Here is a 113,251-nt window from a genome sequence, read left to right as displayed (position 1 = left end):
GGCTATAATCTTCCAATCTTGGACATTTTGGATGTGTACTTAATGCCTGTTAGGGCCCATTAGATTATCAACATTTTGGATCATCTGGCCAATCTCATGATGATCTTGACCATTACGATTGAAGAACCACAAGGCAAAGACCCGCTCGTTAGGAATAACGTTGCAGAAAGGCAGTATCTAACTCACCAGCTGTGTATAGTCAGGATCTCTGATCAGTATGCTTTTAACTATATGGACTCCACACGGTGTGATCTGCATAATGATCGGTCTGGATAATGTCGTGGTGTGTTGGTAGGGAGGAGCTTCGGAGCAAAGCACGTTGATGACTGTAAAAGTTCCATAAATAAAATGCGGAATATCCTCACTTGGGTTTTGCATGATTCAGGTGTACATGCGTACTGTTGGTCCCAACGTGCAAAATCAATGGTCCAAATTCATATTCTACGTGCACGTCTGGCCCACTAGATGATAGTCTTCTTCTTCTTCTTCTTCCTTTTTTTCTTTTTTAAAAGGCGAGAGAAGCATCTAAACAGATTGCTTGACTAGTGGCCCTGATCTTACATGCGTGTGCGTAGTTTCATGCGTGAGGCTAGACATAGAACACATGCATTGAGGTGGGCCACCGTCAAGGTCCCGCCGACATCACTGGATCCTGATCACAGCTAAGACGGATCCTTGAATAAGGTGCTGGAAGTAGGCCCAGGGTCCAAAAACATAACTGGATCCTTGGTCGTGGCTAAGACGCGTCCTTGGGACCGTTATCTTCTACGTTAATCAGGCAGTATTTTGTAAATAATTCTTTATTTTGTTAAGGTTCTGTACTGACGTCAGCATTAATGACATGGACCAATTAAATTCAAGGATGATCAACTTGAGTGGGGCCCACCGTTATGTTTGTGAGCAATCCATCCAGTGCGCTTGGAAGCTAGGTGGAAGGCTGTAAGCTACTGAGCACAGGAACTTGGTGCGCTTGGAAGCTAGGTGGGGCCCACCGTAATGTTTGTGAAGAGTTTATGTCTATCAAAATTTGCCAGCTCATTTTAGGATATGAGAGCAAAAATAAGGAAGATCTAAAATTCAAGTGGGCCACACGAGAGGAAGCAGTGGAGATTGAATAACATCCATTGAAACATTCCCAGGGCCACAAGAGTTTGCAATTGTTGGAATGACCTTAATAAGGGTTTGGATGGCATACAAACATCAAGGTGGACCATGAAGATTTCAACGGTGGGTATTTCTTTCCTGGCAAAAACTGAAGGAACCCACTGGATTGATGGAGTGGGGGATGTTTTTAACACTCGGTGCTCTCGACCATGTGTATCCCCTATCATGCTGCGTGTCGGTTCACCACCCCTGACATTTGGTATTCAACCCTCACATTTCGAAATCGGATTGCGTACTGAGTTACTCAGTTGGGCCCACCTTGAATGTATGCGGTATATCCACGCCGTACATCCGTTTTTCCATCTAATTTAAGGGGTTGAACCCAAAATTGAATCATATCCAATGATCAAGTGTATCACACCACAGGAAAGAGTGGGGATAATGATTTCCACCGTTGAAAGCTTGCTAGGCCCCACAATGATGTTTATTTGTCATCCAACCTGTTCATAAGATCATACAGATATGGATGAATAGAAAATACAAATATAAGCTTGATCCAAAACTTCTGTGGCCCCCAAGATATTTTCAACGGTAGAAGTTAAAGTCAACTGTTTCCTGTGGTGTGGTCCATTTGAACATTATAAATGCTTAATTTTTGAAGTCAAGCCCTAAAATTATTTGGGAAAATGGATGGACGGATCAGATAAAATACATAAATCATGATGGACCATTTCACAGAGTTTACGCAGTATGCTAAGCGTACGCAATCCGCTTCCTCACGCCTTCCTATCAACCATCACATTTCCCGCCAACACTGCGATCCTTTTCTCTCTGCTCTCTCATTCTCTCTCTTGCCAGAGTTCTCTCTCTCTCTCTCTCTCTCTCTCTCTCTCTCTCGCGTGATCTACACCCCCCGCCCGGCAGTGGGAGGACAGTGGCAGAGCACCACCGGCTTCAAAATTTCAAACGTAAGTCTCCTCTTCTTCTTCTCTGTCTTCTTCTTCTTAGGAATTAACAATTAGGGTTTAATAATTTCAGAAATTTGTCAAACTCTAATGGTAGATTCTTTAAAATTCTAATGACTATAGATTTATGATTTTTAGCAATAACACTAGTTATTGGTATAAACCCTTGTATATATATATCACTATCTACTGTTTGGATGTCAGAAAATAACTTGTAGATTTTATTTCTTATTTTTATAATGTCATAGATTAATCAGGAGATGAGGTGAGGTCGAGCACCGTTTTCCTCAGGGATAACTGTTCTCAACGTCTTCCTCGTGGGGTAATTGTTCCGAATCCAATGGGTAGTGATCGGTGCTCTGTGGCCCCACCATGATATATGTGTTTCATCCATGACGTCCGCCCATTCTTCCATATCATTTTATATTATCAGCCCAAAAATAAGGTTGATCCAAATCTCAAGTGGACCGCACGGTGTTGATTGAACTTTCACTATTAAAAACTTCTTGGGGGCCACAAAAGTTTTGTATCAAGCTGATATATATTTTTCTGTATGACCTAATTAACAGGTTAGATGTCAAATAACCATTACAGTGGCCCTAGGAGGTTTTTAATGGTGGAAATTCAATCACTAATTTTTTTTTTTTCCATGGAGTGGTCCACATGAGATTTAGATCTACCTCATTTTTGTCATCAAGCCCTAAAATTATCTTTCAAAATGGATGGACGGCGTGGATAAAACACATATATCATGGTGGGGTCCACATAGGACCTACCACTAGCCACCTGGCTGTGGTGGCGTCAGTAGCCAAACCGCGTCCAGAAAAATGGTATGTTATATGTACCTAATAATTTTAGAAAAACATTATATGAAAAATCTCAAACAAGGAAAATGTATGGTTACAGATGTCGTTAAAGACTCTTATTTCAATAGGCTAGTGATTAGGATAATCTCTAGCAAATCCCCAATAAGGCCCATAATTTTGACGGTGTAGATCAACGTTAGTAGAGTAGCACTTGTACGGTGTACGGGGGCATGTAATGTACCATACTAGGATAGATTATGGTATTTTCTCTCTTTACTTCCGATTTTTTTGCAGCTGGCAGAGGATCCGACGTGGAAGTTGCCATAAAAATAAAAAAGATTTAAAAAAAAAAAAAAACCTCAACGGTTAAAAAGTTTCCAATGCGTTGGGATATTGATAGGGCAGGGTGTATTTTCACTTAGGATTGCATCATATGATGATCTGAGCCGTTCAAGATTCATCATCGCCTTACATAAGCTATGATCATGTAATCGTGCCTTATTGGTGATCTTAACCTTTGACTCTTGGATTTGAATACGAGCCATTCCTAACTTTAGTTTTCAACGGCTCAAAATATGGACAAAAATTCCCAAGTCTAAAAAAATTGTGGGGCCCACCATCCACTCTGTCTATCATTTGAGCCCGCTCATTTAAGTGAGCCCCAAAATGAGGCCGGTCCAAAACTCGAGTGGGTTACATCACAGTGAAAAGGATGGATGGTGGACGCCTACCATTGAAACCTTTGTGGGGCCCACTAAAGTCTCGGATCAGGCTCATATATATATATATATATATATATATATATATATATTTGGTTCATCCTGTCTGAGTTCACATTATGAACGGATTGGATGGAATATAAAAAAATCAGTGGACCCCAGGAATTTTTTGGCAAAAATAATCTCGAGCAATTTTAACTTATACATTATTTTGTGTTATTTTCAGCAAAAAATGTGTGGGAAAGTTGCGACGAAGTTCATCAAAGACCCGAAATCACGCAACGCCACCTTCAACAAGAGAGAACAAGGGCTGAAGAAGAAGGCATATGAATTGTCGACGCTTTGTGGGATCGATACATGCATGATCTGCTTCAAGGAGGACGACGGCGATGGACCGTCCAAGCCCCTGACATGGCCTGACGAAGCGTCTGAGGTTGAACGTATCATCAAGCGGTACAAAAGTATCAGTGATGTGAAAGAGAAGCGGAAGGTCGATCTCTCTAGCTTCTTGGAGAACAAGAAGAAGAAGATGGAAGATGAGCTCGTTCGCATACGCCAAGTGAATGAGAAAATGCCAATGAACCCTTGTTGGGAAGATCGGCTAGACAACTGGCCTGAAGATTCACTTCCGGAGCTTGCAAATCAGCTCGATGCGAAAATGGAGGATGTGAGAAAGAGAATTGCATTGCTTAAGGATAACCAACGCTTTCTACAACTAACTGAAGAGGTTGAAGTTTCAAAGCTCGGGGTTCAACTCCAACCGCTTCCTATATCCTCTATAAAACTTCCTGATCAAGATTATACGGTGCCAGAATTTCTTCATAATCCAGCAGCTTTTGAGTCCAGTTTCATTCCAAACATGTTGAGTGGTGGAAAATTCAACTACAATGCAGACGATTTTCTTCATAATCCAACAGCTTTTGAGTCCAATTTCATGCCGAACACGTCAAGTGGGACAGAATTCAACTACGACACCGACGAATTTCTTCATAATCCAGCAGCTATTGATGGGATGGAATTCAACTACGACGCCGACGAATTTCTTCATAATTCAGCAGCCATTGATGGGACAGAATTCAACTACGACGCAGACGAATTTCTTCATTATCCAACAGCTATTGATGGGACAGAATTCAACTACGCCGATGAATTTCTTCATAATCCAGCAACTATTGAGTCCAATTCCATGCCAAACACATCGACTGGGACAGAATTCAACGATGAATTTCTTCATAATCCATCAGTTTTTAATTCCAATTTCATGCCAAACATGTCTAGTGGTGGAGAATTCGACTGCGGCGCTGACGGCCTACCTTCACTACTATTTACCAATCTGGATGTTGAGATGCTTATAAATCCAGGATTTGGTATGCTGCAAAATAACAGTGAGGGTGTTGCATACAATGCATTTCATCAGGAAGGGTGTTTTTATGGGTCCCAGCATTTCAGACCGTCTGATTTCTGGCCATCGAATCAGCTGCCTTATCAGACACCGTTGATGCATCCCTAGACAGATCATGTGTATCATGAATTCGATATTCGGCTCAGGAATGATTGCCTGTGAAAGATGGTGGTTTCAGATGAATGGAGAAACAAACATTGCTATTAGAATAGGATTTATACAGGCCTCTGTTTGGCTCGCATCATTGCAAAATGTGGATAGCATTTCCTGTAAATGGTTATTTTATGATGATTATTATTTTTCTAATGACTATAGATTTATGATGTTTGACAGTAACACTAGGTATTTGTATAATTAAACCCTTGTATATATCGCTATCTACTGTTTGGATGTCACAAAATAATATAGATTTTATTTTTTATTTTTATATTATGACGTCATACATTAATCATGCCACATACTTCAACATTGTGTAGCTCCATTCTCTGTTTGCCCAGTGATTTGGATGGTCTGGATTGCGGTGCAACTGTCATGTGTATGGTTGAAACCAACGAGTTACAGTTGGGTTGGTGATTTTTGATTGGAGGGTCTGGATTAACTTGCTATTATGCCATTTCTATTGTCAAAATCATGTCGCTGGCCATCCTAAGTTGAGTCCATGATTTGGATGGACTGGATTGTTGTACAACTATTTCATGTGTATGGTTGGAACTTACTGGCCCACCATCGATTTAGAGGTTCTGGATTGTGGTATAGAACTATAGATGCCAAGTGTAGCCTACAATCGAGAGTTGAGACAGTGATTTGGACGGTCTGGATGAGAAATCAAGGTCTGGTATGCATCATTGACAGTTTTAAAAAAAAAAACAAAAAGGATTGTGGGGGCCTTACATGATGGACGGTCTAGAAATGTTTAAAACTTTTCTAGCATTCTTCTAGTATAATCAATACAGACCCAGTCATTTTTGGTATAACCACATTTATCAATGGTAAAGATAATCTGATCAAAGTGATTTTTGAGAGAGATGGGCCATTAAAGAGGGACTTGCACATGATTGGTGATCCAAATCGGTGATAGGAGTTTTATTAGTGTAATCAATGAGTTTTTGATCGGCGTTATTCTGAGGCTCACTTAAAATAAGCTGTCATAAAAGATGGACGGAGTGGATGCACCCATACATTTCTATTGGGAATGATCTGGAGATCTATCGTTTCGGGGCGTCCATCTAGTTGGATCAAACAAATTCTGTTTTTTCTTTATTTATTATTATTTATGGTCTGAGTTCAACGATTAAAAAAATGCAAAGAAATTGACGGTCAGGATACTTTCATTATTATAATTTTCTAATACTAAATCATTCTTAATAGCCCAACAAATGGATGGTCCGGATTAATACATCTACCATTTGTAGGTTGGGAAGAAGTGCACTGTATACCGTATTTACAAAACCCACTGTGCAATTGCTCGGGAAGCTTCCTTTTGAGCGTATCTTCGCGCGATATCGTATGTAATTATTACCAATTTCCACGATCTCGAGTTTGTAAATCCCTCGCTCGCCCAACACGTGCGTGACAACATTGCACGTATACACCAGGAAAAGCCTTTCGTAGGAAGGTCCTCCGCTGGGAACCCAGGTGGGACGGACTGTGATGTTTGTAAGAAATTCACACCGTCCATCCATTTTTTGAATTCATTTTAGAACATCACGTCAAAAATGATCCAGATCCAATACTAGAGTGGGCCGAAACGGGAGAATTGAACGTCCACCGTTTAAATATTCATTCGTGGGGCCAGATAAGTTTCGAATCATGCTAATATTTGTGTTTTCAGTTCATCCCAGTAGGAATGACGTTATGAACGGTATGGATGGCATGTAAACATCGCTTTCAACTCCAGGGAAGTTTCAACGGTAGGAATTTCTCTAAACACCTTTTCTTTTAGTAAGGCCCACTTGATTCTTAGATCCTTCTCACTTTTGGTTTCAATCCTAAAATGAGCTCACAAAACGGATGGACGGTGTGGATTTATCATAAACATCACGGTGGGCCCCACCTAGGTTTACAGTGCAGGAACTTCCTTCGTCCCGCTCCATCGAAGCGGCGACCAAGTGGGCCCCAACATCTACTTGACAGGTCCCACGTGTAAGTCGTTGCTTGGAGGTTGTTTTGTTAGGACGCAGATTGCGTCCTACCCCCGCCCGTCTCTAGGCCCGAACGGGCAGTTCCGTGGGCGGGCCGACCGTGATGTATCCGTTTATCCAAACCGTTCATCCCTTTTCTCATGTCATTTTAATGCATTATGGAAAAAATGACACAGATCTAACGCTCAAGTGGACCACACCACAGATGACTCATGCATTTTACGCAACTGCAGTGCATTAAATGCAACCAAGCTTATTATTTGGTGTGGTCCACTTGAGCGTTGGATCTGTGTCATTTTTTTGCCAATAGATAAAATGATCTTAGAAAAGGGATGGACGGCTTGGATAAACGGATACATGGGCCCGCCCACAAAACTGCCTGTTCGGGGCGAGAGACGGGCGGGGGTAGGACGCAATCCGCGTCCGTTTTGTTAACATACACTCCGTACACGTGGGGCCCAAGTCTTGAAAAGGACAGTTGGGATTTTGATCGGGTCATCTTCATGGTTTCAACGATGTCTACGGTGTGGATGCTGTGCACGTGGCTCAAATGAAGGCACATAGAGAGCCGCGTGCGGAATTAACAAATTTTAGTTTAGCCGAGTATGGTAGATCATATGAACGCACCTCATTGCGACAGGTGGCATACATAGGGCAGGATAGAGTATGGACCAAACTTTAAAAGCATTAGATGATCCTATCCATTCAATTGATTTCTAATAGATGTATGGTTACAGATGTCGTTAAAGGCTCTTATTTCAATAGGCTAATGATTAGGATGACCTCTAGCAAATCCCAATCAGGCCCATAATTTTGACGGTGTAGATCTAAGTAGAAGAGTACCACTTACTCGGCTAGATTACGGTATTTTCACTTTCTATTTCCGATTTTCCGCCGCGGAAGTGGATTGGCTGGTGTACCACAACACCAGCTAAATAGCTGATGCAGGTACGTGTCGCTCCACGACGAGCGCTGACGCTCCTCCAGCTCCGAGTTATACGAACGGTTTAAAGGAGATCAAAGTTACATGGGCCCCACAATGATGTTTTTATTATATCCACACCATGCATCCATTTTTCGAGATCATTTTAGATTATCATTCAAAAAATGAACCATATCCAAATATCAAATGGACCACACCACAAATAGCAACCGAGATAATGATTTTCACCGTTAAAATTTTCGTAGGCCCACCGTAACGTTTATTTTCCATCCAATTTGTTCCTAACGTCAAAAAGAATGGATGAAGAGGAAAGAAAATTCCATATTGATCCAAAACTTCTGTGAACCCCAAAAGGGGTTCAATGACAGACGTTTAATCCCCCACGCTTTTTTCAATGTGGTCCATTTGATCGTTAGATCTGTTTTATTTTTCGTTTCAAGATTTACGACGAGCTCAAAAAATGCATGGACGGTTTGGATATAATCCATACATCATTATGGGACCCACAGAACTTGCTGACGTACCTACACCAGCTATATAGCTGGTGTGTGGTACACCAGCCAATCCGCTTCCTTTTGCAGCTGGCAGAGGATCCGACGTCGAAGTTGCCAAAAAAATTAAAAAGATTTTATTTTTATTTTTTCTAAACCTCAACGGTTAAAAAGTTTCCAATGTGAGAGATATTGATAGGGTAGGGTGGATTTTCACTTAGGATTGCATCTATATGATGATCCGAACCGTTCAAGATATCATCATAGCCTTACATAAGCCATGATCATGTAATCGTGCCTTATTGGTGATCTTAACCTTTGACTCTTGGATTTGAATATGAGCCATTCGAACTTTAGTTTTCAACGGCTCAAACTATGGACACCGTAGTGTTTGGGTGACATCCACTCTGTCTATTATTTGTGCCCGCTCATTTAAGTGAGCCCCAAAATGAGGCCGGTCCAAAACTCGAGTGGGTTACACCACAGTGAAAAGGAGGGATGGGGGACGCCTACCACTGAAACCTTCGTGGGGCCCACTAAAGTCTTGGATCAGGCCGATATTTTGTTTTTACCTTCATCCTGTCCAAGCTGACCTTATGAACGGGTTGGATGGAATATAAAAATCACAGTGAACCCCAGGAAGGTTTCAATGGTAGGCATCTCATCCTCACTGTTCCCTCTCGTATGGCCCACTAGGATGTTGGATCTGACTGATTTGTGAGACCACATCCGAACATGAGCTGGCGAAAATGATGGGCGGGGTGGATTTCACACAAATATCAGAGTGGGCCCACAGAGGCTTTTGTTACACGACCTCCTTATAAGGGGCATTTGAGTACATAAAATAAGGGATACTTGAGTTGTCTATATAAGAGGAATTCGGAAAGAAAAATGGTATGTGATATATACCTCATAGTTTTAGAAAAACATTATATGAAATATCTCGAACAAGAAAGCTAGGGCAATTTCTTTCATTGTAAGGTATGTTTCCTATTCCTCTCTCTCTCTCTCTCTCTCTCTCTCTCACCTCAATGCAATGTCTATATATATATATGGAGATCACCATCTTTTCATCTAATGGGCCCTACTAAGAATGACCCATATATGGAAACCATGCTGGTTGGTCCATCATAGCCGTTGATTCAATTTTTGTTTTTTCCTCTAGAATATAGACCATTGAACACCATGTTGTTATTATTTTTGTTCCTACCATTTAATAAGTTTCTTCACCTAACATCTTCTGTTAGGGAGAATCTAGGGCTTGAAATGCTTGTCCCATGAGGCGAGAATCTAGGGCTTGAAATGCTTGTCCCATGAGGCGAGAATCTAGGGCTTGAAATGCTTGTCTCATGAGGCCCATCAAAGCGGTGGTTGGATCATTAGAACAATTTGGATGTGTCATGGCTTATGACACAATCTTGATTGTTGGTTTGTGGAGTTGAATGTGAATCATTGAGAAGTTCTTTCCAGTGGTCCACCTTCAATTTACAACCATCAACCATCCAACAGTTAGTACACAGATCATCTCTCGACGTGGGCCCCAATGTTCATACATGTTTAAATTTTAATTATTTTAATCAAAATTTTCAGCAAAAATGTGTCGCCGGAAAGCCGCGACGAAGTTCATCGAAGACCCGAAATCACGCAATGTGACATTCAACAAAAGAAAACAGGGGCTGAAGAAGAAGGCATACGAATTCTCGACGCTTTGTGGGGTCGATACATGTATGATCTGCTTCAAGGAATATGACGGGGATGGACCGTCCAAGCCCCTGACATGGCCCAATGAAGCGACTGAAGTTGAACGTATCATCAAGCGGTATAAAAGAGTCAGTGATGAAGAGAAAGGGAAGCGGAAGGTTGATCTCTCGAGCTACTTGGAGAACAAGAAGAAAAAGATGGAAGAAGAGCTTGTTCGCCTGCACCGAGGGAATGGGAAAATGACAATGTACCCTTGGTGGGATGATCAGCTGGACAACTGGCCTGAAGAGTCACTGAGGGAGCTTGCAAACCAGCTCGATGCGAAAATGGAGGATGTGAGACAGAGAATTGCATTGCTTAAGGATAACCAACGCTTTCTACAACTAACTGAAGAGGTTGAAGTTTCAAAGCTCAGTGTTCAACTCCAACCGCTTCCTATATCCTCTATAGAACTTCCTGATCACGATTATTCGGCGCTGGAATTTCTTCATAATCCAGCAGTTTTTGAGTCCAGTTTCATTCCAAACATGTCGAGTGGTGAAAAATTCAACTACAATGCACACGATTTTCTTCATAATCCAACAACTTTTGAGTCCAATTTCATGCCGCACAAATCGAGTGGGAGAGAATTCAACTACGATGCCGACGAATTTCTTCATAATCCAGCAGTTCTTAATTCCAGTTTCATGCCAAATGCGTTCAGTGGTGGAAAATTATACTGTGGCGCCGACAGCCTACCTTCACTACCATTTACCAATCTGGGTGTTGGGATGCTACCATTTATAAATCCAGGATTTGGGATGCTGCAAAATAACAATGAGGTTGTTGCATACAATGCATTTCATGAGGAAGGGTGTTTTCATGGGCCCCAGCATTTCGGACCAACGAATCCGCTGCTTTATCAGAGATTGTTGATGCATCCCCAGACAGATCATCTGTATCATGGGTTCTCTGATTTCCATGAATTTGATGTTCGGCCCAGGAATGATTAGCTGTGAAAGATGGTGGTTTTGGATTATTCAAGAAAACATTGTTATTAGAGTAGGATTTATACAGGCATCTGTTTGGCGCACATCATAGCAAAATGTGGATAGCATTTCTTGGATATGGTTATTTTATGATTATTATTATTTTTCTAATGACTATAGATTTATGATGTTTGGCAGTAACACTATGTACTCGTATAAGCCCTTGTGGATATCGTTATCAATTGTTTGGGTGACACAAATTAACATTGCATAGATTTCTTCTTCTTCTTCTTCTTCTTTTTTCGGAGGAGGGGGGGTGTCATAGATTAATCATGCCACATACTCCAACATTGTATGCTCGTATAAGATCTGATTTATGTGTCAACTGTAGCTTCATTCTTTGTTGGTACAGTGATTTGGACGGTCTGTCTTGCCGTGCAACTTTCATGCGTACGTAGGGGTGTACACAAACCAGGCTAGCCCGGTTAGCTCGCTCGACTCGGCCCGAAAACTTGACTCGGCTTGACTCGGAACTGAGTTCGGGTCAGGATGGGCCAATTTTCTCAACCCGAAACTGAGTTCAGGCCGAGTTCGGATATGACCCAGTTCGGCCCGACTCGGTCCGAAACCCGACTCGACTCGTCCCTACCCGACCCGGCCGCCCGCCTTTAGGTATATATATCTATTAAAAAAAAAAACCTACCTATCACTTCCCACATTCCCTTTTGCTGAAAACGCCCGACCCCACCATCCCTACCAAACCCTCTCCTCCCCTGCTCACTCCATCCCTGCCCGACCCCACCAAATCTCTCTCTCTCTCTCTCTCTCTCTCTCTCTCTCTCTCTCTCTCGTCCGACCAGCGGCCCTCTCTCTCTTGTCCAACCAGCAGAGGCCGTCTGCCTTTCTCTACTCGTCCGTCTGTGCAACCACCAGAGGCCATCCGCCTCTCTCTGCTCGTCTGTCCGTGCAACCACCAGAGGTCGTCCGCCTCTCTCTGCTTGTGCGTCCGTGCGACCACCAAAGGCCGTCCACCTCTCTCTGCTCGTCCGTCCGTCCAACCACTAGAGGACCTCCGCCTCTCTGCTCGTCTCGCCTTCCGACCAGCAGAGCTCGCTCGTCCCTCCGTCCAACCGCAACCAGTATGATTTCTCTCTCTCTCTCTCTCTCTCTCTCTCTCTCTCTCTCTTTCAGTGTATGATTCCTCTTTCAGTAGATCTGTGTAGATTAGAGATTTTTTTTTTAGGTTACTTGATCTAGTAGATCTGTGTAGATTAGAGAATTTTTTTTTTTTTTGATCTTCAGTTTAGATTTGCTCTTAGTGCTAGCTATGGATCAATTTTTCCTCTCCTGCTTTTATATATATATGGATGGATGGAATGGATACACAATACATATATCAAGGTGGACTCCATGGTAACCCTATGATAGGGGTATCACCATCTTGGGCAGTGCTCTGTGGGCCACACCATGGTGTATATGTTTGATCCATACTGTCCATCCATATTCCAGATAATTTTATGGCATGAAACAATAAAATAGGTAGATTCAAATCTCAGGTGGACCACACCAGAGGAAAATGAAAGGAAAACACAGTATTCATCCAAAACTTTATTCTCAAGAAGTTCTTAAGGGTGAGTGCTCAAGTACTACTTTTTTTAATGGTGTGCATTTAATTACCATTTTTTTCCCGTGGTGTGGTTTAATTGAGATTTGAATCTACTTTATTTTTTGTCTAATGCCATAAAAATGATTCGTAAATGTGGTTGAACGGTGTGGATAAAACACATAACATGTTACATATATCATAGCAGTTCCCACGTAGAACCGATAAGTAGGGCTTTTAGGGGGCGCCACTTCCAAAACTCAGGTGGACCATGGAAGTGACGACAACTGAGAGGGGCGTCCACAATCGATTTCCACTTAGTTTATCTAATTTTATAATGACCTGATTTTTACACTAATTAGTAGATTATACATGCACGGTGGCCCCACGCAAATCAATGGTTGATGTCTCCTCTCTAGATTTTTCATGCCTTGTGGGCCACTTGAATGCTAGTTGGACTAGATTATTGGACTTAAAAAGCCAAAGGTGGAAATGCCTGCAAGTTGCGCTGCCAGTAACATGGTATTCTTTGGGCCCCACCATGATGAACATGTTCTTTATCCATTGTTTTTTTAGATCATTTTATGACATGAGCTTAAAATAAGGTATATCCAAATATAAAGTAGACAACAGCACTAAAAATAATGTAGATTGAACTCGAAGGTTCGAAACTAGTCTGAAGTAAGATTCGAAACTGGCCCGAACTCGAAGGTTCAAAACTAGCCCGAACTCGCCCGATTCATGCCGGGCCAAGTTCGGGCTGGAGATGTTGGCCCGTGATCGGGCCGGGCTGGGCCTAGTGTGGCTGTTGAACGGGCCTAGCCAAGTTGAGCCCAGTTCGACTCGGCCTGACCCGACCCGTGTACACCCCTATGCGTACAGTTGAAATGTTGTCGCTGGCCATCCTAAGTTGAGTCCATGATTTGGATGGGCTGGATTGTTATACAACTATGCCATATGTATGGTTGGAACTAACTGGCCCACCATTGATTTGGACGGTCTGGATTGCCACTATGCCATGTGAATAGTTGAAATGAAATGGCCCACCCTACAGTCGAGTGAACAATTTGGATGGCTTGAAAAGGCAGACAACTGTACAATGTGTAGAATTGAAACCGAGTGGCCCAACATTCCACAGTTGAGTCATCGATTTGGATGGTCTGCGCTGGAACCAAGTGGGCCAATAGGATGCAAAAACATCTATAGAAAATGTTCAGTCATAACAATTTTTTAGTTCCTTAATAGTTGCAATTCATTTTCAGTGCCTTTTCTTCCCCCCTTTAGTTTAATTGGTTTGGGATAAGGGTTAGATGATAATGATGACTGTTCATTCATTTTCAGTCCACAAACAAGGCCTCTTTCCTAAGTAAAATGACATTTTCACTTCTTTAGAAAGTAGTTTTTGAGTGGTAATTTGTTGATTTTATTGAAAAATGTTTTCATTTTCAAAGAAAACTTAAATTCTTTTGTCGATTTCTTTTCTCCATTCCGCTCTCTCATTTCCACCATGCGATGTTCATTTGTGAAAGGGATGGGCCATCATATGTAAGCCGCATATGATTGAGCGGACCTTGTTTAGCAAAATCAATATGGACCGTCCATTCTCTAAAGTATTAGATGAATAGTTGTGATCAACAAATCAGAGTAGGTTTAGGGAGGAATGGGCCACAAAGGTGGGTCACAAATAATGAACTCCAAATCAATGGTAAATTCAAATATAATCAAACATAGAACATCCATTTCCCAAGTCATTGGTCATGTGGTTAGGATCATCTGATTGAAGTCATCTTTTAGAGGGGTGAGAGAAATCAAGGTCAGCGATTCATCATTGACAGTTAAAAAATAAAATCACAGCATCTGATTTCCTAATTATTGTCATATGATTAGGGGTCATACATGATGGATCGGTCTAGAAATGCTTTAAAAATTTCTAGCATTCTTCTAGTATAATCAATAAAGACCCATCTGTTTTGCTAACCACATTCATCAAATGGCAAGGATCATCCAATCAAAGTGATTTTTGAGAGAGAGAGAGAGAGATGGCCCATTAAAGAGGGACCTGCACATGATTGGTGATCGAATCAATGATGAAATTTTACTGGTGCAATCGATATCCTGGCCAAAAAGTGATTCTTAAGAAAGCTGGGCAATCAAAGGAGGGCCGCGCATGATGACTATCCAAATGAATGCTCCAACCTTTTCTAGGTGTATTAGAAGGCATTAGGTAAGATATAATTGCATTTGGTTCCGTGCAATTCCATCCAACATTTGGATTGGATAGGAAAGGTTGAGATTAGGCGTGATAGAATTGCGTTTGGTCTCATGCAAGATTTCCATGGATTTTAAAATCCACTATACACATGTGAGCCCCACATTGATGCATCCATTTATCCATGCCATCCATCTATATACACTGTTAACGCATGACATTTTGGTTATATATGTGTACGAGTGAATGACATCCGTTGTGAATTTGGTTTGTTGATTACAATTCTTTGGTCTACCAAACATGATTTTGCTTAATCCCGTGTCTTCCCGTTGCAAATTTTTTTCCTAAACATGGGATTGGATGGCTACAATACCATGGTATTTCCATACATGCAATCATTGTGCAATAATGATGTTAATCCCATCTAATACAATTCAATACCATTCAATTCCACAGACCAAACATGCGTGCATCTCTTTCCCAAAACACCAATCAGATGGATAGAATCATCCAGCCAAAATGATTTTTGCTCAAGTCAATTATCAAACCTTCTAACATAATCAATATGAGCCATTCATTCTCCTAACCATGAATCAAATTGTTAGAATCATTTGAAGGAGCTTTCAAAAAGATGGGCCATTAAAGTCAGTTAGTAGGCCTTCTCTTGTAATCAACATAAACCATCCGCTCCCCTAACCATCAATCAGATGGTTAGGATTATCTAATCAATGTGCTTTTTGAACAGAAAAAAAAAGGGGGGTCACCAAAGGGGGGTTGCCCACAACAACGAGCAATCTGAATCAGTGAGTTGGACCTTTTCTAGCCTAAAGAATATGGACCGTCCATTCTCCTCGTTACCAATTCGATGTTTGGAATCATCCACCAAAGTGATTTTTTGAAGACATGGGCTATGAAAAGTGGTCACTGCCCTACGGCTAAGAAAATGAAGGTCCTCTCATCAGGTGGGCATACATTGAATATTGGCCACTGGTTATCTTTCCTGTAACTATCCATGAACCTGTCCCTACCTGATGAGCAGAACCTGGTCTTTGGCGCCACATCTTCATGGAGCGTCCCACGACCCAAGTGGCCCGAATCCTGCTAAACCATAAAACTGCAATTGGTTCTTGAAATCAGTGAAACAACCCAAAAAAACACACTAAAGCATTAAGTATTTCTCCAAAACTTAAGCATCTGCTTTTACAAAGCTTCCCCTTCGTATGGAGGATTGACATCTATTTTAAAGGATGATCCCCAAGAATCAGGGAAAGCATGAATAACATATTAGATATGAACGAAACAAAGGCTCTTAGTCTTGTTGTCACTTTTTACCCCCAAAAAGACATGCTGCAACTGCAGAATCCGAGAGGAGTTGATGATGCTCTAAGATTCTTCTGATCTGCCGCCTGGTAAGCCAAATATGCGAAGGTTTCGATCCATTGAACCTACTGCAATGTATTTTGCATATGGATCGAATTTCACACAAGTAGCTTTTCCTGCACTCAACATGGGAATAAAAGTCACAGTAGAGAGAGAGAGAGAGAGAGAGAGAGAGAGAGAGCAGCTGATAAAATCAACAATAAGCAAGAAATGAATAATCAGCTCTGCAAAACTCTCAATGTCCATTCTGCCTTGAGATGACATGATAGTGAAGGATATTAATGCAGGATCGGTGGGGGGAACCTGTTCCTAATAAATCTGGGAATGTCTTGATCAAAGTCCATTCCATGATCAAATTCCATTCCATCTTAACATTGGCTACTTGGTAAAGCCTGCACCAATGCACACAAATTACTGAAGAATGGCCCAGGAAGAGAGAGAGAGAGAGATCGAAATGTCACAAGGTCTAGCAAGAGAAACTAAGTTAATGCAGGGGCATTTTCACACCGGGCTCGAGTAGGGTAGCCTGTGGGATGCAGAGACACACTCGGGGTGGGTGACCCATGTGATTTGGGGCCCACAGGGGAGGTCTCAAGTTCGAGACTCCTCACCAAGGGTGATTAATGCAGGGGCATTTCACACCGAGCTCAAGTGGGGTAGCATGTGGGATGTTGGGACACACTCGGGATGGGCGGCCCATGTGATTTGGGGCGCACGAGCCCACGAGGGGGGTTCGGCTAAGGTCCTAACCCATGAGATGTGGGGCCTAGGCTATGAGATAAAAGGATTAATTCGTCATACTCTAACAATTTGAGCTTTTAGAGCAAGTAGTTAATTGTCCTACATCAAATTGGTATCAGAGCGCGAAGTCTCGTGTTCGAGACTCCTCATCGGGGGTGATTAATGCAGGGGTAAAAATGACATGTGAAAGCATTATTGAGATGACATTTATGCTTAAAAAGATCTAACACAGCTTATCCTCGCAATCCTTCTGAAGAAATAGATTCATTACAATTCATGTGGGAGAATGAACTTCAGTAAGTAATAAACCTTACAGTGGGTAGTTTGCTACTCTAACTTGCTTAAAAGCAATTTCACCAATAGGTTCTCCCGAGTGATTCACACTGGTAATTCTATTTTCTCCCTTCTTGTGGATGGCTATCTTGAATGATGGTTAGGTTAAAGCGGATCGAAAGGGGAAGACAATCAAGCAGCGGATCTTTGTCTCTGGAGGTGCAGGCAGTCCATGAGGTGAAGATGCCTCTGCTTTCTTCGCAGATATACCTCCACACAGAAATCTCTCTTTGCAGGGTGGAGCCATGGGTTCCATCAGAGATATTCACCAATCGAGGAATTTGGATCTGGATTTTTGGGGTTCCGGCACAAGCATGGTCAGAATCAGTTCTATTCAATATCGAATCTTTTTTGGCAAAGGTGAAAGATATAGATGATGATGCATCAGTCTAGTGTTTCTTAATTTTCTCCAGGGTCAGGTTCATGGATGTAGCAGTAGATCTGGAGCAAGTGCTAGACTTTGAGGCTGGTGGTATGTTCTTCCCCTTTTTGGTCGTCACTGAAGTTCGAGCAATGCCACAAACAAAGAAAGCCAATCATCCAGTCAGTGATGAGCAAGGGTTGTTGGGTAGAACAATGGAATCATACAGGGATGAAGCTAGGATAGCAATTAGATAACACCAAGCAAACACAAGGAAGAACACATCGATTTAACGTGGAAAACCCCTTTTGGGAAAAAACCATGGCAGAAAGCGACAAAAATTCACTATGAAAGCAGAAATTATAAAGAGAGAAGGCTTATCCAATTCGAACAACCTCGAATCTCACCCTTGCTACACTCCTTTGAAACCCTAGAACTATTTAGAAACCCTTGGAATTACCTCCCAATCCCGTTTACACCCATATTTATAACTTAAAGGTGAATCCCAAACAAAATCGGAAACAAATTTCGCAGATCCGGCAGATCTGCAAAATTCTACGCAAAACGTTCGATGTCATCGAACACCCTTCGATGTCATCGAAACTTATCCTTCAATGGCATCGAAGTCAGGTCGATGACATCAAATTAACACCTAAACTGTCTAACGACAAAATTCGATTTTCCTTAAATTTTTGATTGCATCGATCTATGTTCAATGTCATCAGAGGTTCAATCGAACATCCATCGATGGCATCGAAAAAAGTGCCCAGATAGGTCAGCGACCAACTGGAGAAAATCTGAAAAATTGCGATGGGATCAAGCACTGTTCGATGCCATCAAAGGTGACATCGAACAGACTGTCGATGGCATCGATATACCCTGTATCTGACCAGATTTAAGACATCAAATACAACAATTTCCACCATGTCTTCAATCTTCAAACGTGTAGCTACTTGTCTTCTTCTCTTATCCTTGCCCCACATCATAACTTCATCAATGTTTCTCATGCACACTCCATCTTCCTTTTACGTCATCGCCAAGCCCAGAGAAGTTGCATAGTACTTGAAATTCTCTATAAGAACAACCTTGGTGAGCATGTCTGTTGGATTCACGCTGGTGTGAATATTCTTCAGAGTCACGCCTCCTTCTTCAAGCACTTGTCGGATAAAGTGGTGACGAACATTAATGTGTTTAGTACGAGAGTGATAAACAGAATATTTAGCCAAATTTATAGCGCTTTCGTTGTCACAATTAACCGGCACAGCTTCCTGCTAAAGCCCAAATTGATTATCATGCCTCTCAACCAAACACTTTCCTTAAACACTTCTTTCACTGCTATATACTCTGCTTTGGTCATGGAAAGAGCCACTACGGACTGAAGCTTCAACATCCAACTAATTGTTCTTCCCGCTATTACAAACGAGTATCTTAAAGTCGACTTTTCGAAATCCACACTGCCTGCGTAGTCTGAATTCACATACCCTACCAACTTTGCCTATATCTTCTCAAAAGTTAAGACATAATCTTTTATACCTCGAATGTATCGAAGTAGCCATTTCACAGCTTCCCAATGTTGTTTGCCAAAGTTTAACATGTATCTGCTCACAACACCGACTGCCTGTGAAATATCTGATCTCGTACAGACCATGACATACATTAAAATGTCAACCACATTCAAATAAGGCACATGGGCCGGGACATAACCTGTTTTTCCTCATTTGATTTAGGATATTGTTCTGAGGAAAGCTTAAAGTGAGCCGCGTGGGGAACGCTCATCGACTTTTCCATATCCATCCCATACTTGATCAGCACCTTTTCAAGGTATTCTGCCTGTGATAGCTAAAGCCTGCTCCTCTTCCTTTCTCTATGAATATCTATGTCGAGAACCCTCATTGCGACCCCCAGATCTTTCATCTTAAATGTCCCTGATAACTTAAGTCTTCAGTATGTTGATTTTAAACATATATCATGACTGGCGATCAACATATCATCAATATACAATACTAGAATGATGAATTTGCCATCACTCAGTGTCTTGTAATAGACACAGTGATCGATTCACTCCGAATAAATTCCCGACTCAACATAAAAGAATCAAATGTTTTATACCACTACCTAAGCGATTGTTTCGGGCCGTACAACGACCTCATTAACCTGCAAACCTTTTTCTCTCCCCCTTTAACTTCGTAGCCCTCTAGTTGCTTCATGTAGATCTGTTCTTCCAACTCATTGTGCGAAAATGCAGTCTTGACATTCATCTGTTCCAGCTTGAGATCGTATTGGGCAACCAGCGCCAACACGAATCTGATAGATACTTGCTTAACTACCGGCGCAAATATCTCTATGAAGTCGATTCATTCTCTTTGAGCATACCCTTTCGCTATCAACCTCGCTTTGTATTCATCTTGTTTCTTTTTGAATAACCACTTACATCTGATCTCTTTTCAGTCCATTGGAAGCTCCAGCAGCTCCCATGTGTTGTTTTTGTGGAACGAGTCTATCTCATCGTCCATAGTCACCTTCTACTTTTCTGCATCAAGTTCATTAAGAGCCTCTTGAATAGTAGACGGGTCTCCCTCATATATAATGAGGGTATATGCAATATTAGAGTCGTCCTTGTTCTTGCCGGTAACCTGCGATCACGCGGTGAGTTTCTTCTCACAGGTGGCTCCTCCACCTGCCCATGTACATTTGTCTACGCATCTGACTCTACCTGAGTATCATCTGTGTCAATCTGGACGTCTACGATCAATCTTTCTGATTCCTCTTGCTCCTCTTGATCATTCTTATGGAATAGGGAGCTTTCATCGAATCTGACGGTTACGCGAGACGTGTAAGTATTGACAGTTACCATAGAATCATGTGGCAGAAAGTTATGCTGATATGCTGCCCTTATCAGATTGTAGGTAAATCCTATCTCAATATATTGTAAATGTATTCATTTTCTGAGGCTGACCTCCGAGGCCCAGGTCATTTGGTCGAGGCCGAGGTCTTTGGTTGAGGCCAACCTCTGATGCCAAGGTCTTTGGTCGACGCCGACCTCTGAAGCCCCTCAAGCACTCCATAGTATTTAAATTTGTACATATGGTCAGTCCATTTTTACCCACAATAGAAGCCCCCTACTTCTGAACATTCTTCAGGAGCTCGGGAAGTAAATTAATGAGGACTGACCCTGTCTGATGCCTTGCGCCGAAGAGTTCAAGAGGTCGAAAGGTAGGACGAATTAGAGCAAGTGGAAGGGACTTTTCTTCCCTTCAATTGAGGGGAGTCCTAGTCATCGATTGATCGAAGGTCGGCCGAGTACTCAGTAGAAAGACTTTCTTCCCTTAGACTATTGAAAGTCGTTATTGTAGATCGCGTAGTCCAAGTAGTTTTAGTGGTCCGATCTCTTCTTTAAGGGGCGGATGACTAGTGAGGACTGTTTTTCCCTTGCACTAAGGGAAGTCCTTTGTAGACCTTGTAGCTTGGATTATAGAAAAAGAGATATTCTTCCCGATCTGGGGATGCTCTTCCATTATAAAGGACTTTTCTCCCCTTTTTAAAAAAAAATGGAGGTCATCCTTGTTGGCGTGCTCCTGATTAGAGGACTTCTTGAGTCCTTATAAGTAATAGATTTTTAAGTGGTCAGCATTCAATGGGCAAGGAAAGAGCCCCCCATGTTTTCTAGTTGATACATCCCTCATTATTTGATGTTGAGGTCAGAGTTGGCTGATGAGCTTGGTCATCAGGTTTCCTTGACCAACTTGGCTTCTTTGTGAGTCGACCAGTGCTTAAGGTGGTGCAGAGACCTTAGTGGCTGCCCGTGCACCTATCCCCTGGCCGCAAGGTAGGTTTTGTCTCTCCAAAATCTGCATTATCCGGTTAATGTTACCGGTCAATGCTTCGATTCGGTGTTCCAGAGAGGCGAGCCGACCTCCTCGGTTTTGGGACCGATGCGCAAGGCCTGCAAGAGTAGAATAAGCCTGGAGTTGGGAAGAAGAGTTCTGGTGATTTGGCTGTCCTGCAAGCTCTGGGCTGGCAGTAGTAATAAGAAGAGCTTTCTTCATTTCTTTCGCCATTGTTCTCTTCTAATAAAGCAAGAACGGCTTTGATGTCGTTTCCCACAGATGGCGTTAAAATGTTAATGCAAAAATCTGGATCGCTCTCCTTCGAACTTCTGATCTTCTGAGCACCTGCACAACGGGAAGAAAGCAATTGAGACCCTGGCTAAGACAAGGGACTCTCCGATGCCAAAGTCAAGCTAGGAATCTGAGTCTAGTCGTGTAGAGGGGTTTTTGGGCGAGAGATTTTGTGTACCTTTTTCATGTAGGTGAGTCCTCTATTTATAGTGTAGGTAGAGCAAGATAATCCATGATTTTAGGCATGACCTCAATGGTTACACGAGACGTGTGAAGTGTTGACAGTTACCATAGAATTATGCGGCAGACGGTTATGCTTATATGTCGTCCTTATCAAATCGTGGGTAGATCCTATCTCAATATATTGTAAGTGTATTCCTTTACCGAGGCCGAGGTCTTTTGTCGAAACCGACATCCGAGGCCTAGATCATTTGGTCGAGCCAACCTCCAAGGCCGAGGTCTTTGGTTGAGGCCAACCTCCAAGGCCGAAGTCTTTGGTCGACGCCGACCTCTGAAACCCCTCAAGCACTTCATAGTATTCGAATTGGTATATATATGGTCAATCCACTTTTACCCACAACAGGTATATCTAGATGCTTGGTTGTTGCAATGTCAGTGCCACCCTGAACAAATGGCCCACCTAGATGTATGCATTCTATATCTACACAGTATATCCGTTTTTCTAGCTTATTTCAGGGCATGATCCAAAAAGTGAAGCAGATAAAAATTCCAAGTGAACAGCATCACAAGAAACAGTGATTATCGAAAGCCCACAGTTATAAGCTTTCGTATGCAGTACTGTTTATTTACCGTCTAACCTGTTGGGCTGGATGAAAGTTAAAAAAAAACATGAATATCATATGGATATAAAAACTTTTATAGCTCGTAAAAAGTTTTAATGGTCAATAATCATTACTTCATGTGGGGTGGTCCACCTGAAATTTACAACTATTTTATTTTTGAGAACATGTACTAAAATCAGCGTAAAAACAGATGGACGGCCAGAGTATAGAATGCATACATCATGGTGGGTCACACCCACGTTGCTGGTTCCGGGTCGCAGCCAAATTGCGCTCGTATATCTCACTTCCCCGGGTCTCAGGCAATCCGCTTGGACCGCTTCCCACGTGGTGACGAGTGACGACAGCAATTCTAAGACAAACTTTGATGCTCCGGTAGACTGTGATGGATGATACGCAGGCGCTTAGAAATGGCATAATTGGCACACAAGTCGAATTAAACTGCCTAAATTATCAGTCCCAGTTTAGGGATATTATCAACCAAAAATTACATTTATTTGATTATCTGGCTATCGTATATTGGACAGGCTTAAAATGAAAAATATCCAATGGTCCTGTTTCAACAAACGAGAGTGTCCAGAGAGATCAGAGGTTAGGATTGCTTCTCCATTTTGATTTTGGGACTGTGACTTAGTTACTGTAGGTTTCAAATCTTAGTCGGTTTAATTTCGGTTAAAAGTTTGCTAGCATAGGACTGGGAAGTGCCAGTGTATTAAGCATCATACTCTGTTGGAGTATCAAACGACTCCTCATTCCATATGAATGAATATTTTCTCATGAATGGACAGCTAGCCATATTAATATTTAACTTAGCTAGCCATCCAGCACTCCGTATTCGTAGATGCAGTAAACTTGCGTGTGATCCAGACCCTTTGTCAATGGGGCCCTGATGTGGATGGGGCGTATCCAAAAAATCATATCTGATGGATAATCCTAGCCCTTGATTGGGAGGCTCTTTTGAAATACATATGGATGGTTAGGAGGAAGCCAATAAACAGTGACTGCTCAATAGGAAAACAAAAGCAGTCTGAACTCATACACATGTGCCACATATATTAATTTACTGTATAAATATATAAATATATAGCACAACCTGTCCTATTTCCCTTACGTGACGTAATTGTCGATATGTCCCTTAGTTCGTATGATTTGATGATAATGGCTGTCAATACGAACTTCTATCTTCTTTTGGTTGAACTACATATTTCAATCTTTCTAATCTGCTCACTGATTACACATGTGGGGCCCATCTGCATGTGCAACATTCAAATCAATGTGTCAGTTGGTACACTCCACTTGTACAAAAGTTTGAGAATGACTCCTCTAAAGTATTGAAAATGATGCTTCATATATACACACACACACACATGATTATAATCACCCGGTTAAAAGTTATTTTTCTGGTCATAATCAATCCCATGTGGGTCCCTCCAGGTGAATGGTCTGGATTAGTTAAAGGTGGTGCATATGTATCTAAGTCCAACATTCAATAATGCTCGGAATTCTCTCTCCACACATAGATTGCCTAGTGACACTGCCACCATCCACCTCTGTGGTGGCAGGATTCTGTCAGGCCCACCATGATATATGTGTTTTATCCATGCCGTCCATCTATTTTACTGGCTTATTTTAGGCCATGAGCCCAAAACTTAATCAAACCTAACCTAAAGCTCAAGTAAATAATACAAAAGGAAATAACGGGATTGAACGCTTACTATTGAAAACTTCTCGGGCTGTAGAAGTTTTGGATCAAGCTGTTATTTATCTTTTCATTTCATTCATGTCTACGTCACCTTATCAACAACTTGAATATCAAAAAAGATTTCAATGGGTGGACATCTTTACCTGCACTACACTTTTGTATGTCCACTTGGGCTTTGAGCATGCTTCAATTTTAACTTATAACCTAAAATGAGCAAGCTGGCAGGGACACGCATATTAGGTGTTACCTAGATAACACCTTAGTTGGGTTACCCTTACCGTGTGGGGTCTACCTTGATGAATGTGTTTTATATCCACACTGCCCATCTATTTTTTAAGCTCATTTTAAGACTAAAGCTTGAGCACATCTAAATCTTTATCTTTGACGAATGAATGGCATGGATATACAACACATTATCAAGGTGGGCCCCAACCAAGGTAAGGGTAACATCCGGTAACACATAATCGACTCCCCAAAGTCACCATGCAATCCGCCTGCTCGAGCTCCCTTCCGCTTGTAAACTTGGACAGAGGGTTTTTTAACCTTCAGCCCGTCTCTGATACATGTGTTAGTTCTATTGTATTGATGTAAATCGGGCAAATGTGCCCAGTGAAACCACTGGAAATAGGATCCAATACTCAATATTGAATAAGATCGAATAGTTAATATTAGGAACACCTAGGGCCTGTTTGTAAGAGTGGATTTGGAACTCTTTGGATTTCAAATCCCTTAGATTTGAAATCCTCCTATTGTGTTTGGCACCCTAGATTGGGTATCAACTTTAGTTTAAAAGTAATTATGTATGGTATATTTATAAGGGTTTGAATTTAATTACTAAATCAACTTTAATATCTCTTATTAGTGAAGGTATGTAATGTTTGACAAAATGGTTGTAATAAGCCTGTTAAAATATATAATTTGCCTGAAAATGATAAAATTCCAACTCTCCTAAAGTCACAAGCACAAGATCATGACCGAGTAACCAACCAATGATTTTTAACCATTGATTTACATGAAAAATGTTTGGCCGACGTTGATCATCATATTAAAGTAATTATAGTGATGCAATTGATAATCTAATTATTTCTGGGATATCATTAGTGGGTCATGTGCCCAATAAAGTAATAGCTTAGTAACATGTGTTACACATGCAACACTTTGAAAGATTTTAGATGTAGTCAAGCTTTCACGCGGATTTCAAATCCCCTTTTTAAGGGGATTTGAAATCCTTCGTTACTCTACGGTGCCAAATAATCAGGGAATTTGAAATCCTCTCAAGTCCATGGTACTAAACAACTCCTTAATATTACAACAAAAATAATAATAATAATAATACAATATTAGATTGTTAGTCAAGTTTTTAATAAGATAATACTTAACTTGCAGAGGATGAACCCCACCATTTGAATATCACTTGATCCGATTTTACATATCGAACGAGTGGTTAAATAGGCAACTAATCTCTTTAGATCTCGGTCATACACTACGTGTCTATCTATCTCGACACTTGGAGTTATTGTTATTTAGTTTGAATCAAAGTTGCAATTTCAATTCTGACATGCTTGTGCACCCAGTGTCAAAAACAACAACCAACAACAGTGACCTGTTTCAAAGTATCTGTTGACACTGCTTATATTTTGAAATCTTTATTCAGGTACAGATTACAGCAACTGTTTGAATGGTTCAGTTGATTTCGCTTATATTCAGGAATCTTTCATTCAGTTGGCCTTTTCAAGTTGCAGGGACAGTTCAATTGGATATAATGGTTTTACTTTTGATTTGTAGAATCTGTCCACGTTATGCATAATTAATATTTTAATATAACATCTTTTGTTCATTTGTATGACAAGGCAAAGCAAATCAAGTAAACGAGGTGAAACTTTTTTTTCCCAATAAACTGAAGTTGTTCTCATCCATATTGTTTTTCCATGTATAAGAAGCCATTTTTTTAAAATAAGTTTTTACAAGTTTTTGTAATTTTTTTAGTTTTTATAGGTTTTTGTACATATTTTTTTCGTAATTGACAATGTAATTATTTATCTAATCAATCAAATTGTTTTCTATACTTTTTTGGAATTTCTTTGATACGTAGGCATGAGCCGTCTATCCATCTGTAATTTCTTTGATACGCGAGCGTATCTTTTATTTAATTTGTAATTTATGTCATTATTCAGACTATCTATTCATTTTAAAACATCATTTTAAGTCATGAGTTAAATACACAAGTGGACCGCAACACGGGAAGCAGTGGTGACAATTACTCTACTTCATAAAAAGACGCACATTTAAGCTTGATCAGAAATTCTCATGGCTACCAAATTTTCAGGCGGTAGGCATCGAACCCTGTAGGGGTAGCGTGGTCTACTCGAGAATTCCATCTGTCTCCTTATTGGGCTCATCACCTGTAACGATTTATCAAAATGGATGGACCGCATGAATAGAAAACATGCATTGCGGTGGGCCCCACAGAACACCACCCGTGATACAGATCTACCTCGTTGTTTTAAGCCATGGTTTAAAACGAAAGTTCAACAGAGATGTACGGTTCCTATGGTCTGGGGAAACGGCTCCCCCTGCCACCAGCCCCGTGGCTGGTGGTCGGTGCTCTGTGGGCCCCACTATGATGTATGTGTTTCATCCATTCTGTTCATCCATTTTTAAAGATATTTTTAGAGTTTTCTACCCAAAATGAGAGGGATATAAGTCTCAAGTGGACCACACCACAGGAAAACAATGGTGATTGGATATCTACCATTAAAATCCTCATAAGGTCCACTATACTGTTTATTTGACATTCAATCAGTTGATTAGGTCATACAGGACCAGACGAAGTGAAAAACCAAAGATCAGCTTGATCCAAAACTTTTATGGCCTCCAAAAGGTTTTTAATGGTCCAAGCTCATTGAACACTGTTTCTTGTAATGTGGACCATTTGAGATTGGGATATATGTAATTTTTGGTCCTATACCATAAAATTATCTGAAAAAATAGATGAATGACAGAGATGAAACACACATTACGGTGGGGCCCATAGGGTGCCGACCATGCAGGGGGAGTCGCGAATCCGTTTCCTATGGTCTGGTAGGATGACGATGAGCCCCAGAGTTTACATCACATGCTCATCCCAGAAGCGGGGTTTATTTTCGTAAAAATAAGCACCTTTGAGGGCACAATGGTCACATGCTATATAGCTGCTGTAGCCACGCGTCGTGCGAAGACGAGCACCGACGCTCCTCGAGCTCTGAGTTGTACGAACGGTTCCAAGGAGATCAAAGTTATGTACGCTCCAAAGTTATTTATTTACTGTATCTACACCGGTCATCTATTTTTAGAGATCATTTCAGAGCATTATACAAAAGATGAAATATATCCGAAAATCATGTGGACCACACCACAAATAGCAGCGGGGATAATAATTTTCACCTAAACAATTCACAGGGCCGTTAATTTTCGATCCAATATGCTCTTAAGGTCATAGAGACCTGAATTAAGAGAAAAAACAAATTTCATTTTGATCCAAAACTTCTGCAACCTCAAAAAAGTTCTTAAGCTAGACGTTAAATCCCCCACTGTTTTTTCCAATGCGCCCTATTTGTTGTAATACGCTTTATTTGATAGTTAGATCGGTCTTATTTTTCATCTCAAGCCTTATATGAGCGCACCAAATAGATAAACAGTTTAAATATAACACATACCTCATGATTAGACCCACGTAACTTGACATCAATATAGTAGCTATATAACTGGTACACTAGCTGATCCGCTCCCCCTTGAGGCGCTTTTTCCATGGTCACAGTTAACAAAGAAGCCGATTGGATGGTGTACCTCACACCAACTATATAGCTACTGTATTAGTATTAGCAAGTTTTATAGATCTGTTCATGAGGTATGAGTTTTATCCAAACCATCTACTAATTTGGCGAGCTCATCTTAAGGCTAAAGACAAAAACTAAAACAGTTATACTTATCAAGTGGACCACATTGAAAAAAGTAGCAGGGAATTGAACATCTACCATTGAAACCCTTTTAAGTGGACTACACTGAAAAAGGCAGCAGGGGATTGAACATCTACCATTGAAACCCTTTTTAAGATCATAGAAGTTTGGGAACAATATGAAATTTGTTTTTCCTCTTCATTCAAGACTTTGTGACCTAATGAACAAATTGCATGGAAAGTAATTGTCATGGTGGGCCCTATAAATTTTTTAACAGTGGAAATCATTATCTCCATTGCTATTTGTGGTGTGATCCAGATCATATTTGGATATGATTCATTTTTTGGACAATGCTCTGGAATAATCTCTAAAAATAATAGATGAATAATATATATATATAATAAATATATCACTATCGGGCCCATGTAACTTTGATCTCCTTTGAACTGTTCGTGTGACTCGGAGCACGAGGAGGTCAGTGCTTGTCTTCGCACAACACGTACCTATAGCAACTATATGGATGGTTTGTGGTAGACCAGCCAATCCGCTTTCGGTCAACAAACAGTTTTTTCTCGGGACACGGATTATCTACCGAGAGGTTTAGGGCCTGTTTGGCCGGGCGAATCCCATGACATTAGGAGGGATGGGATGGATTTTACGGTAACGATGGTGGTGTCAGTGCATTGGTCTAAGATCCATGGGATTGCTATACCCCGGAACAAGTTCACTGGGTCTGTTTGGCACGCCTGGCATGTTAAGGGATTTTACCTTCCAATCCGTCCAACCAAGGGATGGGATCAATTTTAAGGTAATGATGGTGATGTCAATGGATTGTTTTAAGATCCATGGGATTGCTTATATCCCGGGTCTGTTTGACAGGTCATGCATATCCTGGGATATTGCGATCCCATCCCTCCTAATTCCGTGGGATTGGTCCAGCCAAATAGGCCCTTAGTAGCGAGACTCGCTGCTGAAGTGACATTACCAAGTTCTTTGGGGTCGACTATGATGTAGGTGTCGTATCCACACCGTCCATCCACTTAGAGATATTATTTTTGGGCATGAAGAAAATAATGAGGCATATACAATGCTGCGGTGGACCTCACCACAGAAAACAGTGGGAAGAGTGATGTTTACTGTTGAAGCTTTGTAAAGCCCACCATGATGTTTATTTGAAATCCAACTTCTTCACATGTTAACACAGACATGGAGGAAGGAAAAACACAAATATTATATTGATCGAAAACTTGTGGCATTTAGAAGTTTTCAACGCTGGTCGTCACAATCCCCACTGTTTTCTGTGGTAGGTCCACTTTAGATTTGACTCATTCTCTGAATATTACCTGAAATGATCACTTCAGATGGATGGACTGCGTGGATACAAAACATACATCATGACAGGGTTCACAGAACTTGGTAACTTCCCTTCAGTAGCGAGTCTGGCTGCTCAACCTGTTTGTAGCTAACCGGTGTCTGTTTTGTCGCTGACTTTTCAAATTCTAAACGCATTATTTTAAATAATTTAAAATTAAGACGGGATTTCAACCAAAAAGCAGCAGCCGGGATTTCCTAATTATCCGCACCAAAACAAAATCCACTTTTGGCAGATAGCGGAAGCGGATTGGCTGGTGTACCGCACACCACCGAACTAGCTGTGTGGTGACGTCACTAAGTTCTGTGGGTCCCACTATTAGGTATGTGTTTTATCCAAACAGTTTGTACATTTTTCGAGCTTGTTGTAATGCTTGAGACAAAGAATAAGAGAGATCCAAATATCAAGTGGACCACACTGCAAAAAGCAGTGGGAGATTGAATGTATACCATTGAAAGCCTTACATGGTAACAAAAGTTTTGGATCAATACGATATTTGTTTTGCTTATTCATTCAGGTCTATGTGACCTTATAAACGGATTGGATGGAAAATAAACGTTATAATGGGTCTTATGAATGGTTTAATGGTGAAAATCATCCTCCCACTGTTATTTGTGGTGTGGTACACTTGATAATTTGATATGACTGATCTTTGGAATAATGCTCTAAAATTGTCTCGAAAAATAAATGAATGGTGTGGATATAATAAATAGATCATCGTGAGGCCCATATAACTTTGATCCACTTTGAATCCTCTCCGCGGGGCACTTACACACCAGTCAAGTCGGTAGTGTGTGGTACACCAGTCAATCCGCTTCCATTAGGTGAGACCTGCCGGGGAAATGGATTGGCTACTCCCCTGCCACTAGCTTGGTGGCTGATGATCCGTGCCATGGGGCCCACCATGATATATTTGTTTCATCAATGCCATTTATCCAGTTTTATTAATCATTTTAAAGCTTGATACAAAAAATGATAGGCATGTAAACCTCAGGTGGACCACACCACAGGCCCATTGTACTATTTATTTGACATTCAATTTGTTAATTAGGTCATACAAAACTAAATGAAGGGAAAATACAATGATAAGCTTGATCCAAAACTTTTATTGCCCTCAAAAAAATTTTAATAGTCACCGTTCATTTGACATTATTTCCTGTAACGTGGTCCACTTGAGATTCGGATATAGCTTATTTTTTGTATTATATCATAAATTATCTAGGAAAATATACGGATGACATGGATGAAATACATAAATCATAGTGGGGCCCACGTAACACCGACCACCAGCCACTGCCAGGTGGCAGGGGGAGTAGCCCATTCGTTTCCACGTGCAGCCCCTTACCTGGCCCCCACCTTAAAGTATGTACTCTATGGAAGCGGCTGGTGTACCACACACCTCCGACCTTAGCTGGTGTGCCGAGGTTACCAAGTTACGTGGGTCCCACCATAAAGCATGTGTTATATCCCAACCGTCCATCCATTTGGCAAGCTCTTTGTAATGTTTGAGCCAAAAAATCAGATAGATCCAAAGATAAGTGTACCACATTGCAAAAAGTAGTGAGAGATTGAATGTCCACCGTTGAGATCTTTCTGGGGTCATCAAAGTTTTGGATCAATATGATATTTGTTTTTACTCTTCATACCGGTGTGCTTAACCTTATGGCCATATTGGATGGAAAATAAACATTATAATGAGCCCTTACAAATGTTTTAAGAGTATTAATTATTGTCCACACTGCTATTTGTGGCATGTTTCTCTTGAGATTTGGATAAGGGTCTGTTTGGGCTGTGGGATTAGAAGGGATTAGGTGGGATGGGATTCATCAGGTCGAGTGCCAATTCCACTCCATGTTTGGGAAGAATGGAAAAGCTTGGAATTACATTAAATAGGATTGCATTGGGTCCTGTGCCAATTTCACTCAATGTTAGCAAGTTGTTGTAGGTCCTACCATGATGTGTGGGCTATATCCACACCGTCTACCCATTTATCAAGATTAGTTTAGAGCATGGGCCAAAAAATCAGGTAAATCTAATGCTCAAGTGGACCCCACCATAGAAAGCAATGAGGATTGAATACTTACCGTTGAAAACTTCTTTGGGGCCACATAAGTTTTGGATCTACCTCATTTTTAGGCCCATGCTATAAGATGAGGTTACAAAACAAATGAACGGTTTAGATATAACACACGTGTGTTATTCTCAATAATTTCAAATAATGGTGGGTATATCCATTCAATGTACCACTGTATTATCAACAAAGCAGGGCATTAATCTTATCCCATAGTAACAGGGGACAATCCCTGCAACCGGTAATAAATATGTTTTTTGAATCCCATCCCATCTAATCCCTTCTAATTCCACCGCCCAAACAAACCCTAAAGAATCATTTTTTAGTTCATGCTGTAAAATGATCTTGCCAAATGGATGAACCATGTTATGGATATTGTCATGGGCAAAAGTGGTTTGACCACCCATGAGGTTAGCTTGAACTCATGAGTGTATACTTGTGGACCAAAAGGCTCCTGGACAACCGTATCAAATTATTCTGGAGGGAAGATCTTGTACTCTCGGTCCTAGCGCTCGACATCATACACGTTCGAGCTCCACCCAAGCTTATGTCCAAGCTTAGACTGAGCTTATCTGTTCGAGCTCCGACCAAGCTTATCTGTCCAAGTTCCGACCAAGCTTATTTGTTCGAGCTCTGACCAAGTTTATTTGTTCGAACTCTGATCAAGCTTATTTGCTTGGTCAGTCAATGGTTTGGTTCAGTTCGGCCCCATCTTGACTGATAAAAGGTTCCAGCCTAGGTCAGTCTTGACCATCTGCTATCTGATTTTAAGGTCAACTACGTCGACCCTTATCACTTGCATAAATCTCGCGTGATGGTTGAGAAAATTGTGCAAGAATCATACCTAAGATTAAGAACCGACTCTTCTCTGCCGACATTATAAATAAGTGGTCCATCTACATGGAAAAGTACACAGTAAATTTCACTCAAAACCCCTCAATACTACTAGACTCATATTCATAACTTGACTTTGGCATCGAAGGGCCTTTTGATCTAGTTAGGGACTCTTTTCTCTTCTTCCTGCACAGGTGCTTGAAAGTTTAAAAAGGGTAGATTAGATTTTGTACATCAAAAAATATAATAAATGTATCACTGTGAGGACCATGGAACTTTGATCTACTTTGAACCATTTGTACAACCCAAAGCTGAACGAATAGTCTTCCCATGACACATACACACACCATCTAAGCTAGTAGTGCGTAGTACACCAGCCAATCTAATTCATATTCTACATCCACACCATCCATCCATTTTTCCATATCATTTTAGGGCATCATCCAAAAGATGAAGTAGATCCAATTATCCAGTGGGCCATATCATAGGAAACATTGGTGATTGAATACCTTACCATTAAAAACTTCTTAGAGTGCTGTAGTGTTTATTTTCCATCCAATCTATCAATGATGTCACATAAGCTTAGATGAAGGGAAAAACCAGATACATCTGATTCAAAACTTTTGTGGCTCATTAGTAGCCAATTATCACTGTTTCGTATGGTATGGTCCATTTGGTAATTGGATCTATTTAGTTTTTATTTGAAAAATAGATGGACAGTGCGAGATACAAAATACATACATCAAAGTGGGCCATATCATAGGAAACAGTGGTGATTGAACACCCTACCCTTAAAAACTTCCAGAGTGCTATAGTGTTTATTTTCCATCCAATTAAATGAAGGGAAAAAACAGATATCAGCTTGATCCAAAACTTTCGTGGCTCATCAGTAGCCAATTACCACTGTTTCTTATGATATGGTCCACTTGATAATTGGATCTGTTTATTTTTTATCTGAAAAAATAGATGAACAGTATGGATAAAGCAGCACCGTCTTTGGTGAGTCCGGATCTCACTTAATCCGCTCTCTCTTCTGTCCGCACACTTGGACAGAGGATTTTCACCGTCAGTCCGTCTGGTGCATGTACTACTTCTCTCATACTCAGCGATACTACTGGACTGTTAGCGTTCTCCGCATCAGCCGAGAGCTGAGTAGGTGAGATGCCGTCCTCGCCTAAAATAGTGCGTTGCCGTGGGGCCCACCTTGATGTATGTATTATGTATACAGGCCGTCCTTTCCTTTTTTTATATTTTTATAGAATTATTTTAAAAATAAAGGGGATCAAATAATAAGAGGAACACACTATGAGAAACAGTGGTGGTTGGCTGTTCTACTATTAAAAACTTCTTAGGGCGCTAAGCATGAATGAATGGAAAAAACAAATATCAGTTTTATTCAAAACTTTTATAGCCCATTAATGCTCAATCACCACTTTTTGTTATGGTATGATACACCTGACAATTGAATCTGTTTCATTTTTGAAATAATGCGTTAAAATGATCTGAAAAAACGGATGGACGGACTGGATATATAATATATACATTAAGGTGGCCCATTTAAACCCCACGGTAAGGGCCGCACCGTCTTGGGTAAGGCCTAGGTCTCACCTAATCTGCTCTCACATCAGCCAAGCTAGTCGCCAGTCCGTTAGGATGCGATGCAGATTCGGTGGATCGAGTAACCATGCAGCTCAATGGATTCATGACTGTAGGGCCCATTGTAATGTATATGTTTTATATCTAAGTTGTCCATCCATTTTTTCAGATCATTGTAAGACATGAGCTCAAAAATTAAAGCAGATTCAAATCTCAGGTGGACCACACCATAGGAAATAGTGGATTCAATCACCAATGTTTCCTGTGGTGTGGTACACCCAATTGGATTTTATTTTTATTTTTATTTTTTTTCTCATCCCTAAAACGATCTGGCAAAGCTGGCAGACGGTGCGGATATAAAACAAATAAATTATGGTAGGTTCCACAGGTACAGATCCGCCGAGAGCGGTTTGTTTCCTCAATCCCAGATATCGGCGGTTTACATTGACTGGATGGATGAATCAACACCGTCCGAAGATGGCCCCAAAAAGCACGCGGTTATTTACGACTTACCCGGAAGGCTTCTATGTTAGTTTTACATAATGGTGGTGACTCTTGAAACATAGATTTCGCATAGTTATACGGCAATCCAGCCCGTCCAAGTCACTAACCCAACAGAAGATTTGCATTGCTAAGATAATCTTAACCATCTGAATTTTTTTCCTTCGAATTTGGATGAATCAATATTGAATTTTTAAGCATTCTTCCGGTAGCCATTAGTTCGACGCCTATTATTTCTCGATAATGATGAGTGTATTATACACATTTCTAACAAAATAGGATCCACAATCTGAACGGTGTGGATAGCTCTACATCATTAACAAATGCGAGGAGGATGCGTAATCAAAATTCTTTAAATGGTGTAAGACTATCACAGGACTGTAAGCTATGGAAATGGATTTGTAATCTCTCACTTCATAAGCAGGGGTGGTTCTTGTTCTCCTCGTCTCCTTTGTAGAAAGAGGGTAGGATAGTATCAGTCTGCCATGGCTACTCAAGGTCAAGTCATCAAGTGCAAAGGTTCTCTCTCTCTCTCTCTCTCTCTCTCTCTCTCAGTCTGTCTGTTGCAGAAATCTGCTGTTTTCTCTGACCTTATTTGACTCTCTCTCTCTGATTGTATGGAAAAGCTGCTGTTGCATGGGAGGCAAACAAGCCCCTGGTGATAGAAGATGTGGATGTGGCCCCGCCGCAGGCTGGCGAGGTCCGGATCAAGATCCTTTTCACCGCTCTCTGCCACACCGATGCCTATACTTGGAGCGGAAAGGTTTCTTTTTTATCTATCTTATTCCTCTGCTTCTTTCCTTCCATTCCGTTAAGCGTAGTAGATCGAAAGGCTCCTGATGTCATCCCGATCGGTTAAGTACCGATATTCAAATGGGATCCTCTGTTGTGTGTTTTGCATGCCTATAACCGTATGGATGTGATTATCCAATCGTGGTTGCTGTTGGATCATGTGCACTCTATCCAACGGTGGCTGTTTGTTGGAAATTCGTTTGTGGGCCCCACTCAGGAATTCGTGACTTTACAAGGAAAGGAGAATTGGGTTGTTTTAGCGATACTCAGATTCACACCTTTTTTTTTTTTTGAAAGATATCTTGCAATTCAATTACTTTATGGTGGTGGGGGCGATTCCCCTACTACTATACACATGCCATGTGCCTCAAATTCCGAATTTGATTGTTACTGCAAAAAATTAAATAAATAATAAATAAATATAAAATATAAAATTAAAAAAAATTAATTCCATAGTATCTGTACACCTGATTCAGAGTACTTTGTGTTTCTTAAGTTGTACAAATGAGGAACTTCTTCTATTAGGTTTCCCTAGTCAATGGAGAGCCTTAGTGGTGGGATTCTACATGTTTCTGCTTACTCTTCGTCTTGCATTCTGTTCTCATTTCCCGAGCTCTTACATGTACTAATGTTTTGAAATGTTAAAAAAAAGTGAATAGAAAATAAGGAAATGGTTAGGATACATTTGTAAGGAATAGATATAGAAAGCGAAAAGAAGAGGATGTGCTGATGAGAACAGCAGATGCTTCTCCCCTACATTTGTAAGGAATATATATAGAAAGAGAAAAGAATATCCAAGGATTTACCTGCACTTTTTCAAAGTGAGAAGTGAAGCCAGAGCGGATTTCTCACTTAGCAAAAGTGCAGGGAAATCCTTGGATCTTCTTTTCTCTTTCTATATCTATTCCTTACAAATGTAGGGGAGAAGCATCTGCTGTTTTCATCGGCACATCCTCTTCTTTTCGCCTTCTATATCTATTCCTTAATCCTTACAAATGTATCCCAACCATTTCCTTATTTTCTGTTCACTTTTATTTATTTATTTACATTGGCACATCCTCTCTGTTCTCTTTCTAAATGTTTTTATTGCTGCATCCTTTACTTTTTAATCTGGTGTTTCTCGATTTCGCATTGTGCATTGTGTTTCTGGAGCACATTTGTTATATCTTATCTGGTCGAGATTTTTCATTCCTGTCTTTTTCTTTTTTCTTTTTAATTCATTTTTATAACTATTAAGTTTAACTGCTATGAATTGTAATGTGTTGGCCATGCAGGATCCTGAGGGTCTCTTTCCTTGTATTCTCGGCCATGAAGCTGCTGGGTATGCGTTGTTTCTGTTGCCTAAGAAGTTCTAACTTTTGGTTCATTTAGGTCGGAGATTAGATGGGTCCTGTTGAACATTTGCTTTTGCAGGATTGTTGAGAGTGTTGGTGAAGGAGTAACTGAAGTGCAACCTGGAGACCATGTCATACCTTGTTACCAGGCAGAATGCAGAGAATGTAAGTTTTGTAAATCAGGGAAGACAAATCTCTGTGGCAAAGTGCGGGCAGCTACTGGTGTTGGTGTGATGATGAATGACCGCAAGAGCCGTTTCTCAGTAAACGGTACTCCTATCTATCATTTCATGGGAACATCGACATTTAGTCAATACACAGTTGTACATGATGTCAGTGTTGCAAAAATTGATCCAAAAGCCCCACTGGATAAAGTATGTCTGCTCGGTTGTGGTGTTCCAACAGGTGAGTCAATCGTTTAGGTATTCGTTACAATATAACAGGTATTAACTGACCATTTCTTTTTTCAAAACTTAAAGTCACCATTCTCATATAGTTTGCTTTTGTAATGCATGATTATGTATGAGCTGTTTTCTGTCCCTGTTCTTTTTCTTGTTTTGGGTGTTTTAGTACCAGGAATTTTGTGTTTATAGTTTTCTTCTTTGCTTGTGGCCACATGTTTCCTGTTTTATCCGTCCTAGGTCTTGGAGCAGTTTGGAACACAGCAAAGGTTGAACCAGGATCTATTGTTGCTATTTTCGGCCTTGGGACTGTTGGCCTTGCGGTAAGTTGCCTGAAGATTCTGAATAAACACCTCTTGGATGCATTGTCCTGGTACTGTGTTGATTGTTAATTGATGAATTCTTCACTTCTAACTTAATAGGTTGCGGAGGGTGCAAAAACAGCTGGAGCTTCACGTGTAATTGGTGTAGATATCGACAGCAAGAAGTTTGATGTTGGTATATTTTTAACTGTTCTTAGCAATGAAAATTCGATAATAGTTCCATAAATTTCTTTTATTGAGATAGTGGAATTATAAAATAAAAAATAAAAATAAAATTCAAGTTCCAGAACTTGAGGCTAATTGCTAATTTCTTCAGGAAAAGGTTTTCAATCTATTGTTGGCTTTCCTTCTAGTGTTCTTAACTCTTGGACAATTATTAAAAGGATTTGTTGTTGCACTTTTCAATGTCTCAATTAACATTTCGACCAATATTCTCAAAAAGGAAACTTCTATGAGCACCCACTCTAACTGCCGAAGATGCCCATCCTTTCTACTTTCAGTTACACAATATGACAAATTATTTTTTTTTTTTTGAGGGGCAATGAATATATATATTTTTCAAAAGAGTGAAGATGAGAAATCAACGCCCTTACAAACTACAAAACAACATCACAAAAGTCATCCACATTTACAAGAGAGACACTCACAAAAGTCCCAAGTGTGGAAGCCCAAAAGACTACACCTTTGTTTTGCTGCATAGCCAAAAGTAAAAGGATGGGTGTAGTCGTGTAGCAGTGGCTCTCTTCTTACAGTGCCATCTCTGTAGAAATCAGTCTTAGAATAGATGTTATGATCTTATTTGAGTCCTGATGACTCTTCATTTTTGATGGTCAGATTAACTTGAATGGCCTTAACATAGCTACTAGACTCAGAAGTGAGAAATGTATTTGGGAAAAGATGCAAGAAACAAAAAACATGAAACATTTCATGTTAAGTTGTTATGGTAACTAGCTAGAAGTGTCATTTTGTTGTTGTTGTTTTGTCAAATTTTTTTTTTAAAAATTAGCTAGAAGTGTGAAATGAATGTAGGAGATGACAAGTGAGAAGCATGGGTATTTATGAGGGGAAATGGGTCTCCCTGTTACTATGGTCCTAAGCCTGCTTCATACTCTATTTTTTTTTTTTTTTTTTTTTTAAAGTTTTGCCCTGAGATTTTTGCAGGATACAGCTTTGAAATCACCACTAGGCATCTCAGACACTCTGGTATGATGATTCCCCTTAAATTTATAGTTTGGGTAGTGGATATGACTAAGGACTTGAAGAGTAAGATACTGATTAGGGTACCTGACTACACATTTGAGAGTAATTAGTTCGGGGGACAGGAAAAATTTTCAGAAGTTTGTAACCTGTAAAACAATTTCTTGTTCAAAATTTTGGGGTTACAGCACTATTCCAAATCATGACCATAGACATGAAGATAAGCATGAGGTGGATCTGATCAATTTACAAACACTTGGAAACTGTAAAGCTGGAGGTTTATGATACTTTCTGGTTTATTTTCCTGATACTATAGGAACCAGAGACAATCACATGCAATGGGAGTGGAATTAGTGTGTTTTATTAGAGTCTGGTAGCATGTTCATTAGTAGTTTTTAGGATTTTTGAAGCTAGAGATACTTAAAGAGTCATTAAAGAGACATAATGAAGGGAGAAAAGTGTAGCTGATATGACCAGAACAACATGATGTAATAGTTTCTCTAATTATACAAAAAAACCAAGCTGATTGCTTGAGTTGTATTGACTATCAAACTCCCACCCTTGTCTGATTCATTATGTGAGGCCCCTTACCCTTAGTGAAAATTATTCTTTCTGACTAACATGCTTTTAGGGTTTTCGGCCCTTTACTTCTTAGTCTTTTGTTCCTGATTGAGGATCGAACCTCAAGATCTTATTGGGAGTTTGCAAATTGGACCTTCCGTTTTCCCAAACATCCATTAGGGTTTGTTGTATTTTGGGATAGCATTGCTGCTGCACATGCAAATCTCATCTGTTGGTGCGGATCAGTGTCATTCTTAGTAGCCAGATTCTTCTACCTATGCGTTGCTCCCTCTTCCCATTCATGAATCCACACTTCAGGGCTGGAGCATGGGTTCATAGTGCTTTTGTCTCATGAGGGTTGCATGAGGTTCTCATTCAAAATTCTGTATGTTTGACACATTGACATGACAATCAAGATTATATTTATAACATACTCTTGACCTTTATCAAAATATGTAAGTGTACACCATTTATTCTTGAAATTTAGTTTGTTTATTTCAGACCATTGTTCCATAGTGAGAGTAAAGGTGGTAAAGATGGGCTCACAACCTTGATCATTCAAGTTACGTATGTCTAACATGCAACTTTTCTTTCATATAGTATCATATTCGTGTATGTTCTATTTATAGCACTTGTATCTACAATGCATATATTATTTGTTAGGACATTATATATGTAGAAGGGAGGATATCCAGACCACCTTGGGAGGATGAAATTTTCATTATGCCATTTTTTTTTAAACGTGGCATATTTATGTGATGATCTAAAACTCTACATTCATAAGGGAAGCAATGCAATGACCACACAACAAAAATCAGTGATTGGACTAACATTTAAGAAATGGTGTATTAAAAGCACTAAAAGCAGGTGGTTCTTTTTACGATTTTTTTTTTTTTTTTTTTTCCGTGGATACCATTGTCCAACCATTGTATTTTTTAGTTTATGCTCCATTTATGTAGCCTTACGAGGAATGAATGGCTTGGATCATTTTTGTTATCCTTTCAAAGAAAGAAAGAAAAAGAAGGCTTCAATAATCATACATGCATGCATGCCTAGTTTGACATGGACTGGATATCCTTCCACTATCCATGTTTCATATGAATTTACGTAAGACCAAACATGTCTAGTCTTCCCCACCTCTTTTCCTCTCCTTCGATTGAGTAGCATAAATGAATATGATTAAGCAAGGCTCTATATTACTCCACTTCATCGTCAAGAAGATTTCTTCGGCATGGAGGAGACTAAACAACCTAACCTCCAATATAAGAGAAGCAACGCGCCACCTTGATGTCAGTCCCCGGAGATAGACAAGCCATCCACAAGAATTCCGCCTTTAAAGAGCATTCACCAACCCAAAAATCTTTCCAAAATTGGACTTTCTCACCATTGCCCAGAGAGAAACCGATATGATCATCGAACTTTGCCTTAGTTGAAAGCACACCTTTCCAAATAGACAAGGCTTTATACATACAGGAGTTTTTAGTACACCATCCTCCATCTTGGCAACCATACTTGTTTATCATTGCCTCTCTCCATAGTGCTTCCTCTTCAGTTCCAAGTCTCCATAGCCACTTCTCCAAAAGAGTTATGTTCCTAATGCTGGCTCCCCCATCCTCCATGGGTCTGCAAACCTCCCCTCAATTAACAAGATGAAATTTTTCCTTGTCCTCCTAGCCTTGCCACAAGAACCATGTTCTTGATTTTTCTAATTGGTCTAGAATTACCTTGACACTTGAAAAGAGACATGAAGTAACTTGGGAGTTTGGAGAGAGCTACTTTAATGAGTGATTATGCCCTTGAGAGATAGATACGACCCTTCACTTGCAACTTCCTTTCAAATCTCTCCATCATTCTATCCCATGAATGAAGACCGGCTTCTGAATGCAAAGGGGCAAGCCTAGATAGGGAGGGGAACAAACCTACTACACATTAAAAAACTCTTGCCATATGCTCATTTTTTGACTTGGTTAATTGGATTCCCAGCATCTCACATTTTGTGATATTAACCTTCATGCCCTAGACAACTTCAAAACATCTAATAACAATCCTTAGCTTGTCCACCGTTCCTGCTTCATCATTGCAAAACAATATTGTGTCATCAGCAAATTGAATATGTGACACCGAAGACAACTTCCCAACATTGAACCCCTTATAAAGATTAGTTTATTGACTGTAATCTAACATCCTACTCAAAGCTTCTACAACCGCCACAAAAAGAAAAAGAGAGAGCGGGTCTCCCTACCTAATGCCACGGGAGCTACGAAAGAAGCCTTTTGGGGAGCCATTAACCAGAACTGAGAATCTTGCCGAACTAACACGCTCTCTTATCCATACTCTCCATTTACTTCCACAACCCATTCGAAGAAGCATGTAGTCAAGGAATCCCCAATCAACGTGATCATAGGCCTTCTCGATGACTAGCTTGCAAACAATGCCTTTCTCCCCACTCTTGAACTTGGAATCAATACAGTCCTGAGCTATTATTAATGCACTATCTAGGATTTGGCTACTCATCACAAAAACACCTTAATTCTTAGAAATGATGCTTCCCAAAACTTTCACGAACCTGGAAGCTAGCACTTTGGCTCGAGGGACGCGGCCTCATCATTAGACAATTGCTTAAAAGAAAGATCATCCAAGTTAGGCCTAACCCAATCTTCTGTCAACAACAACTCGTCATAGATGCAAACCACTTCCTCACAAACCTCATATTTTCCTTCCACCCAATTCCCATCCACAATGACCCCACTAATTCTATTGCATCTAACCCTTGGGCAAGCAATGCTATGAAAGAATTTTGTGTTTCTGGACTGTCCCCCCTTTTTGAGCCATGTGGCTCTCGATAGCTACTTCCATTTTATTTTTGCAAAATTGGAAACTAGCGTGGCAGTCCACTCTAAAAGAATGGCACCAATCTTTCACCAGCCTCAGAAAACCTTTAATCTCGAACTACATTAATTCGAACCTAAATGGTTTCAGCCCCCAATCCCTGTCAATAGCTTCCAACAGAATTGGGCAATGATCTGAGATGGGCTTTGGTAATGCACCAAAGTGGGCAAGCGGGTACTGATCCACCCCCAATCAGCCGACAGTAAGAATCTGTTTATTCTGGTCACTACCGCACTGTCACACCCATTTGACCATGTGAACTTCCCCCCTTCCATGGGAATATTGATTAACTCGTTAATGTTCACCCATTCAGAGAACCATCGTATGCTACTACTGATCTTACCCTTTGAAGACTTCTCAAACGAGAATCTGGTGACATTATAGCCACCCCCCAATGCACCAGTGTCAATCCACCCTAGCATGAGCATATTTGTTCTTTCTAGAACTCCCCCCTCTTTGCTGCAATATTTGGCCCATAAACTGCAGTGAGAAGCCACTTCTCATTCCTGGAAACCCCCTTCAGAAGCACCGAAATAGAAAAGTTTCCTCCCCACCAGCTTTCTTTCTTCAACAATGAAGTGTCCCAAGCCATTGAGATGCCATCAGCCGAACCATCAGCGTCAACAGAGACCCAGTCTTTAAACCGCACCTCTCATAGAGAGCCCAAAAACATTATGTCGATCCTTGAAGACTTGGTTTCTTAAATAGAAATAACCTGAGCCTTTAAGCATTTACAAACCTTCCTAAGGCGCCTTCTTTTGTCCTTACACCCCAACCCCCTCCCCTTCAACTTCTTCATTTAGGAACTGACTTGCGTTTTCCTTTTGTCCCTTCCCTAGAGAAGTCATCTAGATCATACCTTATTTCTGACTAGGGGTGTACACGAATCGAGCTAGCTTGGTTAGCTCGCTCGACTCGACTCGACTCGAAAAAGCTCGATTCGACTCGGTTTGAAGCTGATTTTGAGCCGAGTCGAGCTGATTTTTTGAGCTCGAAAATGAGTTCGAGCCGAGTTCGAGCCGGCCCTAGCTCGACTCTACTCGGATCGAACCCAACTCGAATTGAACTCAGATCGAACCAATTTGGTGACTCAATTACTTTGATAGTGATGTTGCTTACCAAGTGTTTGATGAAATGACTCGACAAAGTGTGGCTGGTGGTAAGGAAGGTATGTATATGAAACAAATACCCGTTTTTTCTTGATTTTTATGTTGCTTAGAAGTTGTTTGATAAAATACCTATAAAACCACTGCTGTTGTTTTACATACAGTGAGATTTTGAAGGTGCAGTCCATGTGTTTGTGAAAACGCTGCACAGGTGAACTCAGCTTGAATTCGCCCGAGCTGTTGATTGAATCGAGCCGAGCTAGCCAGTCAGGCTCGAGGACCGAGCTGAGCTGGGGTCAGCTAGTGGCTGTGTCAGTTCGACTCGATGTACACCCCTATTTCTGACGCCAGATTGATCAAGTCTTTGTTGTGCTTAGGGCCTGTTTGATTTTCCGGCTCAATTGTAATTACCATGTACATGGGTAATAATTATTTACCTGGGTAATTACTACATCTTTTCCAATGCAGATGTGACCACTTACTTTTTTAACACTTAAATCGAGAAATTTATAACATCGGACCACATCACAGGAAACAATGGGAATCAAACGCCTACCATTAAAAACTTCTTTAAGCCCTTAAAAGTTTTGGATCAAGTTGATATTTGTGTTTTCCCCTTATCCATGTCTGTGTGACCCTATGAACGGGTTAGATGATGAAAAAAACCTCAATGTGGGCCCAATGAAGAAAATAACTTTCAATGGTGGACGAATTAAGGCCATTGTTTCCTTTCGTGTGGGCCACTTAAGTGTTGGATCTGCCTCATTTTTTCAATTCATGCTCCAAAATGTTCTAATAAAATAGATGGACGGTGCAGATATATCATATACATTACGGTGGGGTCCACATATTTAAGTCAACACTTTTGTTTCGATTTTCAATGTGGAATTACTCTCATATTTTCAAACAAGGTGGAAAAATAATAATTACTTATGTACCATGATTTACATGTATCATGGAAAATCAAATAGGCCCTTAGGCAATTTGTGAAATCTCCTCGGCGAATTAACATTCTGATTCTGTCGGCCCCACTCTTCCACAAATTGGAACAGAGCAAAATAAACTTTTGCCGAATCCCCAAACGTAACCCTAATTTCTCTCCCTACGTGATTCAGAGCCTCCTAGATTCACCTTCCCCTGATAATTTCCACACATGTAGCAATTCTGTTAACAGTTTGCTCTTCCACATTCCGAGCCGTTTCTTACAAGGCACTTAGGCCTTCCCAACAACACCTTCGACTTCCGCGACTTGCAAACGAGTGACCTCCGGCCCCTCCTCCCTGCCACCACCACCCTCCCCGTGCACAACCGGCTCATCTAGCAGCTCTACTAGAATCAACTTTTTCACCACATCGCTGAGATCATCAATCCCCTGGAGCAGCGTCCTCTTTGACTTCTATAACAACAGCATCCGTCAGAGGTAGAGCAGAAACATTGGAGAGGGCCTCTACGATATCTAAGCTTTTTATCTCAAAAGCTCAGGAAATAATAGGAGAGATCAATATCGCTACCTAAGAAAGATCCATCCCACGTGTGACATAAGTGGCAATACCCGTGCCTTAAAAGAAGAACTCGCATGTCAGTAGCGTGTGAACCCAATGCAAGAGTCCCATCATGAGCTCCGAAATCGATTAAAGTTGCCTCTTCGAAAATCTCCTCACACCACGTATCCCCAACAAGTTCAGATGTAGAAATTTGGTTGAGTTAGGTTCGGATCTGAGCCAACACATAGCTTGCATGCCTCTGGATCGAGCATTTAAGCCACCACCTCGAGCCCCTCCTCTGCAGCAGAGTTTCCTTGAGTGGAGCCATGTGTCCTAGCCCTGCCGCCGCCTTATTCTCTCATCTCGTTATGCGTCTCGTTGATGTCACCCTTGTCAGACGAAACATTACCTTCAACTACTTCCTCATAAATGGTGCCACACTTTGATGCCAGAAGACTTTCTTCGCCAAATGGTCCCATAGAAGGTTGACATGTATCGTCTCCTACTTCTGGTGCTCTGCTGGAGTACAAGACACATACTCCATCTTCCCCCAGCAACAATGTTTCTGGCTGGGATTCCACCATTTTCAAGATCCTTCTCCACTATCTTCGACCACTCCTGCTCTATGCGAACCTTCACTAGGGCCTCCCCAACTCCGTTGAGAATTGACTCTGGGACAGGGATCCCAGTCTCATCTCAGGCACATCTTCCACCCACCCGACCTCCAAACCAGTTTCCGTTGCCTGGTCTATTGTTGTTACCTCCTCGACACACAACCCAGCATTATGAAAGTGATGTAGAGCGGGTCACGGACACTTTCAGGTCCAAGATGGATCAGAGAAGACTCGATCAGATGCAGAAGTCATTAAGATCGTCATAACCTTAAAACAGGCATATCTTGCAAACCGGAATAAGTTACTCGACGTACCATATATGGTTTTAGGGTAGGACGAACTACTTTAGCCAACCAACCCGGCTATGGCGGGTTGCCCATGCCGAATTTGCGAGATTCCATCAGATCAATGGTCAAATTCTATGTTTATTTCCGTTTTTACAATTTTTAGTAAGTTTTAGTTTGATTATAACTCTTCATCCGTTGGGCTTTAGGAGTTGTGTCCAACATAAAAAGTGTTTAGAAAAATTAGGAGAATAATGTGGTTAAGCCGCATAGGACACTTACTATAAATAGTAAATTTACTATTTATAGTAAGTTGCGAATTTTAGGGAGTTTTAGTTATAGTTTAATTCCTAAACTTATTCCAAGTCTTGGTATCCCTATTTAAAGGGTTGTACGCTCATTTATTTCACCTATCAATCAATCAATTTACGAATTTTCATGAATACTATTTCTATTTTCTTGCCTTTTTCTCGTGGATTTGAGAAGTCTCTGTGAGGAGTCCAGAGAAGCTCCGTAGATTCGGAGTAGTTATCCTTGAGGAAGATGGTGATCGACCTCATCATGTTTATCCCTGCATCAGAAAGCCTCTGTAAACCAGAGTTCGACCAAAAAACCCCATAATTTGTACCACCCTTCTTCATGGCCGAACGACGATATCTCTGCCCATCTGCTCAACTTGATAATTGGACCACCTCTGTAAAATGCCCCTTTGAACAGAACCTTATTGATCTCCACATCTGGCCGGAGGGAGATCCACACCTCCGACTCTGATAAGGTTTTGAGCTTGAACTTGCATTCCTCCACCCCTCTGCTCTCCAGCATCTAGTCCTAAACCTTTGCGATTGAAGCACCCATCCCAACCTTTGTATCAAACTCCCAACTTAGATTTTTCCAGGCATTCTCCACCATTGCTGGATGTGCTCTCAACACCAACCCAGCTGGCGACTCCTTCCATAGCCATTTCTCCTCCCCTGTTTCCCGGTAAGCTTCCCTCCCTATTCCCCCTCACCTGTTTCCCGATGAACTTGCCCTCCCCTTCCTCCGTACTCTAACCTAACCCCTTTACCCTTTTCCTTACCCCTAAAAGCAACTGCATCTCTGTAAAGAGACACCTGTCCTAGCCTCCCTCACCACCCCATCTCTCTTCTCTCCACCCACATTCACCACCCCCCCTGATGTCCCTTCCCCAGTCCCTTTTCTTTCCTCTTTGCTCCTGTCTCCCCCTTCTTTTCACTCTTTCTAGCTATCTGATGATTCACAGATGGTGGCCATATCTCGCTTTCTTAACAGTGAGCTTCAGACCATGGTAGAACCTCCCATTCAGAGCTCTGACCATTGTGGACATGTCCTCTCCTTACCAAGCACGTGAAGGCGAAGCCTTTCATATCTCCAGTCTCTTTCCTTTTCAGTATGAACACCCTAATTGGCGCCACGTTGCCAAAAACCCTCCAGAAGTTTACCTCTGTCCACCCCTCTAGGAAACCCTCCAGGAATAGGGTTGGGAGTTTAGGCAGAAGGCCCGATATCGCTGCATCCTTCCATTCTTTCATATTTCCTTTCTTCTCCACTTGCACGCATTCCCCTTCTTCAATGGTTTCCCCTGGCTGTGCATCTCCTTGCTGACTCGAGCCAGCAACCTCTTTCCCCTTTCCAGCTCTTGTATCTGTCCCTTCTCTGATGAGAGATTTCCAGTTTCTGTGATCTGCTCTGGCTGCCTTCTCTTGACGGTAGCCTTCTTGGTCCTCTCAAACGGCCCTGCATCCTTTCCCGCTGTTGACCTCAATCCTGATAATGGTATCTCTCGATACTGTCTCTCTCTCTCTCTCTCAGAAAAATTGCTCGAAAACCTCTAATGGTTTTTTTTTTTCCTTTCCATTTTCAGTGCAATCCAAACTTCTTGTTATGGTCAGACAGGTGGGCATTAATAGTTCACTCGAGTTCTTGTCGATTTTCAAAGTGTGTCGGTTGCATCTGAGCAATGTTCCCCTATTCTATTATTTGGGGGATTTGGATAGGGAGGAATGCCGGAATCGTTGAAGACGAGTCTTTATCTATTAAACCCCTTTCCTGCTTTATTGAATCTTTGGTTCTGGGACAGGCTCGTCCTCCCTGAATTCTGACAAGTGACATGATGCTAGTTTTGTGTGATCAGTCCTGTGCTGGGGTCTGGTTGTTTCTGGTGTGCTATTGCATTTTGTTGTTTATTACTTTGTAGTTTTGATTTGCAGGGGAGTGACAATAGTGTCACTTTCCACTGTGTTTTCCATCTTTCTTTGTCCTCTGTTTTTAGTGAAATTGTCATTAAAGAAAAAGAAAAACCATTTATCAACGGGATTTTGTGTCCTCTGATCTATTATTTTCAGTTCAAAAGATATGTAGTAAATATTTATTACTACATATTTATTGTTGAATTAATGTTTGTTTCTTTGTTCAAAGGTCTCATTAAGTTTTACGTGATAACTATTTGCAGCAAAGAACTTTGGAGTTACAGAATTTGTGAATCCAAAAGACCATGATAAACCAATTCAGCAGGTGCTTGTTGATCTCACCGATGGGGGCGTCGACTACAGTTTTGAGTGCATAGGAAATGTTACTGTGATGAGGGCTGCTCTAGAATGCTGCCATAAGGTGAGACTATGGTTAGCACCCAACATTTTGATTTTCCCATCAGCTGTTCATTCTCCAGGTATAAAATAATGCTCTTTTGGTCGCTACTGCAGGGTTGGGGAACATCTGTTATTGTGGGTGTTGCAGCATCTGGTCAGGAGATATGTACTCGTCCGTTCCAGCTGGTCACAGGGCGTGTTTGGAAGGGAACTGCCTTTGGTGGTTTCAAAAGCCGCTCTCAGGTCCCTTGGCTCGTTGACAAGTACATGAAGAAGGTAGTTCTGTTATTCCATTCTACGCCATTGCACTCTACATCTGGTTACATCAAAGAGTTAAGACCATGATCACCTGTTTCTTTTTTGATGTTTTGGCAGGAAATCAAGATTGATGAGTACATTACCCACTCTCTGACCCTTGGAGAGATCAATGAGGCATTCCATCTGCTACATGAAGGGGGCTGCCTTCGATGCGTGCTCACAGTGCATCCATGAGGTGATCTAATTGCCCTTTACTCCGTATTAAGCTTGTTCGCCTCTTTCTCCTCGTTTTGATAGGGGCGGCAGTCTCAACATTTCCGAAGTGGTTTTCTCTATAAGCAGTAGATAATGGGTATTTCAATGTTCAAACTCCTTGGTTTTATCTTTCCCAGCGTTTTGAAATGAACGCGTCGTGCTTCTCATCTTGAAATTGTAGTACGTATGCAATTAGTTCATTTTCTATTTTCCTAATTATCTTTGGATTAAGATGAGAAAGAAGGATCTGGAAAGGACCGTCAAATGTTAACCCCGTGAAACTTTGCGGTCACTCCATGACCTGCCTCGTGATTTTGAGTGCAGTTGATTTGAGTAGAGCTTGTCTAGGTTGAAAACCGGAAAGTTTGGCATCAAGCAGTGCCAACATGTTATGTTGATCAAAGCCATCCCATCATGTTGAATCATGAAGATGTAGTAGTTATTTTTGCATCGAATTCAATGAGAGTCGTTGAGCATGATCATCCTACATCATTGTGGATGGTGGGTCAACCTGACCTGAGGACCCAACCTGCAACCTGAGCTGACCAGAATTCTAACCTGAGGGGTCCAACTTGAACCCAATCCACAGTTCTCCACACTCAACCCAACACGACTGGGTACATGTTATAATTCCCAACCTGACCCGAATTTACTAACCCAAATTCAAATTGGGCTGGCATTGTCCAACTCAAGTTGACTCTGCTTTCACATGAGAAACGAATCTGAAAATCTTCATTGTCAAAACTCTTTTAGGGGATGTAATGAAAGTGTAGAAGACATTATTTGCTAGAGCTGAAGTGGCTTAGGGTGAAGAAAAAAGCACCAAAAGTAAAATTAAAGAAAAATATAATGCAATAATTAGCTATAAATCATCATCATCATCATCATCATCTAAGCCATATCTGAACTAATTGGAGCCATCCATTAGGTCAGAGCCCACTCTTAATCCACCACTGCGAAAATCAGAGCAATCAGATGGTGAGTGGTTTGATGAATGATCTAGTCCATTTGTGTGCTACTTAGGGGGTGTTTGGAGCATCTTATTAGGAGGAATTAGATGGGATAGACTTTCTAATCCCAGGTTTTGAAGCTTGGGTTTGGTCAGGCAGTCCGCCCGTGACAATTTGAAGCTTTAAAAACCATGCCATGGCATTGAGGATTGAGGAAGGATGTGCTATATTTATTTTGGATTTGCAATATCTACAGCCATACCCAGCAACAGACGTTCAAAGAGAATTTCGGTGACATATTGCATGATGTGCCACCATGACGAATGTGTTATATTCATACCATTCATCCATTTTACGAGATCATTTTAGGCCATAGGCCAACAAAAAAGAGATAGATTCAATGCTCAAGTGGACCACACCTCAAAGGGCAGTGGGGATTGAACATTTACGATTGAAAATGTCTTGGGGACCACAGAAGGTATGGAACAATCTGATATTTATTTATTTTTCCCTTTGTCTAGGTCTATGTGACCTCATGAGCTTTGGAGCTGACTCTTTTTGTGTTCATGACCTAAACTGATCTCGCCAAATGGATGGGTGGTGTAGATATAACACATACATCATGGTGGCCCTATATAAATTGGTGACATTAACACACCATGGAGGTTGGTGGTGTGTGGCACTCCACTCAATCCACTTTCAAAAGCTTCTTCTCTGCATATTGAAACATCCAAACATGTATTCCTAATATCCTCGATCACGGATCTGAAACTATACATTTCACACATGGGGATGAGATTTTGTATATCAATGATGATACCTGACACTCCATAATCATTACACTGCCAATTTCATCCCACTTAATCCTGCATAATCCCATGTACCAAACACCCCCTTAATTTATGGTTTGAATCATCCAATCGAATATGATTTTTTGCAGCTTACGAAGATTGGAATAGATTTCCCCAGGTAGGATAGGTGAATGCCAATGAATACAAATGCAACTAGGTGCTTAGAAAGGTTTCCATACCCTTAGCAGCCCGTGCCAACCTGAGACGTGTATGATATGCAAGAAGTGCTGGCCACACATGTATGACAAGAAGATATGGTGCGTGTTTTTCTTATTTGTCCCCCCCGTGTGGCCTTCTGATAATTGAAGGGCCTGATCTTTTACAATGATAATCCACATTGTGGGTCCCACCAGCAATCCAACTTGGATTTATAGAGGTGCGTGTAGAGGGGTGCTTGTGGGGCCAGCAAGCCTCATAAAAAGATAAAACTGATGACATGGTTTATAAATACAAAATGTGATTATAAATATACACTAGTTAATGGGCAAAAATAAATAAATAAAAAGTTCAGCAGTCCACTGCAAAATAATTCTAATTTTATGACTGAAACGCTAATTTTAATAAACTCTTCAAGGGATGAAAATTCATCTGAACAGGCCCGATCTTGGTCTGTGATAGTTATGTACAGCCCGGGCCTATGCCCAGCCACCCACTGTTGTGCAAGATCTGGGCTGCTCATTAGTAAGTGTGCCCCCATCGTTCAAGCCCAATTCATCAGCCCAGGCAATCAAAATCCCTAGTATCACGGAAGCGGATCCTTGCCATGAACATAGTTGCATCTGGACCTTTCATCATTCCCATCCCCTATCTAGTTCGTCCATTAGATCTAAATTAATCATCTTTCATTCCACCTCAAATTTTTTTTTTTCAAAAAAGTCTTTAGTGTGCAGCAACCACAGCAATCATATGATCCTAAACATCCATGACTGGACCTATCTTTAATGGAAATCTTCTCCATTGATTTCTGCGTGCCACTTAATGGACGGTTTGGAACATAGGTAAAGCTTGGATGGCGAGTCATCTCAAAAAAGGTAATCCTCACCTCAGTTGGAGAAGTATTATTAGGGCCCGTTTGGGAGCTTGGTTATGAAGTGCATTGGAATCCAAATCACAATTAAATTGGAATCTAAGGTGATTCTAAATCCTTATTTGTGTTTAGTTGAAATGCACGGGAATCCATATCTTTTGTTTGAGAGCTTGTCTTAGGAAGGCATTGAAATTCTTCGATATATTCACTTATTCACAGGACTTATATTTGATTAACTGAATCAGCTTTTATATACCAAATCAGTATATACATGTCATATATGATAGAATGATTGTGATAAGCCCATTAAAATACGTAATTATGGAAAAAGAAAAAAAAAAAGAAAAAAAAGAAGAATTTTTGAGCCTTAGGTGGGCGACAAATGCAAGGATCACAAACAGACAGCTCATTGATGTTTTTGTTTATTGTCCATTTAGATGTCCAATGTTTGGATGGTTTAGACCATTCTATTAATGTAAGTTTAGTGTTAATAATTGAATTGTTTTGAAGCATCATCAATGTGCCATATGTCCAGTAGATTTGTGACCTAGAGACACTTTTGTTGCTGAGATTTCGGAATAAAAAAAGCCAACAACAACAACGCAGATTTGAAATTCCTCCAATTTCGTTTGCCTTCAAATCCAAGGCTGACTAACATGAAAAGTTGCTATTTATACCACCAAATCCAACGTGCCAATCCTGGTGCAAGTTCCTCACAAACACACTAACACCATATGGGCACTCGAACTCATGACCTTACTCTGTCTACCAATGAGCCATGGGTCAGAACCCAGTATCCTAAAATGCAACAATTATGCATGAGGATCTCCTTCATGACCTTAACGTCCGAAATGGCAGCGCAACGATAGACGGTGGCCACACAAACCCGCATGTTACTCAAATAATTCTTAGACAGTGACAAGTTTAATATTTTGAACACGGGCATTTACAGCTTATCTCCACCAAACCCATCTTCTTGATAGCCAAAAAAGTGGCTAGTTATGGTTTGGTTAGGTGCTTCTGACCCAAATAATTGGACATTATGTCAGACATCCATTGGATCATATAATATCCATAGGCAGATATCACATTAGATAGGGACACATTATTAGATTTGGCAGCTTGTGAAAAGAGAGAGAAATTGGTCAGCAAGAGGAGGCAGAAAATACAAGTTGAAAAAAATAATAATTTCTTTTGGTAGATTTAATATAATACATTCCGGCCTATTAAAGGAGGATACATTGAAACTAAGGTCATTGGATCTGAGTTCATTTTTGAATAATTCAAACGGTTTATATGATGGGCCTCACTGTAGATGGAGGACGTCAAAGTGGAATATTTCAACCCTTGCATCTATTAGCTCTTTTCTTTGAATTATTACCATTTACTTTAAGTGTCATTATCTGAGCCATTTAGCTGAATCACCTTGATGGCTAGTCGTGATCGTTGTTTTTTTCGTCATCGCCGTCGTCTTGGTTTCCACTGCAGGGACCCATATGACACTTCAACCTGGTCATACCCTGGGGAAGGCGTCCATCTCCATCTAAAGCACCATGATCGTGGGTCAATTTTGGATCTTAAGGTTTAAAATCAGTGCATTGAGTATCAAAGCATCGTATCATTCACCACGGATACGGTCACATATCGCCCAATATCTGGCCAATACAGGCAATACAGCCATATTGTTTGTGGACGATATTAGTAAACATACGCACCAGTTTCAGGCAATGCTTCAAAACTTCATCCAAATTAAAATATTCTCAATTGCATTGACTAACATTGCTGCCGTACAATCCGAATCCTGAATATTACACGTGGAATTGGCAGTACGGCGTATGAATGAGGTTAGTGAAGTGATCAGGTGGGCCACTTTACAAAGTGCCAGTGGTCCCCACCTCAACTTACGCATCCACAGGTGCGTGCATGGGAAGGGCCGTGGACTTCACCAAAACAAAAATCCAAGGTAATAAAAGAAGAAAATTGCTAGATACCCTTCTAGACTTTGACCGAAAATGGCCAAAGGATGGCCGTACATAGATTTAAACGGCCCCGTTTACTCTGGTCAACAAAGGCATTTTCCTTTTCACCATTGCTGCGAAAAGGTGCTTCCCTAATAATCGCCCCACACGTGCTAAACATCTGGCAAGTTGTGTGGGACATCTGAGCAATGCGCCCAGTTGGTGCTGGTGGGGCCTCTATAGTTTGGGGATCTAACTGTTGAATTGACAGGCCCACTGTTGACGTTGGATGCCCGATAAATCTTATAGTTTGAAAGATCCTGGCCGTCTAATACATGACCTTTTCTGTTGCTGCATTCTTTTCTCATAAGGTAGACGGTTTGATTTTCAACTGCTCGTGATTTCTGTAACTTGTATTATCATGGTTTAATAAGGCTCTCAAGGTTAAGGAATACCACTTAAGGTGTTTCTAATGAGGCAAAGATCATTTAGAGAACTCAAAAGTTGGGATTATTAAGATACCTTATTTATCTGTTTTTTACCACGGGATGATCATTGTACTTTCGTGTCTTTGGTCTTGAACTTTCAAAAGCTTAATTGACCACGTGATGCATTTACTCACATGATTCACAAATAACATGGAGAGATTAGTACACTAACAATAAGCATATCTAAATCTCAAGTGGATGGCACCACATAAAGTAGCTGTGATTGACCATTAAAAACTTATTATGAGCCAAAGCAGTTTTGGATTAAACTGATATTCTTTTTTTTTTACCTTCATCTAGGTTTGTATGACCTTATCAACTTGTTGGATGGAAAATAAACAATGCAGTGAGCATTACGATGGGCCTTAGAATTTTAGAATTTTTTTTTTATGGTGGGCATTCAATCACCATTGTTTCTTATGGTGTGGTCCACTTGAGAGTTACATCTACTTCATTTTCAAGATTTTTTCCATAGAATGAGCTGTCAAAATGGCTGGACAGCTTGAATAGTTAATAGGTACATTAAGGTGTGGTCACTGGCGGGGTTGCACCTAATCCGCTAGGTGAGACCTTGGACTCACTTAAGATGGTGCGACCCTTACTGTGGGGCCTACCTTAATGTATTATTTTGTATTCAGGATGTCCATCTATTTTTCAGATCATTTTAAGCTATTGTCTAAAAAATAAGTAAATCCAATTATCAAGTGAACCTTACCATAAGAAATTATGGTGATTAACCATTAATGGACCACAAAATTTTTGGATCAAATTGATATTTGACCTTATTCATAGATTGGATGACAATAAATACTGCAGAAGCATTAAGGTGTGCCATAAAAAAATTTTAATGGTAGGTTGTTCAATCATCCCTATTTCTTATGGTATGGTTCACCTGACAATTAGATCTATTTCATTTATGGGATAATGACCTAAAATAATTTGAAAATATTACTTGTCAATGTGATACTGTGAATGCCTCCCCTCACATACGCACACGAGTGTGGCGGCAGTCTCACTTTGTTAGATTTCGTATGGATTTTGTTATTGTGGGCGATGTGTGTTATGGACTCGGGTATAAAAATGCATTTGATTTGGAGTTGCCACTAGCCAAATAAAGTATAAAATCTACGACTGGCTAGGAACTGTAAAATCACTTAGGAGTTGGGAGATCTCACAATTTCTCAACTCAAGTGACTCACGCGGTTAGTCTGCAGCCGTAGATTCCGAGTAAGGGCCTCAGTGACGAAAAAGAAATGGTTTAAGCACCCTTTTTCGTCATAAGGTTTGCAATTTTTAAAGATTTAATGGAATTTCGGCATTTTATATTTGGTCGTGCTTCGCATAACACATGAAGGCTTTGCAGGCAGAAATAAGAAAAAAAGTTATCTAGCCTTACATCACATAGCCAAGTGGCTCTGAGTAAGCAAATAAAGTAAAATACGGTGAATAAATTAAAATGCTAACTAGCCTTACTTCGTAGGATTTAAGATCCTAGGCAGACAAATAAAGTAAAAAATGGCAGATGGAGAATAATGTAGGACTAGATAGAAGGAAATATGGATATAATTAATGCATTTGAAATGTGTGGAATGTAATGAAAGTTAAATATAGATAAACGAATTCTTAACTTTTTTTACTTCTTTGATAGCCACTTTTGTCGCATGTGTTGGGCAGCATATTGATACGTTGAAAATCTTTAAGGCACTTTGAGTAGCACCTACAGATAAACTTCAACCCTCAAACTCTCTCTGTATTTTTTATCTCTCTTTCTACTCTCTATTTTTTCTCTTTCCTTTCTCTCAGTCCCTATTTCCGCTTAAGTTCTCTATTCTCTTGCTTGTGTGACCCGGGTGCCTTATATAGGTATTGGCCTGTGTTGTCAACGATACACTGCATCGGGCCATGTTGTGGGCGCCCACCTTTGGGATGTTTAAAGATGTATATATATATATATATATATATATATATATATATATATAAACGTAATTATTATTTTTTATTTTTTCTTCCATATGTTTAAATGCTGGAAGTTTTTTTTTTTTTGTTACTTGTTTGTTTTTTGGAATTTTTATATTGTTGGAAAGATGATCAGATAAGCTTTCTAACCAGATTAGAATTACTTTAATCGAACCGAAAATACGTTCATCCAATATACGAAATCGTTTGTTTGAAATTTGACCAATGATATGCTTTTGATGATTTTAAGATCATTGGAAACGTCGCCTAATAAGCTTTTCATTGTAACTGAAATCATTTCAATCGAATCTGTTTGACTAGTTTAAAGCATGGTCAAAGTTTTTCTAATTTTAATTACTTGACAATGTATAATTTTGATAAATGGGCCAGATCTTCCTCATCATCACTCAGATTAGAGGAAACTTAAGTTTATTAGAAAGATCATTTGACTACCTTTCCAATGAATCATAAATCATCCTGATTGGTCGTCATTTGCCTTTGATAATACCATAGCAATTTTGTATATAAGGATGACTATACTTTTCTCAATTTTGAAAATATAACCTCTTACGCCTCAACACAACGCTATTCTAAAAGACTAGGTGGTACAAAGAGTGATCCATGGGTAGAGAGGATCTGTTTTATCCTTTTTTTTTGCATATCGATTGTAACATACAGAGAGTTTCAGGGGTTTTGGAGTTCAATACTCGGTCGTGACCGAATCGCTACTAGATTTGGTTTTAGACAATCGGGTTCGTTGGTTGTCTCCGACATGTGCCAAATATACTCACAGTTTAATCCGTTTGGATTTTCAATGATTTTCAAGTCAGTAGGAGATAGTTTATTGAAGTCAAGTTGAAGTTCAAAAAGTGTCATGCACTTATTTTAGGTAGGATGTCTACAGATACATATTGCATACATCAAGGTGGGTCTCATGGTAAGGGCCACACCATCTTGAGTGAGGCTGGGGGAGCAGATTGCCTATGACTTGGGCACAAATATCTATCTGCTTAGGGCTCTATGGGGTTTACAAAGATGTTCATGACAAATCCACTCCATCTATATGTTTTGCAAGGCCATAACGAGACAAAAGTCTAAAAATCAGGCAAGCTCACAACTCAGGTAAGTCATATCAGCAAAACAATGAGAATAAAAATACCCACAATTGAAACCTCCCTGTAACCGACCATAATATTTATATGCCATCCAAACCGTTCATAGAATTATTACCGCTCATATAAATTGTAGAAACAAATATAATCATGATACAACTTTCTGTCATTGCGAACCTTCAATCCCCACTGTTTCTTGTGGTATGGCCCACGTGAGTTTTGGATCAACCTAATCTCTAGAATCCTGTCTCATCGTAGTCTTTCAAAACAGATGAGCGGTGTGGATTTGTCATGTATATCTCTATAGGCCCCATGCAGCTCCGGGCACAGAGATATGAGATATCTATGTGCTTGGTGTCACAGGCAATCCGCTCCCCGTTTTAACCTTGGATGCATGATGAGTCCCATCATCACTAATATGAAAGAGGATAGACCAAAGGGCTGGCCCACATGCCCGTGATATCCACGTTTTGGTGGGGAATGAAACTGAGGCGAATTTTCCTCACCTTGTAGGAATCATTTTAAAAAGCAAGGGGAGTTATTCGACACTCTGGCTGCCTATGAGGCTTGATGCACCAGCGCTTAGAAATGATAAATGTTGCAAATATTAATTTCGAGTTAAAACCGGATACATTGTGGAACCTATATTTTTAAAGTTACAATCCAAAAATTAGATTGGGTGAACAATCTTGACCTTTGATTTGTGCACATTTGTTTCTTGAAATAAGACCATAGAATATTTTTCATCTTAACCGTCCATTAAGTGCATGTTAATTTGACAGTCAAAAAATCAAATAAGCATACTTTTTGGTCCATGATAGATATAAACTAGCACATATAATTTGGACGGCTTAATTTGAAATAAGATATGCCATGTATATAATCTTTAAGTAATTCTTAAGTGAGTGCCTATCATCCATCACACTGGACCAGAGTATCAAAATATTTCTTTATAAGCAAAGAATTCAAAAAAAGGGGAGGGTTAAATCTGACAGCAGAAGGCGGCCTATTAACAAACATGGTTTTCAGATTCAATGACTCGCTCCATTCCCAGTTGAGTCACGACTCCCCCGAGTCAGGGGTGAATGTAGTAGCAAAACTCCGTCTTAAGCTCCATATTAAAAAAATGTAACTCATGTAATTGATTAAACGTCCAACACTGCCTTCTTGAGAAGATACACAACAATTATTTTTTGGACGAATTGAAATAAATGCCCTTTCTTTAGGAAAAGAAGAAGAAGACAGAAGAAACATTGAAGTGATTTTTAGAAATTAGAAATTGACTGTCACCACCTATTGCACCAATTAAGTAGAATGTAAAAAATAAAAAATAATAATGATAAATAAATAAAGTAGGGATAGATCGAGTTATGTGAGAATCAGCGAAATTTTGGTCATTTCCATTCCAAAGCTTTTACCATCTAAAAGATCAAAACCGAATTAAACACAAACATTTCCTAATCTAATTTTGCCATATGGTGTTTATTAGCAAGCATGAGTCCACTGCAATGAGTCGGGCATCCCCATTCATGTTATCAAAACCAAAATCTAAGGTGGTCATAGAAACCACATTATTAGAATAACTTCGTGTTGTTTTAGGGGGCATTTAGATGGTAAATTACTTAAGATGAGATACTTATGCCACATGTAGCTTATCTTAGTTTTTACTTATTAAGTTGAAGTGATTAAATACTTTAAAGTAAAAAAGTTACTCATAATTGTTTTTAAACCAAACTTACTTATATCAAATAAGTTACTTATCTACTGATGTAAGTAGATAAAGTAACTTATTTTGGTTCTGTTTGGTTATCACCAAATAAGTTACTTTTAACTTATGTTAAGTAATTAATTTTTTTTTACTTAAGTTAGTTTAGTAAGCATCAATGTAAAATCAACTTAGTGTCAAAACCTATTCATCTTAATATGTGATTTTTTATTTTTATTTTTATGCTTTTTAATTTATGACACTTATATTTCTCTCTCCAAGACATGTCAAAGGAGTCTCTGTCTCATGGTCTATATCAAAGATGGCCTCATGTGGTGGACTGTACACATTAAAGGTGGGGCTCACACGGTGGACAGTCCACATAAAAGGTAGGCCCACATATGGATGGTCCACATCAAAGGTCGGGCAACATTCAAAGCAAACTGGTATGATGGATGACCCACTTCAAAGGTCGAGCCTACATGATGGACGATCCACATCAAAGGCGGGCTCCACATGATGGGTAGTGGACATTAAAGCTAGACCCCACATAATGGATGGCCATACTAAGGTGGCCCCACATGATGGACAGCCTACACCAAAGGTCAGCCTCTAAATGACATGTCCAAGGCGAGCCCTGCATGATGGGCAACCCACGGTAAAGGTGGGGCCCACATGATGGATAGTCCACATCAAAGGTGGGCTCCACATGATGGACAATTAATAATAGTGGACCCCACATGATGGACGGTCCACATCAAAAGTTAGCCCTAATGATGAGCGACCTATATCCAAGGCAGGCTCTGCATGATGGACGACCCACATCAAGGTGGGCCTTACATGATGGACAGTCAATATCAAAGGTCGACCCTAATGATGAGTGGCTCATATCCAAGTCTAGCACTTCATGATGGATGACCCACAACAAAGGTGGGGCCCACATGATAGATGATCTACATTAAAAGTGGGCTCCACAGGATGGGCGATGTATATTGAATGTGGACCCCACTTGATAGATGACCAACATTAAAAGTGGACCCTACATAATGAATGGTGCACATTAAATGTTGGGCCATAATATTAAATGACCCACATCCAAGGTGGGCCACATATGATGGACGACCCACAACAAATGTGGAGCTCATACAATGAATGGTCCACATCAAAGGTTGGCCTCATATGATGGATGGTAAATGTCTGGGGGACCAAACAAACTTGACGGATGCTTGCTTACGATGTTGGAAACCAAACATACGTTTCTACCTTTTGATTATAGGTACGTTGATTACCAAATATACATATGGACTGATTAAGTTGAAACCAAGATAAGCTACTTATAGCATATGTAGCTTATCTAAAGTAATTTATGATCTAAATACCCAATGAGAGGGGAATGACTATTTCATACAGTACTCTTACAAATATTGCCGATTTTTTAAAAGTTATGTAGTGTTTTTGTAAAATATTAATCTAATGGCATTAGGGACGTTATTCATGGCTTAGTGGTAAGCTCACAAGAGTCTCAAGACTAAGGTCATGGGTTCAATTACACATTTATGTACTCGGTATTTTTCAAACTTAGGGTAGATAGGGCCATTTTTCTTTTCTAATTTTTTGGTAACTAGAAAATAGGGGTCACGAGGGTTAGTTTACTTATTTGGGAGAAGGTATCACAACATAAGGCACAACCTTTTTGGATGAAAAATGTGTGGGGGCATTCTTTTCATGCATGTGGCTGTTTGTTTAATCTTTTTAGGCTACTTTACAGTGAATAATACATTGAGGAAAGAATCTATTACAATGTAATGTATCATGTAAAGATTAGTTGTTCATAACGTTCATTCTAATTACAAAAGGCCTGTTTGGACACATCTTCCACTAAGGGGTTTTTATAGATCTCTTTTTTTGTTTTTTTTTCACTGAGATTTCCATTGGCCAGCTGAAAATGATTTTTGGTGAGTGAGCTTTTTACCATTCATTTCGATGAGTGGGACCAAACATGGGCCCACGAAAGTGCATCCAAATATACAACGCAATATAGAGTTCGGCTCAAGAAGGCATTAGCTGTCAAAAATTCCTATTGTGGGTGTGTCCAAACGACCCTAACACCCTTTACGACTATTTCCTATTCTCTTTTCCATCTTCAACGACTCATCTACAACCACTCTCACATCCCTTTCAGCTCCTCTTCTCAAAGATGACATTTAAAGGCATGCCCGATGGACAATAGAAATCAAAGATTAGACCTACTTTACTATAATTGATATGGAGCTGTCTATTTTCTTAGTCATTAATTGAATGGTGATGATTAACTGATCGAAGAGACTTTTGAAAGGGATGGGCAATTAAAGGCATTGGTAGACCCTTGACAGGGCAAATCAATGGCCGGACTTTTTCTATGGTCGTTAATATGAGTTGTCCATTTTCCTAGACATTTGCTAGGTGGCATATCCGGCCAAAGTGACACTTTGTAAGGGATTGATAATCAAAGATGAGCACTTGTTAACAGCTCAAAAAGAGATCAAAGTTATATGGCCCCACAATGATGTATTTATTATATCCACACTGTTCATGCATTTTGCTAGATTATTATAGAGCATGAGCCCAAAAATGAGTCATATCTAAAGTTCAATGGATCCCACTATAAATAGAAGGAGATAATGATTCTCACTGTTAAAACATTCATAGGGCCTACCATAATGTTTATTTTCCATCCAATCTGTTCATAAGATCACATAGACCTAGATGAAGAGAAAAACAAATATCATATTGATCCAAAATTTATGTAACACCCAAAAGGGTTTCAATGGTAGACTTTTAATTCCCTACTACTTTTTGCAGTGTGGTCCGCTTAATCTTTGGATCTGTCTTATTTTTTGGCTTAAGCTTCACAACAAGCTCACCAAATGAATGGACAGTTTTGATATAACACATACCTCATGATGGGACCCATAAAACTTTGTGATATCAACACACCAGCCAATCTACTTCCATTTGATCCATTTTACCATCTCATTTTGGCCATGAGCCCAAATGAGGCAGATTCAAATCTCAGATGGACCACACCACATAAAACAGCAGTGATTGAACTCCCACAATTAAAAACTTCCTAGGGCCCACTAATGTTTATTTGCCATCCATCCTGTTGATAAGGTCATACAGACCTTGATGAAAGGAAAACACAAATATCAACCCGATCCAAAAAATTTGTGGCCTCTATGAAGTTTTTATTGGTGGACATTCATGCACCACGGTCTCCTGTGATGTGGTCCCCCTGAGATTTGAATCTACCTCATTTTGTGGCTCATGCCCTAAAATGAGCTGGAAAAATAGATGGACGGCATGGATAAAACACATGGTGGTTCCCACATAGCACCGTTCAGTAGCGACGGGCCATTGCAGTGTCAGTACGCAATCCGCGTCCCTCTCGGCTGCACATGGTACCTACTGCCGGGGCCCAACCATTTGGTAACCCAGATCACTGAGGCAGCCCATCAACAATACACCCTCTCTTGAAAATCTCTGCATTAGCCTGGTGGGCCACAAGATTGATGAAAAATGCCAATTAAAGACCTATTGAGAAGATGTTTGGTGCATGATGCATCTACCAACACAGGATTAAAAGATCTTACCAATATATTTAGATGATTTCACAATAATCAACTTTAAAAATAACACATAAACAAAGATTATAATCTTTTTTAATATACTCATAAACAAAGGAGAAAGCTATGGTAGTGGGCCCTCCTCCACAAGGAATTAATTTAATATCATGTGAACTGATGGCCCATATATCTAATATTAAACTGATGAGAACAAAAGTTACACTTCATCTTAGCTAAAAGGCTAAGAAAAGTTTTTTTAAAATAAAATAATTAAATTATAAATATGATATTTCATATATTAACCTTTGTCCAAACACAAGCTAAAGATTCGACTGGAGATTCTCGTTTTTGGGTTGTGTTTCATGTTGGAATATTTGGTTGAATTAAATAGACTACTGAAAATCGAGAACCAAAAAAGAAAATAAGATTTGAGAAAGTGGACTTATTGAATTAAGTCGAGGCGTGACGTGAGTCACTCGACTTGAATTCGAATTTGCTCCCCTTGGACAGTATCCCAAGTGCAACAGGTTTTCAGATCAATCGACCTCCAGGATACGATGACTATGACCCGGTCCCAGCGGTGCACTCACTGTAAGTGAGCTCAAACAACTTGCAGTTTAACCCGAAAGTGTTGAGTTGACTCAGCGACGAATTCAGCAATTAAAATTCATAAAACAGTATCAGAGAGAGTTTTATAAGAGAGATAATTTTTTCATTTTTTTTAAGCTGGAACAGAAGTTCTTATATAGACTTTAAAGTGGTGCATTAAGCACCCTTTAAAAGGGGTTAGGTTCGTTGGGTTTAAAATCCAATAGATGCGACCAACTGGAACGGACACATTTCTCTGGTTTAAAACGAAAAGACGCAAGTGCGAGTACACTCTCGTAAGTAAAGTCCGGCGAGTACCCATACACACACACCCACGTGAGTACACTCGCACCACACCCGCGCTCGCGCCCACACCCAACCCAGCCCAACCCGTCCTGTCCCGTCGCGTCGTGTCGCGCATGCGCACACGCACACGGACTCGGACTTAGCTCTGCTCAACACAACATGGCTTGGTTCGGTGCGCACGCCCACATGTATGGTCAATGACATAGATTAGAACTATTGGTATAGCCCCCCACAGGGCCAAATTCACATGTCCCCTGAATGGGGCTCAAGCCCTAAGGCAAAAACCTATCTTATATACAAGATATATTTCTTTGTCAAATCCGATGTGGGACAAAACCGACAACTCAAAAACACAAAAATTCCAAATGTGGAGGAAAATCGAAAATTTGAAAATAAAATTTTAATATATTTTAAAACAAAATACAACAATCCCCCGTATGTTTCAAAATAAAACTCTTTCGGGTTAAAGCGTAATAGTTGTGCAATGGTGCCGGTGTCACTATAGACTTAAACAGACATTAGAGTAAACAAGATAGGTCTACAGGAATTAGGTGACACCATAGTCTTGAACCTGAATCCTTTTAATGTAAATCGCAAATACGTGCTACTCACACAACTCTTTCTCTGCAAGTGATTATACGGTTCGGTGCATTTCGGCCATACACCATTACCTGAATTTCTTGAGTGTTCTAGAAAATTTACCTAGATTCTCATAAGAAGCGGTCTTCATCTCCACACCCATATAGGTGAATTCCATCAAGTATATGCAGCAACTATATATACCACTAAATATATGGCTATGAATCCATTAAGAGTTTTAAAAAACTCATCCTTCTACGTTGTTGCTTGCATTGTACATCATAAAAGGGGCTCATATAACTCAGTGCAATCGTCTACCTCGTGTCCGGTTGTTTATCCATTGAACCTATCTCATGGGATCTCCACTTGTATAGGTTGGGTTGCCGAGATTGACAGCTCATATATTAGGCTCAGCCTCATTCCCTTCGATATATTCATTGACTAACCTTTTAAATAGTCTTTTGTTCAGAAGATTTGCCAGATTCTTCTCTGACCTCACAAAGTCAATAGATATGACTCCATTATGCAACATGTGTTTCACTATACTGTGTCTGAGTCTAATATGCCTGCTTTTTCCATTATATATTTTACTCTTTTCTTTTGCTATAGCTACTTGACAGTCATAATGAATAGACACGGCCGATACAGGCTTTGGCCACAATGGTATATCAGCTAAGAGATTTATAAGCTACTCTGCTTCTGATCCAGCCTTTTCTAAGGCAATAAACTCGGATTCCATAGTCGACCGAGCGATACATGTCAGCTTGGTAAACTTCTAAGAGACTGTTCCTCTACCCAAAGTGAAGACATATCCACTAGTAGATTTTGTCTCATTTGAATCACTAATCCAGTTAGCATAACTGTATCTTCTAATAAAGCAGAAAAATCATTATAATGTAAACCATAGGCCATACTGCGTACGCCCTGCCAACCCCTATGCCCACACCCGCACTCATGCCTAGCCCAGCCCGTTGTGTCGCGCACGTGCATACAGACATGGACTCGGCTCTGCTTGGCATGACTTGACTCGGCGCGCACGCGCGCATGTGTTGTCAATGGCATAGATTAGAGCTATTGGCATAAATTCCCCAGGACCAAATTCACATGCCCCTTGAATGGGGTTTAAGCCCTAAAACAAAAAACCTATCGTATATACAAGATATATTTATTTGTCAAATCCGATGTGAGACAAAATCCACAACTTAAAAACCCCAAAAATTCCAAATGTGGAGGGAAACCAAAAATTTGAAAACAAAATTTTAATATATTTTGAAACAAAATACAACATTTCATACACTGCATGTACGAATCAATGTTTTAAAACCTGGGTTGGACCCGCCATGCTCACGGGTCCAAATTTTGTTATCCTAGGGTCCCATTGAAATTATCCTAACCGTCAGATCGACGGTCAAGATGAAGTGTAATTTATTTATACTATGAATGTATATTAGTGTCTTTGTCTTTGGATCGAAATTATTTTGGGGCCCATAATTTGGGCAGTCTGAATTGGGTGCATGTATGCTTATAACACGCATGCATGTCCATGGACGGTTAGTGGTGTCTCACCATGGTAGATGTAACCCCCAGGACGCGGATTATGTCCTACCCCCGCTCGGAGGGTAATCCGTCCGGGGAGGGCTCTATGGGGCCCAACGTGATGTAAGTATTTTATCCACAATGTTAACAGTTTTTATATGATTATTTTAAGGTATGAGCCAAAAATTGAGGTAGTTTTGGGGCTTAAGTCGACCACAAAGTGGGGATTGAACGTCCACCATTAAAAACTTCTTGGGAGCTGGAGAAGTGTCAGATCAAGCTAAAATTTGTGTTTTCACTTCATCGAAGTCTGCATGACCTTATTAGTAGGTTGGGTAGTAAAAAAACATCATGGTGGCCCTTAGAAAGGTTTCAACGATGGATGTCATTATCACTGCAGCTTTCTTTGAGGTGGTCCACTGGAACTGTTTATCTGCTTCATTTTTTGTATAATACCTTAAAATGATATGAGAAAAGTGATGAATGGTGTGGATAAAATCCTTAAATCACATTGGGCCCCACAGAGCCCCACCCGGACGGATTACTGTCCAGGCGGGGGTAGGACGCAATCTGCATCCGTAACCCCCATATTCATTAATCTAAACTGTTCAAAATGCTGAACCTGCTGGGGAGGAAGCATAGCCATGAAAATCACACCCATTTAACAATGGTCAACATTTTATTTAGTTCGTTGAATTTGGACTATTTACTATTTATTCCCAACAGTAAAGTTTTTAATGGTTAATGACCCTATTTACTATGGTGTGGTCCACTTAAGATTTGGATCTGCTTTATTTTTTTTGGACCACACACTGAAATGAGCTGAAAAACTGATGAACGGAGTGGATATACAACACATACATCAGGGTGCGCCCCATGGTCAGGGTCTCACCTCTAAGCCAGCTCCCAGTCTGAAAGGGAGCACGGATTAGATAAGTACAGAGTAACTGCTTATTGGGTCGGGATTAGAGTTGGGCATTTTAGATCCGATCCGGTGGATCCGACCCGATCCGACCCAATTCGAACAGAACCGATGGTCTGGATCGGGTAGCCCCATCCAGATCCGAAACATTTTCGGGTTGGGTACGGATAACGCCTGTTCTGAACCGACCTAATTTGTAATCCGATCCGATTGGATCCGATTCGGACCGTATTTATTAGGTTATATATATTTATTTTTTAACTTTTAAGTTTTATCCGACCCCTTTTTTTACCCTACCTTAACTGCACCCGAAGAACACTCGCCACCGCTCCGAACCCTAAGGGCGTGTTTGGCCGGGCGCTGGATATGGAATTATGACGACTTTCGAGGGTTATCCATGAACATCCCATCCCACCGACTGTTTGGATAATCGACTGGTGCCGCCCTCGTAAACCACGCGAGTTATCCTTGAGTCGGATTTGGCAAATCCCTCTACCAGTTTCGCTATCCCTCTGGAAGGACGGTCTTCAGACGGCGGGCGCAGGAGACCAGTCGAGTGATGGAAGGGACGACTCCAATCGACAGCTGCCTTGCATGTGATTATAAATCGAGATTTGCTGGTTGGTGGGGATAGGCAAGAGATCGAGAGGTGAGTCCTCTTCCCCTCCTTCACTAGCTAGGGTGTTGACGGGCGCTGTTTGCTGGTTGAGATTAGGTCATTCTTCTTCCCCGTCGTTCATAGCCAGAGTGTTGACGGTCAGTGTTTGCAAGTAGGTAACCGAACCAACTCATAGAAAATGGGTTTTTGCAACCTCTGTTGTGTTTGTGCCCTGTTTTTGCTGATGAACATGTCTTCAAATCAGTTTTTGGATGGGTTCACTACTGGATTGGGATTTTTAGCTTCTTTTGAGGAATTGGAAACCAGTTATTATGAAAATGCTCCACATGACCAAGATGGCCCAATTTAAAATAATTGAGGTTGTGTGGATTGGTTGGGTAAATCACAATAACTGATTTACCCTTCAGATTTCATAAACCATTTTTCACACCTGGAAAAATCGATCTCACTGCCCATCACTAACAACTTTCCTAAACCCACACGCCTATGGAGCCCTGTCCATCCACATTCAAGCACGCATGCTAACATCAGGTGGGTAACGATGGGCATGACGTTTTGAATGTATCCTCAAATGGACTAGATGTACAAGAATGCTTGCCAAGCTTTGCATCAGGTGGGTAACGGTATGCCTGACGTTCTGGATGTATCTTCAAATGGACTGGATGTACAAGAAATTATTGATAGAAACAATTGTTTTGGCCATTCTTTTGCATGGTGTGGCCAGTGTGAGGAATAAGGTGGCGTGTTTTTAGGCCAATGAATATGAACTGCAAGGCTGGATAGATAGAAATTCATCGGATATGGAATTAAATGGGTATGCTGTTTGAAACGCATTTGTTGTTTTGAAGACCATATGGTTATTTGAAATGCATTGCTAACTTCATTCAAGTAGTTAGAAATTTGTTCCTTTATAGTTAATAATCACATAAAGTGAAAGAAGCTTTTCTTTGAATTGATCAATCTATAATTGTCAATTAATCTTGATTGAAGGCACTGATTGATTAATATTTGCAACTAAGCATATTTCTCTTATTGGTAAATTGTACAAAGCACAAAACAGGAAACAGTGTATAGTTCCTGGTTTGTACTCTTCACTGTATGTGGTCTTAATCCGTTGTCAATGACCTTCAAGAACTTAAAGTAGGATTCAAACTTGAACTTGGTTCTTTGAAGTATTTCAATGGTTTGTCACTTGGACGTGAAATAACTCTTTGCCAGTACAATACATCAGTGATTAATTTTTGGAGTTCAGAACAATACATATGAATTTTCTCTGTTTTACAATCTTTATAATATTTTTTTATGGAAATGTGTACCCATGCATTATCAGGGAAACTGAAAAAAACTTTGTATTCTATGTATTTATCTTCTTCTACATATGCAATTGCATGCTACTCTCAAAATAAAATTTTAAAATAACAGAATAATTAGGCAAACCAAAGTAAAGAAAAAGAGGCTTCAAAATGATATTTTGTGCTTCTTCCTATCTTTTCACTGAGCTTTCTCTTAGAATATCCACTCTTTGTTCTTCTGATGGGAATGGTGCCTTTAGGACATCCTCCATTCAAATACCACAGTTGTGCTATGGCTTTGGATTCCTATGAAGATGCTATCTTGCTTTCATCAAACAACCCTTTTGGATGGAAAGCAGGCCTTGATCTATATTAAAAAAAATAGAACCCAACTAACATCAACAACGATGAAGAAGAAAAGAAAAAGAAAAAGAAAAAGAAAAAAAAACAACAGACAAAAAACCTAGAAAGTCTAGAGATGGCAAACACATTCCATTGGAATGACATCTCTGTCTCCCAAACTCTTGGGCCAACAGGATAACTTCTCATGGTGGATATTACTGATAATCACAATGTTTATCTTGACTTCTATGTTTTAGTTTCCTACAACACAAATCTTTCAAGCAAATGATACAGACATGGAATAGGCCCTACACAACTGCATTTTTCAAGCAAGGCAATGTAAACATGATATTAGTCACGCAATATACAGAAGGCTAACTATTAAATGTGAAATGGTTCAAACCATTGTCATCTTTTTTCTTTACTGTTTTTTTTTTTTTTTTTAAAGATTGAAGTTTGGTGATGCCTGTTAAATAAACGGCAATCCAATTTAAGAAGATCAAGCAACTTCAAATTGCTGTAGTAGCATACTGATGACTGTCAACAGATAATTGGTTCAAAAAGCTTGTCACCATCTAGCATATGGGTGAATCTTGTCGCCATCTGCTCTGGTTGGGTAGTGTTAAGATGCATTAAACCTAATACACAGGTTAGTAAATATTTTAATTAGGAAAATGACCCAGTTTGGAGCAGCCATTAGGTAGATGTTGAATCGTTTTTTCAATAGTGGAACATTTACCTTAAAATTAAATTAGTTTGACTGATAGTGTTGGCTTTGGTGAAACAGATAATTATGCATTTGCAATCATTGAGTTAACGTGTGTGAGATAAGTAGCTATGCATTTGCAATCATTGAGTTAACATGTGTGATGTGTTTTTCATGTGCGCATATATTAACAAGCTCAGGTGCAAAATATAGTCGATCATTTATATATTGGCAAAGAGTGGTAGCATGTTTGTTTCACTGAGCAAAAATTATTAGGTAATTTTGTTGCTATTGTAGATGTTACATTCATGGTAAGGAGACATGTCTGTTGTAACCCATCATAGAAAATCCATCAATTACTAATCTGTTAACACATGCAAGTCAATAGGCATACCAATACTGTTCACACCCCAATTATAGGGTTGTGATGTAGTAATAAACTCGGTGAGACCGAGGTCGAATCCCAAGGGACTAAAACCTGTACGTTATCTGAAACTAGGTAAAATTAGAACTAGACTAAGATGAAATCTAAATTGATTATAATTTGAGGAATAATGGTGAAATATTAATGTAAAACTTAAGAAATTTAGAGGTAGGAAACTAGGGATTCAGAGGATCTACTTGTAGAGATCAGGGAGATCTTATGCCTGTTTCAAGAACTCAACTGGACTTAGAGTCTCATCTTCATCCAGTTGAAGGGTGTAACCATGAAAATCAACTGAACTTCCTTTGATATAGTTTTCAAGAGATGAAAGGTATATGAATTAGAATGAGTTCCATCACCAAACCATGCCCAGGAGACAAAGTAAACAACAAAATTAAACTAATTAAAACCCAATCAACATGATATGAAGGTTAGGAAGGGTACCGACATCCAACCATGCCCAGGAGACGATGGTGAACAACAGGGTTTCCTGACGTCATAATCATAAACAGAAAAGGAACATGCTCAAAGCTATCGCAGACCCATTGTAATTTTAGTCACAACAGCCCATTAAAAACTAAAAACATTCCCTTAATTAAACCAAAATCAACATCACTTCAGTCTAAACAAAAGGCACAAGCAAAAAGTCTCCCATTACGCTACAGGCTTCACCTCTTAGCCCTAGCTAAGAGGTTTAGCCCAACATGATTGAACTAGATCTCTCCAAAAATAATAAAACAAACAGTAAATAAAACAATTCTAAAAATTACTCTCTTTCTAACGTTTCCAGTAGCTGCTCCTTGCTGGGATCTAGATTGACTCCCCTTTTCTCTCCTGCACGTCTCCTTTTTATAAGCTGATGGAGGTCGGTGGGGACTTACGCAGCTGAAGTTGGTGGACCCGAAGCACAGCTGCATGCGAAGCTTTTACGCAGAGTTGGTGGCTTTCTTGTGCAACAACCATCAGAAACAGAAAACCAAGGGTCCTTTCTGGAATCTGATCCAGACAGGCGTCTTAGGAGTGGTCGGCCGTCCCATGGGCTTAATTTGGACAGTCTAGATGACCGAGTTGATCCTCGCCATGCTCCTCAAACGGCCCACAGCGTCTGGACTCGGACGCACTGTAAACGGGGCCTGCGGAACTGGTGGTACGATGTTGGTGGGGCCCCTGGTTGAAGAAATCCACACCGTCCATCAATTTCTTCTCTAAATTTCAGTTGGGAAGGGTTGTTTTTTCTCGGGTTTAGTGTGGCCCATCGAATCAAATAGTTCCACCATCTATCTTGTGTTTGGAAGATTAATAACTGTTCTTCACTGCCTTGTGTGATTTCCTCACCTAGGCCATGATCATAAGGCCCTTTCAAGCCTGATTGACGGTCCAGATCATCTAGAACATGGACCATGGTGGCCCACTAGGACGGACCGTAACCTCTGTTGCGAAACAGAGTTTCCGGTTTCGCGCTGTGATGGTCGGTGGGCCCGTGATCAGTGTATTCTGAAAAATCCACTCCGTCCATTGGAATTCTCTCGAAAAACCGTTGGGGAAGGGCGAGACCGGTTTGATTTCGGTGTGGCCCACAAGACTTGGCGTTACACCGTTCATCTTGCGTTGGGATTTTAATTTCGTTTGTACACATGCATGGGAGTAAAAGTTCACCTTGATGAGGTCTTAGCCATCCCCTGGAGTGAATGGATGGTTCGGATCATCCGATTGGATGATGTGTGGGGTCCACTATAAAAAAACAGACGAACAGCGTCCGTTTGCTATTCCCACGCAAGAAGAAGACGGGTCGGCCCGTCTTTAATCGGGCTGACCGTCCGGTGCACGGCCGGTGCGTGTACACTATGTACATGCACTGTATATGTAGGGTCCACTGTGATGCTTGTGAGAAATCCGCTCCGTCCATCCCCTTCCTCATTTAATTTAAGACGTTAAGTCCAAAACTGAAGCATATCCAGAGATCAGGTGGGCCCCATATTGATGATTAATGTGCTGATCTGATTGTTGGACCAATTCCACATGGATCCAATGGATGAAATTATACGTGTACGGTTAATTTATGGTATTCAGGCCATGTATGAAGTTTCGAGCCGAATGGATGGTTGGAACCATGTGATCTTGCATTCTGGACCAATTTCAGAACATTTGAACTTCAATTTCTCGATTTTCTCGGGTCTCTAACGTGTAAATCCGTTGATCTTGGTCCCCTTGGGTCCATCCCTTGCCTTGGTGATTTTGGAGTGTCAAATCCATGCATTTAGCACCCTTTTTCAGTCCAAGCTTGTAAATACACCTTGCAACACAAACACAATTAAAATAGGGCATTAAACAGTATCATGTTCGTAAATCCAGGCAATAACTGGGGTCTGATATGCAATATTTGATCCTCAACAAATATGCTGTATGCACTCTATTGTAAATGATGTTTAAGGTTGCGGCTTCTGCTGGGCAAACTTTTTTTAGAGTGTTTTTTAATAACTGACAGCTATCCATTACCTTCTTGTACAGTTGGTCTTTGCTTTGCTTCTCTCATCATATATGAGGTTCCAAGTAAATACATCTATTTAATAACTTCTTTTAGAGTCATTTTGCATTTTGTACTTTTTCTCAAATTGTTGTTGTCGTGCTTTGCTTCTCTCATCATATATGAGTGGTGTGTCTGAGGTTCCAAGTAAATACATCTTGCATTTGCAATCTGCAAAAAGAAGAATAAAGAAAAACCATTTTCTTTTGTTTTCTTCTTCTTGTGTTTTACAGCTGTAATCTCTGTTAAAAGAGTGGATATTTTTGTTATCTTCTTCTTGTGTTCTGCTGCTGTAATCTCTGTTAGAAAAGTGAAATCTCTTGTTTTCTTCTTCTTATGTTCTGCTGCTATAATATCTATTAGAAAAGTGTAAGACTACAGAATTCATTTCTGGGTTTTGATTATTGAACTGGGTTTATGAGATTTTTTCTTTTTCTAAGAGCTTAATAGTAGTTTCCCAAACACAGATATTACTGTTTTTTTGTTGGATTTTAAGAAGGAGCTTTGGTTGAGCTTCAAATAGAAAACCCAAAAATATAGCTAGTTTGATTCATCTTTTTTGTAAAAAACAGTATCATGGATTGCTATTCATTCTAAAGAATCACTTTTATTAGGCAATTGATATTTGCAACCATCCATCCATGGCCTGGAAAGAAGATAGCTATAGAAAATAAGGCCAACTCAAGGATCGATTGGATCATCCAATCAGTGTGATTTTGCATGTGGCCTATGAAATGTGTTCTGGACTTAATGGACAATTACGATTGATCACTTGGAGTGTCCAAATTAACCAATGCAAGTAGGAGCAGCACTAGAACAACTTACGAGTGACCTCGGGTTTTCCCTGCACACTAATGCTACTCCATTTTGTTGGTCATTGATTGGATTATCGCATGCATCTAATGCTACTCCAACTCTAAGAAAATGACAAGCCAGATTGCATTTTGTACTATACTTGCCAAACACCTTACAAGAACAAATTGAACTTTGTATTATACCTACCAAACGCAAAAGAAGACTATATTGCATTTTGGACATGTGCGGACCAAATAAACAAATTCAGGTTTGTAGACAACTCTTTTCCTGATTTCATAGGGAAGGTCTTGACTTCCAATTCTCTTGAATCCACCCCAGGATAACGTGGAATAATGGATATTTCTCACCTAGTGTAGACCAGATGAAAGGCGACAATCATCGATATCTCCATTGAACTTGAGTGGTTTGATTGTTTAAATATACGTAAAATTGTTTTAGTTGCAAGTAACTATACAAAATAACAATGCACATAGAAATATAGTAGGAGTTGTGAAGATATTTATTAAACCATTGACATTGCACATCTAGGTGTAGGTGACTCGGCCAAATAGGTAATGAAGAGGAGGAGGACGAACGTAGGGCCGTGGTCGTTCAAGCGGTGGCAGCTTGTGTGGCAGCGGTTGGAGAATACTGCGGAGCTTACATGTTTAAACAACCGACATGTTTTGGGGATGATGAGCGGGCAAGGTTCATCAACTCGATTATTTAGGCCACTGACCGGGACTATGTTACCCAACTCAGGATGAGTCGAGAAGCATTTTTCTTGCTATGTTCTCAACTCCGTGAGAAGAAACTTCTTCGTGATAGTCGGAATGTCAGTCTTGAAGAACAAGTCGTTATTTTTCTTCACACGATGGGCCATAATGTTGGCAATCGTGTCATAGGGCATCGTTTCATTCGCTCGGGTGAAACGGTCAACCGGCATTTTCATCGCGTTCTTGATGCGGTGGTATCGCTGTACCCTGTTTACGTGAAACAGGCCGGACAAGAGCCACCCACCAACCTCCAAACAAATCAAAATTGGGCTTCATATTTCCAGGTATAAGTATTTTCGAAGGTCTCTTAGCTACTATACTATTCATTTTCGTCCATTAATTTACAAATACACGCAGGTTTAATTCACATGTAACACATCATAGGATTGTGTTGGTGCAATTGATGGTACACATATTTTAGCGCATGTTCCAGTACCTGATCATGCTTGCTTCCGCAACTGAAAAGGGATTTTGTCACAAAATGTTCTTGCAGTCTGCTCATTTGATATGAAGATATTGTATCTGCTAACCGGCTGGGAAGGTTTTGCATCAGACGCGAGGGTACTACGCAATGCATTGACTCGAACTGATGATCCTTTGACAGTCCCAAATGGTAGATCACTATAATCATTACACTGGAATACATTTTGATAGTTAATGGTTCAATCTGATATGCTTAATGTAACATTAGTTTTAATGTGTAGGAAAATTTTACGTAGTCGACGCTGGAATGCCCATTCGCCAGGATTTATGGCTCCTTACCGCAGTGTTCGATACCATTTGCAAGAGTATCGAAGTGGCAGAGCACCGTCGAACATGAGGGAGATGTTTAATTATCGTCATGCCCAAGCGCGGAATGCAATTGAACATTGTTTTGGCTTAGTGAAGGGTAGATTTCTGATACTGAAGACGGCGATCCAGTATCCATTTGAAACACAAGTGAAAGTTGTCATTACTTACTTTGTCTTACATAATTTCATTCGATCTGATATTGATTGCGATGAAGATCTACATGCTGCTGGTATATCAGTAGGCGAGGTGGAGGGTAACCCTACACCCACCGAGGTCTCCACGCATGACGAGCAACAGTGTTTATTTCGATCGAATTAAATGGAGAAAGAAGCGTGAATTAGGGCGTGCGATGTCATCGCAGAGCGAATGTGGGTAGATTTGCAATGTAATAGTAGGACAAGATAGCACAGTAGATAGCCGTTACATTATTATTTACTTTTTGCAAATTCTGTCTTGACATATGAAGTACATTACACCAAACGTGTTGTAACTAAATGGAGTGGACAAGGATTATTTTGCGTCTTGTTAATCAACCGTATAATTTGTCTAAAACTCTCTGACTTTCTTTACACATATGAACTTGGGTGGTTTGATTCATTAACTTCCGCGGTCCTTCCGGTCAAATTCCGGCAACCTTCGCACCGTATTCGGTGTTTGCGCACGATCTTAAGCCAAGTCCCGCACACCGACGTCGGCTCGATCCGAAACTTATGTCTTGGTGATCGCGTCGTCGCCGCGGTTCCAACGCCGTGACTTGCGCACCGAACCGATACCCAGGTAAGAAGATGCGATCGGCGTTTATTCCGAAGAAACACCGCGCGTTGCGGATTTCGAGGGAATCTCTACACAATTAGTCCCACTAATTAAACATAAATGCAACCATACCTCAAAGTACCTCACCCATTCCCTCTTTTTCCAAAAGTCCACCATCTTTCCACCTCACCATTCCTCTTTTTCTCATTTTCAACTTCAACCATCCCTCTTCTCCACCAATTTCAAACTAAGCCATACCCCTCATCACTTCTTTCTTACAACCACCACTCCACCCATCCCTCCATCCATTATTTCTATCTCTCCCTCTCATTCTCTAGCAAATTTTCCAAATCCCATGAGAAATTTCACTCATCCAACACTCCCTCTCAACTTCAAGTGTGGCCCACCCTCTCATCTCCAATCTCAACCATTCATCCTTCATCAATCTCCATTAAAAGTGAAGGTAAGGAGCTAAGGAGTCCAAGGGAGCTAGGAGAAGGAAGATAAGGTGGGTGATCCACCATTAAATCTTGATCTTTAGGGTCCACTTGTTGGTGGGACCCATTTGGATGTATGTGATTTTATCAAGAGGGCCCATAGTGGCGGGGTTCCTCTATCTCACCGTGTACCTCTTTCTCTATCTCTCTCTTTCTTTCTTTGTAATGATGTGGATCCCACCAATATGTCTACTCCGTCCATCTACATCAGACGGTGTGGCCCACTCTATTACAAGTGATGATCCACACCACCCACTGTTTGGATGGGTCCAATACATCACATATATATATATATATATATATGTATATATTTATATGTGTATATTTTATATAATATACATATAGCATATATAGTATAATATGTATTTTATATATATACTATAAGATATATTATAAGTAGTGGTGGGCCATGTCTACGTGGGACCCACCACAATGTTTTGAATTTGTAAATCGTCCAGCGTCCCTGGACGCTGGACGTTACAAACAGCGCTTAAAAAAAAAAATATATATATATATATATATATAATAAATAAAAGAGAGAGGTGGGCCACTCATGCAGGCCCCACCTTGATGTATATGTAAGATCCGAGCCGTCCATGTTGTTCCTCGACTCATTTTAGGCGTTGAGCCGAAAAATGAAGTTGATCCCATTTTCTGGCGGGCCGTACCATAGGAAACAGTGTCCCTACCTTTGATTTGCTCCCTGATGCTCCTGTACATCTGAAAAAGGTCAATATTAGACTCTATGGGTTGGTATCAAGCCATAGAGACCAATGGATGGAGTGGATCTTACTAAAGCGGGCCCCACCTAGGAAAAACCGCAACAAAACCCTTTTTTTTCAAAAAAAATAAAGAAGCAGCAGTGCTGCTGCTACTGCTGCCAGCGCTCGTGCAGGCGCTGCCTGCGCTGGCCACCGACGGGCGGACGGGCTGGGGGCTCACGGCCCAGCTGTGGGCCCCATCTTGGTGTGTTTCGACGATCAACACCGTGCGTTTGATGAGTACCCTCAGTCCACGCGTCCACGTCAAAAATCAGCCTTATACGGAACGCAGGTGGGCCACACCATCTGAAATCATATGAAGACATTCCTAAGCATATAAAAACACTTGGTGGGACCCGTCCGAAATTTGGATGAATCTGAAACTTGGTCTGAACGGTCATTTAGATGGGACTCACATATTGGATGGGCTGGATTGTGAATCACATCTCGGTGGGCCCCGAAACAGAAAAAAAAAAAAAAAATTTAAAACAGCAGCAGCAGCGCTTGACGGGCGGCCACGAGGCAGGGACCCACGGCTCCATCCGTGGGCCCCACCATGATGTATATTTTGTATCCACACCGTCCATTTGGTGGGCCACCATTTGACATGGACCCCCCTCAAATATCAGGTCAATCCAGCGCTCGGGCGGCCCACATCACAAGAAAAAGTGTGAATTGAACTCTACCATTGAAACCCTTTCTGGGTCCACAGAATTTTCAGATCAAGCTGAAAATTGTTGTTCCCCTCCTCCCTGGCCCGTGTGACCTTATGAATAAGTTGGATTTCAAATGAACATTTCAGTGGGCCTTACCCAAGGTCCAAGTGACCTTATGAATAGGTTGGATTTCAAATAAATATTATGGTGGGCCCTAGGCCCATGTGGTGGAGCCATATTGATGTATTTCTGGCCATTGGGGAGGCCCACCTTGATATATATATATAAGGCCCATGAGGTTAGGCCCATTCGACGTATTGGTGGCCCGATGTCGAGGCCCACTCCGATATATATAAGGGCCATGTTACGAGACTCATTGTGACGTATTCTAAGGCTCATGGGTTATGGCCCATTGCAATGTACATAAGGCCCACTAATGCGGCCCACTTGACTTATATAAGGCCCATATGAGATGGCCCATTTGATGTATCTGAGCACTATGGGTCGAGGCCCAATGAGATGTATATTAGTCCATTGCAATGTGTGATTTCCTATGGTTTGTGTAATGGTGCTTTATGGCGGGCTAAGCCTTGGGAGCAATGTTGGTTTGACGTCCACATTATAAGGACAATGTTGGTTAAATGTCCGCATTGTCACACTCCTTAAGGCCACTGATAGGTTCATACTTATACTCTGCAGCCGTCTAGGCCCATTTCTGTGATACGCAGAGCCATCCCTATATGCATGTTTAGTATAGATCCATGGTTCATGATCATTCGCATCATATGTATGCCTGACGTGAGGAGTGACCGATCATAGCATATGCCTTTGGGCAGATTGTTTATGGGCTCCCTGATAGGCGGAGTTGCCCCATATAAGTGCATGGTACATACAGACTGTTGCATGACTGATAATATGACTCATGCACTTGCATTTGTGTGATTATAGTTACTATATGCCCTAGCGACATCAGGGTCATAGCCTCCACAGATACATCGTGGATGGCAGGATTGGAGACTGAAAATATTTAGTTTTAGCATACGGGCGCCATAGATATCTCTGGGTGAAAATCCCTAAACCCGATGGTACCGGAGGATGACTCCAACGTCGAGACCGAGTGGATACACGAGCGCGCGAGGGCCGAATACCAGGAGGCCGCGTCTCCCACCGTGTCGTGGTCGGTTGGAAAGGAGTGTGGCCTTACTCGCCCGAGGGTAGGGGCAATACTAGTGAGTTTGACCGGCTCGCGAATGGGTCCGCTATCGACGTCTCCGGATAGGTATTGGCGGACTATTGGTCGGGCGGATAGTGAGGTTTCTTACGCTCATTTGGATTGCGGCTAGGAGAGCGGCAGTGCCATTTGGAGTGTATTGAACCCTGATGATTATGAAAATTGTACTGATACATGTTGAGAATTGGCATGCTTGAGTTGCATCTCGCATCGCATGGCGTGTATGGCCGATAGCATTCATATCTTGCACCGCATAGCCTTGTACGGTGATTGCATTCATGTGCTCATCACCATGATTCCGCATCACTCGACCTTGCATTTTGAGCACGTTTATATTGCGCACACACTTACACCACCCTCTAAGCTTTCCATAAGCTTATGCACGATTGATGCGTGCGGGTGACGCCAGGACGTCGCAGCCATAGTCTCTCTGTAGTTGGAGCGTGCAGCTGAGCTTCTGGAGTTTGCTTCTTTTGTTACATTGTATTTTTCCCTTTTGTCGCATTGTACTAAAAAGTTTTTGATCATAGTGGATTTTGTGGTGGTGTTCTTGTGGTTATTAGTTGTGGGTTATGCTTGTGTTATGCTCATTATGAATCAGACTGATGACTTGAAATCCTCCTTGTAGTATCCCAGGATCGGAACTGGTGAATGGGTGCCGTGATCCGAAAAATGGGGTTCTACGGAGGCTGTCGGCGCCGGATTCGGATCAACCGTATAATTTGTCTAAAACTCTCTGACTTTCTTTACACATATGAACTTGGGTGGTTTGATTGTTTGAATAACATGACACATAATAGTTTGTTTTCTGTGTAGGTGAAATGTCAGACAATTGTTTATCTGATACATCCACACCGATACAGTCGCCCGTTCGGTCCCCTGCTTTACCTACATGATGTTCACCACGAGAAAAGACAGTCAAATTCCTTGCAGAACCCCTCTTCCGGGCAGCAAAGAGCAAGTGGAGCTCTCCAATGAATCAGGTTTTATGTAACACATTATTGGAACAAATCGCCCTAGGAAGGAAAGCCGACAATGGCTTCAAGAGAGAAGCATATTAAGTTGCGGCCGAGCAAGTGACAAGACAAACAGGGGTGCCCGTCACCTCGCAGAACGTACACAACAGAATCCGATATCACAAAAGAGAGTACAATGCTGTCAGGGACATGCTTGCTGCTAGTGGATTCGGCTGGGACAATGAGCATATGGTGGTCACTGCGCCAGATGAAGTATGGGAAGAGTATCTCAAGGTACTATTAAATCTAGTTGTTCTATATCTGTCTATTCCATGTATTAGCTTTCAACCCAAACCTCTGATTATATAAATCTGAATACATGGAAATAATGCGGAGTGTTCTGTTTCTGTAGTCACACCCATGTGCTACAAGACTACGAGGCAAGAGGATCGAGAGAATGGATGACCTAGGGGTTATCATCGGCTCTGATCAAGCGACCGGACGTTATGTAAAGGGATCAAGGACAATGGTTGCATCGTCATCTAGGATTAATCGAGATCTGCATGAGACTTGGATGGAGTTAGATGACGATCTTGACGATCATGTTGACCTCTCCGAGGATACGTTAGGGGATTCTATAGGGACCATGCGCGGTCAATTTTCCTCGGACACACCGAGCATGCAAAATCGATGCTATCGCGACACTCCCACTCAGACATCTGATACAGATCATGGCCGCAGTGGGAGTGGGAGTAGCACTAAAAAATGACAACGCCCATCTTGACCATGTGATGTACTTGGCGTTTCTCTAAGGTCTGTTGTGGACGCTATGCGTGACTTTGGGGAAAGGAGGTCAACCGAACTAGTAAAGTTCTGGATGTCCTCGAAGAGGTGCAGGGCCTAACCAACTCTGAGTTCATTGAAGTTGGTCAGCTCTTAAGCAGAGATGAGAACATGGCATCCTTCTTTGTCAGCCTACGTCCTAAGCGCCACGTAGATTGGTTAAAACAAACCCTCCGAGAGAAGTTTGGTGATGGTGCTAGTGGTTCTGTTTGATGGGCTTCATCCGATGATGATACAGTTTATGCTTCTGGAATTGTAATAAATAATATTTTTTTACCTTCTGTTTTTGGCTTGGTTGTGTGGATTCCTTTTTTGGTTTCGGATTGGTTTGATCCTGGTAGGTTTACATTTTGTGGATGACATTAAACTGCTTACAATTGATAACTATAATGCTTTCATATCATCATATCAAGTAGACATTCATGATATTAGCCAAAATCTTAAATTCAAAATTTTGGCATATGTAAGCTCTAATACAGGTCTTCGACGAGGAAGCAAGGTACGTGTTAATATGGGTTTCAATGCAATGCAATAGCCCCACCAAGGCAGGTGCAAATAAGAAATTCATCTCACTTCTCTTTCTTCAATATCAGATACAAACATTTGTATCTACATATATCTTATTGTATCCGCTATCTTCATTTCACTATGCGATCTCCTGAATTGATTGAGTGTTATTTGTTTCTATAGATGAAGAAGGAAAAATATTACGTTGTTCTAGTTGGTCGTCATGCAAGGATTTATCTATCCTGGGAAGAGGCCCGATTGGAAGTAGAAGGATACAACGATAGTAGGTTCTAGGCCTTCAAGAACAGGAGAGAAGCTGCAGCTTATTGGGAGAGTTATCATTTTGGCACCATTGCTCATGCAAGTATAGTATCGCCGCACATTGAGGTACCTGCATCCCATTCCAGCGATGGGCTCGCCTCCCGGAGGACGTCATGGTCGTCGACCTAATAGACGACCCGAACAGTGGTTTCTCGAGCGACTTCAACGGATGATGCCGATGTGTCAAGGGGTGAAACGTTAGCTGCATTGCTAATGGGTATTGTAGTTGTGTTTTTTATCCTATATATTATCATTAAACTTTAGTCACTTGATTTCCCTAGTAAACAATTATCGTACTGGACTTAAGCATACCATCATGCTATGTTACATGGAATGCAATTCCTGCTTTACCACGTTTATTTCATATACTTATCTTAATTGATGCAGTTCATCCATTTTCGACTTCAGTTTCAAGGCTTTATACCAAAAAATGACAAGGATATACATCTCAGGTGGACCACACCACAAAAAAAAACTGCCAAAATTGGATATTCACCATTAAAATCATCTAAATCCCCACAGTACTATTCACATGACATCCAATATGTTGATTAGTACATACAACAGACGTAGATGAAGGGAAAAAAATAAAGATCAGCTACATCCAAATCTTTTATGGGCCCACAGAGTTTTTAATGTATAAAACTCATTAAAATCTGTTTCATGTAACATGGTCCATTTGAGATTTGGATTAGGCCAAATTTTTTACTGTAGTGGTACAAAATGAACTATAAAAACGTATGGACAATATGGATGAAACACATACATCTTTGTGGGTCCCACACAGCACCGACCACCAGCTAGGGGGGCTAGTTTGAGAGGGGTAGCCAAGCCGTTTTGAATAAGTCAAATTCGTATAGTCAATACCGACAAAGGTAGATATGCATGGGACGACTTGCAAGAATGCCTCACTGTGTTCTGTCCAATCCCATGTGCATCCAAACGGCATCACTTTACTCGTCCAAGATGCCTGTGAGTATCCAAACAGGCCTGCATTCTAGGTCCCGGGATGTAAGAATCCCATGGGATGTCCGACCGTCCACTAACACCACCATCATTACCTTAAAACCGATCCCATCCCTCCTAATCCCATGGGATCGGTCCGGCCAAACACGCCCTAAATCTCTAAATCCTTCCCTCTCTACCCTACCCTACCCGCACCCGTAGATCTCGAACCCTCCTTTGCAACCTGTTTTTTACCCTACCCTGTCCTTACCCGCACCTGAAGAATGCTCGTCGCGGCGGATTCGGAAGCCCCAAATCGTCCCGATCCCGATCTCTACCGGCCGGGTAAATCTCTCTCTATATCTCTCTCTTTCTCTCTCTGCAACTCTCTCTCTCTCTCTCTCTCTCTCTCTCTCTCTCTCCAATCAGGTGCGGATTAGCTACTGACAGGTTGAGTAGCAGAGTCGCCACTGAAGTGACGTCACTAAGTTTCGTGGGCCCCACCATGATGTATGTTTTGTATCCACGCCATCCATCCATTTGGAGAGATCATTTTAGGGCAAGATCCGAGGAATGAGTTAAATCCAAAGCTCCTGTGGACCCCAGTAGAGAAAACAGTGGGGCAGTGACGCCCACCATTAAAAATTTCTAAAAGCCACAAGAGTTTTAGATCAACTTGATATTTGTGTTTTCCCTTCTTTCATGTCTTTTTTAACTTTTGAACAGGTTGGATTTCAAATAAACATTATGGTGGGCCATAGGATAGTTTCAACGATGGGAATCACTCTCCACATTGTTTTCTGTGGTGGGGTCCACTACAATTTTTTATTTGCTCCATTCTTTGGTTCATATTCTAAAATGATAACTCAAAATGGATGGACGGTGTAGATACAACACATACATCATAGTGGGGCCCACAGAACTTGGTGACGTCACTTCAGTAGCGTCCCAACCGTTCGTACAACTCAGAGCTCGAGGAGCATCAATGCTCATCTTGGCACGACACATACCTAGAGCTGCTATAGCCGGTGTCAGCTAAGCAGCAGTAGCACTGTAGTTGAAGCTTCTTCAGGAAGTTACAAGACTTGAAGCTTCTTCATGAAGCTATAAGCTAGTGTGAGCTTGTGTGGGGCCTGTCTTGAATTTTTTGGTTTATCCACACTGTCCATCAGTTTTCCATATCATTTTAGGGGTTGATACTAAATTTTACGTATATCCAATAATCAAGTAGATCGCACCATAAGAAACAATGAGAATAATGATTCCCACACCGTTGAAAAAAATGACGATCTGAACCTTGCCTAATCCGATCCGACTCGGTTTTCCTGGCCTAGTCGGACTCGAATTGGCTCAAGCCAGTAAAGTTAGGATTAGGTTTGAGTCCGATGACCCGGATTCGATGCCGGATCGGATCGAGTTCGGGTAAAGCCCTGCAAATATCGAACCGGGTTGAGTTGGACCCAATCCGATCCGACTCGGTCCGATGCCCAGCTCTAGTCGGGATCTGACTGTGGGGCCATATCGATGAATGTAAACGATTAGATGGGATGCGGATTGCGTCCTACCGTTGCCCGTCTCCAGCTGGGAACGGGCAGTAGATATGAGTGGCCACCTTGGTGTATGGGTCTTATCCACACCGTCCATCCATTTTTTTCATATCATTTTAGGGGATAAGCCCCAAAAATGAGGAAGATCAAAGGCTCAAGTAGACTACAACATAGGAAGCAGATGTAATAATGATTCTCACCGTTGAAGCTTTTCTAGGGCCCACCATGATGTTTATTTGCCATCTAACCTATTCATAAAGTCAAGTAGACATGGATGAAGAGAAAACACAAATATCAGCTCCATCCAAAAACTTTTATAGCAACTATAAAAGTTTAATCCACATTTTGTAGTCCACTTGAGCCTTTGGATCTGCCTATTTTTTTGGTTTATACCCTAAAATGATAGTAAAAAAAATGAATGGAGGATGGGAATAAGACCCATACATCACGGTGGCCACTCAAAGCTGCTGCCCGTTCCCAACCAGAGACGGGCGGGGTTTGGACACAATCCGCGTCAAATTAGATGAGTCCAGAGTAACATTAGTAGGTAAGCTCCTGATGACCAGGGCCCAACTCACGTACGTGTTGCATACCACATTGGCCATCCTTTTGCGGTCTCATTTCAGGGTATGGTAAAAACAAAAACCAAAAGCAAGTCCAATTCTTACACAGACCACATCGTAGAAAACAGTAACTGAATGCCCACTATTTAAAACTTACTATGGCTCACCGTAATGTTTATTAGCTGTCCAACTTATTGATAAGGTCACACGTATGAATGAAGGGAACACACGAATAGCAGCTTCATCCAAAACTTTTCTAGCCCCAAAAAGTTTTTAGCAGTAGGATTCAATTCCTATCGCGTGGTCTACCTTAGTTTTGGATCTGCCTCATTTTCGGGACAATGCACTGAAATCAGCTAACAAAACAGATAGATGACGTGGATATATAACAAGCACATAAAGGCAGGCCGCACGGTCGGGGCCTCACCGACTAATATGTTTTCCGTGATTTGCCTAAATCCGCGTCCCTGTAAAGGGTAAAAGGCAAAGAGGACGTTCAAATCCTTAACTGCCATGACATCCTCCAACAGATTCCTATCAAAACCAATCCTCAACCAACACATCCTATCGCTGCTTGAGAAATGCACCCATCTCAGCCATCTAAAACAGCTCCAATCCTACCTTGTAACACTGGGCCATGGCCAGACCCAGTTCTTCGCATTCAAGCTCGTCCGATTCTCCATCCTCTCCCTCACCGACCTCAGCTACGCCCGCCTCATCTTTGATCATCTCGATTCCCCCAATATCTATCTCTACACTGCCATGATCACCGCCTACGCCTCGCATTCTGATTCCCGATCGGCCCTCCTCTTATACAGCAGAATGCTCCGTCTGAACCGTCCTCGGCCCAATCATTTCATCTTCCCCCATGTACTAAAATCTTGTTCTGATGGTTCTTCTATCAATGATATCAGGACCGTCCATACCCAGATTTTGAAATCGGGTTTCGATGAGTATGCAGTTGTACAGACCGCGCTGGTGGATTCTTATTCGAAGTATTCAGATCTTGAAACCGCTCGCCGGGTGTTTGACGGAATGTCTGAGAGGAATGTTGTGTCCTGGACGGCTATGGTTTCTGGGTATGCGAGAGTTGGGATGGTGGGGGATGCTGTTTTGCTTTTCGAGGAAATGCCTGAGAGGGACGTTCCATCTTGGAATGCTGTGATTGCTGGGTGTGCACAGAACGGGCTTTTCTCCGAGGCAATCTCATTGTTCCGAAGAATGCTCCATGTGGGTGCCCATGAAGAGAGGCCCAATCAGATAACCGTTGTATGTGCTCTCTCTGCTTGTGCGCACCTTGGCATGCTCCGTCTTGGCAAATGGATACATGGATATGTCCGCAAAAACAACATTGGCCCCAGCTCGTTCATTGCGAACGCTCTCCTTGACATGTATGGAAAATGTGGGAGCTTGAATGAGGCGAGACGGGTGTTCAATGAAATGCCTGAGAGAAGTTTGACATTATGGAATTCCATGATTAACTGCCTTGCGCTGCATGGGCAAAGCGAGACTGCAATTACTATTTTTAAAGCGATGGAACACGTGGGTGTCAAGCCAGATGAGGTCACCTTTGTGGGGTTGTTGAATGCCTGTACCCATGGAGGATTGGTCGATGAAGGCTGTAGCTATTTCAAATCAATGAGTCACGATTATAGAATCGAGCCTCAGATTGAGCACTATGGGTGTGTCATAGACCTTCTTGGTCGAGTTGGACGGTTCGAGGAAGCCATGGAAGTTATAAGGGGGATGAAAATTGAGACTGATGAGGTCGTTTGGGGTTCTTTGCTTAATGGGAGTAAGATTCATGGGAATATGGAGTTGGCAGAATTATCTGTCCGGAAACTGCTTGAGATTGATCCAAACAATGCGGGTTCTGCTGTTATGTTGGCAAATATCTACAGTGAATGTGGGAGGTGGGATGATGTGGGGATGGTGAGAAAGATGTTGAAGGAACGGGGAGTGCAAAAGACACCAGGGTGCAGTTGGATTGAGGTTGATAACAAAGTTCACCAGTTCTACTCAGCTGATAAGACGCACCCTAGAGCTGAGGAGATTCACAAGATTCTGGAAGGTTTAGCTGGGTTGTCGAAGCATGATCTGTTTCGGAATTGTATGCCTGTACTCTTTGATTGATGACAGCAACAGTGATGGCGGGGTTGATTAGAGGCCATGTAGTCAACTCAAGCTAGTTGATGCATAGAGCTTCTTTCAGTGGGCCACACAAGGAATTGGAGGCTGTTTGGATGGATTGGTTTCGAAATGTGGACTCGTCACCAATGACTGGCTGTAGGTAAATTTAAACGACAGCCCATTTTTTAAGGCATTTTCCCTTGAAAGTATGTTTTTTGTGTACAACCAGTTGTAGGTGATCACTTCTGTTCACAAATTCAGGGATCGACGGCGCCCTCCTGTTTGACCTCTATTAGTTGCAGGCCCGGGGTAATCGAAGTATCTAACTACAACAATATCTTTGCCACTCATCCTTATTTTCATGAGGGAAGTGCTTGCGCATACACAGAATAAGCATCTGTTACTAATGCAGTTGAATCAGGGCATTTGAACATGAAATTCTTCGTATATTATACATGAAACTATTCTTTTCTAATCCTGTCTATAACCCATACTATACATGAAATATTGGGTTGGCTCTCGATGTATGGCTCAGTAGTAGATGCTCTACATTTCAATGCTGAAGTCCTGGGTTCGAGTGCCCATTAATTATAAACCATTTGCTTGGGGGATGAAACATTGGGTATAAAACCATTGCCGTCCATTCAAACTCGAGCCATAATAATACATTTCTGTGGATCCATAGATCAAATATTAAAAATCAGTTTTGGCATATCATATGGTCCACTTCCGATCGAGGGTAATATTGTGATGGAGACATCATGCGCACATGCACGCCCCCCACCCTACGCACGTACTCAAGTAGGTAAGGCCCTGATGACTAGTAAGGGTGTTTGCGTCAATTTCCATGTGGCCGTTAAAAAGAGCGGGAAAAAGCAAAAGAGGACGTTCAAATCCTTAACTGCCATGACATCCTCCAACAGACTCCTATCAAAACCAAGCCTCAACCAACACATCCTATGGCTGCTTGAAAAATGCACCCATCTCAGCCATCTAAAACAGCTCCAATCCTACCTTGTAACACTGGGCCATGGCCAGACCCAGTTCTTTGCATTCAAGCTCATCCGATTCTCCATCCGCTCCCTCACCGACCTCAGCTACGCCCGCCTCATCTTGGATAATCTCGATTCCCCCAATATCTATCTATACACCGCCATGATCACCGCCTACGCCTCGCATTCCGATTCCCGATTGGCCCTCCTCTTATACAGCAGAATGCTCCATCTGAACCGTCCTCGGCCCAATCATTTCATCTTCCCCCATGTACTAAAATCTTGTTCTGATGGTTCTTCTATCAATGATATCAGGACCGTCCATACCCAGATTTTGAAATCGGGTTTCGATGAGTATGCAGTTGTACAGACCGCGCTGGTGGATTCTTATTCGAAGTATTCAGATCTTGAAACCGCTCGCCGGGTGTTTGACGGAATGTCTGAGAGGAATGTTGTGTCCTGGACAGCTATGGTTTCTGGGTATGTGAGAGTTGGGATGGTGGGGGATGCTGTTTTGCTTTTTGAGGAAATGCCTGAGAGGGACGTTCCATCTTGGAATGCTGTGATTGCTGGGTGTGCACAGAACGGGCTTTTCTCCGAGGCAATCTCATTGTTCCGAAGAATGCTCCATGTGGGTGCCCATGAAGAGAGGCCCAATCAGATAACCGTTGTATGTGCTCTCTCTGCTTGTGCGCACCTTGGCATGCTCCATCTTGGCAAATGGATACATGGATATGTCCACAAAAACAACATTGGCCCCAGCTCGTTCATTGCGAACACTCTCCTTGACATGTATGGAAAATGTGGGAGCTTGAATGAGGCGAGACGGGTGTTCAATGAAATGCCTGAGAGAAGTTTGACATTATGGAATTCCATGATTAACTGCCTTGCGTTGCATGGGCAAAGCGAGAATGCAATTGCTATTTTTAAAGAGGTGGAACACGTGGGTGTCAAGCCAGATGAGGTCACCTTTGTGGGGTTGTTGAATGCTTGTACCCATGGAGGATTGGTTGATGAAGGCTGTAGCTATTTCAAATCAATGAGTCGCGATTATAGAATCGAGCCTCGGATTGAGCACTATGGGTGTGTCATAGATCTTCTTGGTCGAGTTGGACGGTTTGAGGAAGCCATGGAAGTTATAAAGGGGATGAAAATTGAGACTGATGAGGTCGTTTGGGGTTCTTTGCTTAATGGGAGTAAGATTCATGGGAATATGGAGTGGGAATATGGAGTTGGCAGAATTCTCTGTCTGGAAACTGCTTGAGATTGATCCAAACAATGCTGGTTGTGCTGTTATGTTGGCAAATATCTACAGTGAATGTGGGAGGTGGGATAGCCTCCTTCATGAGGATTGGTCGATGAAGGGCTAAAAATTCCAGAGTATACTGCTCTCCTTCATGATCTCTCTAATGCTATACCAGATCCAGCTACTCAGGATAGCCTCTCTTGGCCCAGCGACAAGTCCAACAATTTTTTGGTCCGATCTTTTTACTCTCACCTCGCTTCCTCTGTCCCTCCAACTGCCGCAGTTGCCTCTTTCATATGGAAGTATGCGGCCCCCCTTAAATTCATCTGTTTCAGCTGGCTCGTTAGTAAGAACAGAATTCTGACAGTTGATAACCTCAAGAAAAGGGGTATGAACATTGTCAGCATCTGCCTCTGCTGTATGAAAGCAGAGGTAACGGTGGATCATCTCTTGCTTCATTGTTCGTTCGTTGATCAGATTTAGTCAGATTTTCTGTTTTGGTTCAACATCTGCTGGTGTAACCTGATATCGGCCCTTTCGCAATTACTCTCTTGGCATGGGGTTAGAATGAGCAAAACAAGAAAGAGCATTTGGAGGATTGTGATCCTGGCGATCTGGTGGTCAGTTTGGGAGGAGAGGAATAACAGATGTTTCAATGGCATATCGTCTTCGGTCACAGATGTCAGGCTAAGGGCTAAAAATTTTATTTTCGAATGGGCGGGCAACGTAAAAGGGCTGTCTCAGGATAAGCTTTTATTTCTTGGTTGTTAGGTCCTCTGCTACCTCAGCAGGGACCTTCCCCCCCCCTTTTTTCCCAAACAATGCGGGTTCTGCTGTTATGTTGGCAAATATCTACAGTGAATGTGGGAGGTGGGATGATGTGGGGATGGTGAGAAAGATGTTGAAGGAACGGGGAGTGCAGAAGACGCCAGGGTGCAGTTGGATTGAGGTTGATAACAAAGTTCACCAGTTCTACTCAGCTGATAAGACGCACCCTAGAGCTGAGGAGATTCACAAGATTCTGGAAGGTTTAGCTGGGTTGTCGAAGCATGATCTGTTTCGGAACTGTATGCCTGTACTCTTTGATAGATGACAGCGACAGCGATGGTGGTGTTGATTAGAGGCCATGTAGTCAACTCAAGCTAGTTGATGTATAGAGCTTCTTTCAGTGGGCCACACAAGGAATTGGAGGCTGTTTGGATGGATTGGTTTCGAAATGTGGACTCGTCACCAATGACTGGCTGTAGGTAAATTTATACGACAGCCCATTTTTTTAAGGCATTTTCCCTTGAAAGTATGTTTTTTGTGTACAACCAGTTGTAGGTAATCACTTATGTTCACAAATTCAGGGATCGACGGCACCCTCCGGTTCGACCTCTATTAGCTGCAGGCCCGGGGTAATCGAAGTATCTAACTACAACAATATCTTTGCCACTCATCAAACTGTGTTGATTGTTAATTGATGAATTCTCCACTTCTAACTTAATAGGTTGTGGAGGGTGCAAAAACAGCTGGTGCTTCACGTATAATTGGTGTAGATATCGAGAGCAAGAAGTTTGATGTTGGTATATTTTTAACTGTTCTTAGCAATGAAAATTTGCTAGTAGTTCCATAAAATTCTTTTATTGAGATAGTGGAATTATAAAAAATAAAAATAAATAAAAAATCATGTTCCAAAACTTGAGGCTAATTGCTAATTTCTTCAGGAAAAGGTTTCCAATCTATTGTTGGCTTTCCTTCTAGTGTTCTTAACTCTTGGACAAGTGTTAAAAGGATTTGTTGTTGCACTTTTCAATGTCTCAATTAGCATTTCAACTAATATTCTCAAAAAGGAAACTTCTATGAGCACCCACTCTAGCGGTTGAAGATGCCCATCCTTTCTACTTTCAGTTACACAATATGACAAACTTTTTTTACCTTTCTTTTTTCTTTTTCTTTCTTTCTTTTTTTTTTTTTTGAGAGGCAATGAATAAATTTTTTTTTTTTTCAAAAGAGCGAAGATGAGAAATCAACGCCCTTACAAACTACAAAACAGCATCACAAAAGTCATCCACATTTACAAGAGAGACTCACAAAAGTCCCAAGTGTGGAAGCCCAAAAGACTACACCTTTGTATTGCTGCATAGCCAAAAGTAAAAGGATGGGTGTAGTCGTGTAGCAGTGGCTCTCTTCTTACAGTGCCATCTCTGTAGAAATCAGTCTTAGAATAGATGTTATGATCTTATTTGAGTCCTGTTGACTCTTCATTTTTTATGGTTAGATTAATGTGAATGGCCTTAACATAGCTACTAGACTCAGAAGTAAGAAATGTATTTGGAAAAAGATGCAAGAAACAAAAAACATGAAACATCTCATGTCAAGTTGTTATGGTAACTAGCTAGAAGTGTCATTTTGTTGTTGTTGTTGTTTTTTTTTTATTTTGGCCAATTTTTTTAAAAATTAGCTAGAAGTGTGAAATGAATGTAGGAGACGACAGGTGAGAAGCATAGGTATTTATGAGGGGAAATGGGTCTCCCTAAAACTAGTGTTCGAAATATCGATACTATCGGCCGATATATCGGCCGATATTATCGTTATCGCACCCCTGCGAGACGATACACTCGCGATAACCCCCGGAAGATACCAAAAAACCCAAAATCTAGATATCGGCCGATATATCGTCGATATCGCACGATATTTTGACGATATCGGACATCATCATCCAAAAAAATTGGGAAAAAAAATTAGAGGGTGGATTTCGGTACCTGTAGAAGAGATCGCCATGATCGGAAGCTTCCATTTGGCGGGCCATTCGAATTGAAGCATCATTCCTAGGTTTCCACAAATAAAATCTCCGATTTTGGAGAGAAATCCCGAGACATCTTCGCCGATTTGGGAGAAATTTTAGGGTTCCGGAAGCCGGAACCCTCTCTGCTTAAAAAGTAAAGGTCGTTCGAGCCTGTTTTTTTTACGCGGATTAGCTACTGACAGGTTGAGTCGCGAGATAGCTACTGAAGTAACGTCACCAAGTTACGTGGGTCCCACTATGATGAATGTGTTATATCCACACGGTCCATTCATTTGGAGATATCATTTTAGGACATGAGTCAAATAACGAGGCGGAAAAATATCTGTAATGGACCCCACTACAGAAAACAGTGGAGAAAGTGACATCCACCGTTGAAACCTTCCTAAGGTCCACCGTGATGTTTATTTGAGATCCAACCCGTTAATAAGTTAAAAAATATATTATAAAAGGGAAAATATATATATCAGCTTAATCGAAAACTTCTGTGGCCCTCAGAAGTTTTTAATGGTGGGCGTCACTATCTCTACCGCTTTCTATGGTGGGGTCCATTGGAGCTTTGAATCTTAGTCATTCTTAGGTTCATAGCATAAAATGTTCTCTCCAAATGGATGGACGGTGTGGATACAAAACATACATCATGGTGGGGCCCACGGAACTTGGTAACGTAAATTCAGCGGCTACTCAACCCGTCAGTAGCCAATCCGCAACCCCACCCTTTTTTTAATCAAAATCCATAACCGCGCACACCACCTAGCTATGTGTTGACGTCACCAAGTTCTGTGGGTCCCATCATAAGCTATGTGTTATATCCAGACCGTTCGTCCATTTGGCTAGCTCTTCTTAAGGCTTGAGCCGAAAAATAAGACAGATCCAAAGATCAATTGGACCACAATGCAAACAGCAGTGGTAGATTGAACGTCTACGATTGAAACCCTTTTGGTGGTCACGGAAGTTTTGGATAATATGATATTTATTTTTCCTCTTCATCCAGGTCCGTGTGACCTAATTAACAAATTGGATGGAAAATAAACATTATGGTGGGCCCTTCGAATATATTAATGGTGAGAATCAGTCCCCCACTACTATTTGCGGTGTGGTCCACTTGAGCTTTGGATATGACTCATTTTTGGGTTCATGATCTAAAATGATCTCTCCAAATGCATGAACGGTGTAGATATAATAAATACATTATTGTGGGGGCCATGTAACTTTGAAATATTTGTACAACTTGCACCAAGGAGTGTCGGCAGAGTACTAGGATTTCCTGCCAAAGCCTTCCTGCGCTTGAAACCTTAGTGGGGCCTGTCATTGATGTTTGTGAGGAATCCACTCCATCCATCTGTTTTGTGAGATCATTTTAGGACATTAAATAAAAATGAGTAGGATCTAATACTCAAGTGTGCCAAAAATGTGAGGATTGAACATCCACACTTGAAATATTCGTGGGGGCACATAAGTTTTGAATCAGACTAATATTTGTATTTTCAATTCATCCATGTAGGAATAACGTTATGAACGGTATGGATGGCATGTTAACATCACTGTCGACCCAGGGAGGTTTCAACGGTAAGGAATTTTCCTACCCACCTTTTCCTTTAGTGTGGCCCACTGTAGTCTTGGATCCTTTTCATTTTTGCTCTCAAGTGCTAAAATAATCTCAAAAAATGAATGGACGAGGTGGATTTCTTATAAACATTACAGTGGGCCCCACCTAAGTTTTGAGCGAAGGAACATGGCAGGAAATTTGCATACGATCAACGCCCCACCCTAGTATGGTGGGAAGTGGATCCCCTAATGAGCAGTGTACTTTGTAAACTTTATGGGCGCACTATAATTCATGTATTTTATCCACTCCGTCCATCCATTTTACCAGATAAATTTATGGTTTGAATGAAGAGAAAAAACTACTATTAGCTTGATCCAAAACTTTTGTGGCCCATTAATGGTCAATCACCATTGTTTCCTATGGTATGGTCTACCTAATTATTGGATCTGTTTTATTTTTTGGATAATGTCTTGAAATGATATGGAAAAATGGATGGACGGGGTTGATACTGAATATAGTTGTCTTAGTTCAATCGGACAACGCATAGCTTAGGACCCTATACAAAGGAAATCTGTTATGTACACTTCTTTTTTGAAACTTTATGAATTAAAAGTGTGTATTAAGGGCCTTTTTAACAATCCCCAAAGTTTCATTAAAAAATTCAACCATTTTCCTAATGTTTCCCCATGTTTCCCAAAAAGTGCGATAAACTATGCGATACAAAACGATATATCCCGTGCGATAACCGATACGTATCTGTATCCCAAGGGTGCGATACATTGTGCGATACCGATATTTCGAACACCGCCTGTAACTATGGTCCTAAGCCTGCTTCATACTCTATTTTATTTTATTTTATTTTTAAGTTTTGCCATGAGATTTTTCAAGGATACAGCTTTGAAATCACCACTCAGAAGTGAGAAATGTATTTGGGAAAAGATGCAAGAAACAAAAAACATGAAACATCTCATGTTACGTTGTTATGGTAACTAGCTGGAAGTGTCATTTTGTTGTTGTTGTTGTTGTTTTTTTTTTGGGTCAATTTTTTTTAAAATTAGCTAGAAGTGTGAAATGAATGTAGGAGACGACAAGAGAAGCATGAGTATTGATGAGGGGAAATGGGTCTCCCTGTAACTATGGTCCTAAGCCTGCTTCATACTCTATTTTATTTTATTTTATTTTTAAGTTTTGCCATGAGATTTTTCAAGGATACAGCTTTGAAATCACCACTAGGCATCTCAGACACTCCGGTATCATGATTCCCCTTAAATTTATAGTTTGGGTAGTGGATATGACTAAGGACTTGAAGAGTAAGATAATGATTAGGGTACCTGACTACACATTTGAGAGTAATTGGTTCGGGGAACAGGAAAATTTTTCAGACATTTGTGACCTGTAAAACAATTTCTTGTTCAAAATTTTGGGGTTACATTACTATTCCAAGTCATGACCATAGACATGAAGATAAGCATGAGGTGGATCTGATCAATTTACAAACATTTGGAAACTGTAAAGCTGGAGGTTAATGATACTTTCTGGTTTATTTTCCTGATACTATAGGAACCAGAGACAATCACATGCAATGGGAGTGGAATTAGTGCGTTTTATTGGAGTCTGGTAGCATGTTCATTAGTAGTTTTTAGGATTTTTGAAGCTAGAGACATTTAAAGAGTCTTTAAAGAGACATAATGAAGGGAGAAAAGTGTAGCTGATATGAGCAGAACAACATGATGTAATAGTTTCTCTAATTATACAAAAATGCCAAGCTGATTGCTTGAGTTGTATTGACTATCAAACTCCCACCCTTGTCTGATTCATTATGTGAGGCCCCTTACCCTTAATGAAAATTATTCTTTCTGACTAACATGCTTTTAGGGTTTTCGGCCCTTTACTTCTCAGTCTTTTGTTCCTGATTGAGGATTGAACCTCAAGATCTTATTGGGAGTTTGTAAATTGGACCTTCCGTTTTCCCAAACATCCATTAGGGTTTGTTGTATTGTGGGATAACATTGCTGCTGCACATGCAAATCTCATCTGTTGGTGTGGATCAGTGTCATTCTTAGTAGCCAGATTCTTCTACCTATGCCTTGCTCCGTCTTCCCGTTCATGAATCCACACTTCAGGGCTGGAACATGGGTTCATAGTGCTTTTGTCTCATGAGGGTCGCATGAGGTTCTCATTCAAAATTCTGTATGTTTGACACATTGACACGACAATCAAGATTATATTTATAACATACTCTTGACCTTTATCAAAATATGTAAGTGTACACCATTTATTCTTGAAATTTAGTTTGTTTATTTCAGACCATTGTTCCATAGTGAGAGTAAAGGTGGTAAAGATGGGCTCACAACCTTGATCATTCAAGTTACGTATGTCTAATATGCAACTTTTCTCTCATATAGTATCATATGCGTGTATATTCTATTTATGGCACTTGTATCTACAATGCATATATTATTTGTTAGGACATTATATATGTAGAAGAGAGGATATCCAGACCACCTTGGGAGGTCGAAAATTTCATTATGCCATTTTTTTTTAAAAAAAAACGTGGCATATTTATGTGGTGATCTAAAACTCTGCATTCATAAGGGAAGCAATGCAATGACCACAGAACAAAAATCAGTGATTGGACCAACATTTAAGAAATGGTGTATTAAAAGCACCAAAAGCAGGTGGTTCTTTTTATGACTTTTTTTTTTTTTCCATGGATACCATTGTCCGACCATTGTATTTTTTAGTTTATGCTCCATTTATGTAGCCTTATGAGAAATGAATGGCTGGGATCATTTTTGTTATCCTTTCAAAGAAAGAAAGAAAAAGAAGGCTTCAATAATCATACATGCATGCATGCCTAGTTTGACACGGACTGGATATCCTTCCACTATCCATGTTTCATATGAATTTACGTAAGACCAAACATGTCTAGTCTTCCCCACCTCTTTTCCTCCCCTTCGATCGAGTAGCATAAATGAATATGATTAAGCAAGGATCCATATTAGTCCACTTCATCATCACAAAGATTTCTTCGGCATGGAGGAGACTAAACAACCTAACCTCCAATATAAGAGAAGTAACGCGCCACCTTGATGTCAATTCCCGGAGATAGACAAGCCATCGACAGGAATTCCGCCTTTAAAGAGCATTCACCAACCCAAAAATCTTTCCAAAATTGGACTTTCTCACCAGTGCCCGGAGAGAAACCGATATGATCATCGAACTTTGCCTTAGTTGAAAGCACACCTTTCCAAATAGCCAAGGCTTTGTACATACAGGAGTTTTTAGTACACCATCCTCCATCTTGGCAACCGTACTTGTTTATCATTGCCTCTCTCCATAGTGCTTCCTCTTCAGTTCCAAGTCTCCATAGCCACTTCTCCAAAAGAGTTATATTCATCATTTTTAGATTCCTAATGTCCACTCCCCCATCCTCCATGGGTCTGCAAACCTCCCATCAATTAACAAGATGGAATTTTTCCTTGTTCTCCTAGCCTTGCCACAAGAACCCCGTTCTTGATTTTTCTAACCAGTCTAGAATTACCTTGACGCTTGAAAAGAGACATGAAGTAACTTGGGAGTTTGGAGAGAGCTACTTTAATGAGAGTGATTATGCCCTTGAAAGATAGATACGACCCTTCACCTGCAACCTCCTTTCAAATCTCTCCACCATTCTATCCCATGAATGAAGACTGGCTTCCCAATGCAAAGGGGCAAGCCTAGATAGGGAGGGGAACAAACCTACTACACATTAAAAAACTCTTGCCATATGCTCATTTTTTGACTTGGTTAACTGGATTCCCAGCATGTCGCATTTTGTGATATTAACCTTCATGCCCTAGACAACTTCAAAACATCTAATAACAATCCTTAGCTTGTCCACCTTTCTTGCTTCATCATTGCAAAACAATATTGTGTCGTTAGCAAACTGAATATGGGACACCGAAGACAACTTCCCAACATTGAACCCCTTATAAAGATTAGTTTATTGACTGTAATCTAACATCCTAAAAAAAAAAGAAAAAAAAGAGAGGGGTCCCCACACATGTGGAGCGTCTACAATATTTTATATCATCCATTGTTTTGGCACACGTGGCCGGCTTGATCATTTTTTGGCCGTTTCAATCCACAATGGTGGATCCAGCTACGGTTTGTCAAGGCCTTCTCATGACAAATCCTGGCTATCCACTTTCCTTAGCAGTTCAACCCAATAGACTTCAAGATCATGGTTCAAACATGATACAAAAGATACAAATGCAAGTATCGGCCGATACGGCCGATACGTAACCGATTCGGCACACCCTGTTATAGATGCAAACCACTTCCTCACAAACCTCATATTTTCCTTCCACCCAATTTCCATCCACAATGACCCCGCTAATTCTATTGCATCTAACCCTTGGGCAAGCGATGCTATGAAAGAATTGTGTTTCTGGACTGTCCCCCCTTTTTGAGGCATGTGGCTCTCGATAGCTACTTCCATTTTATTTTTGCAAAATTGGAAACTAGTGTGGCAGTCCACTCTAAAAGAATGGCACCAATCTTTCACCAGCCTCAGAAAACCTTTAATCTCGAACTACATTAATTCGAACCTCAATGGTTCCAGCCCCCAATTCTCGTCAATAGCTTCCAACAGAATTGAGCAATGATCTGAGATGGGCTTTGGTAATGCACCAAAGTGGGCAAGCAGGTACCGATGCACCCAATCAGCCGACAGTAAGAATCTGTTGATTCTGGTCACTACCGCACTGTCACACCCATTTGACCATGTGAACTTCCCCCCTTCCATGGGAATATTGAACCAGGGTCAATCCACTCTAACATGAGCATATCTGTTCTTTCTAGAACTCCCCCTTCTTCGCTGCAATATTTGGCCCATAAATTGCAGTGAGAAGCCACTTCTCATTCCTGGAAACCCCCTTTAGAAGCACCGAAATAGAAAAGTTTCCTCCCCACCAGCTTTCTTTCTTCAACAATGAAGTGTCCCAAGCTATCAGCCGAACCATCAGCGTCAACAGAGGCCCAGTCTTTAGACCTCACCTCCCATAGAGAGTCCAAAAATATTATGTTGATCCTTGAAGACTTGGTTTCTTGAATAAAAATAACCTGAGCCTTTAAGCATTTACAAACCTTCCTAATGTGCCTTCTTTTGTCCTTACACCCCAACCCTCTCCCCCTCAAGTTCTTCATGTCGAAACTGACTTGCGTTTTCCTTTTGTCCCTTCCCTAGAGAAGTCATCTAGATCATACCTTATTTCTGACTAGGGGTGTACACGAACCGAGCTACCTCGGTTAGCTCGCTCGACTCAACTTGGTTCGAAGCTAAGTTCGAGCCAAGTTGAGCTGATTTTTTTAGCTCGAAAATGAGTTCGAGCCGACCTTAGCTCGACTCTACTGGGATCGAACCCAACTCGAATCAAACTCGGATCGAACCAGTTCAGTGACTCGATTACTTTGATAGTGATGTTGCTCACCAAGTGTTTGATGAAATGACTCAACGAAGTGTGGCTGGTGGCAAGGAAGGTATGTATATGAAACGAATACCCTTTTTTGCTTGATTTTTATGTTGCTTAGAAGGTTTTTGATAAAATACCTATAAAACCACTGTTGTTGTTTTACATACAGTGAGATTTTGAAGGTGCAGTCCATGTGTTTGTGAAAACGCTGCATAGGCAAACTCGGCTCGAACTGGCTCGAGTTGTTGATTGAATCAAGCCGAGCTGGCCAGTTAGGCTCGAGGACCGAGCCAAGCCCAGTTCGAGTTGGGGTCAGCTAGTGGCCAAGTCGAGTCAAGCTGAGGCCAGCTCGACTCGGTTTGACTCGCTTTACACCCCTATTTTTGACGCCAGGTTGATCAGCTCTTTGTTGCGCTCAGGCAATTTGTGAATTCTCCTCGGCGAGTTAACATTCTGATTCTGTCGGCCCCACTCTTCCACAAATTGGAACAGAGCAAAATAAACTTTTGCCGAATCCCCAAACGTAACCCCAATTTCTCTCCCTACGTGATTCAGAGTCTCCCAGATCCACCTTCCCCTGATAATTTCCACACATGTAGTAATTTTGTTAATAGTTTGCTTTTCCACATTCCGAGCTGTTTCTTGCAAGGCACTCAGGCCTTCGCAACCACACCTTCAGCTTTTGCGACTTGCAAACGAGTGACCTCTGACCCCTCCTCCCTGCCACCACCACCCTCCCTGTGCACATTTGGGTCATCTAGTAGCTCCATTGGAATCAACTTTTTCACCACATCGCTGAGATCATTAGTCCCCTAGAGCAGCGTCCTCTTTGACTTCTATAACAACAACATCCGTCAGACGTAGAGCAGAAGCATTGGAGAAGGCCTCTGACGATATCTAAGCTTTCTATCTCAAAAGCTCAGGAAATAACAGGAGAGATCAATATCGCTACCTAAGTAAGATCCATCCCACGTGTGACGTAAGTGGCAACACATGTGCCTTAAAAGAAGAACTCGCATGTCAGTAGCATGTGAACCCAATGCAAGAGTCTCCCATCATGAGCTCTGAAATCGATTAAAGCTGCCTCTTCAAAAATCTCCTCACACCACGTATCCCCAACAAGTTCGGACGTAGAAGTTTGGCTGAGTTAGGTTCGGATCCGAGCCAACACATAGCTTCCATGCCTCTAGATCGGGCATCTAAGCCACCACCTCGAGCACCTCCTCTGCAGCAGAGGTTGCTTGATTGGAGCCATGTGTCCCAGCCTTGCTGCCACTTTATTCTCTCATCTCGTTACACGTCTTGTTGATGTCATCCTTGTCAGACGAAACATTACCTTCAACTACTTCCTCATAAATGGTGCCACACTTTGATGCCAGAAGACTTTATTCGCCGAATGGTGCCATAGAAGGTTGACATGTATCGTCTCCTACTTTTGGTGCTCTGCTGGAGTACAAGACACATACTCCATCTTCCCCCGACACCAATGTTTCTGGCTGGGATTCCACCATTTTTGAGATCCTTCTCCACTATCTTTGGCCACTCCCTCTCTATGCGAACCTTCACTAGGGCCTCCCCAACTCCGTTGAAAACTGACTCTGGGACAGGGATCCATGTCTTTTGTCTCAGGCACATCTTTGCCCACCTGACCTCCAAACCAGTTTCCGTTGCTTGGTCTATTGTTGTTACCTCCTCGACACACAACCCATCATTATGAAAGTGATGTAGAGCGGGTCACGGACACTTTCATGTCCAAGATGGATCAGAGAAGACTCAATTAGAGGCAGAAGTCATCAAGACTGTCAGAACCTTAAAACGGGCATATCTCGCAAACCGGAATAAGTTACTCGACGTACCATATGGTTTTGGGGTAGGGCGAGCTAATTTCGCCAACCAACCCGGCAATGCCGGGTTGCCCATGCCAAATTTGCGAGATTCCATCAGATCAATAGTCAAATTCCATGTTTATTTCTGTTTTTACAATTTTTAGTAAGTTTTAGTTTGATTATAACTCTTCATCTGTTGGGCTTTAGGAGTTGTGTCCAACATGAAAAGTGTTTAGAAAAATTAGGAGAATAACGTGGTTAAGCTACATAGGACACTTACTACAAATAGGAAATTTACTATTTATAGTAAGTTGCGAATTTTAGGGAGTTTTAGTTATAGTTTAATTCCTAAACTTATTCCAAGTCTTGGTATCCCTATTTAAAGGGTTGTAGGCTCATTTATTTCACCTATCAATCAATCAATTTACGAATTTTCATGAATACTATTTCTATTTTCTTGCCTTTTCCTCGTGGATTCGAGAAGTCTCTCTGAGGAGTCCAAAGAAGCTCCGTGGATTCGGAGTAGTTATCCTTGAGGAAGACGATGATCGACCTCATCACGTTCATCCCTGCATCAGAAAGCCTCTGCAAACCAGAGTTCGACCAGAAAACCCCCTAATTTGTACCACCCTTCTTCATGGCTGAACGACGATATCTCTGCCCATCTGCTCAACTTGATAATTGGACCACCTTTGTAAAATGCCCCTTTGAACAGAACCTTATCGATCTCCACATCTGGCTGGAGGGAGATCCTCACCTCCGACAGTGATAAGGTTTTGAGCTTGAACTTGCATTCCTCCACCCCTCCGCTCTCCGGCATCTAGTCCTGAACCTTTGCGATTGAAGCACTCATCCCAACCTTTGTATCAAACTCCCAACTTAGATTTTTCCAGGCATTCTCCACCATTGCTGGATGTGCTCTCAACACCAACCCAGCTGGAGATTCCTTCCATAGCCATTTCTCCTCCCCTGTTTCCCGGTAAGCTTCCCTCCTTATTCCCCCTCCCCTGTTTCCCGATGAATTTGCCCTCCCCTTCCTCCGTCCTCTAACCTAACCCCTTTACCCTTTTCCTTACCCCCGGAAGCAACTGCATCTCTGTAAAGAGACACCTGTCCTAGCCTCCCTCACCACCCCATCTCTCCTCTCCACCCACATTCACTACCCTCCCTGATGTCCCTTACCCAGTCCCGTTTCTTTCCTCTTTGCTTTTTTCTCCCCCTTCTTTTCACTCTTTCTAGCTACCTGATGATTCACAGATGGTGGCCAAATCTTGCTTTCTTAACAGTGAGCTTCAGACCATGGTGGAACCTCCCATTCAGAGCTCTGACCATTGTGGACATGTCCTCTCCTTACCAAGCATGTGAAGGCGAAGCCTCTCATATCTCCAGTGTCTTTCCTTTTCAGTATGAACACCCTAATCGGCGCCACGTTGCCGAAAACCCTCCAGAAGTTTACCTCTGTCCACCCCTCTAGGAAACTCTCCAGGAATAGGGTTGGGAGTTTAGGCAGAAGGCCCGATATCGCTGCATCCTTCCATTCTTTCATATTTCCTTTCTTCTCCACTTGCACCCACTCCCCTTCTTCAATGGTTTCCCCTGGCTGTGCATCTCCTTGCTGACTCGAGCCAGCAACCTCTTTCCCCTTTCCATCTCTTGTATCCGTCCCTCCTCCGATGAGAGATTTCCGGTTTCTGTGATCTGCTCTGGTTGCCTTCTCTTGACGGTAGCCTTCTTGGTCCTCTCAAATGGCCCTGCATCCTTTCCCGCTGTCGGCCTCAATCCTGATAATGATGTCTCTCGAGACTGTCTCTCTCTCTTTCTCCTCTCTCAGAAAAATTGCTTGAAAACCTCTAATGGTTTTTTTTTTCCCTTTCCATTTTCAGTGCAATCCAAACTTCTTGTTATGGTCTGACAGGTGGACATTAATAGTTCACTCGAGTTCTTGTCGATTTTCAAAGTGTGTCGGCTGCATCTGAGCAATGTTCCCCTATGCTATTATTTGGGGGATTTGGATAGGGAGGAATGCAGGAATTGTTGAAGACGAGTCTTTATCTATTAAACCCCTTTCCTGCTTTATTGAATCTTTGGTTCTAGGACGGGCTCTTGTCCTCCCTGAATTCTGAGGGACCTCTTTTACTTCCATGACAAGTAACATGATGCTAGTTTTGTGTGATCAGTCCTGTGCTGGGGTCTGGTTGTTTCTGGTGTGCTATCGCATTTTGTTGTTTATTACTTTGTAGTTTTGATTTGCAGGGGAGTGACAATAGTGTCACTTTCCACTGCTGTTTTCCATCTTTCTTTGTCCTCTGTTTTTAGTGAAATTGTCATTAAAGAAAAAGAAAAACCATTTATCAACGGGATTTTGGGTCCTCTGATCTATTATTTTCAGTTCAAAAGATATGTAGTAAATATTTATTACTACATATTTATTGTCGAATTAATGTTTGTTTCTTTGTTCAAAGATCTCATTAAGTTTTACGTGATAACTATTTGCAGCAAAGAACTTTGGAGTTACAGAATTTGTGAATCCAAAAGACCATGATAAACCAATTCAGCAGGTGCTTGTTGATCTCACCAATGGGGGCGTCGACTACAGTTTTGCGTGCATAGGAAATGTTACTGTGATGAGGGCTGCTCTAGAATGCTGCCATAAGGTGAGACTATAGTTAGCACACAACATTTTGATTTTCCCAACAGCTGTTCATTCTCCAGGTATAAAATAATGCTCTTTTGGTCGCTACTGCAGGGTTGGGGAACATCTGTTATTGTGGGTGTTGCAGCATCTGGTCAGGAGATATGTACTCGTCCGTTCCAGCTGGTCACAGGGCGTGTTTGGAAGGGAACTGCCTTTGGTGGTTTCAAAAGCCGCTCTCAGGTCCCTTGGCTCATTGACAAGTACATGCAGAAGGTATTTCTGTTATTCCATTGTACGCCATTGCACTCTACATCTGGTTACATCAAAGAGTTAAGACCATGATCACCTGTTTCTTTTTTGATGTTTTGGCAGGAAATCAAGATTGATGAGTACATTACCCACTCTCTGACCCTTGGAGAGATCAATGAGGCATTCCATCTGCTACATGAAGGGGGCTGCCTTCGATGCGTGCTCACAGTGCATCCATGAGGTGATCTAATTGCCCTTTACTCCGTATTAAGCTTGTTCGCCTCTTTCTCCTCGTTTTGATAGGGGCGGCAGTCTCAACATTTCCGAAGTGGTTTGCTCTATAAGCAGTAGATAATGGGTATTTCAATGTTCGAACTCCTTGGTTTTATCTTTCCCAGCATTTTGAAATGAACACGTCGTGCTTCTCGTCTTGAAGTTGTAGTACATATGCAATTAGTTCATTTTCTATTTTCCTAATTATCTTTGGATTAAGTTGAGAAAGAAGGATCTGGAAAGGACCGTCAAATGTTTACCCCGTGAAACTTTGCAGTCACTCCATGACCTGCCTCGTGATTTTGAGTGCAGTTGATTTGAGTAGAGCTTGTCTAGGTTGAAAACCAGAAAGTTTGGCATCGAGCAGTGCCAACATGTTATGTTGATCAAAGCCATCCCATCATGTTGAATCATGAAGATGTAGTAGTTATTTTTGCATCGAATTCAATGAGAGTCGTTGAGCATGATCATCCTATATCATTGTGGATGGTGGGTCAACCTGACCTGAGGACCCAACCTGCAACCTGAGCCGACCAGAATTCTAACCTGAGGGGTCCAACTTGAACCCAATCCACAGTTCTCTACACTCAACCCAACATGGCTGGGTACATGTTATAATTCCCAACCTGACCCCAATTTGCTGACCCAAATTCAATTTGGGCTGGCATTGTCCAACTCAAGTTGACTCTGCTTTCAGATGAGAAACAAATCTGAAAATCTTCATTGTCAAAACTCTTTTAGGGGATGTAATGAAAGTGTAGAAGACATTATTTGCTAGAGCTGAAGTGGCTTAGGGTGAAGAAAAAAGCACCAAAATTAAAATTAAAGAAAAATATAATGCAATAATTAGCAATAAATCATCATCATCTAAGCCATATCTGAACTAATTGGAGCCATCCATTAGGTCAGAGCCCACTCTTAATCCACCACTGTGAAAATCAGAGCAATCAGGTGTGAGTGGTTTGATGAATGATCTAGTCCATTTGTGTGCTACTTAGGGGGTGTTTGGTGCATCTTATCAGGACGAATTAGATGGGATAGACTTTCTAATCCCAGGTTTTGAAGCTTGGGTTTGGTCAGGTAGTTCGCCTGTGACAATTTGAAGCTTTGGAAACCATGCCAAGGCCTTGAGGATTGAGGAAGGATGTGCTATATTTATTTTGGATTTGCAATATCTACAGCCATACCCAGCAACAGACGTTGGAAGAGAATTTCGGTGATGTATTGCATGATGTGCCACCATGACAAATGTGTTATATCCATACCATTCATCCATTTTGCGAGATCATTTCAGGCCTTGGGCCACACATGTATGACAAGAAGATATGGTCCACCAGCGCCCTCCCACCCCGTGACCTTCCTGATAATTGAACGGCTTGATCTTTTACAATGATAATCCACATTGTGGGTCCCACCTGCAATCCAACTTGGATTTATAGAGGTGCGTGTAGAGGGGTGCTTGTGGGGCCAGCAAGCCTCATAAAAAGATAAAAACTGATGACATGGTTTATAAATACAAAATGTGATTATAAATATACACTAGTTAATGGGCAAAAATAAATAAATAAAAAGTTCAGCAGTCCACTGCAAAATAATTCTAATTTTATGACTGAAACGCTAATTTTAATAAACTCTTCAAGGGATGAAAATTCATCTGAACAGGCCCGATCTTGGTCTGTGATAGTTATGTACAGCCCGGGCCTATGCCCAGCCACCCACTGTTGTGCAAGATCTGGGCTGCTCATTAGTAAGTGTGCCCCCATCGTTCAAGCCCAATTCATCAGCCCAGGCAATCAAAATCCCTAGTATCACGGAAGCGGATCCTTGCCATGGACATAGTTGCATCTGGACCTTTCATCATTCCCATCCCCTATCTAGTTCGTCCATTAGATCTAAATTAATCATCTTTCATTCCACCTCAAAATTTTTTTTTTCTAAAAAGTCATTAGTGTGCAGCAACCACAGTAATCATATGATCCTAAACATCCATGACTGGACCTATCTTTAATGGACAATCTTCTCCATTGATTTCTGCGTGCCACTTAATGGACGGTTTGGAACATAGGTGAAGCTTGGATGGGGAGTCATCTCAAAAAAGGTAATCCTCACCTCAGTTGGAGAAGTATTATTAGGGCCCGTTTGGGAGCTTGGTTATGAAGTGCATTGGAATCCAAATCACAATTAAATTGGAATCTAAGGTGATTCTAAATCCTTTTTTGTGTTTAGTTGAAATGCACCGGAATCCAAATCTTTTGCCTGAGAGCTTGTCTTTGGAAGGCATTGAAATTCTTTGATATATTCACATATTCACAGGACTTAGAGATTTGATTGACTAAATCAGCTTTTATATCCCAAATCAGTATATACATGTCATATATGATTGAATGATTGTGATAAGCCCATTAAAATACGTAATTATGGAAAAAGAAAAAAAAAAAAAAGAATTTTTGAGCCTTAGGTGGGCCACAAATGCAAGGATCACAAACAGACAGCTCATTGATGTTTTTGTTTATTGTCCATTTAGATGTCCAATGTTTGGATGGTTTAGACCATCCTATTAATGTAATTTTAGTGTTAATAATTGAATTGTTTTGAAGTATCATCAATGTGCCATATGTCCAGTAGATTTGTGACCTAGAGACACTTTTGTTGCTGAGATTTCGGAAAAAAAGAAGAAGCCAACAACAACAGTGCAGAGATCAAATTCCTCCTATTTCGTTTGCCTTCAAATCCAAGGCTGACAAACATGTAAAGTAGCTATTTATACCACAAACCCAACGTGCCAAGTCTGGTGCAAGTTTCTCGCAAACACACCAACACCATATGGGCACTCGAACTCATGACCTTACTCAGTCTACCAATGAGCCATGGGTCAGCACCCAATATCCTAAAATGCAACAATTATACAGGAGGATCTCCTTCCTGACTCACCCCTGAAACGGCGGAGCAACCATAGATGGTGGCCACACGAACAGGCATGTTGCTCAAATATTTTTTAGACAGTGACAAGTTGAATATTTTGGACACGGGCATTTACAGCTTATCTCCACCAAACCCATCTTCTTGATAGCCAAAAAAATGGCTAGTTATGGTTTGGTTAGGTGCTTCTGTCCCAAATAATTGGACATTATGTCAGACATCCATTGGATCATATAATATCCATAGGCAGATATCACATTAGATAGGGACACGTTATTAGATTTGGCAGCTTGTGGAAAGAGAAAGTAAGTGGTCATCAAGAGGAGGCAGAAAATAGAAGTTGAAAAAAAAAAAAAATTTCTTTAGGTAGATTTAATATAATACATTCCAGCCTATTAAAGGAGGATACATTGAAAGTAAGGTCATTGGATCTGAGTTCATTTTTGAACAATTCAAACGGTTTATATGATGGGCCTCACTGTAGGTGGAAGACAGTAACAAATAAATAAATAAAATTGTCAAAGTGGAATATTTCAACCCTTGCATCTATTAGCTCTTTTCTTTGAATTATTACCATTTACTTTAAGTGTCATTATATGAGCCATTTAGCTGAATCACCTTGATGACTAGTCGTCATCGTTGTCGTCTTGGTTTCCACCATGGGGACCCATATGACGCTTCAACCTGGTCATGCCCAGGGAAAGGCATCCATATCGACCTAAAGCGCCATGATCGTGGGTCAATTTTGGATCTTAAGGTTTAAAATCAGTGCATTGAGTATCACAGCATCGTATCATTCACCACCGATACGGTCACATATCGCCCAATATCTACAGGCCAATACAGCCATATTGTTTGTGGACGATATCAGTACACATACGCACCAGTTTCAGGCAATGCTTCAAAACTTCATCCAAATTAAAATATTCTCAATTGCATTGACTGACATTGCTGCCGTACAATCCGAGTCCTGAATATTACACGTGGAATTGGAAGTACGGCATATGGGGTGGACCTGCCTGACTGACCCATGAATGAGGTTAGTGAAGTGATCAGGTGGGCCACTTTACAAAGTGCCAGTGGTCCCCACCCCAACGTACGCATCCACAGGCGTGCATGGGAAGGGTTGTGGACTTGACCAAAACAAAAATCCAAGGTGTGAAAAGAAGAAAATTGCTAGATACCCTTCTAGACTTTGACCGAAAAGGATGACCGTACATAGATTTAAATGGCCCCCGTTTACTCTGGTCAACAAAGGCATTTTCTTTTTCACCATTGTCCATTGCTGCGAAAGGGGCTTCCCTAATAATCGACCCCACACGCACCACACGTGCTAAACATCTGGCAAGTTGTGTGAGACATCTGAGCAATGCGCCCAGTTGGTTCTGGTGGGGCCTATAGTTTGGGGATCTAACTGTTGAATTGATAGGGCCACTGTTGATGGTGGATGCCCACAAAATCTTTTAGTTTGAAAGATCCTGGCTGTCTAATACATGGGCTTTTTTGTTGCTGCATTCTTTTCTCATGCTGTAGACGGTTTGATTTTCAACTGCTTGTGATTTCTATAACCTGGATTATCAGGGTTTAATAAGGCTCACAAGGCTAAGGAATATCACGTAAGGTTTTTCTAATGAGGCAAAGATCATTTACAGAACTCAAAGTTAGGATTATTAAGACACTTTATTTACATGTTTTTTTGGTATTCGATGCTATATGTAATTTTGTGTTTTTAGTCTTTAACTTTTAAAGGCTTAATTAATTGCACGATGCATTTACTGACATGATTGACAAATAATGTATACAAATTAGTGCACTAACAATAAGTATATTTATATCTTGAGAGGATAGCATCACAAAAAGCAGTTGTGATTGACCATTAAAAGCTTATCATGAGCTAAAATAGTTTTGAATTAAACTGATATTTGTTTTTTACCTTGAACTTGGACCATGTGACCTTATCAACAGGTTAGATAGAAAATAAACAGTGCAGTAAGCATTATGATGGGCTTTAAAATTGTTTTTTTTATGGCGGGCATTCAATCATCCTTGTTTCCTATGGTGTGGTCCACTTGAGAGTTGGGTTGCTCCATTTTCAAGATTTTTGCCATAGAATGAGCTGTCAAAATGGTTGGACAACTTGAATAGACAATAGGTACATCAAGGTGAGGTCATGGGCAGGGCTTCACCTAAGATGGTGCAACCCTCACCGTAGGGCCTACCTTAATGTATGTATTTTATAACCACGCTGTCCATCTACTTTTTCAGATCATTTTAAGCTATTATCTAAAAAATAAGTAAACCCAATTATTAGGTGAACCTTACCATAAAAAAGCATTAAGGTGTGTCATAAGAAAATTTTAATGGTAGGTCATTCAACCATCACTATTTCATATGGTATAGTTCACCTGACAATTAGATCCATTTTATTTATAGGATAATGACCTAAAATAATTTGAAAAAATTAATGGTCAATGTGATATAAATACATACATCAAGGTGGGTCCCATGGTAGTGGCCACACCATCTTGGGTGAGGCTAGGGGAGCGGATTGCCTCCGACCGGGGCACATAGATCTCTATGTTCAGGGCTGCGTGCGGTCCACAAAGATGTCCGTGACGAATCCACTCTGTCCATCTCTTTTGCAAGATCATAATGGGACAGGATTCTAAACATAAAGCAGACTCAAAACTGATGTTGGCCATGCCAACGAAACAGTAAGAACAACAACACCTACAATCGAAACCTTCCTGGAGCTGACCATGCTGTTTATATGCCATCAAACCATTTATAGAATTACTGCCACTCAGATAAATTGTAGAAACAAATATCATCCTGATACAAAACTTTCTGTCACTGCCAGCGTTCAATCCCAAGTGTTTCTTGTGGTATAGCCCACATGAGTTTTCGATCAACCTAATCTCTAGAATCCTGTCTTATCCTAGTCTTTCAAAACAGATGAGCGGAGTGGATTTGTTATGTATATCTCTATAGGCCCCATGCAACTCCGGGCACAAAGATATCTATGTGCTCGGGGTCACAGGCAGTCCGCTCCCCCTTCTAACCTTGGATGCATGATGGGTCCCATCATCACTAATATGAAAGAGGATTGACCAAAAGGCGCCACTTTCCAAGGTTTGACTGACCACTATGGCCCACATGCCCGTGATATCTACGTTTTGGTGGGGAATGAAACTGAGGCGAATTTTCCTCAGCTTCATCTTTTTAAAAAGCAAGGGGAGCTATTTGACACTCTGACTGACTATGAGGCTTGATGCACCAGCGCTTAGAAATGATCAATGTTGCAAATATTAATTTCAAGTTAAAACCGGATACATCGTGGAACCTATATTTTTTTAAGTTACAGTCCAAAAATTAGATTGGGTGAACAATCCTGACCTTTGATTTGTGCACATTTGTTTCTTGAAATAAGACCACAGAATATTTTTCATTTTAACCGTCCATTAAGTGCATGTTAATTTTACAGTCAAATAATCAAATAAGCATAATTTTTGGTCCGTGATATATATAAACTGGCACATATAATTTGGTCGACTTAATTTGAAATAAGATGTGCCATGTATATAATCTTTAAGTAATTCCTAAGTGAGTGCCTATCATCCATCACACTGGGCCGGAGTATCAAAATATTTCTTTATTAGCAAAGAGTTGAAAAAAAGGGTTGGGTTGAATCTAACAGCGGAAGGCGGCCTATTACAACATGGTTTTGAGACCATGATTCGTTCTATTCCCAGTTGAGTCACAACTCCCCTGAGTCGGGGGGTGAATGTAGTAGCAAAACTCCGTCTTAAGCTCCATATTAAAAAATATATTTCATATAATTGATTAAGCGTCCAACACTGCATTCTTGAGAAGATACACAAAACAAATTTTTTCTTTTTTTGGGACAAATTGAAATAAATGCCTTTTCTTTTGGAATAGAAGAAGAAGACTAAGAAAAAATATTGAAGTGATTTTTAGAAATTAGAAATTGACTGTCACCCCCATTGCATCAATTAAGTAGAATGTAAAAAATAAAAAATAATAATGATAAATAAATAAAGTAGGAATAGATCGGGTTATGTGAGCATCAGCAAAATTTTTGTCATTTCTATTCCTAAGCTTTTACCATCTAAAAGATCAAAACTAGTTAAACACAAACATTTCCTGAACTAATTTTGCCATATGCTGTTTATTAGCAAGCATGAGTCCATTGCAACAAGTCGAGCATCCATTCATGTTACCAAAATCAAAATCTAAGGTGGTCATCAGAAACCACATTATTAGAATAAGCTCCTGTTGTTTAAGGGGGCATTTAGATAGTAAATTACTTAAGATAAGTTACTTATGCCTCAAGTAGCTTATCTTGGTTTCAACCTATTAAGTTGAAGTGATACTTTTAAATAAAAAAGTTGCTCATAATTGTTTTTAAACCAAACTTAGCTATGTCAAATAAGTTATTATAAGTAATTAACTTCTTTTACTTAAGTTAGTTTACTAAGTATTAATGTAAAAATATCTTACATGCTAAAATCTACTTATCTTAATAAGTGATATATATATATATATATATATATATATATATATATATATATATATATATGGAAAGAGTCTGGATCCTCTGTTATTAGGTCAACAGAGAATTCCTGATACCCTAATGGTTTGGCGTCCGAAGCTGTTTTTTATTATTTTTATTTTTTTAGTGAGTGGTGACGTGGACCAAAGGCAAGAGGATGACCGTACATAGATTTAAATGGCCCCCGTTTACTCTGGTCAACAAAGGCATTTTCTTTTTCACCATTGTCCATTGCTGCGAAAGAGGCTTCCCTAATGATCGACCCCACACGCACCACACGTGCTAAACATCTGGCAAGTTGTGTGAGACATCTGAGCAATGCGCCCAGTTGGTGCTGGTGGGGCCTATAGTTTGGGGATCTAACTGTTGAATTGATAGGCCCACTGTTGATGGTGGATGTCCAAAAAATCTTATAGTTTGAAAGATCCTGGCTGTCTAATACATGGCCTTTTCTGTTGCTGCATTCTTTTCTCATGCTGTAGACGGTTTGATTTTCAACTGCTTGTGATTTCTATAACCTGTATTATCAGGGTTTAATAAGGCTCACAAGGGTAAGGAATATCCCGTAAGGTTTTTCTAATGAGGCAAAGATCATTTAGAGAACTCAAAAGTTAGGATTACTATAACACTTTATTTACATGTTTTTTGGTATTCGATGCTATTTGTAATTTTGTGTTTTTGGTCTTCAACTTTTAAAGGCTTAATTGATTGCATGATGCATTTACTGGCATGATTGACAAATAATGTATACAAATTAGTGCACTCATAATAAGTATATTTAAATCTTAAGTGAATAAGACCACAAAAGGCAGTTGTGATTGACCATTAAAAACTTATTATGAGCTAAAATAGTTTTGAATTAAACTGATATTTGTTTTTTACCTTGATCCTGACCATGTGACCTTATCAAAAGGTCAGTTGGAAAATAAACATTGCAGTAAGCATTACGATGAGCTTTAAAATTGTTTATTTTATGGCGGGCATTCAATCATCGTTGTTTCCTATGGTGTGGTCCACTTGAGAGTTGGGTTGCTCTATTTTCAAGATTTTTGCCATAGAATGAGCTGTCAAAATGGTTGGACAACTTGATTAGACAATAGGTACATCAAGGAGAGATCATGGGCAGGGCTTTACCTAAGATGGTGCAACCCTTACTAAGAAGCTTACCTTAATGTATGTATTTTGTATTACACTGTCCATCTGTTTTTTCAGATCATTTTAAGCTATAATCTAAAAAATAACTAAATCCAATTATTAGGTGAACCTTACCATAAAAAAACATTAAGGTCCTTCAATCATCACTCTTTCATATTGTATAGTTCACCCGGCAATTAGATCTATTTTATTTATGAGATAATGACCTAAAATAATTTGAAAAAAATTAAAGGTCAATGTGATATAAATACATACATCAAGGTGGGTCCCATGGTAGTGGCCACACCATCTTGGGTGAGGCTAAGGGAGCGGATTGCCCGGGCACATAGATCTCTATGCTCGGGGCTATGTGGGGTCCACAAACATGTCCATGAGAAATCCACTCCGTCCATCTGTTTTGCAAGATCATGATAGGACAGGATTCTAAACATAAGGCAGACTCAAAACTAACGTGGGCCAAGCCAACGAAACAGTGAGAACAACAACACCTACAACTGAAACCTTCCCGGAGTTTATATGCCATCAAACCGTTTATAGAATTACTACCACTCTGATAAATTGTAGAAACAAATATCATCCTGGTACAAAACTTTCTGTGCCAGCGTCCAATCCCCACTGCTTCTTGTGGTATAGCCCATATGAGCTTTCAATCAACCTAATCTCTAGAATCCTGTCTTTCAAAACAGATGAGCAGAGTGGATTGGTAATGTATATTTCTATAGGCCCCATGCAGTTCCGGGCACAGAGATATCTATGTGCTCGAGGTCACAGGCCATCCGCTCCCGCTTCTAACCTAGGATGCAAGATGGGTCCCATCATCACTAATACGAAAGAGGATTGACCAAAAGGTGCCACTTTCCAAGGTTTGACTGACCATTATGGCCCACATGCCCGTGATATCAACTTTTTAGTGGGAAATGAAACTGAGGCGAATTTTCCTCACCTTCTATAAATCTTTTTAAAAAGCAAGGGGAGCTATTTGACACTCTGGCTGACTATGAGGCTTGATGCACCAGCGCTTAGAAATAATAAATGTTGCAAATATTAATTTCAAGTTAAAACCGGATACACAGTGGAACCTATAGTTTTTTTAAGTTACAATCCAAAAATTAGATTGGGTGAATAATCCT

General features: G+C 40.9%; 4 protein-coding genes, 1 long non-coding RNA gene and 2 pseudogenes across 7 annotated transcripts; 5 read left to right on the top strand and 2 right to left on the bottom strand.

The window, feature by feature from the left end:
* The first annotated feature begins 3,826 nt into the window (after positions 1–3,826).
* On the top strand, positions 3,827–5,319 carry LOC131247254 (agamous-like MADS-box protein AGL53). Its single transcript, XM_058247659.1, has one exon. The coding sequence runs from the start codon at positions 3,827–3,829 to the stop codon at positions 5,102–5,104; it is 1,278 nt and encodes a 425-aa protein (XP_058103642.1). The 3' UTR covers positions 5,105–5,319.
* A 4,847-nt stretch (positions 5,320–10,166) lies between these two features.
* Positions 10,167–11,393, top strand: LOC131247252 (agamous-like MADS-box protein AGL11). Its single transcript, XM_058247658.1, has one exon. It carries the CDS (start codon positions 10,167–10,169, stop codon positions 11,262–11,264), a length of 1,098 nt encoding a protein of 365 aa, XP_058103641.1. The 3' UTR covers positions 11,265–11,393.
* Positions 11,394–16,200: 4,807 nt separating this feature from the next.
* Positions 16,201–16,779, bottom strand: LOC131245765 (uncharacterized). The gene is made up of 2 exons (XR_009170978.1): positions 16,736–16,779; positions 16,201–16,548 (listed from the first exon to the last, which is right to left on the bottom strand). It is a non-coding gene; the product is annotated as an uncharacterized LOC131245765 (long non-coding RNA).
* An 18,371-nt stretch (positions 16,780–35,150) lies between these two features.
* LOC131245764 (alcohol dehydrogenase class-3) lies at positions 35,151–103,636 on the top strand. 2 transcript variants are annotated; one of them, XM_058245443.1, is made up of 9 exons: positions 35,151–35,315; positions 35,423–35,559; positions 36,863–36,909; positions 37,002–37,327; positions 37,564–37,646; positions 90,191–90,266; positions 102,814–102,971; positions 103,064–103,225; positions 103,325–103,636. In XM_058245443.1, exons 1-9 carry the CDS (start codon positions 35,282–35,284, stop codon positions 103,439–103,441), a joined length of 1,140 nt encoding a protein of 379 aa, XP_058101426.1. In that variant the 5' UTR covers positions 35,151–35,281; the 3' UTR covers positions 103,442–103,636. The 2 variants fall into 2 exon arrangements, with proteins under 2 accessions (XP_058101426.1, XP_058101425.1); XM_058245442.1 differs by lacking the exons at positions 90,191–90,266; positions 102,814–102,971; positions 103,064–103,225; positions 103,325–103,636 and adding exons at positions 37,746–37,821; positions 48,252–48,409; positions 48,502–48,663; positions 48,763–49,119.
* Positions 62,672–62,805, bottom strand: LOC131247500 (U2 spliceosomal RNA; annotated as a pseudogene).
* LOC131245762 (pentatricopeptide repeat-containing protein At1g33350-like) lies at positions 84,783–86,874 on the top strand. Of its 2 annotated transcripts, none has more exons than XM_058245440.1 (2): positions 84,783–86,623; positions 86,725–86,874. In XM_058245440.1, exon 1 carries the CDS (start codon positions 84,847–84,849, stop codon positions 86,464–86,466), a length of 1,620 nt encoding a protein of 539 aa, XP_058101423.1. In that variant the 5' UTR covers positions 84,783–84,846; the 3' UTR covers positions 86,467–86,623; positions 86,725–86,874. The 2 variants fall into 2 exon arrangements, with proteins under 2 accessions (XP_058101423.1, XP_058101424.1); XM_058245441.1 differs by having other exon boundaries at positions 84,783–86,619; positions 86,725–86,870.
* Positions 87,292–90,267, top strand: LOC131245761 (pentatricopeptide repeat-containing protein At1g33350-like; annotated as a pseudogene).
* Positions 103,637–113,251: the final 9,615 nt, after the last annotated feature.

This window comes from Magnolia sinica, chromosome 5 (assembly GCF_029962835.1).
Source record: "Magnolia sinica isolate HGM2019 chromosome 5, MsV1, whole genome shotgun sequence".
Taxonomy (NCBI): Eukaryota; Viridiplantae; Streptophyta; class Magnoliopsida; order Magnoliales; family Magnoliaceae; genus Magnolia; species Magnolia sinica.
Note: the sequence above shows the minus strand (reverse complement) of the source record. Positions and strands in the feature narration are given on the sequence as shown.

Excerpts from the sequence above, each read along its gene's own strand:
- LOC131245764 (XM_058245443.1), top strand. The coding sequence starts at position 35,282 with ATGGCTACTCAAGGTCAAGTCATCAAGTGCAAAG. Across the intron at positions 90,267-102,813 it reads GAGCAAGAAGTTTGATGTTG|CAAAGAACTTTGGAGTTACA; the intron begins GTATATTTTTAA and ends AACTATTTGCAG. Across the intron at positions 103,226-103,324 it reads TTGACAAGTACATGCAGAAG|GAAATCAAGATTGATGAGTA; the intron begins GTATTTCTGTTA and ends ATGTTTTGGCAG.
- LOC131247252 (XM_058247658.1), top strand. The coding sequence starts at position 10,167 with ATGTGTCGCCGGAAAGCCGCGACGAAGTTCATCGAAGACCCGAAATCA.
- LOC131245762 (XM_058245440.1), top strand. The coding sequence starts at position 84,847 with ATGACATCCTCCAACAGATTCCTATCAAAACCAATCCTCAACCAACAC.
- LOC131247254 (XM_058247659.1), top strand. The coding sequence starts at position 3,827 with ATGTGTGGGAAAGTTGCGACGAAGTTCATCAAAGACCCGAAATCACGC.